Raw genomic sequence first — 143,565 nt, 5'->3', positions numbered from 1 at the left:
GAAAACCTTTACACACAGTTGTGAAGCGTCAATACCATCTAGGGACGGTTCAGAGGTTCCAAAGCCAATCAACTGACAAGTCGTGAGGATAACTTGGGCCATGAAAAGTCCGTTTCCTATGCTACTGAGAATTGGAAAACAGGTATATGTACTAATTCCCAAACCATGTTTGCCTTCTTTCTGCCGTTTTCAGCCTCTTCTAAACTATGCAGAAGCTGCGGACATTTGACTATCTATATTCGGCAATTCCTTTCCAAAGCAATCCTACCGAAAACAGATCACACGGCCCCCACGGGCGGGCAGGACAAGCCACCAGGCCCTGGTGCAGGAGCTGCGCGCTCCACACATTGTTTAGAGGCCGACGCGACACAGCCATCTTGCGTCGGGGGCCCGGGCCCGGGAGGAGAGCGAGCCCCGTCCCCTGATCCCGGAGGCCAACACCGGCGAGGGGCTGCCCTGCACGCAGGCGGCCGGCCCAGGAGTCTTAGCGGATCAAGTTGTCTACGGCGGACTCGGGCCGGTCCCGCAGGACCCGGCCGCACTTGGCCGAGCGCGCAGGCGGGAAGGAGGCCGTCGGTCCGCCCCTCCCGCTGCCGCAGCGGCCAGGTCCGACAGCGGGCGCGGGACGCTGGATTCCTATTTGCCAGCTTCCTGCTGGGGAGCGTTTTCCAATGGGGCGCGGCGACCCGGCCGACCGCGTCCTCCTCCCCCACTGCCGCCCGGGTCTCCTCGGGGGCGCGCGCCGGGGCCCGCGCGGGGGCAGCCCCTCCCTCCCCTCCCCGCCGCGGCCCGAGACGCCCGCAGGCCGGGCGTTCACCCGCCGCGCCTCCGCCCGCCTTCCCCTCCCCCCACTTCCCTCCGGGCGCCCCAAACCCGGGCTTCGGGGGTTCGACGCCGTGCGCACACGGAGCGGGATGGGAGTGCAGGGCCGGGGGCGGGAGCTGGCCGGGTGCGGGCGGCAGTCTCGGCGGGAGCCGGCGGCCCCTCAGCGTGTCTTTTGTGTTTGTACACACACGGCGCGAGGCGGCCTGGAGGAGGGAGCGGGCGGCGCGCGGGGGAGGGGCGAGCGCGCGCCAGCGAACGGGCGCGCGGGGGGAAGGGCGGGGGCGGGGCGCGAGAGGCGCTATGGGGGCGGGGCCGAGCCTTCCCTCCATTGTGTGTGATTGGCTGGCGCGCGGCGCGGGGGCGGGGCGGCGTGTGTTGGGGGATAGCCTCGGTGTCAGCCATCTTTCAATTGTGTTCGCAGCCGCCGCCGCGCCGCCGTCGCTCTCCAACGCCAGCGCCGCCTCTCGCTCGCCGAGCTCCAGCCGAAGGAGAAGGGGGGTAAGTTTCCCCGTCTGCCCGCTTCCCCGGAACCGAGCCCCGCTTGCCGTCAGCCCCGAGCCGGGCCCTGGCGGTGCCGGGAGGGGACCCCTAGCCCCTCCGGCTTAGCCCACAAACTTTTTGGCCCAGAAATGGAGGTGAGGAGCGAGTTTCCCTGTTCCCTCTGGCGGCGGCGGCTCCCCCGTCTCTCGCCGCCTCAGCCCAACAGCAGCAACCGCCGCGGCGCCGAGCCTGCTCTCCCTCCTCCTCCCCGCGCCCCTGGCTCCTCTTTCTTCGGTGAAATCCCGCCCGCCGCCCCTTCCCCGGACCCCAAACCTTCACCACGACCCGCGCGGGCCTCTTAACTACCGCCCCCGGGCCCCAGCCCCCAGTTTTCGAGCGGGAAAGGGGTGGAAATCGCCGCCGCTTCGCACCCTGGGGTAACTCGCTTTTTGCTGCCTCCCCACAGTTGTTGCTAAGCTTCACCATCTTGTCTCTCTTCTCTGGTCACCGACCATATTTTTTCCCCCGTTTCTCTCTTCCCCATTTCAAAAAAGCAAGAATTTTTAAAAGAGGGACATTTTTTTCCCTTTTTTGGAGAGGCGGAAACTTGATACATTTGAAATGCAAAAAAAACTTTTGCATTTTGGAGGGCGGCACGTGGCAGGGGATAGGGGTATTTTCGAGCGATTTGGTGTTTTGTCTCTTTGGAACGGAATCGGATACGTTTTGCGATTGTTTCCATTTTGTTCTGGTCGGGGAGCCGAGTTGGTTCCTGCTCGAGGCGCTGGGAGCGAGGCGGGCAGGTTGGGGGACCCAGTGCCGAGGGACCCGAAGGAGGCAAAACCAAAAGTTTATGTGGTGCTTGGGGTGGACCGGTCGGCGGATGTCGTGCGTTAATTAAAGCCTGGGTGCGGGGCACTTTTTATTTCGCTGCGAAGCCTGTGAGGACTGGACGCGAGGACGGGGCTTTGTAGAATGCTCGCTGGTGGTAGCTGTTGTTCCTCTCTTGTTTTTTCGAGACGCCTTTTTGTCAACATAACTGTAAAGATGCAAAACCAAGAATATTTTCAGATATTTACAGCAATCCATCAACAGTCAGACGAAGGGGGGGCAGCCAAAGTGGGGGGGGGGAGTAAGACCTTTTTTTGCTGTAATTTGACTCGACCTTCCAGTGGTTTGTGGCTTTTTTCTTTTGACTTGTTTGTGGATGGAATGTTTACAGACATTTCTAATTACTGCTTTAATTAAATAAATTGGATCAAAGGCCGTTCGAGGTATTTTTGTTTTGCCGTTTGTCGCTCAGAATTGGCATTTTGAGAGGTGATTGATACTGCTAACAATTTTCTAGTACTCTAGTTTGTTTCAAGAAGAGATTTTGGGTAGACGTAATCTTCACCCTTTCAAATTATATAACAATACGAACATTATTTTTTATACTGATCATAATTTCCAGATTTGGGGAGGGGGTGATCGTGGCAGGAAAAGTTGTATGTTTGGTAGTTGCATATGGTGATTTTTGATTTTTCAATGCTGGTAGGTAAGTAAGGAGGTCTCTGTACCATGGCTCGTACAAAGCAGACTGCCCGCAAATCGACCGGTGGTAAAGCACCCAGGAAGCAACTGGCTACAAAAGCCGCTCGCAAGAGTGCGCCCTCTACTGGAGGGGTGAAGAAACCTCATCGTTACAGGTATTAAAAAACAGGAAAAAAATGGGACAAAGTCTCTCTTGTATGTATCCATATAATTTAACAAAAAGATGGATAACAGGAAAACTTTTTGCTTTAGAGAAACTTTTTTTTTTCATTTGAACACTTAACTACTGCTTAAATATATGTACTGTATGATCATTTATATGTAAAGTTAAGTATTAGGTTTTATTGAAAACGTTTAACTTTGAAGCCATAATCTTACCTGGAGGTCTAAGGAGACCTCGTATATCACTGATAATGTTAATGGGATATATTGACATTTTAGTTAACTATTAGTAATTCTTTAAAAATAGTTAAGTGTTGCTTTCTTGAATACACTTTTGAGGTTATCTTTCCTAGTTTTTGGCAAAATAATAATTTAATCGAGATTGGGTGTTTTATAAAGTTCCTACCCCCTCATTTACTTGATTAGCTTATTTCCTTCTGTATTAGCTCTTTTGATTGTGAACTACCTGAGCCGCTGTGTTGTTAAGGGCATCTGCCATTAGAGGGCAGAAGTTGCCTAGACTTAGCCTCCGCAAATATTACGATTAACCTAAAATAAAAGCTCATACAGTGGAAGAAATAAGTCAGAATGAGAGGTAAATTTCTTGCTGACAATTACTTAGTAAAAAAAAACTTTTCCACGTGGAAGGAACACTGCACAATCGGGTGTATTGAAATTTAATAGTTGATGAGGGGTGAACTGTAGTCAGGGTAGAGGTATTCTGGGAAATAGAACTTGAATGCCACAGGCAGATTTTTAAATGAAGTTCATTGGGTTGTGTTGGTCATCTTTAAGGGCTCTTAAGATAATAGAGGGTGTAGGGAAGGAGAGTGGTGCTAAATTGAGAGGAGCCAACTTCATTAGCCTGACAGCTAATACCTTCCCAAGGTTTATATACATGAATAACTTTTTAAAATGAAAATAAATAGGGCTTTGATGAATTTCTTGCTAAGAATGCATTTTAATTTCATGCTTTTTGCTTTAAAGGTATTGTTACTAGATTTGAATGTTCACATCTTAAGTTGATCAGTGAAATTTGATACTGAAGCTGAAGAATTGTTGGGTGGCTTATTTTTTGAAAAATTACTGCATTTCTTTGAAGCTGCCCACTTACCTTTTTGTGCTATTTATGTTTTTGGTAACAGTTTCTTTATTAATTTTTTAAAGGCCTGGTACTGTGGCGCTCCGTGAAATTAGACGTTATCAGAAGTCCACTGAACTTCTGATTCGCAAACTTCCCTTCCAGCGTCTGGTGCGAGAAATTGCTCAGGACTTTAAAACAGATCTGCGCTTCCAGAGCGCAGCTATCGGTGCTTTGCAGGTAAAATGGTGGGTGGGAAGACTCAGAGTTTGTATTCCTGTTGTGTACCAAGAACAGTTCCAAATTGCTGCATATGCTTATATCATTTAATCACAAGCCTGTCAGGTAGTTGATATTGTTACTTCACTGTTGAGACTTCAGAAAGGTTAAATTGCTCAAGGTCATACACGTAGAAAATGGCAAAACCATAATTTGAACCTATTTGACTCCAAGGCTTAGTGCACATTCCATTATACCATTTAAAATTTTGAAACATTGCACTAAAAACAATATTTAAAGAAAATCCTCTGGTTTGGTTTATGGATACTGCAGGACATTAAGAAGAACTTGAGACTAGAGGGTCTATATTTGTAGTAACAGTTTCAAACAACAGTGCCTAGAATAAAAGAAATGTCTCTTCAGGTCCTGAAGAAACATATAGGTAGAGAGAGCTTAATAGCTAGGATGGGAATAGGCAGTATTAAAAAATTATGCATTAAGATGTAAAAGGAGCAGTGAGTGGAGGATAGGATTGGATTGGCAAGATCGGGGGAACGGTGCTTAAAGGTGATACTGGACGTGTAAAGGGGCCAGGATTTGCCTTGTGGTTTCCTAAAGGGGATTAGGGATTGCCTCTTAAATGTGGAGCATATTGAATTTAATCTTAATCTCTAGCATGTCAGGACTTAGAGAAATACTGTTATAGAGATATTTATGTATTTGAGATATTTGTGGTTTAAGTTAAGACCAAAACTTGAAATTCCTACAAGATACTTGATAAAGGTATGTAGACGTCATTAACATCAGTCACTTAAGTAACCTATTTTATATTGTGTGGTTGGATTCTTTAGTTGCAAGTATCCCAGAATACAGTAAAGCTACCACCTCCATCAGAAGCATGCAGTTGGGGGTCGTTAAAAATGCTGATTGCTAGGCACCATTGCAGACCTGAATCATTCTGGGGGTGGGGAGGGGGCATCCAGAATCTAAGTACACTCCATTGGAGGATTTTCAAGGCTGCTGTTGCTGTGCCGGGCTTTTGCTTTATGTGTGAGAAAGATAGGATAGGTGGATTCCACCCTGAAGTGTAATTGGTCGAGCTGTTTCTATGGTTAATCTAAACTTCATTTGATTGGTGAATTCCAGGAGTAGGCATCCATTAAATTCTCAGTGAGTTGCTGAAATTTCAACTACTAAAATCTTCCATGTTTTTACTTAAAACTTTATTTTCTGTTTTAATAGCAGATTATCTTCAGTTCTTATTTATTACTAAATACAGAAATGTTACTAAGATTCGTAAGCATTGGTACAAAGCTGCTAATATTTTCTAGTTAGAACTGTGCTTAAAGAACAATACTGTACTTGAAAAGTGTAGCATTTTTAGCTTAAATGTCAATAATGTAGCCTTTTAAATTGAATTTACTAAACAATCTGGGTAAAAGACTCATCTTTCTAAAATTATTCACATGTAAACTTCCATTGTTACTATTACATATTTGTCATTAAGTGTGGTTGTATTGGTTTTAAGCAAAATGTTCACCTCTTCTGTCCACAGTTCTCTTAGTGTTAGATAGCTCTTTATTGGAAAGAGTGATCTTTGTCAAGCTTTTGTGTTTTCTGTTTGCTTTTTTATGCATATATTTTAGTTATCTTAAAAATACAGAGAGTGGGCCGGGCGCCGTGACTCACACCTGTAATCCCAACACTTTGGGAGGCTGAGGTGGGTAGATCACCTGAGGTCAGGAGTTCCAGACCAGCGTGGCCAACATGGTGTGAAACCCCTTCTCTACTAAAAATACAAAAAATTAGCTTGGCGTGGTGGCAGGCGCCTATAATCCCAGCTACTAAGGAGGCTGAGGCAGGAGAATTGCTTGAACCTGGAAAGCAGAGGTTGCAGTGAGCCGAGATGGCGCCATTGCACTCCAGCCTGGGCAACAAGAGCAAAACTCTTGTCTCAAAAAAAAAAGATAACAGAGGGAGAATTTGTTAATGGACTAGGATAATAGAAGATCGCAATTGAAGTAGAAATCCAAAGGTCCTTTGTTTTTGGCCTTAGAATTACACACTTTACAACTAAAGGATAGCAGGCAGTCCAGTGAGAATGGTAGAGGAGAAATTAGTCTCAGTTTGCCATAGATAATCAATAATTGACTTACTTAAAATATAGTCTTTGCTTTTAATGTCTGAGAACTTGAACTCAAATATTCTTGTGTTAAGTGGACAGTGTTGCTTTGAAATGGTAAAGAGGCAGACGTTGAATATACTCAAAATGTCCTAAACTAATACTTTCTTGTAGTTCTTTTTTTTCTTTGCCATTAAATCAAAATTAATTCATTAGGTCATAAATTAGTGTGGCAGTCTTTAATTCCCATTACAGCCTTAATGTTTTAAGGGACTTTGGGTTACTTGTAATAAAATTGGAAATGTATGGGTCATGGTCAGATCCTCTCGTAGGAGTTCAATCTCCTCTCAGAGCTGACCAGACACAATCCTTATAAACTAGTAGCCAGGTTCTAAGACAGCAGTGAGAGCCCCAGCTACCACATGCCACATCTGAGTGGTTCTAAGTGATACCACTCTGAAAGGCCACCAGAACCATGGTGCCTGATGGTTTGCTTGCATAGTAGCTTGTACGGCATTTTACAAAAGCATTCTAGCTTTCTGTAATCCCGAGGTGCCAGGTTAAGCAAAATTAAACTGTTTTATTTCCTGATATAATAGCTGATATGCGTTGTGAGCCCCTAAGGAGGCTACAATATGCCATTTTTTCCAGGATTTCTACCCACTTCTAGAATATCTTAAGAACGAATCTGGGAATATTAAGGACTTTTGCTTTTAATACCTGTGGAATAGGTAAGATGCGAGGGACTACTTGCATAGAATAGAAACATTTTTTAAAACTAGCAAATATTGAAAATCTACTTGAGGACAAGGCATTTGGAGTATTAAATGAGATTTCTGTTATCAAGTAACTTAAGGGCACCAAAAAATGGCTGATAATGCAAGGTCATTGTGAGTGCCAAGGAACTAGGAGTTCAGGGTTGCCTGCACTGGCAACAGGAGCAAGAGACAAGTATGCAATTTTCTCCTTCATGGAATAGTCTTGAGCTGGGCCTTAAAGGGTAGATAAGTAAGACTTAGTTGTTAATAACAAATGCTGGAGAAACACACGTGAAAATAGTTCAATTTGAATGAAGGAAACTTGTAGAAGAGTGGTGATAGGGCTAAAAAGGATGAAGCTAGAAATGTGAAAGTACCTTTTTTTTTTTTTTTTTGAGACGAGTCACACTCTGTCACCTAGGCTGGAGTGCAGTGGCGCAATCTCGGCTTACTGCAGCCTCCGCCTCCCGGGTTCAAGCAATTCTCCTGTCTCAGCCTCCCAAGTAGCTGGGACTACAGGCACATGCCACCACGCCCAGCTACTTTTTGTATTTTTAGTAGAGACAAGGTTTCTCCGTGTTGGTCAGTCTAGTCTCAAACTCCTGACCTCAGGTGATCTGCCTGCCTCGGCCTCCCAAAGTGCTGGGATTACAGGCGTGAGCCACCACGGCACCTGGGCTGGAATTTTTTTTATTAGAATAAAAATACAACTATAAGACTGTTTTCTCCCTTAATATATCTTCAGCAGAGAAATAACTTTTCCTTATAGAAAAGGAGAGAGAGCCAACTAACCTATCATTTCATGCTCCAGATCCAAAACTGTTGGATTTATGATTATTTTTTAAAATGGTAATTTCTCCATTTCAAAATGAGTAAGCAGGCCGGGCATGGCGGCTCACACCTGTAATCTCAGCACTTTGGGAGGCTGAGGTGGGCAGATCACCTGAAGTTAGGAGTTCAAGACCAGCCTGGCCAACATGGTGAAACCCCATCTCTACTAAAAATACAAAATTAGCTGGACGTGATGGTGCATGCCTGTAATCCCAGCTACTCGGGAGGCTGAGGCAGGAGAATTGCTTGAGCTCGGGAGGTGGAGGTTGCAGTGAGCCAAGGTTGTACCACTGCACTCCAGCCAGGGCTACAGAGCAAGACTCAAACCTCAAAAAAACAAAAACAAAAAGAGTAAGCAGATGTTTTGGCTTAGACTAAAAGATTCTTCAGCTTTTCAGACAGCTATAAGTATACTAAGAATTTGAGTTATGAGTTAATTCTAAGTGGAAACGCCCCATTTTCCTCTTCACAAGTTAAGTGTCAATGAGTGATTCATACACTGTCATTTTTAAGTGGTAGTAGGAATAAGATAACTTGAAAGGATCTTACAGTCAAATGGGAAAAACCAGAGAAATCGATACTAGTACTAGAGGGCAACAAATGCTGTTATAAATTGGGGTACGTAGAGGAAGGTACTTGGTAGAGGACAGGGGCATGTCTCCGGGGCATAGATCAAAGTATATAAATAAGGAACTGCCAGGCCAGTTGCGGTGGCTCACTCCTGTAATCCCAGCACTTTGGGAGGCCGAGGCAGGCGGATCACGAAGTTAGGAGATCGAGACCATCCTAGCTAACACAATGAAGCCCCATCTCTACTGAAAATTAGGCATGGTGGTGGGCGCCTGTAGCCTGAGCTACTCGGGAGGCTGAGGCAGGAGAATGACATGAACCTGGGAGGTGGAGCTTGCAGTGAGCTGAGATCTTGCCACTGCACTCCAGCCTGGGCAACAAAGAGAGACTCCGTCTCAAAATAAATAAATAAGGAACTGCCGGGCGCGGTGGCTCACGCCTATAATCTCAGCACTTTGGGAGGCCAAGGTGGGTAGATCACGAGGTCAGGAGTTCGAGACCAGCCTGACCAACATGGTGAAACCCCTTCTCTACTAAAAATACAAAAGAGTAGCCAGGCATGGTGGCGCATACCTGTAGTCCCAGCTACTCGGGAGGCTGAGGCAGGAGAATCGCTTGAATCCGGGAGGTGGAGGTTGCAGTGAGCCGAGATCGCGCTACTGCACTCCAGCCTGGGCGACAGAGTAAGACTCCACCTCAGAAAGAAAGAAAGAAATACGGAACTAACTTGTGATATGTTCTGGAATCAAAAGTACTCTTATGATAAAACAGGTATGAAAGGGAACATAGATGAGAAGCACGTGATAAAAACCACTTGTTCACCATGTTATACTACTGGACAAGGCAGAGGTTCACATACTGTGTGAATGGGATTCACAGTGAGGAGGAGACTAGGCTGGGATGGGGTATTTGGATTGGACATGATTGCGTTTATAAGAATGAGAGTGTTAAATTGGATTTCTTGCTTTATTTGTGACATTTCAGTTTATTAGAAATCATGTTACCATTAGAAAAATTGGAGTTTCCTAGTAACAAAGTAATTTGATTTGTGTAACGTGATAAAAGCTTTTGTTTTTTTTCATAAGCTGCTTTTGAGCTTTGTCCCACAGGTTGTAAAATGTAAGCATTTGGTAAAATTGTCAGCATCTTGCCCAGTCATTTTTTTAAAGGGTTCAAAAACCTTTTTGTTTTAATTCATATAGTTGGGTCTTAACTATTGGAAATAACATCATCAGTAATTTTTTCTTCATTCCTTTTGCAGGAGGCAAGTGAGGCCTATCTGGTTGGCCTTTTTGAAGACACCAACCTGTGTGCTATCCATGCCAAACGTGTAACAATTATGCCAAAAGACATCCAGCTAGCACGCCGCATACGTGGAGAACGTGCTTAAGAATCCACTATGATGGGAAACATTTCATTCTCAAAAAAAAAAAAAAAATTCTCTTCTTCCTGTTATTGGTAGTTCTGAACGTTAGATATTTTTTTTCCATGGGGTCAAAAGGTACCTAAGTATATGATTGCGAGTGGAAAAATAGGGGACAGAAATCAGGTATTGGCAGTTTTTCCATTTTCATTTGTGTGTGAATTTTTAATATAAATGCGGAGACGTAAAGCATTAATGCAAGTTAAAATGTTTCAGTGAACAAGTTTCAGCGGTTCAACTTTATAATAATTATAAATAAACCTGTTAAATTTTTCTGGACAATGCCAGCATTTGGATTTTTTTAAAACAAGTAAATTTCTTATTGATGGCAACTAAATGGTGTTTGTAGCATTTTTATCATACAGTAGATTCCATCCATTCACTATACTTTTCTAACTGAGTTGTCCTACATGCAAGTACATGTTTTTAATGTTGTCTGTCTTCTGTGCTGTTCCTGTAAGTTTGCTATTAAAATACATTAAACTATACCTGCTTTTGGTCTTTATTATATAGCCTTGCCCTACAATTATATTCAAAATAATTTCAGTATTAAGTCCTTTAATAGTCACTTTATATCTGAGACATGAGACTTATTGAGAGATGAGGAAAGTATAGACTTGGTGGCAAAAGGAACTTGGCTTTATTTCTAATTTTTAGAAGCTTGCCACTACCCAGTGGTCTTAACTCTTTGGATGTGTTGTCTTCTGAACCAATAATTCGAAAAGCTAATTAACAGGATCACCTGGAAATAGTGGAATCTGTAAGTAGATTGAACTTTCATGAATGTTTAATAACAAATGAGAGTGTGTAACAGTCTTTAGCTCAAAAATTAATGCATTCAAGATCTGGCTATTTTAAGATGCTCTGTATTAGTTAACCCTGAATTTATTCAAGCACTAATAGTTAATTCTTAGCCCTGTTTTATTTAGTGTTGGTACAATTAATGTGAAATGAGGATAATTAAACCTTCTAAGACTTTTAACACATCCCATTAGTTGTAACGTTTGAGTGTTTGAAACTGCCCTAGAAGTGATACAAAATGTTAATAACTATGCCAAGAATAGACGCATGCAAATAAGATACGACACTGGGCTTGCATTCTTACTGCTTTTCAACATTTAGCCGTAACTTAATCTTTTGACTATAGGTGACTATAAAATTATTTAATGGGAGAATTAATTATTTTAAGAGGCTGATTTTGTTAGCATGCATCCTAGTTTTCAGTATGATCTTTTGCATATACTTCTACAGGGAAGTACGGGTAACACTTGGAACTTTCTCAATATAAGTTACTAAAAGCCAATTGTAGTTGAATGTTCTCTGTTCAATCCAGTTTTTCAGTGCAAAAGACCAAATGGCCTTTTCATGAAACACTTCAGAAGAAAAAGGTGTCTCCAGTAAGGGAGGAAGTTAATGTTACCTGCTGGAATCTGATAAAGACCAGTAATTTACAAGTAGACGATACAGTCCTTTGAGTTCTTGGAATCCTAAAATCTCGAAAAGTTTTAATGCTCTAAAAGTACATTTTTTATTGCCCCATGAAGTGGTTGTTAACAATTCTTTTTTTAAACAAAATTGCAGTGTTTAAACAAATATTTAGTACTATGTGCTCACTGTCCAGGTATAATACAGTAAGTTGTACATTATAAAATGAGCCAGATAGAAAAAAGCACAAAGATAAACTTGGCACTCAACGTATGTACACAAATGTCTGGTCAATTTATTGAATTGTCTCATACAATGCTATGTTAATATTGGGCATGTATTCTTATATATTCCTAGTTTACCAGGACCTGACAAATATGCATAGTAGTTTTGAGCTCAGGGCTATCCTTTGACTCATGTGTAAGTGGATCTGCCAGCTCTTTAATCCCTGGGTTAATGCTCAGTAACTATTAGGCTCATAATCCTCTTTACTATGATGCTTCAGAGCTGCTATATGGCAGTCCCACCCAGAAAAAAAACCTAGAGTGAATTGGAATTCGGCCCAAAATGTATGGAGACTAGCTAGAATTACCACTTTGTTTCAGCTTTTCAATAGCAAAGTAAATAGCCAACAAACACCTTTTAAGATTCCAGAAAAGTTCACTAAAGTCTAAGTTAACAGATGAAAAACCCCAGAAAATTATATTTTAAGATTAAAAAAAAATTTCAGGTAAATGTCTTAGGAAAATCGGGAATACTATGGAAGAATCTTTAGGAATTTGAAAACATCCTCTTAAGCAAATGGGGGGAATCTCAGCTATTATGAATAGGTGGGTGCTTGAACAATGCCCAAACTCTTGCCTTTTCTTGACAGTCCAGAATCTTTAAGAGGAAATACATTCAAATTTGCAAATAAATAAAGGGCCTGCTAAATGCTGAGGATGCAAAAGTATGCCCCAATTCAAAATTTAATTCTCAACAACTATGAAGTGGGTACTATCGTATGCTCTATTTTACAGGTAAAGAAATGACAAATGAAGGAGGTAGACTTTGTCCCCAGGTAGGCTAAATCGAAGGCCATTCTCTTAAGTGATACATAGAATAGAGCAGTTAATTTTGCCAGGGATTGTAGAAGTTGAAGTCTTGGCAGTAGTAGAAATAAATGGGGGTTGGGAGGGAAGACAAAATTAGGATTGAGGGTGATATTTTAGAAATCATAAGAAAAGCCTGTATGCAGTCAAAACCATGCTGCTCATCACCTGCTCAGTCATAACCTACCCCCTTTAATTCCACTCTCATTACCTATTCCTTTAGGCTCTTCCTCCAAAGGGGCATCCAAAACTTTTCACTCCCCACTTCTACTGCCCTAATCCAAGCTGCTATTTGCTATTTTCTTTTCTTTTTTTTTTTTTTTTTTTTTTTTGAGACGGAGTTTAGCTCTTGTTGCCCAGGCTGGAGTGCAATGATGTGATCTCGCCTCACTGAAACCTCCGCCTCCCGAGTTCAAGCAATTCTGTCTAAGCCTCCCAAGTAGCTGGGGTTAACAGGCGCCCATCACCATGCCCAGCTAATTTTTTTGTATTTTTAGTAGAGAAGGGGTTTCACCATGTTTGCCAGGCTGGTCTCAAACTCCTGACCTTAGGTGATCCCCCAACCTTGGCCTCCCAAAGTGCTGGGATCACAGGCTTGAGCCACCGCGCCCAGCCCAACTGCTATTTTCTCACCTAGACTCTTGAAATAATTTAAATCTATCTGCATCCATCCACTGTTACTCTCCTCTGGACTCCGCACAGCCTCCAGATAAACTTTTAAAACATAAATTGTTTCAGGTCATTTCCCCACTTAAAGATCTCTAACGGCTTCCCATTGCACACTGGATGAAATCTAAACTCACTGACTCAGGAGAAACCTAATGTGATCTGACCTTACCAATCTTTCCACCACTTAAGTTCCAGCCAAACCCTCTGCTCACACACCCTTTTTCACATTCCTTAGTATTTACCAAAATCTGAAATTATCTTGTTGATTTGTTTTTTTTTTTTTTTTTTTTTGAGATGGAGTCTCTGTTGCCCAGGCTGGAGTGCAATAGCACAATCTCGGATGACCACAACCTCTGCCTCCCGGGTTCAAGCAATTCTGTCTCAGCCTCTCAAGTAGCTGGGACTACACGCACATGCCACCACGCCCGGCTAATTTTTGTATTTTTAGTAGAGACGGGGTTTCACCATATTGGTCAGGCTGGTCTTGAACTCCTGACCTCAGGTGATCCACCTTGGCCTCTCAGAGTGCTGGGATTACAGGCGTGAGCCACTGTGCCCGGCCATTTATCTACTATTTTCTTGACTGCTCCCACTAGAATGCTACAAGAACGGGGGTTCGCACTATTTCCCATTATAGCCCCCATGCTGATATATAGTAAATCTGAATAAAAACCTGTCGAATTAATGCTAGAATGAATGAGTGGTCCTGCTCACCTCCATGTCAACGTTAAGCTTCTGTAAACTTAATATATGGTAACTGATTTGTTATTTTGAGGATTAAATGAAAGTAGATACAAAAACACAAGGCCTGGCTGGGTGAGGTGGCTCACGCCTGTAATCCCAGCACTTCGGGAGGCCAAGGTGGGAAGATCACGAGGTCAGGAGTTCAAGACCAGCTTAGGCAACATGGTGAAACCCCGTCTCGACTAAAAATACAAAAATTAGCTGGGCATGGTGGTGCGCGCCTGTAATCCCAGCTACTCAGGAGGCTGAGGTGGGAGAGTCACTTGAACCCAGGAAGTAGAGGTTGCAGTGAGCCTAGATCTCACCACTGCACTCCAGCCTGGGCCACAGAGCGAGACTCTGTCTCAAAAAAAAAAAAAAAAAAAAAAAAAGCAGGACACAATAGTAAGTGAACTAGAATCTAAAATTCTGATAAGGCAAGCCAACATACATACTGTTCCTTGCAGAATTGTAGGGCAAAACCTGGTTTCAAACTTAACTTTCCAAGTAGCATCCCTACTGAATTAGGTATGATTCTTATGCTAGTGAATATTAGTCTCAAAGTGAAATAGATCCTGCAGGAGCTGGATTTTATGGAAAAAAGTGACATAGGACTAGGTGGGTTACAATTTTATCATGATAGCAAATCAGTAACAACATAAGTGGTGAAACTAATTAAGAGGCATTCTCAAAAGTCATTATGAATACTTTTTTTTTTTTTAAACCACTAGCTACTTGGGAGGCTGAGGCAGGAGAATTGCTTGAACCCGGGAGATGGAGGTTGCAGTGAGCCGAGATCACGCCGTTGCAGTGAGCCGAGATCACGCCACTGCACTCCAGCCTGGGCAACAAGAGTCAAACTCCGTCTCAAAAAAATTGAGCCACCACATCTGGCTAATTTTGTGTTTTTAGTAGAAATGGGGTTTCACCATGTTGGCCAGGCTGGTCTCTAACTCCTGACCTCAGGTGATCCACCCGCTTCAGTCTCCCAAAGTGCTGGGATTACAGGCCCGAGCCACGGCGCCTGGCCTGGAAATTATTTTTTTAAGGAAATAATTATTTGCAGTGTAGTTCCACAGTTAAGAGTTCAGGCTCTGAGCTGGGCGTGGTGACTCACGCCTGTAAGAGGCTGAGGCAGGAGGGTCACTTGAGACCAGAAGATTGAGACCAGCCTGGGCAACATAGTGAGACCCTGTCTCTACAAAAAAAATTTAAAATAACCAGATATGGTAGCACCCACCTGTGGTCCCAACTATTCAGGAGGCTGAGGTGGGAAGATCAGTTGGGCCCAGGAGGTTGAGACTGCAGTGAACCATGATTGTGCTACTTGCACTCCAGCCTGGGCAAGAGAGACTTTGTCTTCAAAAAACAACAGTAGCTAAACTGCCTCTGTACTAGCCGAGTGACCTCGGGCAAATCACCCAGTCCCCCTATGCCTCGTTCATTCATTCATTCATTATTTATGGAGTACCTTCTATGTACCAGACACTGTTGTGGGGACACAGAAGTGAACAAAGTTCCCTATTGTTATGGAGCTACATTGTAGTGGGAAAAAACACAATAAAGATGAAGTAAATGCAGACTCTCCTTGACTTAGGGCCATGTTCCAGTAAACTGACTGTAAGTTGAAAATACCCTAAATCGACAATGCATTTAATACACCTAACATACCCAACATCACAGCCTAGCCTAGCCTACTTTAAATGTTCTCAGAATGGCCAGTCATGTTGGCTCACGCCTGTAATCCCAGCACATTGAGAGGCTGAGATGGGCAGATCACTTGAGGTCGGGAGTTCAAGACTAGCCCGGCCAACATGGTGAAACCCTGTTTCTATTAAAAATATAAAAATTATTCTGGACGTGGTGGCTCACCCCTATAATCCCAGCACTTCGGGAGGCCAAGGTGGGTGGATCGCCTGAGGTCAGGAGTTCGATACCAGCCTGGCCAACGTAGCGAAACCCCATCTCTACTAAAAATACAAAAATTAGCTGGGCATAATGGCACACGCCTGTAATCCCAGCTACTCAGGAGGTTAAGGAAGGAGAATCGCTTGAACCCGGGCGGCGGAGGTTGCAGTGAGCCGAGATCGCACCACTGCACTCCAGCTTGCGCAACGGGAACAAGACTCCATCTCAAAACAAAACAAAAATTAGCTGGGCGTGGTGGCACGTGCCTGTAATCCCAGTCACTTGGAAGGCTGAGGCAGGAGGATTGCTTGAACCCGGGTTCAAGCAGAGGTTGCAGTGAGCTGAGATCTTACCACTACACTCCAACCTGGGTGGCAGAGTGAGACCCTGTCTCAAAAAAAAAAAATGTGCTCAGAATACTTAATATTAGCCTACAGTTGGGCAAAACCATCTAACAGCCTTTTTGTTTTTTGGGTTTTTTTTTTTTTTTTTTTTTTTTGAGATGGAGTCTTGCTCTGTAACCTAGGCTGGAGTGCAGCGGCGCAATCTTGGCTCACTGCAACCACCACCTCCTGGGTTCAAGCAATTCTCCTGCCTCAGCCTCCTGAGTAGCTGGGACTATAGGCGCATGCCACCACGCCCAGCTAATTTTTGTGGGTTGTTTTTTAGTAGAGACGAGGTTTCACCATATTGACCAGGCTGGTCTTGAACTCCTGACCTTGTGATTCACCTGCCTCGGCCTCCCAAAGTGCTGGGATTATAGGTGTGGGCCACTGCGCCCAGCCTATTTTTTAAATAAAATGTTGAAGAGCTCATGAATACTAAACAAAGTGACAAACAATGGTTGTGTGGATACTCCAAGGACAGTTTCTATTGAATGTGTGTCACTTTTGCATCATCGTAAAGTTGAAAAATTGTAGGTCGAACCATCATAATTTGGGACCAACTGTACATAATTTATCAGATAGTGGTAAGTGCTAAAAAGAAAAAAAGAATGTGGATAACAAGTGTTGTGGACTCGGGGGGGAGATGTTGGAAGTTAGCGTAGCCATGGGAGGCATCACTGAGGTATCTTTTGAGTCAAGTCTTGAAGAAAATGAGACAGCAAGCCACACAGATGTGAGAGAAGAGTATTTCAGGTCCTATTAGGGGTCCCATTGGAGGAGCCAGCCTGGTATGTTCTCGGAACAACAGGGAGGTGAGCATGCCACAGCAGAGCAAACGAGCAGAGAAGCACGGTGGGAAACCGGAGATGTAATGGGAGTCAGAGCATGTAGCGCTTTATAGGTCCTGCAAGGACACTGAGTGAGACGGGAAACCTCTGGAGAGTTTTCAGCAGAAGGATAAAATGGTCTGACTAATGTTTTAACAAAATCACTCCAGCTGCTGTCTGGAGAATAGACCGAAGGCAATAAGGGTAGAGCAGAAAGGAAAACCAATTAGGCTATTGCAGTAACCTAAGTGTGACATGATATAGCGGCTTGGACTTGGGTGGTGGCAGTGGCAGTGTGCAAAGTGGCATTCTGGATATTTTACAATGATAGGAGGATGGCTAGGACTTAATGGATGTAGGCATGAGAAAAAAAAAGGGAGAGGGGGCGGTTAATGGGGCCAGGGTTTTGACCTGAGCAACCGCATGAAGTTGCTATTGCTTCACTTAGGGAAGACTGTGAGGGAACAGGTTTGGGAAATATAAGGAGCTCAGTTTTGGACGTGTTAAGATTGAGATGCTTAATTAGACTTTTTATTGATTTCATGGAGACTATTGGATATGAACCTGGGGTTTAGGAAAGAGGTTTGGGCTGGAGATATAAATTTGGAAGTCATCAGCATGGTCTTAAAACTAGCTGAGATCACCAAGGAAGCAGGTGCTGATAGAAATTAGAGAGGAAGGCCGGGCGCGGTGGCTCACGCCTGTAATCCCAGCACTTTGGGAGGCCGAGGCGGGTGGATCACGAGGTCAGGAGATCGAGACCATCCTGGCTAACAAGATGAAACCCCGTCTCTACTAAAAATACAAAAAATTAGCCAGGCGTCGTGGCGGGCGCCTGTAGTCTCAGGTACTCGGGAGGCTGAGGCAGGAGAATGGCGTGAACCCGGGAGGCGGAGCTTGCAGTGAGCCGAGATCCTGCCACTGCACTCCAGCCTGGGCAACAGCAAGACTCCGTCTCAAAAAAAAAGAAAAAAAAAAAGAAATTAGAGAGGAGCTCCAAGGACTGAGGAACTCAACGTTTAGAGTTTAGAGACTGAGTGACAGCTCCAAAGAAGACTGAGAAGAAATAGGCAGAGAGGAAGAAAGCCAGACATATGTGATCATCTGGAATTCAAAAGAAGAAAGTGCTCCAATGAGGACGAAGTGATCTACGGTGTCAAATACTACTAAGTCAAGGGGAGCGTGAGGTCTGAGAATTGACCATTGAATTTGCAGAGGTCATTGGTGATCCTAATAACAGTTTTGATGAAATAGAGGGAACAAAACCTGATTAGAGGGAATTCAAGAGAAACTAGGCTTTAATCAAACGATGAAACTTCATGTCATCAAAAAGGAGACAAACTGACATCGTACTGAGGACACAACATCACCCAAACTTTTAGCCAAAATGTTTAAACTGAATATAATAAGGATAAAGAAACAACCTGATAAATCCAAAGTGTAAGACACTGGGCTGGGAGCAGTGGCTCACGCCTGTAATCCCAGCACTTTGGGAGACTGAGGCAGATGGATTACCTGAGGTCAGGAGTTCAAGACCAGCCTGGCCAATGTGGTGAAACCCAGTCTCTACTAAAAATACAAAAAATTAGCCAGGCATGGTGGTGTGCGCCTGTAGTCCCAGCTATTCCGGAGGCTGAGGCACAAAAATCACTTGAACCCGGGAGGCGGAGGTTGCAGTGAGCCGAGATCCTGCCACTGCACTCCAGCCTCTGTGACAGAGCGAGATTCCATCTCAAAAAAAAAAAAAAAAAAAAAAAAAAATTAGCCAGGCATGGTGGCACATGCCTGTAATCCCAGCTACTCGGGAAGCTGAGGCAGGAGAATCACTTGAACCTGGGAGGTGAAGGTTGCAGTGAGCTGAGATCACACCATTGCACTCCAGCCTGGGTGACAGAGCAAGACGCCGTCTCAAAAAAAAAAAAAAAAAAAAAAGGCCAGGCGTGGTGACTCACGCCTGTAATCCCAGCACTTTGGGAGGCCGAGGCAGGTGGATCACGAGGTCAGGAGATCGAGACCATCCTGGCTAACAAGATGAAACCCCGTCTCTACTAAAAATACAAAAATTAGCCAGGCATGGTGGTGGGCACCTGTAGTCCCCAGCTACTGAGGAGGCTGAGACAGGAGAATGGCGTGAACCCGGGAGGTGAAGTTTGCAGTAAGCCGAGATCGTGCCACTGCACTCCAGCCTGGGCGACAGAGCAAGACTCCGCCTCAAAAAAAAAAAAAAATTAGCTGGGTGTGGTGGTGTGGGCCTGTAGTTCCAGCTACTGGGGAGGCTCAGGTGGGATTCCAGATCACCTGAGCCCAGGAGGTAGAGGCTGCAGTGATCCCTGATCAGGCCACTGCACTCCAGCCTGAGCGACAGAGTGAGGCCCCATCTCAAAAATAAAAACAACAAACAAACATAAAAGTATACTTTAAGGGAAGAAACATAACAAGAGGTAAAGAGGCCATTTCATAATGCTAAAGGAAGCAATCAAAAAGGAAGACATCACAATCCTAAATCTGTATGCACCTAACAGCACAGGTTGAAAATATACAGAGCAGAGAAAACTAAAAAGAGAAGTAGACAAATTCACAATCATTGTGGGAGACTTTAAAATATATTTTATATCAGCTGAGAGAAAAAACAAGAAGTAAAGATATAGAAGATTTGAACAACACAATTAACAAACTTCATCAGCTAACATATATAGAGCTCTGAACTCAACAACTGAATTCATTCTTTTCAAATTCACAAGGAAAATTTTTACCAAAGTTGTTCACATGCACAGCTGATAGAAAGCCTAACAAATATTCTTAACTGCAGTTACGTAGAGTATGTTCTTCAATCACAATGGAATTAAGATAAAATTAATAGAAAAATACAACTAGAAACAGACCAGCTGCCTGAACATAAAACAACTAAATAATTCATAGTCAAAGAAAACAATAAAATACGGATTTTTTGAGCCCAGGAGTTTCAGTCCTCCCTGGGCAACATACTCTAAAACAAAACCCAAACAAAAAATTTTAAAAAGAAATACCACATAACCATCAAAAAGACTGAGGCAGGGCTGAGCATGGTGGCTCATGCCTGTAATCCCAGCACTGTGGAGGGCGAAGCAGGCGGATTGCTTGAGCCCAGGAGTTCCAGAACAACTTGGGGCAGCATAGCAGAATCCATCTCTACAAAAAATACAAAAATTAGCCAGGTGTGCTGCTGCACGCCTGTAGTCCCAGCTGCTCAAGAGGCTGAGGTGAGAGGATCGCCTGAACCCGGGGAGGTTGAGGCTGCAGTGAGCTGTGACCGCGTCACTGCACTCCAGCCTGGGTGACAGAGTGACACCCTGTCTCAAAAAAAAAAAAAAGGGCCGGGCGCAGTGGCTCACACTGTAATCTCAGCACTTTGGAGGCCGAGGGGGGCGGATCACAAGGTCAAGAGATTGAGACCATCCTGGCTAACACGGTGAAACCCCGTGTCTACTAAAAATACAAAAAATTAGCTGGGCGTGGTGGCGGGCGCCTGTAGTCTCAGCTACTCGGGAGGCTGAGGCAGGAGAATCGCTTGAACCCGGGAGGCGGAAATTGCGGTGAGCCGAGATCGCGCCATTGCACTCTAGCTTGGGCAACAAGAGCGAAACTCAGTCTCAAAAAAAAAAAAAAAAAAAAAAAAAAGGCCGATCCAATTTGTTAAATATGTGTATGTATGTATTTTTAGTTTTTGAGACGGAGTTGCTCTGTTGTCCAGGCTGGAGTGCAGTGGCACAATCTTGGCTCACTGCAACCTCTGCCTCCCGGGTTCAAGTGATTCTCGTGCCTCAGCCTCCCGAGTGGCTGGGACCACAGGTGCGTGTCACCACGCCTGGCTAATTTTTGTATGTTTAGTAGAGACAGGGTTTCGCCATGCTGGCCAGGCTGGCCCCAAACGCCTGATCTCAGGTGATCCGCCCGCCTCATCCTCCCAAAGTGCTGGGATTACAGGCGTGAACCACCACGCCCGGCCAGTTTCAAACATTTGCAAGGTCTATATGTTGTATATGAATTAGTAAAAGAAACATTACACATCAAACCTGTGATTTCGTATAACACCTCTAAATTTGAGTCAATTAAAACATCGTAATAATAAGAGTTCAGTTTTACAATTAGTGCTGGCAAAGCAAAAATAACGAAAGTGGTAGGAGGTCCGGGGATTATGTGAGACAACGCATGACAAATGTTTAGCATAGAGCCGGGCACACACAGTGAGGGCTCAATTCACGGTGGATTTTATTTGGTCATCATCATCACATTTGGAGCTGAAATAGAACAGTTCTGATTCCAAGTGAAGGGGAGGTAGAGTGGAGGGGGTGGGGAGGGCTAGCTTGGATTTCTGCTAAGATGTCACAGCCTCGGATACCCTCAAGGCATGCCATGCCCGGGCTTAGCTGGGTGAGGGGCCTGTGAAGCTTGTTGGTGTGTAAGAGACCTCGGTGGCATCACTGTCAGCGCAGCCGAAGCCACCACGCTAGCTCCAGACTGGTCAGCAGATGGCCGCGCACCAGGCCCTTCCTGCGGCCCGGGCGACTCGTCTCTTAGTGGCGGAAGTAGCCGGCCCCGGACACACTCCTGAGGAGCGCTGCCCGCAGTCTCGGGAAACGGGGCGTGGGGCCAGCTGCTCCTTCCAACTCCTCCTCGGGGGCAGCATGAGGGAGGGTAGCTGTCAGGGCCTCGAGGACTAAGGGTTCAGGGTGCCCGCCGCTCGTCCCCTCCCCCCTCCCCCCCAGGTCGTGGAGGCCGGTCCCCAGCATCTCTCCAGCGTCCCCACTGTCGTGGCTCCGGGGCGGGCTTCTCCCTTTTCAGGCATTTCTGAAATCGCCGCCTCACCCGGGTTCTCTTCCTCCGGCTCGCCCTCCCCAGCCCCAGGTGCCAGAGAGAACTTTCCCCAAAACGCGAAACTGATCCTTTCAGACGCCTCGCGTTCGCCCAACAGCACCTCTAGCCTCGGTCATTGTCACGTGACGCGGCCCCAGGGCCCAGGCCACGCCCCCGGAGCCCGCCACGCCCACCGGGTCCGCCCCCACGCGGCCGCCTGCCCAGGGGGTTCCCGCCACCCGCGCTTTCCCAGGTTTGCCGACCTTACGGGCCCTTCTCCGCCAGCCCTGGCTGGGTCACCCCCACGACCCGGGACTTCCCCGCCGTTCCCTCCCGGGCTGCCTGCAGTGAGGTCCGCTCCTGAGGCCTCAGCCTCGCCGGGGGTAGGGCCCTCTCCCGCCGTCGCCGCAGCTCCTTTCCGTCCCGGGGCCTGGGGGGCACCGTCCCACGGGTGAGGGCCGCCTCCAGCGCCTGGTCCAGCCATGCGAACGCCTGGAGCCCGCGAGCTGCAGCTGCGGCCCTGAAGGTGCCGCACATCCTGCCAAGTGGGTGAAGCGTGGCACTTTGGAAAACAAATCGGGTTAGTGCTCAGCAGCCTCCGGGCCGACGGGTGGGGATGTCATACTATGAACTGAGAGCCCGCGAGCTGGAAAAAAACAGTGCCAGTCCTGCCCGCGCGTCGCGGGACTCAGTAATTCCCGGCTCCGCAGCGCTCGAGCCTGTTCTCCGCAGCTTCATCCCCTCTGCCCCGCGAAAGTGACCTCAGGGGCCGGGCGTGTTGGCTCACGCCTGTAATCCAGCACTTTGGGAGGTCAAGGCGGGCGGCTCAGTTGAGGCCAGGAGCTCGAGACCAGCCTGGCCAACAGGGCGAAAACCCATCTCTACTAAAAATACAAAAATTAGCCAGACGTGGTGGCGCACACCTGTAACCCCCAGCTACTCAGGAGGCTGAGGCAGGAAAATCACTTGAACCCGGGAGGCGGAGGTTGCAGTGAGCCGAGATCACACCACTGCACTCCAGCGTGGGTGACAGAGCAAGACTCCGTCTCAAAAAAGAAAGAAAGAAAAAGAAAAGAAAAAAGTGAGGCCGGGCACAGTGGCTCACGCCTATAATCCCAGCAATTTGGGAGGCCTAGGCAGGTGGATCACGAGGTCAGAGGTTCAAGACGAGCCTGGCCAAGATGGTGAAACCCCGTCTCTACTAAAAATTCAAAAATTAGCCGGGCATCGCTGGGCGCAGTGGTTCACACCTGTAATCCTAGCACTTTAGGAGGCCAAGGCAGGTGGATCACTTGAGGTCAGGAGTTCGAGACCAGCCTGGCCAACATGGTGAAAACCCATCTCACTAAAAATACAAAAATTAGCCGGGCTTGGTGGCAGGCGCCTATAATCCCAGCTACTTGGGAGGCTGAGGGAAGAGAATCACTTGAACCGTGGAGGCGGAGGTTGCAGTGAGCCGAGATCTCACCACTGCACTCCAGCCTGGGCGACAAAGCGAGACCCTGTCTCAAACAAAACAAAATAATAAAATAAAATAAAAATTAGCCAGGTGTGGTGGTGTGTGTCTGTAGTCCTAGCTACTTGGGTGGCTGAGCTGGGAGGATCACCTGCTCAAGAGTTTGAGGCTACAGTGAGCTGAGATCACACCACTGCACTCCAACCTGGGTGACAGAGCGAGATCCTGCCTTAAAAACAAACAAGGGCTGGGCACGGTGGCTCACCCCTGTGATCCCAGCACTTTTGGAGGCCAAGGTGGGCGGATCACCTGAGGTCAGGAGTTCAAGACCAGCCTGGCCACCATGGTGAAAACCCGTCTCAACTAAAAATACAAAAATTAGCCAGGCGTGGTGTCAGGTGCCTGTAATCTTAGCTACTTGGCAGGCTGAGGCAGGAGAATTGCTTGAACTGGGGAGGCAGAGGTTGCAGTGAGCCGAGATCGCACCATTGCACCCCAATCTGGGCAAAAAGAGTGAAACTCTATCTCAGAAAAAAAAAGAAAAGAAAAGAAAGAAAAAAGAAAAAGAAGGCTAGGCGCGGTGGCTCACGCCTGTAATCCCAGCACTTTGGGAGGCCGAGGCGGGCGGATCACGAGGTCAGGAGATCAAGACCATCCTGGCTAACAAGGTGAAACCCCGTCTCTATTAAAAATACAAAAAATTAGCCGGGCGTGGTGGCGGGCACCTGTAGTCCCAGCTACTCCGGAGGCTGAGGCAGGAGAATGGCCTGAACGCGGGAGGCGGAGCTTGCAGTGAGCCGAGATTGCGCCACCGCACTCCAGCCTGGGCAACAGAGCAAAACTCCGTCTCAAAAAAAAAAAGAAAAGAAAAGAAAAAGAAAAACAACAAAAAAAATCAGTTTGTTCCATGGGCAGTAGGCCATTGCTGCTCATCTTTTGATCAGAAGCAGTACTGAGTGGAGTATTAGGATGGTGAGGAAGGCATTCTGTTAATCCATGCATGGTGGTGCTGGCAGAAACAAGATGAACAGGCAAAGCAAATCCAGAATATGTGTATAATGTCCTTTCCATGATGGAAAAAGTCCAGTGTAATCAATTTGCCATTAGATGGCTGGCTGGGTCCCCCAAGGAGCCACAGTGGGCTCAGTGTTGGTCTCTGCTGTTGGCAGATTAGGCAGTTAGTAGATGACTTACTCAGCCTTGGTGAGGGGAAGTCCATGTTGCTGAGCTCGCGCATAGCCTCCAATCTTGCCACACAGCCTCTTTGTTACATAGGTCCATTGGGCAAGCAATGGTAGCTGGAAAAAGAGACAGCCCGACCTCCAGAGAACATGCTTTGTTCCGCTGATAGTCAAGAGCCTCCTTTGCAGTGATACCCTTTGGTGTGCATTCACATGGGACCCAAATATCTTTATATTCTGGGCCTGTTTGGAAGATCTGTGCACATACTTCTTCCCCAGACCTGCTTGTCACCAATCCTCCTTCCATGTTCTTGACAGCGAATCTATGTAGATCCCTCCATCTGGCTGTCTCTCCATCCAGGCAAAGTAGACAAACAAATGTGCCTCTTGAAGTTCTGCCCCCAAGGAAGATTTCCTTTCACCACTTGTCCTTCAGGGCCACCCTGGAGCGGGGCTGGAGGGCTCCAGCTGTCCACTCTCTGTTGTGCAGGAGCCATCTGTAAACCAAGTCTGGATTTTTTCCCTCCTCAGTCAACTGACACAGGAACTTTTTTTTTTTTTTTTTGAGACGGAGTCTCGCTCTGTCGCCCAGGCTGGAGTACAATGGCGTGATCTCGGGCTCACTGCAACCTAAGCCTCCTGAGTTCAAGTGATTCTCATGCCTCAGCCTCCCGAGCAGATGGGATTACAGGCCACAACGGGCTAATTTTTGTATTTTTAGTAGAGACGGGGTTTCATCATGTTGCCCAGGCTGATCTCAAACTCCTCATCTCAGGTGATCCGCCCGCCTCGGCCTCCCAAAGTGCTGGGATTACAGGCATGAACCACGGTGCCCGGCTGACACAAGGAACTTTCTATGAGGTCCTAGGAATGAAGGAAAACAGGCAATAAGGCAAGAATCGCTGTCGAAGGAGTCTGCGCCACCTGCTCGCACAGCTCACTTGTGCCTTCTGAGCCTGCTCGAGCCCAGCGTACATATGCCGTCTCCACGTGATTAGAGATTGCTGCTGCACGTGCCCAATCCCGTGGCGGGGTGAGTAAGACAACATGCAGTGCACATGCGGCCGCTTCACGACCCATAACTAGGTGTTCTGTTTCTACCAGGGACCAGAAGCAAGCCAGAAGAACAGTTATCTGTGAAATAGGCTGTGCATCTGTTCCCAAACCCTAGAGGCCTGTGCTGTGATTCTCTTACTGGTGCTTCCCAGGGCCTCCATATAGCATCCCCATTGCCACAGACACTCGGATATTGTTGGGTCTGTGGATCATAAGGGCCAAAAGAAAGAGCAGCTTGCACTGCACCCTGAACTTGCTACAGAGCCTTCTCTAGTCCTCACTCAGATTTATTTATTTATTTTTTAAATTAAATTTAATTTTTTTTGTTGTTGTTGAGACGGAGTCTCGCTCTGTCACCCAGGCTGGAGTGCAGTGGCGCGATCTCGGCTCACTGCAAGATCCGCCTCCCGGGTTCATGCCATTCTCCTGCCTCAGCCTCCCGGGTAGCTGGGACTACAGGCGCCCACCACCGCGCCCGGCTAATTTTTTCTATTTTTAGTAGAGACGGGGTTTCACCGTGGTCTCGATATCCTGACCTCGTGATCCACTCTCCTCGGCCTCCCAAAGTGCTGGGATTACAGGCATGAGCCACCACTCCTGGCCTCAGATTTATTTACTTAAGGTATTTCTTTAAATTGACTCACTATTTTTTACCTAAATAAATTCAGCCTCATCCTAAGCAATGATATCTCTGGTGAGGTGGTTACATTTTTTCTTACATAGGTGATAAGTAAAATAAATACTTAAGATTTAAAATTGGGTGGGTGCAGTAGCTCATGCCTGTAATCCCAACACTTTGGGAGGCCGAGGTGGGTGCCTGTAGTCTCAGCTACTCGGGAGGCTGAAGCAGGAGAATCACTTGAACCCGAGTGAGCCGGAGATCGTGCCATTGCACTCCAGCCTGGGTGACAGAGCAAGACTCTGTCTCAAAAAAAAAAAAAAAATGAAATAGAATAAAATAAATAAAAGGCAATAAGCTGGGCACCATGGCTCATGGCTGTAATTCCAACACTTTGGGAAGCTAAGGCAGGCAGATCTCTTGAGGTCAGGAGTTCGAGAACAGCCTGGCTAACATGGTGAAACCCTGCCTCTACTAAAAATACGAAATTAGCTGGGTGTGGTGGTGTGCGCCTGTGATCCCAGCAACTGGGGAGGTTGACGCAGAGAATCACTTGAGCCTGGGAGGCGGAGGTTGCAATAAGCTGAGATTGTGCCACTGCACTCCAGCCTGGGCAACAGAGTGAGACTCCATCTCAAAAAATAAATAAAATATAATAAAAATAAAAGGCAATAAATGTCTGCTTATCAATTGCTCATAGGAGGTTTGCTTTTAGAACCCATGCCCCAGGCTACGGGAAAGCCACGCATCCATACAGAAAGGCCGTGTGTAGGTGTTTTAGCCACAAGACCAACTAAAGTCCCAGCCAACAACCCGCAATAACCAAAGAGGTCACTGAGAGAGCCCTCAGATGATCTCAGCACCCAGGCTTTGAGATGCTTGAGCTGATACTGAGCAGGGCAGAGATAAGGTGTCTCCATCAAATGTTACAAGAATAGTAGATCTGAGAGCAAAATAAATGTGGTCAACATTTTTTCTTTTTTAATTTTTTAAAATCACAACCCTGCTCACCTATGTTGTCAATATTTAACGCTAACAATTTTGAGATGTTTTATTATGCAGCAATAGACCACTGGTACAGGAGCCCTCTTCTCTCCCTAGATTCTCTCTTCTTGGCCTTACTGCTTGTCCCCACTTCTCTGTCCCCAGAAGCACGCGGCATAATCTCTTCAATGACACCAGCTCTGAGAAAACTAAAGCCAAAAGCCAAACAATAAAATGTAGTAAGCTGCTAGTTATGCCTCAAAATATCTTCTCCCCTCCTTCCTAATAATTGAGGTTTTGTTTGTTTGTTTGTTTTTGAGACGGAGACGCACTTTGTCACCCAGGCTGGAGTGCAGTGGTGCGATCTCAGCTCACTGCAACCTCTGCGTCCCGGGTTCAAGCGATTCAAGTGATTCTCCTGCCTTAGCCTCCCGAGTAGCTGGGATTACAGGTGCCCGCCACCATGCCTGGCTAATTTTTGTATTTTTTCTATTTTTAGTAGAGACGGGGTTTCACCATGTTGGTCAGGCTGGTGTTGAACTCCTGACCTTGTGATCCACCCGCCTCAGCCTCCCAAAGTGCTGGGATTACAGGCGTGAGCCACTGCGCCTGGCCACATACTTGACTTTTAAATAAGCACACGTTACTCTAGAGAGAGAGCGCATTTCTAATTAGATGTATCTATATGATGCATCCATATGATGCAATTCCAGACAATGGAATGTGAGTGTGAGTGATGTGTGTCATTTCCAAGCCTTGGCCATAAAATATGAAGCACATGCTTTTCTAAATTCTTTACCTTTTCCATAGGCTGGAACACAAACGGGGTGGTGTTCCAGCTGCAACCATGCAGATGAAGACTATACCCTAGGAGACGGAGGAACAACAGACAAGAAAGAAACCTGGGTTCCTGAATAACCACGTGGAGCCAAGCAGCTTACTTATCTCAAACCACTGTTGCCCACCTCCAGATTGGTTCGTGAGATAGAAATAAGCTTCTATCCTTTTTGCATGACTGCATTTTGGGGCCTGTGTTATAGCAGCTTAATCTCTATCTGAATTATATTGGATTTAAGTGTCTGAAGTCCAATGACTTAACCTTTCCTGAGGCAAAGGCACAGAAGAGCCTATTTTCCAAAAATGGGAAAACGAAGACATAGGAAGGAAAAACCCAACAAATGGTCAGGAAATTATACTGCTATAGGCTCTTCTCGGATGAGTGTCTAGTCCTAATGAGGGGGCTGTGGGAATTCAAAGACGGAGAAACTGCCTTCAGATAGAGCTAGTAGGGAAGACCCCTGCAGACAGTGACATTAAATTGAAGGTAGAATTTGGATAGATGGACATGGGGAGGGCAATTCAAACAAAGGGAACTTGAGCAACAGGGTGGAGGTAGAAAGGTGCCAGATCTTTTGGGAGATGCAGAAGTGATATCACACAGTTTAAAGCCAGAGTTAAATATAAACCGATACTTAGAAGCTTAAATTCAACATGGCAAATTCACAGGTTTAGTTTCCTAAAAGATTTTTCATGTTTTTATTACAGAACTGTCTGCAAACAAATCTTTACTTGATGAGAAGTTTAAATATAATTAAATCTAGAATATTACATGAATATTTTATTGCTTTATTAAGTCCTTCAAACAACACATTTATTTATTTATTTATTTATTTATTATTTTTTTTGAGACAGAGTCTCACTCTGTTGCCTAGGCTGGAGTACAGTGGCACGATCTCAGCTCACTGCATCCTCCACCTCCCAGGTTCAAGCGATTCTCCTGCCTCAGCCTCCTAAGTAGCTGGGATTACAGGAGTCCACCACCACACCCAGCTAATTTTCAAACAACACAGTTTTTAGAGGTATAATTAACCTCTTTAGAATATTACCTCACAACAGAATAAACAAATCAAAAACTTCAGATATTCTTTCTAAAGACCCCCTTAGTCAGTAATATCTATAATCACATGACAATGAGTGACACCATGTGATAGTGGCCCGAAGGCTCAATGATGCTGGCCACGCAACTCACTTACTTACCCTCCTCTGGCAACAGATTTTCTTTTCTTTTCTTGTTTTTTCTTTCTTTCTTTCTTTTTTTTTTTGAGATGGAGTCTCGCTCTGTCATCCACGCTGGAGTGCAGTGGCACGATCTCAGCTCACTGCAACCTCTGCCTCCTGGGTTAAAGCGATTTTCCTGCTTCAGCTTCCTGGGTAGCTAGAACTACAGGTGCCCGCCACCACGCCAGACTAATGTTCGTATTTTTAGTAGAGACAGGGTTTTACCGTGTTGGCCAGGCTGGTCTCAAACTCCTGACCTCAGGTGATCTGCCCACCTCAGCCTCCCAAAGTGCTGGGATTAAAGGCATGAGCCACCATGCCCAGCCTGGCAACAGATCTTCTACCCACAAGGAAGGGCATGTCCTCCAGGGCTGGATCCTTGAGGGACTCATTCCCCAGGCCACAGTGACGGGCCAGAGATGGGCATGTGATCCCAGCAGGACCATTCAGAATTCTCCCTTAGAATTGATGCACAGAGGTAGGAAGAGAGGTTTTTCGGATTACTTCACTCCTTGGACTATTAAGCGGGGGTTGCCTCATGGAGGAACAGAGCCTGCTGGCAAAGATGAGCAGCAACAAAAGACGGACAGAGACTTAACTGTGTGGAGTCCCCTTTCAGGGTCCCTGCAGCTCTTCCTCCAACCCAAAGACCTAGTCCGAGGATCCTCTCCCATTACCAAGCCAGTAAATTTCCCTTTGAGTGGGATTTCTGTCACTTACAACCAACAGGCCTAACACAAGAGTGAACTGTAAGGGAGACCTCTAAGGCCAGCCACTTAATGCCATATCTCATCAAGATGCCCTTGATTGTAAAATATACCATCATTTTATGTACCATGAGGAAAGGGGAAAATGCTGTCAAGTAAGCTATGACAAGCCACTGATTATGAGATGCATCCCAGTTTCAGAAGCATGAAAATATGGGGAAAATGTGCTTCCTAGGCCTGATGAAATATTGCAGCTGTGTGCCCTTGGGTGAGTTACTTAATCTCTATGCTCCTTGGTGTCCTCGTCTTTAAAGTGAGGATGACAATGCCCACCTGACAGGATTGTTGTGAGGATTTAGCCTATCTACACACAAATGTTCTTAGTAACATTATTCATAATAGCCAAAAATTGGAAACAAGGCTGGGCACAGTGGCTCATGTCTGTAATCCCAGCACTTTGGAAGGCCAAAGTGGGCAGATCCCTTGAGCCCAGGAGTTCAAGACCAGCCTGAGCAACATGGGAAAACCACCATCTCTACAAAAAATATAAAAAAGTCAGCCAGGCATGGTGGCACATGCCTGTAGTCCCAGCTACTTAGGAGGCTAAGGCAGGAGGATCACGTGAGTCCCGGAGGTTGAGGCTGCGTTGAGCCATGATCACATCACTGCACTCCAGCCTGGGCAATAGAATGAGATCCTGTCTCAAAAAAAAAAAAAGGAAACAACCTAACTGTCCATCAACTGGTGAATGGATAGAGAGAATGTGGTACATCCACACAATGAAATACTACTGAGCAATGATAAAGAACAAACTACTGATACATGCTATGCCATGGGTAAGTCTTCCAAATGCTACGTGGAGAGAGAAGCCAGACCCAAAACAATGCATACTGTATGCTTCCATGTATTTATTTATTTATTTTATTTAGTGGGTTTTTTTTCTTTTTTTGTGACAGAGTCTTGCTCTGTCACCCAGGCTGGAGTGCAGTGGTACAATCTCAGCTCAGTGCAACCTCTGCCTCCCGGGTTCAAGTGATTCTCCTGCCTCAGACTCCTGAGTAGCTGGGATTACAAGCACGCGCCACCATGCCTGGCTAATTTTTTTGTATTTTTAGTAGAGATGGGGTTTCAACATGTTGCCCAGGCTGGTCTGGAACTCCTGACCTCAAGTGACCCACCCACCTCGGGCTCCCAAAGTGCTGGGAATACAGGTGTGAGCCACCGTGCCTGGCCTGTTATGATTCCATTTTATGAAATGTCCAGAAAAGACAAATTTAGAGACAGAAAATAGATTATGGAGCTGGGCACTGCAGCTCACACCTCTAATCTCAGGACTTTGGGAGGGTGAGGTGGGAGGATTGCTTGAGGCCAGGAGTTCAAGACCAGCCTGGGCAACATAGTGAGACCCCATCTCTGCAAAAAAGAAACTAGATTAAAGGTTGCCTGGAGGAGGGGGAGAATGGGGATTAACAGTAAATGGGACTGCAGTCTTTTATTGGAGTCATGGAAATGTTCTAAAATGGATTTATGGTGAGGGTTACACAACTTGGTAAATTTACTAACAATTCAGTGAATTGTACACTTGAAATGAGTAAGTTATACAATATGTAAGATATACATCAATAGTGGTATTAAAAATAGATGTACAATGCCTAGATGAGCTGCTTAATATGGTGTGTGCTTAAGAAATCGTGACTCACTTCAGAGCTGCTCTGGCTTAGATTCCTAAATCCATAAAACTTCCCTTTCCTGGTCTCTTGAAAGGGTGAGTTTTCTTTCCTTTTACATCCTGCACCAGGACCTCTGTGGAGGGTACCAAGAAGAAGCCCTGCTTCTAGAAATTATTAGTCAGTTAAGCTGTCAGGATCTTACAAGGAGACAGCAGAAGAGAGCGCCTCTGTCTACAGGGAGCAGAGGTAGGGGATTTCAGAAGGCTGGGAAACCTCGCCCTTCAGTTCATCCTCCACCCACCACCACCATCACACACACAAACTAGGAGCCTATTGACCTACCGCTTCCCAGATCTGTCCTGGGGTCAGGAAAAGGCCGCAGAATCATAAAGAAATGAAGCTGATTTCACTTCCTGGATCACCAGTTTTGTTCCCTCAGCACGACTCCCTGAGAGTCTTCCCTCCAGCCTAACCATGCACTTTTCCAAGCGTCGAGATGCTTAGAAACTTCCAAAAATACTTGACCACAGTGCCAGAAAGACATTTCTAAGAAAACTTGCCAGCAAAGGGCTGGGAAGACCCCAAGTGTCTCTTGTCAGGGAAGCTTTATAGACTTAGCTCCTGGGAGCCAGCTGGGCCCTGGCTTGCTAGACCACCCTGCAAGGGCTTGGCCTCTCTCCCCAGCCCCTGCCAGGCCTGCTGGAAGTAGTGGCTGGAAAGAAATGGGGGCTTTGGGGTCAGGGAGCCTGTGTTCCAACTCTGGCTCCCCTTGCACTGGCTGTGTGGCTTTAGGCATGTGACTGAACCCCAAGAGCCACAGTTCATTCAGCAATAAAATGAGAGCTTCTGTCACCACTGCCTCTCCAGAGGCTGCTGTCGATTAATGGAATGTCATGGGTGATTGCATCGGGAATGGGGGGCGTCCAGTAAAGGCAGCTTCCTGCCCTAGGCTTCTTCCTGGTGCCCACTGGAACTGCAATTGGACCTGGCTGCCTCCGATTTACCGAGGCTCCATTTTATTTATTTATTTTTAAACTTATTTTAAAAGTAGAGATGGAGGCGGGTCTCCCTATGTTGCCCAGTCTGGTCTTGAACTCTTGGCCTCAAGCTATCCTCCTGCCTTGGCCTCTCAGGTGCTGACATTTTAGGTGTAAGCTACCGTTCCAGTCTGACTTTTACTTTCTTTGAGACTGTGGCAGATGCGCTTGAAGCCAGCAGCAAAAGCAATGCCCATGGAGTGGTTTGGGCTGAAACTGTTCAGCCATTCATAGCTCAGCACCGTCTTGGTCTTCCATTACCAGTGGAAGGGTCCAGGGCTCCTGAGAGGCAGCTTGGCCCCACGCAATGGCTTCCTCCACTTCCACAATCCCCTCACCTGGCAGGGAGATAGTGAGCAAGCAAGAAGGGGATTAGCCTCCTGCCTGGGCAGGACCGTGGGGCACAAGGCAAGCTCCAGGCAGGGTTCTTCAGGACAGAGAGGGCAGCACAAACACCAGGCCCTGGCTTGAATATGTGTTTCACCACTTGCTGGCCAGCAACCCTGGGAAGTTCTCTTAACCTCTCCAAGTCTCAGTTATTTGGTCTGTAAAATGGGTATGATTACACCTGTCTCCCAGGGCTGCTGGGGAATGACAGTGTGTAAAGCCTAAGCACAGTGCTAGGTGCATCCCTGGCACCTGCCACAGTTAAGGGTGGGGGGCGGGGCTGGTGGGAAAACAGGATAGGGGAGAGAAAGAGAAGCAGAAGAGGAAAATGCTGGGGAAGGAGAATGCCCTGGGTTTTACAGGGTTCTGCAGTTTAGGGTCAATCTTCTACCCTCTCCCACCTTTGCTCAGGGCTTGGGCACATGCTCTTCCTTCTCCTCCTGTACACTCCTGCCCGCTATCCAGCAAGGCCTCTCCACCCTGAGGAAGCATCAGTTTAAAAACCACCTCTTCAGCTGGGCCTGATGGCGCATACCTGTTAGTCCCAGCTACTCAGGAGGCTGATGTGGGAGGATCGCTTGAGCCCAGGAATTGGAGGCTGCAGTGAGCCGTGATCATGCCACTGCACTCCAGCCTGAGCAACAGAAGGAGACCCCATCTCTAAAAAACCACAAGAAAAACAAAACCCCACCTCCTTGAAGAGATCTTCCCTAGCAACCCCCACTCACCTCTAGAATAGATCCCTTCCACCCTGTTTTTCCTTCGGGGCAAGATTTCTAGATTTATTTGTCTGATTATTTGCCCCCAAGACCATCAGCTCCAGGAGGGCAAGGACTGTGTTCATTTTGCTCACTTCTGTATACAGCACCCAGCATCATGCCTGGCACAGAGTTTGGGAAGGGGACAATGATGATCCCTTGTCTGCACCTCAGAGAGGCAGCAGGGACTGTGGGCAGGGACCTCCAGGCCATAAGGAGCTGGAGGGAGTCCTAGAGGGTGGAGGGAGCGAAAGCAGGCCAGAGAGGCAAAGGGGCAGGAGACATGTGAGGGCATTCTAGGTGTGGGGAATGGCTTTTGCCACTGTCCAGGTGCATGAACCTATCAGGGAGTTGGGGAAGACAAAACTCTTGGTAGTGGCTGTAGCAGAGCAATGGTGAAGGAGCCAGTCTGCCGCAGCCACTCTTCAGGACTTTGCTTTCCTGGGGCCAGGTTGCAAACAACCTTGAAGCTTGACCAGGGTATGTGGACCTTATCCTAATTTTTATGGGTTTTGTTTGTTTGTTTAATCAGAGACAGGGTCTCTCTATGTTGCCCTGTTTAGTTTCCAACTGCTAGAGTCAAGAGTCCTCCTGCTTCAGCTCCCCAAAGTGCTGGGATTACAGGCATGAGCAGCCTGGCCTATTGGAGGTGGTGTGTGTTTGTTTGTTTGTTTGAGACAGAGTCTAGCTCTGTCGTCCAGGCTGGAGTGCAATGGCACCCTCTCAGCTCACTGCAACCTCCGCCTCCTGGGTTCAAGCAATTCTCCTGCCTCAGCCTCCCGAGTAGCTGGGACTACAGGTGCACACCACCACGCCCAGCTAATTTTTGTATTTTTAGTGGAGATGAGGTTTCATCATGTTGGCCAGGCTGGTCTTGAGCTCCTGACCTCAAGTGATCCGCTCGCCCCCGCCGCGGCCTCCCAAAGTGCTGGGATTACAGGTGTGAGCCACTTTGCTTGGCCCCTATCCTAGGTTTTTAAGTAGGGAAGTAACATGATCAAGCTTGTCTTGCTCAGAGCTCCCCTCGGAGGAAAGGCTGGAGGAGGTGACTGAAGCTGTTGCCTTGAGGACCCAGTCTGGTCTCCAGCCTCAGTGCTTCAAGGACAGGGTCCTTGCTGTATAGAGCTACTGGTGATTCAGACACAATCCACCTTGTGTTGCCTGCGGCTGACCTCCACTGGCAGGTGCCCTCTCCCTCTACAGTGGAGGTGTATGCGCTCAGGCAATGCAGGCTCAGCCCAGCTGTGGTCCCCCTGGAGGCAGTGAGCCCTTTGAGAGGTCTGAGCCAGGGGTGGTGGCTCACACCTGTCATCCCAGCAGTTTGGAAGGCTGAGGCTGGAGGATTGCTTGAGGCCAGAAGTTTGAGACCAGCCTAGGGAACATAGCAAACCTATCTCTACAAAAAAAAAAAAAAAAAAAAAAAATTAGTCAGATGTGGTGGTGTGTTCCTGTAGTCCTACCTACTCAGGAGGTGGAGGTGGAAGGATTACTTGAGCCCAGGAGTCCGAGGCTGCAGTAAGCTAAGGTTGCATCATTGCACTCCAGCCTGGGCAACACAGCAAGACCCTGTCTCTAAGTAAATAAATAAATACATTTTTTTTAATTAAAAAAAAAAAAGAGAGGGAAATCCAAGCCAAATCCTCCAGGGGTCAAAGTCCTGCTGTCCTCCCCTGCTCTGTTCACCCCCAGCCTACCTCTGTGTGGGGTGGGGGTGTCGGGGGAACCCATGCCGCTGAGCAAGGAGCTCCCTCAGCTGGTCTATTAGTCAGGTGAGGCTAGGTTCTACCGCAGTAAATCAGCCCCAAACTTCAATGACTTCACACAACAAAGTGTATTTCTCAATCATGTTATACGCTCAGTGCAGTGGAGAAAAGAGGATGGAAGGGCAGGGCTCTGTTCCACCTAGGGTCTCAGGGATCCAGGTTGCTAGAAGAGCCACCATCTAGACAATCACCAGTCACCATGGCATGGGAAGAGAGGGCATGGAGAACTTACACCTTTTGATCCAGTAGTGACACATGTAAACCAAAAAGTGACTGAGGCAGGTCTCAATTGATTAGAAGCTTATTTAACCATGATTGAGGATGCAAAAAAAACAACAAAACAAAAACAAGTCACAGAAGCATCTACAACCTGTGATTTTTCCAAGGAAGGTTTCAGGAACTTCAGTATTTGAAGGGGAAAGAGCAAGCAGAAGAGGAAAAAAAAAAAGGAGTGAGGGGGCTGGGCGTGGTGGCTCACGCCTGTAATCCCAGCACTTTGGGAGATCCAGGCAGGTGGAGCACCTGAGGCAAGGAGTTCGAGACCAGCCTGGCCAACATGGTGCAAACCTGTCTCTACTACAAATACAAAAATTAGCCAGGCATGGTGATGCATGCCTGTAATCCCAGCTATTTGTGAGGCTGAGGCATGAGAATCACTTGAACCCAGGAGGTGGAGGTTGCAGTAAGCTGAGATCGCTCCACTGCGCTCCTAGAAGGGTAGACAATGAGGCAAATGGATACAATCTTAGGTTCCAATTAGCCTTAGTGAATGTACCTTTTACATGTGAAACAGAGGATAAAGTCAATTATGCAAAGTCTTGGGGTAGGAGGAGGGATGATTTCTAGTCTTGTCCTTATCCTGTCCCTGTGAAGATAAGCTGATAATTGACATTGTCAGGGTGAAGTTTAACAGAACTTGATTTTAGAACTAGCTTATAGGGGAATGTGTATTCTGAAAGGTTTAGGGGCCCACAGGGAATTTCCTTGTGAACAATTTGGGAAATATGTAGCCTTCTATTGTTGTGGGAACCTGGCTTACGAATGAGGCTATGACACAGGATTGTGAAACTACCGCTATCTGTTTGGGAACAAAAGGAAGGCAGTTTTTCTGTGACTCAGTTCCCAAACTTAACTTTCCCTTTGGCATAGTGAGTTTGGGGTCCCAAGACTCTGTTTGCTTTCACATATAGGTCACACTTCCGATTATAGCCAATTGGCCAGCACTAGCCCACTGGCCAGCAGCCAGGGTTCTGGAAAGGTAGAAGAGCCCACGGGTACTCAGTGGGCAGTGACTGTCTGTTCAGCCAAGTGCAAGCCAGGTTGGAGAGCAGGTTGGCTCCTGCCTGGACATAGGAAGATGGATGACAAAGGATGCCCAGAAAGGTGTGGGCTCCTTCCCAGTTACCTCCAGCCTCCATCTGCTCTCTGATTCCTAGAGCACAGCTCAGAGAACATCAGTTCCACTTTCCCCCAGCTTACCCAAAATATAGCCCCTACCCATTCTGGCCTCAGCACAACGCTGCCTGATTTCTCTCCACTCTTTCTCCCCTCCCCTCCCCCTGCCCTCCCCATCTCCCCATACCTCCCAGCTCCAACCACACGAGGCTCCCCCTGCTCTGTAATATATACTTTATCTCCTTTACCCCTCCGGGAATGTTCTACCCCTCTCTGCTCACTAGAATCCCACCCATTCTTCCAAATCTAGCTCACTTATCACCTGGTCCATGAAGATTCTTCCCACAGAATATCCTCTGCTTCCTCTCACCCCACAGTCTCCTACAGATGAAATGCCCAGCCCACAGCTCCCCACTGAAGGGGCAGCCCCAGGCAGAACATGTGATCCCATTCCCTATCCCAGCCACAGTGAGGTGGACCCACACGGCCACTCTGTTGCCTGGGCAGTGGCCTATGAGGTGGGGCCTGGTGGGAAGGATGAGATGAGCTAGGTCTATCAAACTCTCTTTAGATAACTTTTTTTTTCTGGAGATAGGGTTTTGCTGTATCACCCAAGTTGGAGTGCTGTAGTGCAGTCAGGGCTCACTGCAGCCTTCAACTCCTGGGCTCAGGCAATCCTACCACTTCAGCCTCCAAAGAAGCTGGAACTATAGGCACGTGCTACCATGCCTGGCTAATTTTTTTAACTTTTTATAGAGACGGCGGGATCTTGCTTATGTTGCCCAGGCTGGTCTGGAACTCCTGGCCTCAAGAAACCTTCCCACCCCAGAGTCCCAAAGTGCTGGGATTACAAGTGTAAGCCACTGTGCCAGCCAGCCAGTGTTTTCTTGCTGTGTCCTCAAAGAGAGAAAGGAACTAGTGAGCTCTCTGGGCCTTTCTTATAAGGTCACTAATCCCAGTCATGAGGGCTTCACCCTCATCTCATCACTTCTCAAAGGGCCCACCTCATAATACCATCATTTGGGGATTAATCACCTCCTTTGAGAATGAAAGTTAAAAAAAAATTGGGGGTTAAAATTTCCACATACAAGCCAGTCATGGTGGCTCATGCCTATAACCCCAGCACTTTGGGAGGTGAGGTGGGAGGATTGCTTAAGCCCAGGGGTTCCAGACCAGCCCGGGCAACACAGGGAAACCCCGTCTCTATAAAAAGTTTTAAAACTAGCCAGCTGTGGTGGCATGCCTGCAGTCCCAGCTACTTGTGAGGCTGAGGTGGGAGGATCACTTGAGTCTGAGAGGTTGAGGCTACAATAAGCCATGACCACATCACTGCACTCCAGCTTGGGTGACAGAGTGAAACCCCATCTCAAAGGAAAAAAAAATTTTTTTCAACATATGGATTTGTAGGGGTGGGGACACAAACATTTAGACCATAGCACATCCAACTCTGTAATTCCTACCGCTGGGCTTTTTATGTAAGAGACAGACACACATAACTGGATTCAAGTTGACTTCATTTCACATAAGCAGTGTCTTCTTAAAGAACAACTTGTCAAATACAATTTTCATTCACTGACTTCCACACTGAGGGAGGATACTGGGTCCTAAACAATGTTTTCCTAAAATATTCTGTGCAAACCAGATTTTAACCAATGTAGTCATTGTTCTCCACTGACTTACTTTATGAATATTAATGATGACTTTTATATTCAGCGTTCACTTCGTGGTGACACCTAGCTAGTGTTTAGTTTTTCAAAAATTTCACTCCTTGGCCCATTGGGTAATAACCAGCAAACAACAGGTAAGAGTCCCAAACTGCTGCTTGAAAGAGAAAAATCCCTTTGGAAGACCACGGTAATAACTACTACTAATGTGTGGGGGTTTTGTTTGTTTGTTTGTTTTTTGTTTTTGTTTTTGTTTTTGTTTTCAGAGGGAGTCTCGCTCTGTCGCCCAGGCTAGAGTGCAGTGGCACCATTTCGGCTCATTGCAACCTCCACCTCCCGGGTTCAAGCGACCCCAGACTCCCGAGTAGCTGCGATTACAAGCACCCGCCACCGCGCCCGGCTGCACTCTAGCCTGGGCAACAGTGCAAGAGTCCGTCTCAAAAAAAAAAAAAAAAAAAAAAGAGTAATAGACTGTATTTCCCGAAGTATATTCATGGCCTTGGATGTTGTTAACAAGCATTAAGATTTTAAAAGGGCCCGAGGTCAAACCATTTAGGAAGAATGCCTAATTCCCACAGTTAAGGCTCGGTGGGTGGGCGCATGCGCACAGGATCCTCGCCGTCAGGCACCTGCGGAACACACTTGGAAATCGCTTTTTCCGGAGGCCCAATTTCATTTCATTATACACTACACGACACTGTGCTGGGCTGTGGAGGAAGAACGGGAAGCAGTTTTGGTCCAGTCCTCCAGGACCTAGTTTTAGGAAGAGGGTGGCAAGGCAAAAAAAAAAAGAAAAAAGAAAGCACAAATCCAATTACAGTTATGAGTTTATGACAAAGTTTCTATAAATGACGGACCGCATACAGACAGGGCCCCATAAGATTATGATGGAGCTGAAAAATTCCTATGGCCTAGTGATGTCATAGCCTTCTTAAGTCTTAGCGCAACCAATGCATTACTCACGTGTTTATGGTGACGCTGGTGTAAACAAACCTACTGCACTGCCAGTCATATAAAAGTACAGCAGAGGGGTCCCCAACCCGTGGACCAGTACTGGTCCATGGTCTGTTAGGAACCGGGCGGCACAGCAGGAGTTGAGCGGCGGGCCAGCCCCCAAAGAAAGCTTCATCAGTACTTACAGCCACTCCCCAACACTGGTTTTGCTGCCTGAGCTCCGCCTCCTGTCAGATCAGCAGAAGCATTAGATTTTCCTAGAATCGGAACCCTATTGTGAACTGCATATGCCAGGGATCTAGGTTGTGCACTCCTAATGAGAATCTAATGCCTGATCTGTCACTGTCTCCCATCACCCCCAGATGGGATGTCTAGTTGCAGGAAAACAAGCTCAGGGCTCCCACTGATTCTACATTATGGTGAATTGTATAATTACTTCATTATATATTACAATATAATAATAATAGAAATAAAGTGCACAACAAATGTAATGCACTTGAATCATCCTGAAACCATCCCTCCCCCTTACCCCAGTCTGTGGAAAAACTGTCTTCCACGAAACCAGAACCTGCTGTCAAAAAGGTTGGAGACCTCTGGTACAGCACATATAATTATGTACAGTACATAATACTTGATAATGACAACAAATGACGATGTTACTGGCTTATATGTTTACTATGCTATACTTTTTATTGTTATTTTAGAGTATAGACCTTCTACTTATAAAAAGAAAAACACATTAACTGTAAAACAGCCTTGGGCAGGTCCTTCGGGAGGAATCCAGAAGGCATTGTTATCATAGGAGATGCCAGCTCCCTGCATGTTATTGCCCTGGAAGACCTTCCAGTGGGACAAGATGTGGAGGTGGAAGATGGTGATGTTGATGGTCCTGACCCTGTGAAGGCCTAGGCTACTGTGTGTGTTTGTGTTTTAACAAAAGAGTTTAAAAACTAAAAAAAGCCGGGCATGGTGGCTCACACCTATAGTCCCAGCACTTTGGGAGGCTGAGGCAGGCAGACCACCTGAGGTCAGGAGTTCGAGACCAGCCTGACCAACATGATGAAACCCCGTCTCTACTAAAAATACAAAAATTAGCCGGGCAAGGTGACGCACGTCTGTAGTCCCAGCTACTTGGGAGGCTGAGGCAGGAGAATCACTTGAACCCGGGAGGTGGAAGTTGCAGTGAGCCGAGATTGCACCACCGCACTCCAGCCTGGGTGACAAGAGTGAGACTGTCTCAAAAAACAAAACAAAACAAAACAAAACAAAAGTAGTACATTATAAAAATAGAAAAAAGTGTATAGAATAAGGATATAAAGAAAGAAAATGTTTTTATACAGCTCTACAATGTATTTGTGTTTGACGCTAAGTGTTATTACAAGAGTCCAAAGGTTTAAATTTTTTTTTAAGGGTCTCGCTGTGTCACCCAGGCTGGAGTGCAGTAGAGCAATCTTGGCTCACTGCAACCTCTGCCTCCCAGGTTCAAGTGATCCCCTAACCTCAGCCTCTCAAGTAGCTGAGACTATAGGTGTGCTTCACCACCCCAGCTAATTTTTGTATCTTTAGTAAAGGTGGGTTTTGTTTGTTTGTTTTGAGACAGAGTCTTGCTCTGTCACCCTGTCACCCGGGCACAATCACTGCTCACTGCAGCCTCAACCTCGTGGGCTCAATCGATCCTCTTGCCTCAGCCACCTGAGTAGCTAGGACTACAGGTGTACACCATCATGACCAGCTAATTTTGTTATTTTTTGTAGAGATGGGGTTTCACTATGTTGCTCAGGCTGATCTCAACCTCCTGGGCTCAAGTGATCTGCCTGCCTCGGCCTCCCAAAATGCTAGGATTACAGGCATGAGCCACTGTGCCTTGCCTAAGAAAATTTTAAGTCATCTTAGTGTACACTGTGTACAGTGTTATAACATCTACAGTAGTGTACAGTAATGTCCCAGGCCTTCACAGGCACTCACCACTCACTCACTGAGTCACCCAGAGCAGCCTCCAGCCTTGCAAGCTCCATTCATGGTAAGTGCCCTATACAAGTGTACCATTTCGTTTTGCATTGTTGTTGTTGTTGTTGTTTTTTTAGAGGTGGCGTCTCACTATGTTGTCCAGACTGGAAAGCAGTTGCTATTTACAGGCACGATCATCACCCACTACAGCTTCAAACTCCTGAACTCAATCAGTTCTCCCACCTGTCTCCCTAATAGCTGGAACTACAGGCATAGGCCACTGCACCCGGCCGGGGATACCATTTTTTTCTCTTTTTAAAAATTTTTTTTTTTTTTTTTTTGAGATGGAGTCTCGCTCTGTCGCCCAGGCTGGAGTGCAATGGCGTGATCTCAGCTCACTGCAAGCTCCACCTCCCGGGTTCACGCCATTCTCCTGCCTCAGCCTCCTGAGTAGCTGGGACTACAGGAGCCTGCCACCTTGCCCGGCTAATTTTTTGTATTTTTAGTAGAGACGGGGTTTCACCGTGTTAGTCAGGATGGTCTCGATCTCCTGACCTCTTGATCCACCCGCCTTGGCCTCCCAAAGTGCTGGGATTACAGGCGTGAGCCACAGCGCCCGGCCTCTTTTTTAAATTTTTAATTTAATTTTTTTTGAGATGAAGTCTCGCTCTGCCACCCAGGCTGGAGTGCAGTGGTGTGATCTCAGCTCACTGCAACCTCCGTCTCCTGGGTTCCAGCAATTCTCCTGCCTCAGCCTCCTAAGTAGCTGGGACTACAGGTGCGTGCCACCACATCCAGCTAATTTTTTTATTTTTAATAGAGATGGAGTTTCACCATGTTGGGCAGGCTGGTCTCGAACTCCTGACCTCAAGTGACTCACCCGCCTTGGCTTCCCAAAGTGCTGGGTTTACAGGTGTGAGCCATCATGCCTGGCCCATATTTTTTCTCTTTTATACCATATTTTCACCATACTTTTTCTCTGTTTAGATACACAAATACCTTAGTGTTACCAGTATTCAGCACAGTAACATGCTGTACAGGTTTGTAGCCCAGGAGCAATAGCCTACACCGTGTAGCCCAGGTGTGTAGTAGCCTCTACCATCTAGGATTGTGTCAAGGACACTCTAGGATGTTAGCACAGAGACAAAATCACCTAATGACACATTTCTCAGAATATATCCCTGTTATTAAGTGATGCATGACTGTACTCAACACTGCTAGAAAGGCGAGTCCAGAGCAGGACTCATCAGAATGCAGCTGTCTTAGCTGAGAGAACTCAGTAACCTGCACAGCCCCACAAACCATGGATAAGAGGGAGGCTAGGGCCCGAGTTCACCTGTGTCCCAAGGAGAGACAGGCTCTGTGGGGGTTGGCAAGAAGAGGAACTGGTCCTGGATGTGGGAAGGAAAGGGAGCCAGTGCTGCCCAGGCCCTGGAGCATACAAGAAGCAAAGGAGATGGCGTATGCCTTCACTGGGTGCTGTTTTCCTTCAGTCTTATAATAAAAAGAAGAATTCTGATGGTGGGATAGGTAAGGGGATAACTGCAAATGGGGAACACCGATTCAGAGGCAAATCCAAAGTACCAAATTGAAGCAATCAGAAGAGAACTTCCACAAGTTCCCACCACTGCCTCACGCACCGCCCTGCATCTGGGCCCAATAATTCTGCTTTCCCTGTTGTACCTATGAGCGAAACCTCAACCCCCCGGCCAAGACTCCAGCTGTCCCTGTGCATGCCACCCAGCTCCCTCCCACTCAGGACTTCCGCTCCAGCCACTCTGGCCTCTCCGAGTCATCCCCATCAGCAGGACGCATGCTGCTATTCCTCCCAGCTATACAAGAGCCCTTCCTGTCACACCTCCTACTCCAGCCACCCCTACCTTCTTCCTTTACAGCAAAACTCTGCTGATGAGTCCATTCCTGCTGATGAGTCCATTCCTGCTCTCTCCTGGACCTATTCCCATCAGGCTTGGCCCTCGCTGTTCCTCCAAAACTGCTCTTGCCAACGTCACCATTGCTGAACTTGGTGTTCATCCCTTGTCCTCATTACTTGATCTTGCAGCAACATCCATCTGACCAGATGGCTCCCTTCATCCTGGTAACGCCCTCTTCCAGGAGCTTCCAGGACAACACACGTACCTGGTTTTCCTCCTACCTCTCAGACTGTTCCATCCCAGGCTTTTCTGCTGGTTCTTCCCCATATCACTGGCTTCTGTGTAAAGCAGTGCCCCAGAGTGCAATCTGTGAACTCCTCTTCTCTATCCATACTCCCTCCCAAGATTGACGCTATCTAACAGAAATTTAATATGAACCACATGTGTAATGCAAAATCATCTAGTAGCCACTTTTTTTTTTTTTTTTGACATGGGGTCCCACTCTGTTGCCCAAGCTGGAGTACAGTGGCATGATCTTGGCTTGTTGCAACTCTCACCTCCCAGGTTCAAGCGATTTTCCACCTCAGCCTCCTGAGTAGCTGGCACTGCAGGCATGTACCACCACGCCCAGCTAATTTTTGTATTTTTAGTAGAGACGGGGTTTCAGCATGTTGGCCAGGCTGGTCTGAAACTCCTGACCTCAGGTGATCCACTGCCTTAGCCTCCCAAAGTTCTGGGATTACAGGCATAAGCCACCGTGCCCAGCCAGTGAAATTAATTTTAATAACATTTTATTTATCCCAATGTAGCCAATTAGTATCATTTAAACATGTAATCAATAAAAAACTATTAATGAAATATTTTAGTTTTTGTACTAAATATTTGAAATCCATTGTATATTTTTCACTTAAAGCTCACCTCAATTTGGATGCTAAATTTTCATCAGAAAATCTTGATATGTATTTAGATTTCATAAATTTGGCTGCTGAAAAAGTAGATTTATATACTTGAGTTGTTCCAAACATACTTAAAACATTTTCAATAACTGAATCAGATATCGGTTTTCAAATTTAAGTTAATTAAAATTAAAAATTTAGTTCTAGGCGGCCGGGCGTCGTGGCTCACGCTTGTAATCCCAGCACTTTGGGAGGCGAGGCAGGCAGATCACAAGGTCAAGAGATTGAGACCATCCTGGTGAACATGGTGAAACCCCATCTCTACTAAAAATACAAAAAAAAAAAATTAGCCAGGAGTGGTGGTGGGCGCCCATAGTTCCAGCTACTCGGGAGGCTAAGGCAGAATAATTGCTTGAACCCTGGAGGCGGAGGTTGCAGTGAGCCGAGATCGCGCCACTGCACTCTAGCCTGGCGACAGAGCAAGACTCCGCTGCAAAAAAAAAAAAAATTTAGTTCTAGGCTGGACATGGTGGCTTATTCCTGTAATCCCAGTGTTTTGGGAGGCCGAGGTGGGAGGTTTGCTTGAAGCCAGGAGTTCAAGACCAGCCTAGGCAACAGAGGGAGATCTCATCTCCACTAAAAAATAATAATAATAATAAAATAATAAGTCACAGTGGTGTGTGCCCATATTCCCAGTTGTTCAGGAGGCTGAGGTGGGTGGATTGCTTGAGCCCAGGAATTCCAGGCTACTGTGATTGTGCCACTGCACTCCAGCCTGGGCAACAGACCCAGACCCAATCTCTTAAAAAAAAGTTAGTCCTTCAGTCACATAACTTGCACTAATTTCTTTTTTTCTTTTTCTTTTTTTTTTTTTGAGACAGAGTCTCAGTCTGTCGCCCAGGCTAGCGTACAGTGGCGCAGTCTCGGCTCACTGCAACCTCTGCCTCGCAAGTTCAAGCGATTCTCCTGCCTCAGCCTCCTGAGTAGCTGGGATTGCAGGCACGTGCCACCATGCCCGGCTAATTTTTGTATTTTTAGTAGAGATGGGGTTTCACCATGTTGGTCAGGCTGGTCTCGAACTCCTGACCTCGTGATCCACCTGCCTCGGCCTCCCAAAGTGCTAGGATTACAGGCGTGAGCCACCATGCCCAGCCATAATTTGCACTAATTTCATGTGTTGGAGAGCCACATGTGGCTAGTGGCTGCTGTATTGCACAGTACAGAGCTAGACAGTCTCAGAAAACTGTGGCTTTAAATACCAGCAAAATACCAGCAGGTCTGTGCTGGTGGCTCCCCAGTATTTATCCCCAGCCTGCACATTTCCTCTGCATCAGACCTGCCTAACCAGTGTCTACTTAACCCTCCACACAAATGTATCTACTGGGTGTCTGAAACCTAACCCATTCAAAACTGGGCTTCTAAGAGTCCCACCCCCACCCACCAAACTAGCAAGGCCAGTTTTCTCCATCTTGATTAGTGACAACCCTTTCTTCCTGTTGCTCAGGCCAAAACCTTGAGACTTTCCTTGATTCCTCTCCTTTCCCTCTCCCACTTCATATTTGGCCTGCTGATAAATCCTGTCAGCCTTTAAAATATTTCCAGAATCCCACCCCTTCTCTTCACCTCCTCAGCCACCATCCTAGGCCAGCCTCTAGGGTAATCATCTCTCCTGGGATTACCCCAAGAGCCTGCTGACTGGTCTCTTGTTTCTGCCCTTACTTCTACAATCTCCCCACCCCGCAGGGTGCTGCTTTCAAAGTCAGAGGTGTCCCTCTTCTGCTCAGAAAGAACCCTGCAGTGGCTCTCATCTGTAAGCCCAAGTCCTTACAATGGCCCACCGTCTCTTTCCAAGATCTGATCCCCCTGTCTTACCTCTCCAGCCCTAGCTTCTTATTTTCATTTTCAAAGACAGGGTCTAACTCTGCTGTCCAGGCTGGAGTACAGTGGCATGCTCATAGCTCACTGCAGCCTCAAACTCCTGGGTTCGAGCCATTCTCCCACCTCAGCCTCTGAAGTGGCTGGAAATACAGGCACCACCGTCATGCCTAATTTTCTTTTCTTCTTTCTTTTTTTTTTCTTTTTGAGGCAGAGTCTCACTCTGTTGCCCAGGCTGGAGTGCAGTGGCACAATCTCAGCTCACTCAACCTCCACTTCCCAGGTTCAAGCGATTCTCATGCCTCAGCCTCCTACATAGCTGGGATTACAGGCACGTGCCACCACACCCAGCTAATTTTTGTGTGTATATATATATTTTATGAGCTGTAGTTCCACTCTTGTTGCCCAGGCTGGAGTGCAATTGCATGATCTCGGTTCATTGCAAACTTCGCATCCCGGGTTCAAGCGATTCTCCTGCCTCAGCCTCCTGAGTAGCTGGGATTACAGATGTGTGCCACCATGCCCAGCTAATTTTTGTATTTTTAGTAGAGACAGCGTTTCACCATGTTGGCCAGGCTGGTCTCAAACTCTTGATCTCAGGGGATCCACCCGCCTCAGCTCCCAAAGTGCTGGGACCCCCCACCGGCCTAATTTTTGTATTTTTAGTAAAGCTAAAAATACATGTTGGCCAGGCTGGTCTCCAACTCCTGGCCTCAAGTGATCCACCAGCTTCAGCCTCCCAAAGTGCTACCATTACAGGCATAAGCCACCTTACCAGCCAGCCTGGCTAATTTTCCAAAAAAAAAAAAAAAAGTATAGAGATGGGGAGGGGATGGGCCGGTTTGCGATGTTGCCCAAGCTGGTCCTGAACCCCTGGCCTCAAGTGATCCTTCCACCTTGGCCTCCCAAACTGCTGGGATTAAAAGGCATGAGCCACTGAGGTAGGCCCCTGGCTTCCACTAGGCACCTCCTCTTCACTCTGCTCCATCCACTCTGGCCTCCCTGCTCTTCCGGGAACACAGCAGGCCGCCGGATATCTGTGTGGGTGGCTTGCTTGGTTCCCTCTGGCCTTTACTCAAAAATCACTCTAGCCTTCTCAGTGAGGCCTTTCCAGGCACCCTATCCAACACTTAACTTCTCCTACACACACATTTCATATCCTTCTTCCCTGTGGTTATTTTTTCCCCTTAGCTTGATCACTATTTAACATATTTTACATTTTACTTTAGTTGCTCTGTCTCTCCCATTACAATGCAAACTCTAGGAGCGCAGGGATTTTTGTGTTTGTTTTTGCTCCGTATCCCCAGTTCCTAGAATAGTGCCTAGAATAGGACCTATTAGGCGCTCAATAACTATTTTAAATGAATGAATGGATGGCTTCCCGGTAGGGAGAACATTTGGAACAAATGCAGCTGTTCCCTTCAGAAGCCTGAAGCCTGAGCTGGGGCGTCCGGACCGCTCCATGGCGTATGCGGTCTCCATGGGGTATGCGGTCGAGCTGGGCACTGACACTTCCCTACTTTGGAACTGTGCTATGGGCAAGATGGGAGCAGGCGCTGAATCCGTGGCGCATGGGGAAAGCGGCGGTCGGAGTGGGGCTTCCTGGCCTGTCACCTCCTCCTGAGCTGCTGCGAGGAGAGGCGCGTTGGCCTCCTGGGCCACAGCTGCCTCCCTGCCCAGGGAATCCCGGGAGATGCGAATATCGAAGAACTCTGAAAATCAAATCGCATTTCTAAACGCCAGGTGGAGATTTGTTTTGAGGTTCCTAAATGACAGATGTCCCGGCGGAGGAGCGCAGAGGAGGGCGGGCCAGTTGCGTCGGGAGAGGAGGAGCCGCAGGCTGGGAGGCGCGCGCGTCACTCGCGGGCAGGGGCTGGCGGGCCGGGCGCGCGGCCGGGCGGGGGCTGCTCCGGGGAGCGCGGGGGCGGGGGCGTGCGCGTGGCCGGGCGTGCGCGCGACCACCCGGGGCGTCCAGGCTGCCCGCGCGCGCCCAGGCCGGGCTTAAAAAAGGGAGCCCCGAGCCCGCGCCCTCCGCCCGGTGCATCCCGCGGGACGTTCCAAGAGCCAGTGCGGAGAGCGCGTGGGCCGCGGCGGAGGCCGGGCTGGGGGGCGGGTTCACGGCAGTTCCCCCCGGCTCCCCGGCAGTTCCCCCCGGCTCCCCTGCCGCCTGGCCCGGGAGCTGCCCTTTATTTATTTATTTCAGTGGGCAAAGCGGGGTCATTTGTGTTGAGGACGCAAATCTTTCCAGGAAGTTTGTGCCTATTAATATTTCAGTTCCTGGCAGCCGCCTCGAGTGCGGGGCGGGGGAGTTCAGTGCTGCGGGGGAGGGAGGCGCCTGCAGCTGCCGTGGCCCACTGGCCTAGGCTGGCCGCTTGCGGCGAGGCCGAGGGGCAGCCCCTGGGCCTCCTGGGCGCCCCCCGACCCCCGCCACCACTGGAGATGGCAGGGCCGGCGCGGACCCCCAGAGGCGCGCGGATCCCCAGAGGCAAGCCGACCTGCCTCCGGAGCCACGCGCGGGGCGAAAGGGGCGGCCCCGGATGCTGCGACCAGAGCGAGGGCGCCAGCTCGGGGCTTCCCGGAGCGGGGGCGGAGAAGGCAGCCGCCCGGAGAGGCTGCTTAGCCACCAGATGTCCGCGGGTGGCCCGCGCGGCGCGGGCGGAGGAAGGAAGGGCGGCTCTAGGGGCGTCCTGGCTAGTCGTCCGCGACCGCGCTCTTGGGTAGCCGGGGATGGCGGGGCCTGGGGCCCGGGGCCTTGTTGACCTTGCTCCAGCCGCACAGCCGGAGGGAGCTGCAGCAGAAACTTGCCATTTTAAAGCTCGGCTACCCCTCACCACCACCTGGCAAGATTGTCATCATCTCCAATCTACAGAAGCGGAAGCCGGAGCTAAATAGCCTGCTAGAGGTCACAGTGCTGCTGCCCAACGGCGGGAGCCCGGATTTCTGACATGTCTTGCAAGAAAGAGTCCCTTGGAAGCAAATGCAATTATATTCTTCTGTGGTATCAACCAACAGAATCCCCCCACTAAGGGGAACTCAAGATACAGATGGAACTCTAGGCTGGAGCGGCGGGAGTTTGCCAGATACTCGTAATCTTCGTTCCCCAGCATAAGTGCCTGCTCACTCTTTCCAGCCAGTCACATCTGGAACACCCATCATTTTCCCAAAGAAACTATTTTTAACACCCCCAGGTGCATATTTAGATAAAGGCATTTGAAGCAGTTGACATAGCCACCTCTGGAGTGTGGGCTCCTGACAAGGACACTTCAAATGCTAACTGTCCCCAGGGGATAAATTTAAGTCGTCAAGCACAAAGGGACATCACACTGTCTCTTCCTCAGTATTCTAACGTCATTGGTAGACCCTATGGCCGCCTTCCTGCGCAGGATTATCAGCCCACTGCTCAGGGACTCTGTCCAGCTCTGCATGGAAGTCACTGGCACCAGGTCATTAGCACCAGGGCCAAGACTTGGAAACCTCTGGGCAAAGGGAGGGTTTGTCTCATAAACCTTCTCACTCCAGGGTCCTCCTCCCCTTTGTAGCTCCTTCCCCATTCTACCTTTCACTGGCACACCTGTTCCTTTCACTGGCACACCTGTTTCTCCCAGGTGGCCAATGGGCCCGTAGGGAGGATATGACAGATTCTGGCATTTTAAGGTAGGACTCGCTGAGTCCCCAAGGGAGTGTGAGCAGAGCTGGCTATAGCATCTGCCTCCCTGAGATGCCAGGCTTGGTGATGCAGTGGAGGAATCTCAGCTCCCATGGCCGCAGGCAGCAGGAGATGCGTTTTGGAGGCTTAAGTCCTTGAGCATGGCTGGTCCTATGAACCTTCCCAGCTCGGAGCCATACCCAAAGTGCCCTGCTTCTGTTTGCATTCACGCCCACGAGGGTTCATTGAGGGAGGTCCATGAAATAAATGCCCTCTCCTCGGCTTGGGTGGGCCAGGCCCTGCCAGCTGCCTTCACTTTTGGCTGCAGAAAGCCTGCCAGGCTGCAGTGTGCAAAGGCCTGGAACAATGACTGGTAGCATCAGCTATTTTAATGCAGAGTTAGGCACACAATCCTTGCTAAAAATAAATACAAAGGAAAACCCCAAAGTAGCTAAGCCTATTTTAATACCTTTTATTTTTCTCATTCCTGGTTCTTTTGTCTTCTCCTTGCTACTTGAGAGCTGCGGTTCACACAGGGCCCACCCTGAGTGTTGCCAGGGCTCCCACCCATGTCCTGGTCACACAGCCCAATCTTGATCATTGGCAGAAATGGAGTCAGAGGGAAGAGATCCAACAACTATTTCTTTGTTGTTTTAATGCAATTTACATTAAATCAAAAGTGAATGATGGCACCACTTCTGAGACTTGGTTACTGAAAAGGAGCCTAGGGTTAGTGTAGCCTCTTCCCATCCCTCCCCTCTTCCAACTCTCTACACAGTCCCTCCATGGGGAGAAGGGATGTTTGCAAATCACCAACCTAAGAAATGGCCAGCAAATGAAGGATGCCATCCTCCCAGTGGGAGATAACAAATCCAAATGCCACTGGGCTCCTGGAGGTGTCACCACTTACCTTTCAGAAAAGAAACAAGAGCAACAGACACCTCTGGGGATGTCTACCTAAACTGGAACCAGTGACCCCTCTTTTCTCTAGGAAATGATCTTCACCCATGTGGGGTCAAGTAGCTTCCACGTACTATGTTACTACAATTTTTCTCTGCCCACTCCACCTCCTCCACAGATGATAGGATCAGGGGTGGAACCTGGCCAGTCAGAGCCTCGTCCCTGGAAATTGGAACAGGGAGAAAGAGAGGGAAGGAGAGAGACAAAGTCTAACATCTGGGACCCCTCAGTGAGTTTCTGTTGACTCTCTTTTTTTCCAGAGTGTGGGTCACACTTTCCTTTTTCTTTGCATGTCTTGCAATTTTTTGTTGACAAATGGACATTTTAGATAATATGGCCAAACACGGTGGTTCACACCTGTAATTTCAGCACTTTGGGAGGTCGAGGTGGTAGGATCTTTTGAGGCCAGGAGTTTGAGACCAGCCTGGGCAACACAGTGAGACCCTGTCTCTACAAAAAATACAAAAATTAGCTGGTGTGCCTGTAGTCCCAGCTACTCAGAGGCCGAGAAGTTGCAGCGAGCCAAGATTGTGCCACTGCACTCCAGCCTTGGTGATAGAGCAAGACCATGTCTCAGTAAATAAATAAATAAAATAAGGCCGGGCACAGTGGTTCATGCCTGTAATGCCAGCACTTTGGGAGGCTGAGGCAGGCAGATCACCTGAGGTCAGAAGTTTAAGACCAGCCTGGCCAACATGGTGAAACCCCATCTCTACAAAAATACAAAAATTAGCCAGGCATGGTGGTGCATGCCTGTAATCCCAGCTACTCGGGAGGTGGATGCCGGAGAATCCCTTGAACCCGGGAGGTGGAGGTTGCAGTGAGCCGAGATCGCACCATTGCACTCCAGCCTGGGCAACAGAGCGAGACTCCATCTCAAAAAAAATTAAAATAACATAAAAATAAATAAGTAAATAAATAAAATATATTGTAGCAACTGTGGATTCCAGTTCCCTTTCCCAGCATTGTTGTTGCCATCTTGTTTGTTCATTTAGTGGCTGGCTTGGACTGATTCTTTGGAGTCTGCCTTCTCCTCACAGTGTGCAGCTGCTGCTATTTCTGCTGTTTTTCTTTTTTAAGAAAACAAGTTTTATTTTTATAATTAGAACGTTCTAATGAAAATATTATTGTAATATTAGTAACCTTTATTCCGGGCCCTGATCTGCTCAGTAGTTTTCCTGCTTGTTTTTATTTATTTATTTTATTTTTTAAGACAGAGTCTCACTCTGTCACCTGTCACCCAGGCTGGAGGGCAGTGGTGCAATCTTGGCTCACTACAAACTCCGCCTCCATCCCCACCCCACTGGGCTCAAGCGATTCTCCCACCTCAGCCTCCCGAGTAGCTGGGATTACAGGTGTGCACCACCATACCCAACTAATTTTTGTGTTTTTAGTAGAGACAGGGTTTCGCCATGTTGTCCAGGTTGTTCTCCAACTCCTGACCTTAAATGATCCATCTGCCTCAGCCTCCCAAAGTGCGGGGATTACAGGTGTGAGCCACTGCGCCCAGCCTGCTTGTTTTTATTTTTAAGCCTGACTTTCTTTTTATTTATTTATTTATTTATTTTTATTGATCATTCTTGGGTGTTTCTCGCAGAGGGGGATTTGGCAGGGTCACAGGACAATAGCGGAGGGAGGGTCAGCAGATAAACAAGTGAACAAAGGTCTCTGGTTTTCCTAGGCAGAGGACCCTGCGGCCTTCCGCAGTGTTTGTGTCCCTGGGTACTTGAGATTAGGGAGTGGTGATGACTCTTAACCAGCATGCTGCCTTCAAGCGTCTGTTTAACAAAGCACATCTTGCACCGCCCTTAATCCATTTAACCCTGAGTGGACACAGCACATGTTTCAGAGAGCACAGGGTTGGGGGTAAGGTCACAGATCAACAGGATCCCAAGGCAGAAGAATTTTTCTTAGTACAGAACAAAATGAAAAGTCTCCCATGTCTACCTCTTTCTACACAGACACGGCAACCATCCGATTTCTCAATCTTTTCCCCACCTTTCCCCCCTTTCTATTCCACAAAACTGCCATTGTCATCATGGCCCGTTCTCAATGAGCTGTTGGGTACACCTCCCAGACGGGGTGGTGGCCGGGCAGAGGGGCTCCTCACTTCCCAGTAGAGGTGGCCGGGCAGAGGTGCCCCTCACCTCCCGGACGGGGCGGCTGGCCGGGCGGGGGGCTGACCCCCCCCGGACGGGGAGGCTGGCCAGGCGGGGGGCTGACCCCCCCCACCTCCCTCCCGGACGGGGCAGCTGGCCGGGCAGAGGGGCTCCTCACTTCCCAGTAGGGGCGGCCGGGCAGAGGCGCCCCTCACCTCCCGGACGGGGCGGCTGGCCAGGTGGGGGGCTGACCCCCCCCCACCTCCCTCCCGGACGGGGCGGCTGGCCGGACGGGGCGGCTGGCCGGGCGGGGGGCTGACCCCCCCACCTCCCTCCCGGTCGGGGCGGCCGGCCAGGCAGAGGGGCTCCTCACTTCCCAGACGGGGTGGCTGCCGGGTGGAGGGGCTCCTCACTTCTCAGACGGGGGTTGCCGGGCAGAGGGTCTCCTCACTTCTCAGACGGGGCGGCCGGGCAGAGACGCTCCTCACATCCCGGACGGGGCGACAGGGCAGAGGCGCTCCCCACATCTCTGACGATGGGCGGCCGGGCAGAGACGCTCCTCACTTCCTAGATGGGATGGCGGCCGGCAAGAGGCGCTCCTCACTTCCTAGATGGGATGGCGGCTGGGCAGAGACGCTCCTCAATTTCCAGACTGGGCAGCCAGGCAGAGGGGCTTCTCACATCCCAGACGATGGGCGGCCAGGCAGAGACGCTCCTCACTTCCCAGACGGGGTGGCGGCCGGGCAGAGGCTGCAATCTCGGCACTTTGGGAGGCCAAGGCAGGCTGCTGGGAGGTGGATGTTGTAGCGAGCCGAGATCACTCCACTGCACTCCAGCCTGGGCACCACTGAGCACTGAGTGAAGGAGACTCCGTCTGCAATCCTGGCACCTCGGGAGGCCGAGGCTGGCGGATCACTCGCGGTCAGGAGCTGGAGACCAGCCCGGCCAACACAGCGAAACCCCGTCTCCACCCAAAAAATACAAAAACCAGTCAGGCGTGGTGGCGCGCGCCTGCAATCGCAGGCACTCGGCAGGCTGAGGCAGGAGAATCAGGCAGGGAGGTTGCAGTGAGCCGAGATGGCTGCAGTACAGTCCAGCTTCGGCTCGGCATTAGAGGGAGACCATGGAAAGAGGGCAGAGGGGAGAGGGGAGAGGGGGAGTTAAGCCTGACTTTCTAAGGGTTGTCCCTGGAAGCCAGTGATTGGTCAGAGGTTGTGAGAAACAATTTGAGCCAGTAAAGCTTCCACTGTTTGCTAATGGATCTGTGTGTAGATTGTGAGGAACATATTCAAAGTCCAGACAACTTTACACGTCTGATGCTGCTTTTGCTTTCCCCCAGGCCCTTTCCTGTCTCATCTGCAGTGTGCAAGTCACGATGTTCTCCTCCGCATGTGTGGGTAGCTAGGGCCCTCTCTGGTCTCTCTTGAGTGTGATGCAAACTTTCGCATGCCTGCAGCCTTCCAGACCACTGAGGGTGTGAGGCCGCTTATCCACTAATCCCTCCTTCTCAGAGGAGGGTCAGGGTGAGCCGTGTTCAGGCCCTTAGTGCCACAGTCAAGAAGGATGCCTGGGCCGGGCGCAGTGGCTCATGCCCGTAATCCCAGAACTTTGGGATGCTGAGGCAGGTGGATCACCTGAGGTCAGCAGTTCTAGACCAGCCTGGCCAATATGGTGAAACCCCGTCTCTACTAAAAATACAAAAATTAGCCAGATGTGGTAGCGGGTGCCTGTAATCCCAGCTACTCGGGAGGCTGAGGCAGGAGAATCGCTTGAACCCAGGAGGCAGAGGATGCGGTGAGCTGAGATTGTGCCATTGCACTCCAGCTGGGCAACAAGAGTGAAACTCCGTCTCAAAACAAAAAGGATGCCAGGACCTCAGGCACAGCCCAGAAGCCCATGCTCCCCTGCTGAGGTGCTGCAGGGAAAATGGGGGTCTTTCTGCTCCCATAGAAAGATGACTTCTGCTCCCAGGCCAATTCTACATGGCCTTCTCCCTTCTCTTCCCCTTCACAAATATATTCAACGGTCCACAGGCAGGGGCCTTGGGGAAAGAGATAACAAAGACAAGGTTCTCAATGACAAGAAACTCGGGCTAGCCTTAAGTGATTAACTCTCTCTTTTTTTTTCTTTTCTTTTTTTTTTTTTTGAAATGGAGTCAGTCAGGCTGGAGTGCAGTGGTGCAATCTTGGCTCACTACAACCTCCACCTGCTGGCTTCAAGCCGTTCTCCTGCCTCAGCTTCCCGACTAGCTGGGATTACAGGTGCCTGCCACCACGCCTGACTAATTTTTGTTTTTTAGTAGAGACGAAGTTTCACCATGTTGGTCAGGCTGGTCTTGAACTCCTGACCTCAAGCCATCCACCTGCCTCGGCTTCCCAAAGGGCTGGGATTACAGGCATGAGCTACCACGCCCGGCCCGTGATTAACTTTTAGACAATATCCTGAGTACCCCAACCAGTGTTAACTGGGAGCTAAGGGGAGAGTGCTGGTAGACAGATACTGTGCTCTGAGGGATGAGGAGCACCCCAGCTTCCCCCATGCACCCCCAATTCAGGATGTTGTGAGTGATGTTCTTTCCTTTGCATGCCTCACTTTTTTTTGTTTGTTTGTTTGTTTGTTTGAGACAGGTTCTGTCTATGTCGCCCAGGCTGGAGTGTGCAGTGGTTATTCATGGGTATGATCATAGCGCACTGCAGCCTCCATCTCCTGGGCTTAGGTGATCCTCCCACCTCAGCCTCCCGAGTAGCTGGGACTATAGATGTATACCACTGCACACAGCTGTATGCCTCAGTTTTTATGAATATTTTATTTATTTACTTGTTGGGTAACATTCATGTAGCTCAACATTCTGAAGGGGCCAAAGGGTATTGAGGGACAACTCCCCTCCCTTCCCCAGCCCCCAGCAACCCGGCTTCTGTGCAGCCCTGTGTTCCAGCTGTAAGGTTTAGGCTCCCAGGTATGCAGCAAACATTTCCCTGCCAGTGGGATAATGAAGCTGCCTGTCAGGAGCACCTCCAGCCCCAGCCCTGGAGATGAGACTGCCTTATAGCGCTCTAGCTTGATGGGTGCAGATGACAGTGACAGCCAAGGCCAGAGGAGGGCAGGACCAGAGTGGGTCTAGGGACCTGGGAACCTGGGAGAGGCTAGGAGCAAAGCAAGGAGTGTCCTGGCTTGGGCCTCATCCTCCAGAGTCCCAAAGGCCTGCTCACTCAGCCCTCAGGGTGACCAGGGACCTCAAGTATTGCAAAGTCTCCACAGCGGGTCTCTCTGACTGCCCTCACCACGCAACTCCTGAGGGCTGGACTCTATCCTGTAGGAGGTGGGGTGGGGTCCACTCTTTCCCTTTGGATGGGGGCAAATGGCAATTGTATTCCAGATGACAAAAGGGCTGTTGATATTTGGGGGAACCAGGTCGGGAAGGGGAGTTGGGGGAGGATTCTCCTGATGATCTGTTCCAGCAGAGGCATGTCACTTCTTGAGGGACAGTGGCAGCTGTCAGCTAAAAGTTTTATTAAAGAAGCCCCTGACACTAACAGAGAGGTGATGAAGAATGATGGTGATGAATGTGGGTGCGGTGAACTGTTCGTTTTCTCATGGTGCCATCCCCACATGAGGCTCCTGCCTCAGGCGGCCTCTGTCTAGATTCATCTAGGCAATTAAGATTGCTGTGGGTGGCGGGGGTGGTGGTGTCTGTCTCCCCTCCCACCTTGGCCTGCTGCTCATGGTGTGGAGGAGGGGAGGAGATGGGAAGAGGGAGGAAGGGAAGGGTGAAGGAGGGGGAATCAGCTTTTTCTTAATGAGCAAATTCTTGAGGCTGGGGACCTTGACTGCTGGGGACCCTGGGCTACTTTGATGGGTATGAGGTGGGGTACAGGGTAGGGAGGATCCTTAGACCTTCCTGGTGTGAATGGGCATTTTCTGGAGCTGGGAGTCTATTTCTAAGGGAGGAGAGGAAGGGTCTGGATGAAGCATAGCCAGTTCCCCCGGGCTGACGCCTGACTGCAGGGAGGTGCGCACCCCCTTCCAGACATGTCCAGAGCAGGCCCTCATAGGATGGGGGAAGCCCTGCGAGGAGGTCACACAGGGCAAGTTGGAGAGCCAGAACAAGGATGGGGCCTCATGACTCAAGAGGCTTAGAGAGCTCTTTCTCCCTTTGTGGTGTATCTGTCCCTGTCCCAGACAGGAATCCTCAGTGACCCTCAATATTCAATCAGCCAAGCCACAGGCAGCAGGCCCTTGGACATCACTGGACAACAGGGAGGAGCCCCAGGTGGGTGAAGGAAGGTGGAAGAGAGACAAAGGGCCTTCCAGGAGGAGGGTCTGGCCTATCTCCACAGTCCCCAGAGCCCCAGGCTATCTTTCTGCTGTGGCCAGAGGACGTTCCACTGGAACCCTTCACAACCTACAGCCAAGACTCACAGTGGAGGTCTCTGGGCAAGTCCCCCTTGGTCCCATTTTATAGATAAGGAAACAGTCTCAGAGAGGCTGGATGACTTGCCTTGCTTAGGTCACACAGCTAGTAAATGGTGAAGTCAGAGTGTCCCCCGCTAACCCCCCAGTATGAGGAAGTAAGAATCACTCTCCATGAACCCCAGAAAAATATGTCTTTATGTTTCCGCCCTCACCCCTACTAGAGAGCCTGATTCGAAACAAGTGTCAGGAACTGTGGGTAGGACAAATGAATGAAGAATAAACAGAAAAGGATGGAGGCAATCCACTGCACGAGGTGCATTCTGCCTGTGCACAGAGGATGAAGCCTGTCTCTCTTGAATGGGCTGTAAGCCCTCTCAAGCTGCAGGGATGCGGTGGTGGGAAGGACAGCCCTGGAGCTGTAATGAAAGCAGCTGGGTGGTTCCCACCTGAAGCCCCAGGTCTGGCGCCCCTCCCCATAGGCTTCTCAGGATTCCACCCTCACTGTGCGCCAGGGCAGGCCTGAGCATCACCCTAGGGGAGGCCAGGGCTGCTGGGGAGGGGCAGCTTTCCAACCTCAATGGGAATGAAGAGGGCGCCATCAAACCAGCACTGGCTTCCGCCTCTTCTGCAGGTGAGAGGGTGGAAAGCCTGTGCTCGTTCCACCAGCTTTTTGGATTTAATGAAAAATTCACAACGTTCAGGAGATTGGTTTTTGGGTTTTTTGTTTGTTTTGTTTTGTTTTTTGTTGTTTGCTTTTTTGAGACAGGGTCTCACTCTGTCACCCAGGCTGGAGTACAGTGGTGCGACCTTGGCTCACTGCAACCTCTGCTTCACTGGTTCAAGTGATTCTCTTGCCTCAGCCTCCCAAGTAGCTGGGACTACAGGCGTACATCACTACGACTGGCTAATGTTTGTATTTTTAGTAGAGACGGGGTTTCACTGTCTTGGCCAGGCTGGTCTCGAACTCCTGGCCTCAAATGATCCACCCACCTCTGCCTCCCAAAGTGCTGGGATTACAGGTGTGAGCCACTGTGCCCCGCCAACGTTCAGGAGATTTAAAAGCAGCAAGTGAGCAATGGTATTTATTAATGGGTCCCTCCCCAGAACCAAGGGGCCCCAGGAAGGCCGAGGCTTGAGTGGCCAGGGTGAGCTGAGGCTGGTGGGCCAAGATATGGCCCAGAATTCCCGTGCAGTTCTGGAGCCTGAGTGGCCATTTCCTCCATCCCTCTGTGTCCAGAGAGATGCCCTACTGAGTTTGGCAATGCTGTGGTTGAGCGAGGGTGGGAGTCCCCAAGCCAGGTGGGACAAGCAAAGTCAGAATCTTCACAAGGAGCACCCACTCCTGGTAGAGCTACAGCCTGGGAGGCCGTGCCTGGCACATCTTGGGTGCCTGGCCAGTGAGGGTGCTTCCTGCATGGCCTCCCGGTCTCTTCCAGTCGAGCCTAGTGGAGCAAAGGATCTCCCCTAGGAGATGGGGCACAAGAGAGGAAACAGGTAGGAAGGGGCCCAGCTTCAGCATCCTCTGGCCAAGGAAGGGTAGAATCCTCCTGGACTCCGTGCTGGAGTGGATGCAGAGGGAATGGGAGGGAACCAGGCTCAGAGGCCCGTTAGAGAACGTCCTAGGCGCCCATCAGGTGAGCCGGCAGCATGCTCCAGCTGAACCACAGGCCCATCCTTGGCCCTGGAGCCATTTTTACCACGGAAGTACTTATTTTACAGTAAGACTCATTTCCAAATCCGCTGGCCTGTTACAAATATTCATTTACACAGGTGATTTGCCTACAATTTACTCAATGAGAAAAATCCCGTTGCAAATAATTTTGTAAGTGGAGGAATCCCTTTTCAAGCAGATTATCAGCTTCTGCTTGTTGGGATGGATCTCCTTTTACCGAGCACGCTTAAAGGAAGGGCTGTACATCATTTTCCAGGCTCGTATTGAGCAGTGACAAGATCACAGCTTTGGTGGGTGGTGCACTTGGAAATGAGGGGCCCTGCCTCCCACCTTCCTTTAAAATACAGTCGTAAGGCAGTTAGTAGGACATCGTCAGTGCCCTTGCTAAGAGAGTTCCCACGCGGGGCCTCAGGGGCGGCGGGGCCGCCTTCCCCCACGGCCAGCCTAGGGAGCTTGGGAATCGCGACCCAATGCACAGACGGGCAGTGCTCGCTCTCTCTTCACAGGCGGGAAACAGAGGCACAACGAAGGCTAGCACCTGCCCCGAGGTCACACGGCGACCCAACTCGGTTCTCTGGCCGGCGGCCTCTGTTGGTTCCGGTCTGGGAAAGGGACCCCGCAATCGTCCCCCCGGCCGCCAGCAGCGCCAGGCCCCCCGCGCAGGGGCCGGGGGTGGCGGGCCCGCCGCTGACCTCCCCCGCCCGGCCTGGGTCCCGCGCTCCGCGGGGTGACGGCAGCCGGGCGCCCTCTGGTGGCCGCCGCGCGCAGCAGGAGGGAGCGCGGAGCGTCGGGGCCTGCAACCGGGCGGGGATGACGGGGGCCGGGGACCCTGCACTTTGGGACGACCTGGCCTGGTGGCCGCGCTTCCTTCGCTACAAAAAGGAAGCACATCTTGGAAACACCGAACTTCTGTGACACCAGTAGTTACACCTGGCCTCTGAATCGGGCGAGCAGCGCCCTCGCGCCCCCAGCGCTGAGCAGGGGCGGGCGGGGAGCGGAAATGGTGGCTGTGGTTGTTGCCGCGCGGCTGGGCGCCTGGGGAGCCCGCGGAGGGGCGCGGCCGCCAGACCCCGCCCGGCCCGGAGGTGAGGAGACCTCAGCCCCGGACGCCGAGGCCCCGCCCCGCCGGCGATGCACCCCCCGCCCACCTCCGCGCCCCTTTGTTCCGCGACCGCAGTCCCGCCGAAAGCCGCACTGAAGAGCCCCAGCCTGGCCGTCCCGCGGCCGGGCAGTGCCCAGTCCCGCGGTTTCCCGCCGCCTCACCAGTCTCGGGCTGGAGGGGCCCCGGCGCTGGCGTGGCCGCGGCTCCCACAACGCAGCCAGGACTGCACTCGGGGGCTGCTGGGGCCCGCGTGCGTCCCGGGCGGCTCCACGCGGCGGGGTCGCCCCCGCGCCTCCCACCCCCGGCCTCTCGGGGCCGCCGGCTCGCGCGCCCTCCAGGCGAAGGCCAGGGGCCGCAGTGAGGGGCAGCGAGTGGCGGGCTCCTCCGCACCACCCCCGGGCTTTATAATAAAAGTCGCCCTTGTTTAAGAGCCGGGTCGGAGGCGCCGCTTTCTGGGCGGTGAAAGCCGAAGCGAGAGCGGGCAATTCGCTGCGGCGGCGGCCGCTTCCTGGGCGTCGGTCCAGTGCCCCGGCCCGGCCTGGGAGACCCGCACCAACCCCGGGAGGGAGGACGGGGCGTGGGAGCAGCCTAGGGGCCGAAGCACTGCACGCACGGCCGGCGCGGGGGCAGAGGGGAGACAGGGAAGCCTGAGCTCCGCGCTGCTGAAGGCTCCGGGGATGGGTGGGCGGCGGTGAGGTAGCCTTGCCCGGGCCCTGCCCGCGTGGGCGCTCTCTGAGTCTCTGTCGCGTGACGGAGGCGGGACCTAGGCTGTGTCTCCTGCGGGGCGAAAGCACGGAAGAGATCCGAGGGCATTTCTTGAGCCTGGCAGGAGGCCAGGGGTTTTACAGGGCAGGAAGGAACCTGGAGGAACCGAGGAGCCACGTTGTTGGTTGGAAAGAAGGGTGGCCAGGTGGGGAGGAGTCTGGCAAAGGGTCCCAGACAGCAGGAAGGGCACCTGTGAAGCCGCCCTGCCGAGTGTGTGGTAGAGGCGGGGTGAAATGAGCACTGCTCATAGAAGTGACTGTTGTGATTTTTTATGAGATGGAGTCTCGCTCTGTCGCCCAGGCTGGAGTGCAGGGGCGCAACCTCGGCTCACTGCAACCTCCGCCTCCCGGGTTCACGCCATTCTCCTGCCTCGGCCTCCCCAGTAGCTAAGATTACAAGGCGCCCGCCACCACGCCCGGCTAATTTTTTTGTAGTTTTAGTAGAGACGGGGTTTTGCCATGTTGGCCAGGCTGGTCTCAAACTCCTGAGCTCAAGTGATCCGCCCCTCTTGGCCTCCCAAAGTGCTGGGATTACATGCGTGAGCCCCCAGCCTAAAAGTGAGTGTTTACTACAGTAAGTACAAATAATAGGTCACCAGCACTTGTCTGCTAAGGCCCTGGGGCTGGGTGTGTTTAGGGGACCCCTCTCCTCTCCAGGCCCTCCCCAAGCCTGCCCACTGATGGGGAAGCTGCAGGGCTATCCCTCCAAGGGGAGGCCCTGCCAGGCCAGGGAAGGTCCAAGTGGGTGCTCACCAAGCTTCCTAGGTTCCCAGTTTTCTTGAAACAGTCATCTCCCATGGTTGCCTTTAGCAATTCACATCCCCTGACTCTTTAACATCTCGGTCCTGGCAGTTTCTTGGTATGGCACCATCTCCCTATGTGGACCACAGGTTATCTATCACACTGACCCGCTGTCCGTCACACACAATCACTCACCTGTGACACTTGGAAAGGACTAGCTCCACAGGCCTGGCCAGGGCCCAAAGGGAGGTGGCCAGCAATCGAAATCAACCCTGATGACTAAGTAGAAAAGGAGTCCTTGGGAGTATTGTGGGGAGCTCAGGGAGCTGACCAGGAGTCTGGATGGCCACAGCCACAGCCGGGGACAGTCTTGGGAGGTGACTGTGGTCACCACCACTACTGGGCTGCAGCATCGCTGAATGCAGCCCCTGCCACAACTCCACAGGCATCGGCTGTAATGATGGGCAGGGGTGCTGGGCACCACAGCGGGGAGGGATGGCTCCTGTCCCTGCATCTTTGCCTGGGTTAGCTAGATGCCCAGGAAGGGAGAAGGAATGCTGCCCCCTTTAGCCTTTGAGGTGGGAGGAGGGGCCCTGGCTCCCATGACAGCTCACAAAATGGGGATTGCCACTTACTAGGAGGGGTGTGTGGATGCTGATCAGCCCACCGAATGCTCACCACTGAGGGGCTGCAGCGGCCAGGTGTGAGGGGAAGAGACTGCAGAGAGGTGACAAGGCCGTCAAAGGAGAGGAGCCACCACTGGGGAGCCTGGTGGCTCAGGAAGGCAGCTGGTGTGGGTGTGGGAGAGTCGGATCAGAAGGCCAGCACTGCTCATCATGGAGCACCTGGGAGAGCAGCAGCGACTCAGCTCCTGGCACCAGGTGAGGCAGGAAAATAGGGTCTGCAGGCAGGGAACATAAGGCTGATTCACACTTCAGCTATAACAGGAAATATCCTCTCCATAGGGCATATCAGGTAAATGACTTTGTAACTTTACTTCATCCTCTCTGTTTATATAGGGCATACCCGAAGTAACCAATGAATCCTCTAGGGGGTATTTAAACTCCCCCAAATTCTGTAACAGGGCCTTTTGAATCCTACACTCAGGCCCATTCCCACACAGTGGAGTGTACTTTCATTTTCAATAAAATCTTCATTCCTTCCTTGCTTTGTTTGTGTGTCTCTTCCAATTCTTTGTTCAAGATGCCAAGAACCTGGACACTCTCCACCTTTAACACAGGGGTTGTTTAATTTACCTTTTGCCTTAGAAATATAAAAAGATACACAGTAAAGGTGTGTAAAAGGAAAGGCCTCTTTCACCCTTACCCCACCCCCATCCCTCCCTAAAGGTCCCTGTGATTAGCTTGGTGTGTGTCCAGCCCTCCCTCTGCATTTCACACCGATATGCGAACAGTGGATCAGGCTTGGGTTTGTTTCTTCTAATAAACGGCATCATGCTGTATGTATTGTTCTTTAATGTGCTTTTGGAGACGTTTCCAATCCAGCAAACCCTTTTATCCATTTCATAATATTCCGTAGAATGCATGCTCCCCATCTTGAGGGAAGTTTGGGTTGTTTCATTCTGCTTTGTTAGGACGAATGCCTGCTTTTGTGCACACAGTTGAGTATGGGGCTGGGATTTGAGGGGAAGAGGCTCTGTTTGAGTCCCTGTTGATGTGAGGTGAAGGTGTGTTGGTCCGGCACTAAGCAGGCAGTGGACAATACATGCTGAGCTGGGTTGGGAGTGGACTCTTGGGATTCGGGACTCAAAAATAATGTACGGCCAGGTAAATCGCTGGTTTTGCTTCTGGGTCACAGGAAGGGCTGCGGTCCCCGCAGACCCATATGCGTCCACTAGATGGCGCCAAAGCCAGTAAGGTGAGGCGCTTGTGACAGAAGCCCCGACTTGCTGCAGGAGTCTGGGCCCAGGGTCTGACTCCTGAGCTCCTAGGAGATGGATGAATATTCTTCCTGCACCGCCAGCTGCCTCGCTTAAACGTGGGGAGGCTGAAGAGGGTGCAAAGCTGGGTGAACATAAGTGATTAGACAGGATGTGCCCTGGCCAAGACAGGGAGCTGAAATTCAGTCTGTGGAACAGGCTGTGATGGCCCAGAGGAAATCCATAGGTGGGAGGAAAACTATGGACCCCGTGCTCCATATTGCCAGGACCTGCAGAGGAACTAGCTCCTGCAGAAGATGCAGGATTTGGACGGGAAGATTGGGCAAGGGTTCTGTCTACTGGGCACTGAAGGTTTGATGAGGACACTGGGATGGTCCCTGCCACCAAAGCAGCTCAAGCTCAGGCAGAGGAAATAGAAACTGGACAAATGCAGTATTTCTTATGGGCACTGCTCTAAGGAGTAATTTGGAATCCAGTAGGGTGATGTAAGTGAAGGTGCTTTGAAACCTCCCAAAGCTCTCGCCCAGGTAAGGAGGTTTGTGGTCCTTGTCACCATTTACCCAGGAAAGCTTCAAAGCAGCAGCGGCGGTGGCGGCGGCAGCAGAATTTCCCTCCTTCCCTCCTGTTACTCTCCCAGCCTCCTCTTCCTCCTATCACTCTCCTAAGTTCAGAGCTGACCCCACTCCTCTGCTACCCATGGTGGTAGCCAGGCCTGTGCCTCTCCTAGCATCAGAAGCTGCCCCAGGCTCCCAGGACTGGAGCTCAGATCTGATTTTGAAAAACTGAATGAATGGGTGAGAGCGGTGGCTTATGCCTGTACTCCCAGCATTTTGGGAGATTGAGGTGGGTGAATTGCTTGAGCTCAGGAGTTCAAGACCAGCCTGGGCGACATGGTGAAACTCTGTCTTTACAAAAAAATACAAAAATTAGCTGGACATGGTGGCACACACCTGTAGTCCCAGCTACCTGGGAGGCTGAGGTAGGAGGATTGCTTGAACCACGGGAGACAGAGGTCGCAGTGAGCCAAGATTGTGCCACTTTACTCCAGCCTGGATGACAGAGCGAGATTGTCTCAAAAAAAAAAAAAAAAGAAAAAAGAAAAAAAGAAGCCGGGCACGGTGGCTTATGCCTGTAATACCAGGACTTTGGGAGGCCAAGGCGGGTGGGTCACGAGGTCACGAGATCGAGACCATCCTGGCTAACACAGTGAAACCCCGTCTCTACTAAAAATACAAAAAAATAGCATGGGCATGGTGGCGGGCACCTGTAGTCCCAGCTGCTCGGGAGGCTGAGGCAGAAGAATGGCATGAACCCGGGAGGTGGAGGTTGCAGTGAGCTGAGATCGCGCCACTGCACTCCAGCCTGGGCGACAGAGCAAGACTCCGTCTAAAAAAAAAAAAGAGAGTCCCAGTGCTAAAACTGAGAGTCCTGGGCAAACTGGAACAATTGATCACACAATAAAGTGGGGGTTCTTGGGCTGGGTATGGAGGCTCATGCTTATAATCTCAGTGCTTTGGGAGGCCAAGGTGGAAGGATTGCTTGAGCCCAGGGCTTCAAGACCAGCCTGGACAACATAGCAAGACCCTATCTCTACAAAAGAAAAAACAAGCACACACTTGTAGTCCCAGCTACTTGGGAGGCTGAGGCAGGAGGACTGCTTAAGGCCAGGAGGTGGAGGTTGCAATGGGCTATGATGGCACCTCTGCACTCCAGCCTCAGTGACAGAGCAAAACCTCATTTTGAAAACACACACATGAGGGGCGCTGGGAATAGCCGCTCATGTCGGCTGACGGAGCGGTATGGGGCCGCATGCGAAGCTGCCTCCGCGCCTTCCCCGAGCGGCTGGCCGCCTGCGGGGCCGAGTAAGGACTTCTGCGCGCGGGATTTCGAGGCCCTGCGGAGCTGCTTCGCCGCCGCGGCCAAGAAGACGCTGGAGGGAGGCTGTTAGGAGGGACTCTGAGCTTCACACCTGTCTGCTGCCGTGGTTGCAGAGCCCTAGTCCTGATGGCCCCTGGTGGCATACATTGAATGCCTAGGGCAGAAAGGAAGTGGGAATGGCGAAGATGTGACGTGCCTCGGTGTTAGATACGTTTCTTCTTAACAAGTTGAGGCGTGGGTAGAGCAGGAATTGGTTTTCCAGCATTGTGTCCGTAAACCTGAGTCAGAATCAGATGTAACAGAAGCCAGATAAAGACTCTGTCAAATCCTAAAAAAAAAAAAAAAGAAAAAGAAAACACACACACACACACACACACATACACACAATGCATAAAGTGTTTCTGAAACTTTGGTGTGCATGAGAGACACCTGGGGACTTACAAAAACACAGATGGCTGGCCCCACCCTAGAGTTTCTAATTTAGTAGGTCAAGGGTGGGGTCCAGTAATTTGCATTTCTAACAAGTGTCCTGATACTGCTGCTGTTGCTCTTGGTTGGGGCCCAAACTTCCAGAACAACTGGTCTGAATAAAGGGCTGGGTCCGGGACCTGCAAGTCCCACTGTGCTGCTTGCCCTGGTACCTCCTCCTAAGTCTGGCCCAGCAGGAAACGGAGCGCGGGTCAAAGTCCTCTCACAGTCAACCAGGAGAAACCTGTGTCTTCCTGGCAGGGTGGCTGGGTGCTATGGAAACAAGGCTCAGCCCAGAAGTGCCCAGCCTCCTTCCCAGAAGCAACTTCAGCCTCTAGGGGAGGAGTGAAGTGAACAAACAAACGGAAGGGCAGAGCTCAGTTCCTGGATGGAAGCGGCACCTGCATGGAAGCGCCCTCAGCAACCTCAGGGCCCAGGCTTCCGGGAAAGTCTCACAGGGCCCCTGGCTTGAGTTTTGGAGCTGGAAGGGAACTTTGCAATCTTGGTTCAACTTTTTGTTTTATTTTCTAAGATGAATCCTCGCTCTGTTGCCCAGGGTGGGGTGCAGTGGCGCAATATCGGCTCACTGCAACCTCCGCCTCCCGTGTTCCAGCGATGATCCTGCCTCAGCCTCCTGAGTAGATGGGATCACAGGTGCCTGCCACCACGGTTGGCTAAATTTTGTATTTTTAGTAGAGATGGGGGTTTCACCATGTTGGCCAGGCTGGTCTCGAACTCCTGACCTCAGGTGATCCGCCCACCTCTGCCTTCCAAAGTGCTGGGATTACAGGTGTGAGCCACCGTGCCCGGCCCAGTACATCTTTTAACTGGGCTGTGAATGACACGACTTGCTAAGACCTGCCCACTAAGAATGAGCTGCAGCCAGCACAAGGTTGTCTGCTTCCAGCCACTTTCCTAGATACTCCTCCATTCCTCAGATTCCAGCCCCCACCCCAGCCTGGAACGCCCACAGTGCTTTTATCACAGCTCTTAACTCCACTTGGTTCCCCAAAGTTATGAGCCCACATACCACCTCCCAGGGCTACAACACTTTGGGTTTCTCAGACACTGTCAACACTAAGCAGCATGAACTGCAGGACACACAGGACAGCTGGAGAGGGGCAGTGAGTCACTATGTCATAGTCCTGCCCAAATTCCAATGTTAAAATTGCAGAAGCCTGGGGCCCACCCTAGAGAATCTGATTCAGCAGGTTGGAGGTGGGGCCCAGGCACTGATATTTTCAAGAGCCCTGAGTGATGTGGATGCCGATAGCACTGGCTACATGCTGAGAAACACTGCCGATAGCATCATCTTCCACAGAAGGCCACCCAGGAAGAGATGATGAGGTGACAGAACTTCATCACCCAACTCAAGAAGGCTTGGGAGGAAGGGGTAATTTATTGGTTCTAAGCCCAGACCATGGACAAAACAGAGTGCTGTGGTTCAAATGTCCCCAGCAATGTTCATGTTGAAATGTAATTGCTGTTGTTATGGTGGCATTGGCAGGTGGGGCCTTTGCAAGGTAATTAGGTTATGAGGGCTCTGCCCTCAGGAATGGATCCATGCCATCATCTCTGGAGTGGGTTCTTGATAAAAAGGATGATTCTGGACCACTTCCCTCTCATGTCTCACATGCTTACCTCTGCCTTCCATCCTTCTGCCATGGTGGGGCCCTCACAAGATGCTGGTGCCATGCTCTTGGACTTTCCAGCCTCCAGGACTGTGGGAAATCAATTTCTTTTCCACCCAGTCTGTGGAATTCTTTTTTAAATTTTTTATACTATTATTACTATTATTATTTGAGATGGAATCTTGCTCTGTCAGTCACCCAGACTGGAGTGCAGTGGTGCAATCTCTGCTCACTGCAACCTCCGCCTCCTGGGTTCAAGCAATTCTCCTGCCTCAGCCTCCCGAGCAGCTGGGATCACAGGTGTGCGCCACCATGCTCTGCTAATTTTTGTATTTTTAGTAGAGACGGGGTTTCACCACGTTGCCCAGGCTGGTCTCCAACTCCTGGGCTTAAGTGATCTGCCAGCCTCAGCCTCCCAAAGTGTGTGAGCCACCGTGTCTGGCCCACTCTGTGGAATTCTGTATGGCAGCAGGAAATGGACTAAAAAGCAGTACAGAGATGTCACTCGGCTTCATGCACAATGGGAACTGAGGCCTGGGTTCTCCGGTCTCTCCAGGCTAATTTCCCCACCCAGCTGGGAACAATCACCCACAGGGTCCATCTTCCACCAGAGGAACTCACTCGCTGCCAAATTTAAAAACCCTGGGAGACAGCCAATTGGGTTAGGTGCTTCTTCCTGGACCAATGAACTGTGATCAGGTGAGTGGGCCCCACATGGGCCAGCTCTGGGTCAGTACCACTCAGGGTCTAAGGCAGGGAAGGGTGGTGGAGAAGGGGTAAAGCCTCACCAGTTTTATTGTTTTTTAAAAACAGTTGGCCAGGCACAGTGGCTCACACCTGTAATCCCAGCACTTTGGGAGGCCGAGGTGGGTGGATCATGAGGTCAGGAGTTCAAGATCAGCCTGGCCAACATAGGGAAACCCTGTCTCTACTAAAAATACAAAAATTAGCTGGGCATGGTAGCACGCGGCTGTATTCCCAGCTACTCGGGGGGCTGAGGCAGGAGAATTGCATAAGCCTGGGAGGTGGAGGTTGCAGTGAGCCAAGATCTTGCCACTGCACTCTGGCCTGGGCAACAGAGTGAGACTCCGTCTCAAAAAAAAAAAAAAAAAAAAAATTAACACATAAAACTTGTATATATTTATAGTGTACAACATGATGTTTTGATATATGTATACACTGTGGAATGACTAAATCAAGATAGTTAACATATCCATTCCATCTCCAGAACTTGTTCCTCCTAACTGAAACTTTGTATCCTGTGACCAACATTTCCCCACTACCCCTAAACTCCCTTACCAGATTATTGGTTTCCTTCTGTGGAGGCTGCTCTCTACCACTAAGAGTCTGGGCTGGAGACTCGGTGTGGTAGCTAGTCTCTAAGGTGACCCCATAATTCTTGTCTCCTGCTATTCACATTCCTATGTAGTGCCTCCTACATTGAGCAGGGATGACCTGTGTAATGAATAGGATATTGCAGAAGTGACAGAGTGTGTCTTCCAAGGCTAGACCATAAAAGACATTGCCGCTGCTTCCTGGCTCTCTTGGACCACTGGCTGTGGGGGAAGCCAGCTGCCATATTGTGAGGACACTCAAGCAGCGCTATGCAGCAGGGCTGGGACCAGGGTGAGGTGAGTGAGGCACTTGCCTCAGGCACAAAATGTAACAGGATGCCAAAAAAGTCAGTAATCAAGATAGATAATGCAATATTTTAAAAATGAAAAAACAAATCTATGATGAAAAAATATTGAAACTTTACTTAAAGATGGTCTCAATAACAGTACCATGTTGAGCTGTATTGGAGCCTGACCAATAGGAAAAATCAGTGATGCTGGTCCTGAAAGCAGGTATAGGAACCCACCAGGAGTTTGGGAGGTCATGGTCCCAGGACTGAAGACTTACTCCCTTAAGAGGTGACTGGACATGGAGAAGAATGCACACGTGTTCTCCTGGCTCCAGTAAGAAGGCAAACCCGGGGCCAGGTGCGGTGGCTGATGTCTGTAATCCCAGCATTTTGGGAGGCCAAGGGAGGTGGATCACCTGAGGTCAGGAGTTCCAGACCAGCCTGGGCAACATGGTGAAATCCCGGTCTCTTCTAAAAATACAAAAATTAGCCAGGCATGGCAGCACATGCCTGTAGTCCCACCTACTCAGGAGGCTGAGGCAGGAGAATCGCTTGAACCCAGGAGGCGGAGTGAGCTGAGATTGCGCCACTGCACTCCAGCCTGGGTGGCAGCGCAAGACTCTGTCTCAAAAAAAAAAAAAAAAGGCAAATCCAGTAGTGCCTCAGACCTAGGGGTTCAGCTGTGGGCCCTGTGTAGCAGGATAAGAAGGGTGCTGAGTGGAGGGGTCCACCTAGCTCAGTTTCCTTGCAGCTAAACCTCAGCAGGCCAGTTCCAGGGCCACGATGACCATGATCACCATCATGCATCGTGACGACCACGCCTGTCGAATGCTTATCATCAGGCCCTCTGCCTGGCACCTTCCATGCATTCACTCTCCACTCTTCAGAACAACTTGTGAGATAGGTTCTGTTACCAACACCATTTCACAGATGAGGAAACAGAAGTTTAGAGAGCTAAGTCACTTGCCCAAGTTTTCAGAGTGAGTTATGGAGTCAGGATTTGACCTCAGGCAGTTTGACTCTGGAAACCTTCATCTTAATTTCAGTTGGAGATCTGGAGCCAGACAGCCCTGAAATTGACTCTCAGGTCTGCCAATTATTTGCTCTCTATAATCTATATTGGGTAAATGGCTTGATCTCTTTAAGGCTCAGTGTCCCGCTCTGTAAAACGGGAATAAAAAGTGAAAGCGTGTTGAAAGCACTTAGCACTGCAGTTGGTAGGAAGTAAATGCTCAATGTGCGCCTCTGTGATTATTCCAGAGGGTGGAAATGAACATAAGACAATAGCCCCCCGCCCCCTCACCCCGCATTGACAGCTCCCTTCAGTCTCCCTTCACTGGCCTGGCTGACCACCTGCCCTCACTTTGCAGGGACCGCTTGGCCCCTACTTCCAACGTATCCTCATGCAGTGAAGCTTAGAAACCCAGAAAGAGGGCTGGGCGTGGTGGCTCACGCCTGTAATCCCAGCACTTTGGGAGGCCAAGGTGGGTGGATCACGAGGTCAGGAGTTTGAGACCAGTCTGGCCAATATGGTGAAACCCCGTCTCTACTAAAAATACAAAAATTAGCCTAGCGAGGCCCCAGGAGGCAGAAGTTGCAGTGAGCCGAGATCACATCACTGCATGCCAGCCTGGGCAACAGAGCGAGACTCTGTCTCAAACAAAACAAAACAAAAAAACCTAGAAAGAACTATGGGATTCTGGGGAGAGACTGGGTGGAGTTGGGGTATAGGGACAGGAGAGTGAGCCAGCTGGGGAAGGGCATGGCCCTGGGGCAGGAAGGTCCCCCGGGGAGACTCCTGTGGGGCCTCCAGAAAGCAAATTTGATCCTGTTTGCTCACATAGCTGACCCTCAGGAAAGCTTCCTGAGCATGCAGCCCGCCGACACCAATCCCGGGTCTCGTTCCAGTTCCACCCGCAGGCTGCCGCCCTGGCAGCTCCCAGGGCCTCCCTAGGTGGGAATGGAGACCAAGGAGCAAAGGCCAGGCTGGGACACTGCCTAGGACACTGGCTTGAGGGGATGGAAGAGCCACCTGTGCACCTTCTTTCCTTGCCACCGTCTTCAAATTCATGCTTACAGAACAGCTGTGTGGGCGTGAGCTGAGGGCCACTGACCCTGCGTGCCACCAGTGTGCAGGCTGCTGTGAGCGGGCAATGCTGTTCCGGGCAGCCTCTGCCGGTGCCTCTGCCCACGCAGCACCCTTCAGCTCTTCCAGTGCCACCAAATGAACCCATCACAACCTTCCCCAGCCTGGCAAGTTTTCTGGAAAGACTTGTTCCTCTGTTCTCTTAGTGGCCCTCCACCTCCTCCCTTCCTGGGAAGGGGCTGGTGTTCACTGTATTATTAATGTCCTGTTGCTATGACAGGAACCGCATGAGACACACACGAAAGACGGCCCTGCCTTCCAGGGCTCGCTAGATCCTTGGTTCCTGTCGTGGAAGAGAGGGGCAGGTAAGAGCCAGTGTGGTCCAAGGTCAGGGCTATGGTGAGAAGCTGTGTGAGGACAGGGGCCCTGTGCTGTGTGCAGAGGGGGTCCCTGGACCTCTGAGGAGGCAGGACAGAGTCCTGAAGGTCAAGTTAGTAGGAAGGGCAAGGCCCAGAAGGGTGACTGATGAATTTGGGGCCATGTCCTGGAGGCAAATGGGGAGCAGGGAGGGGGCCTGGGAGGAGGAGGTGGAGCTGATGCTGCGTTTTGGAGTGACCTCTGCTTAGAAATATGGCTTTTGTCTAGAATTTTTTGGGGACCGAAGAGTTTTAAGCTGGGGAGGGACATTAGATCTGCCTTTTGGAAAGCTCCCTGGCTGTGTTGCAGAGACTGGATGGATGAGAAGGCTGGGCAGCAACTCAGCCGAGAACTAGTGAGAGCCTGGGGAGGGAGAGGAGCTGGCTTGAGTCTTTGGGAAGTGGAAGCGATAGGACTTGGGCGCTGATGAGGAGGGAGGATGGAAAGAGGACACCACTCACAAACACAGGGATCCAGGAGGGTGGATTTGGGGGCAGTTTTGGACAAAGTTGAGATGCCAGTGGGACCCCACGGTGGAATCCAGGACAGCTCAGCGTAACCTGGCCATCTCGGTTCCCATCATGAATAAGGGGAGCAGCCTCCATTACGTTTCCAGATACATCACACAGCCCTCCCTCCAGCACCGACAGGAGGTTCCCCTTCCCTTCCCCATGTGTCTTCTCCCAGGTGACACCAAACCCACTCAGCGTACAGGGTGAGACCCACTCTGACAGGGTGAGGCCCACTCAGTGTGCAGGGTGAGACCCACTCAGTGGACAGGGAGAGACCCACTCAGTGTGCAGGGTGAGACCCACTCTGACAGGGTGAGGCCCACTCAGTGTGCAGGGTGAGACCCACTCTGTGCAGGAAGAGACCCACTCAGTGGACAGGGAGAGACCCACTCAGTGTGCAGGGTGAGACCCACTCAGTGTGCAGGGTGAGACCCACTCTGTGCAGGAAGAGACCCACTCAGTGGACAGGGAGAGACCCACTCAGTGTGCAGGGAGAGACCCACTCAGTGTGCAGGGTGAGACCCACTCAGTGGACAGGGAGAGACCCACTCAGTGTGCAGGGTGAGACCCGCTCAGTGTGCAGGGTGAGACCCGCTCAGTGTGCAGGGTGAGGCCCGCTCAGTGTGCAGGGTGAGACCCACTCAGTGTGCAGGGTGAGACCCACTCAGTGGACAGGGAGAGACCGACTCAGTGTGCAGGGTGAGACCCGCTCAGTGTGCAGGGTGAGACCCGCTCAGTGTGCGGGTGAGACCCGCTCAGTGTGCGGGTGAGGCCCGCTCAGTGTGCAGGGTGAGACCCGCTCAGTGTGCAGGGTGAGGCCCGCTCAGTGTGCAGGTGAGACCCGCTCAGTGTGCAGGGTGAGACCCGCTCAGTGTGCAGGTGAGACCCGCTCAGTGTGCAGGGTGAGGCCCGCTCAGTGTGCAGGTGAGACCCGCTCAGTGTGCAGGGTGAGACCCGCTCAGTGTGCAGGGTGAGACCCGCTCAGTGGACAGGGAGAGACCCGCTCAGTGGACAGGATGAGGCCCGCTCAGTGTGCAGGGTGAGGCCCGCTCAGTGGACAGGATGAGGCCCACTCAGTGCACAGGGTGAGACTGTGTACAGGTGTGGTGGCCATGGTCTCAGGCAGAGGATCCCAAAGGACTTTTGAACACTGCTTAGGACACCAGGTGGGGTGACTTTCAGCATAAACAGTGGCCCAGCAGCACCCCAAACATTGCCATGCCAGACAGGTCCTGTCACCTGTCAGCTGTCTCCAAAATGTATCCTGCATTCGACTCCCGTGTCTTCACTGCTCCAGCCTAGTTCAAGCCACCAGAGCCCCACCTGGACCACTGCCCTCACCTCCTAACTCATCTCCCTACATCTACTTCTGCTTCCCCACTCTCTATACAGCAACCAGAGAAATGTTTTCAAATAGAAGCCAGATCATGCCCTTCCTGGGCTTCATGCCTCCCCCACGGTCCCCACCACACCTGCAAAGGAATGATGTGCCCCATCGCTTTCTCTGATCTCATCCCCTGCTATTCCCCCCGCCTCTCACTTCGCGCTTCACTGGCCGTTGTCCTCCACACACACAAACGTGTTCCTACCTCAGGGCCTCTGCACTGGCTGTTCCCTCCTGGAAGGCTCTGTCCACATCTTCACAGGGCTAACATCGTTAAGTTCTCAAACAGCCCTCTCCTCATAGAGCCTTTCCTGACCTCTCAAGCTAAGGTAGTGGTCCCCGTATCATCCCTTCACTTTTCTCACTGCTTTTCGTTATCTGTTCTTTCCTTTCCTTATTTGGTCTGCCTCTGGCCAACAGGATGTCAGTTACTTGACAGCAGGGCCCGTGCTGGGCTCCATGCCCGGCTTCGCCAGCGTCTGGCGCCGGGAGCGCAGGTGCTCCAAGAGTGTGTGTTCAATGAATTGTTACTGAATGCTGCAGAACCCTGCTCCACGCTGCTTCCTCGCCCTGGCATTTGGGAGCCTGATGACAGCCCTGCCTGTGAAGGCCGCACCTAGGGACAATGTCAGGCTGAGGAGTGAGCCCACGTGGCCCTGGCTCTGATGCTGCTGCCCTCTGTGCACTCGGCCCTTCTCCTGCGCAGGCCGGGCCCAGGGCAGGGCGCCCTCACAGCCTCCGTGCTAGGCCTGGCCTTCCACCAGCACCTCTCTCCTCTCCCAGTGCCAAAGTCCACTCTCCTTCCTGCTGTGGGGAAAATGGCACTCCTTTTAGGGGAAACACCCACTCCCCACTCAGCTTGGAGCTGGGCTTAGGAGCCAGTGAGAGCTGCAGGAGGGGAGAGAGACCAGCCGGAGCGTGCAGAGCAGTGGACACTCACTTCCGTGGTCAGCGTCCTTTGAGAACAGGGTAGAAACTGAGAAAAGGCCTAGGTGTCCACATCTTGCACTGAGGTTTCCAGGGGGTTCACACATCACCACAGCCGATCCACAGGGTTCCAGGAAGGACCGAGGAGCCCTCCCTCCCCCAGTGTCTAAGCTGCTAACACGGGTTACCAAAGGCGTTTTACACACAAGACTGCTCAAAACCCTCAAACAATGCTTTGCAGGGGGTGCTTATGTTTCCCGGACTACAAGAGAGGAGGCTCCCAAACCAGCAGGCCGGGTGGGAGCGCACAGGGGAGGGAGGAGGGCTGCAGCCAGAATCCCAGGGACCTGCATTTCGGGGGCAGGCGGGAGCCAGGGAGAGGGCGGGAGAGTGCCCAGGGAGGCAGCAGGCAATGGAGAGCACCGGGTGGAGCCGACTTTCAAGGAGGAAGGGGCAGGAAAGAGGGTGAAATATTGCAAAGCAGTCCAGGATACAAAGGTGTCAAAGGTTTTATCCACAGAAACTGCTGGTGATCTTTGGTGAGGGCAGAAGCCAGCCTACTGGGTTGACAGGACAGATGAGGGGTGTAAGACGTTGCTGAGCAGCCTGCGTCTGTGTGACAGAAAGGAGATGCAGCAAAAGCTAGCGGGGGCCAGGCTCCGGGCACATTAGCTTTTTTCCTCCTAAAATGAAACTTGAAGTCTGGGTGTAGCGTGGTGGCTCACACCTGTAATCCCAACACCTTGGGAGGCTGAGGCGGGCGGATTGCTTGAGCCCAGGCGTTTGAGACCAGCCTGGGCAACATAGTCCCCTGCCCCCTCACCCCGCATCGACAGCTCCCTCCAGTCTCCCCTCCGCTGGCCTGGCTGACCACCTGCCCTCACTCTGCAGGGACCGCTTGGCCTCTCATGGGATGGTACCTACTCCCCACCTATCCTCATGCAGTGAAGCTTAAAAACCCAGAAAGAGGGCCGGGTGCAGTGGCTCACACCTGTAATCCCAGCACTTTGGGAGGCCGAGGTGTAGTGGCGCGATCTTGGATCACTGCTACCTCCGCCTCCCGGGTGCAAGCAATTCTCCTGCCTCAGCCCCCTGAGTAGCTGGGACTACAGGTGCACGCCGCCACGCCCAGCTAATTTTTCTTTTGTATTTTAGTAGAGACGAGGTTCACCATGTTGCCCAGGTTGGTCTCAAACTCCTGAGCTCAGGCAATCCGCCCGCCTCAGCCTCTCAAAGTGCTAGGATTACAGGGGTGAGCCACTGTGCCCGGCCAATTTTAACAGTTCTTAAAGGTCAAGTGTTGGGGCATCAATTTTGAACAGCGGAGACCCTGACAAGAGGAATCACAGTCACCTACACACTTTCCCAGGATGGGCCTCCAGTGGTACAGAGCAGGAAGCTGGGGAGAGTCACCCTTGGCAGCACAGACAAGTAGAAATGATCAGCTGATCCCAAGGACAGGCAGGAAAACCCTTTCCCGGAACCCTTCTTTTCTATGAAACAAAAACTTTAAACCACCGGGGAAGGGAAGCAAACCCCTCACATAAAAGATCAGGCAAAAGGGCCGGGTGCGGTGGCTCACTCCTGTAATCCCAGCACTTTGGGAGGCCACGACGGGACGAGGTCAGGAGATCGAGACTATCCTGGTTAACACGGTGAAACCCCGTCTCTACTAAAAATACAAAAAAATTAGCCGGGCGTAGTGGCGGGCGCCTGTAGTCCCAGCTACTCGGGAGGCAGAGGCAGGAGAATAGCGTGAACCGGAAGGTGGTGCTTTGCAGTGAGCTGAGATCGCGCCACTGCACTCCAGCCTGGGAGAATGAGCGAGACTCTGTCTCCAAAAAAAATCAGGCAAGAATCTACTCTTAAACTACTAGGGAGGAAATGGAAATATATTGCTGTAATGTTATTTTTTTGAGACTGAGTCTTACTCTGACGCCCAGGCTGGGGTGCAGCGGCACGATCTCGGCTCACTGCAACCTCCGCCTCCTGGGTTCAAGCGATTCTCTTGCCTCAAGCTCCCGAGTAGCAGAGATTACAGGTGCCTGCCACCACCCCCGGCTAATTTTTTGTATTTTTGGTACAGACAGGGTTTCACCATGTTGGTCAGACTGGTCTCGAACTCCTGGCCTCAAGCCGTCCGCCCACCTCAGCTTCCCAAAGTGCTGGGATTACAGGTGTAAGCCACCACACCCGGCCTGTTGTATTGTTCTTATGCTGTATGTGAAGTAGTGTAATATATTTGAAAGTAGTCTGTGCTGTGTTAAAGATACATATTTTGGATCCAAGCACACTAAAAAACAACAAAACTAAAAATAAAACAGAAGAACTAATGTAATAAGTCAATAAGAGGAGAAAACAGATCTATAAAAAATACTCAATCCAAAAGAAGGCCATACAAAAGGGAAAAAATAATCCCAAGAACAGATGGGGGCTGGGTGTGGTGGCTCATGCCTGTAATCCCAGCACTTTGGGAGGCCGAGGCGGGTGGATCACCTGAGGTAAGGAGTTTGAGACCAGCCTGACCAACATGGAGAAACTCTGTCTCTACTAAAAATACAAAATTAGCCGGGCGTGGTGGCACATTCCTGTAATCCCAGCTACTTGAGAGGCTGAGGCAGGAGAATCGCTTGAACCGAGCAGGCAGAGGTTGCGGTGAGCCGAGATCACGCCATTGCACTCCAGCCTGGGCAACAAGAGCAAAACTCTGTCTCAAAAAAAAAAAAAAAAAAAAAAAAAAAAAACAGATGGGACAAAGAGAAAATAGCAAAACTGTATATTTAAATCCAATCACATTGATCATTACATTAAATGTAAATTGTCTAAACATGCCAATTAAGAGAAAATGACTGTCAGATTGGATTTTAAAAAGACTCAAATTATATGCTGTCAACAAGGAACCCACTTTAAATATAAAGACATAGATAAGTTAAAAAGTAAAAAGATGGATAGGTTGGGCACGGTGGCTCATGCCTGTAATCCTAGCACTTTGGGAGGCCAAGGTGGGTTGATGGCTTGAATCCAGGAGTTAGAGACCAGCCTGGGCAACAAAGTGAGACCCTGTCTATACAAAAAGTAAAAAAAAATTAGCCAGGTGTTGTGGTGCAAACCTGTAGTCTCAACTACATGAGAGGCTAAGGCAGAAGAACAGCTTAGAACCTAGGAGGCCATGGCTGCGGTGAGTTATAACTGCACCACCGGTTATAACTCACCGCAGCCTTGACCTCCTGTGCTCTAAGCTGTCCCCCAGCCCGGGGTACAGAGCAAAACCCTGTCTCAAGAAAATAAAAATAAAATAAAATAAAATAAAAAAATAAAAAGATGGAATAAGATATATCATGTGAACTTTAATCAAAAGAAAGCACGAGTGGCAACACTAATACCAGATGAAATGGACTTCAGAACAAGGAATATAACTAGACATGAAGAGATATGTTACATAATAATAAAGAGGTCAGTTCATCAAGAAGCCATACAATCATAAACGTGTATACACCAATAGAAAACTTCGAAATAAATAAAGCAAAAATGGCCAAAAAAAAGTGGGGAGCGCGGGGGAGGAACAAATCTACAATTTAGTTGAATAATTCAAAACTCCTCTTTTGGTAACTGACAGAACAAGCAAACCTTACCATCACTACCAACCAACTTAACTTGGCTGACATTTACAGAACATTCCACCCAATGACAGCAGACTACACATTCTACTCAAGTGAACATGGAACATCCACTAAAAGACACCATTCTGGGACATAAAACAAGCCTTGGTAAATAAAAAAAAAATGAAATAATGAAATTAAATTAGAAATCAACAACAGAAAAAGACTTGGGAAATCCTCAAATACATGGAGCCTAATATACTTCTAAATAACCCATGTAACAAGGAAGAAATCACAAAGGAAATTAGAAAATATTTTAAACTGGGCCGGGCTCGGTGGCTCACGCCTGCAATCCTGGCACTTTGGGAGGTCTAGGTGGGTGGATCACCTGAGGTCAGGAGTTGGAGACCAGCCTGGCCAACATGTGAAACCCTGTCTCTACTAAAAATACAAAATTAGCTGGGCATGGTGGCATGTGCCTGTAATCCCAGCTACTCGGGAGGCTGAGGTAGGAGAATCGCTTGAACTTGGGAGGCGGAGGTTGCAGTGAGCCAGGATCACGCCACTGCACTCCAGCCTGAGCAACAGAGTGAGACTCCATCTCAAAAAAAAAAAAAAAAAAAAAGAATTTTAAACTAAATGCAAACGAAACCCCAAATTTATGAGATGTAAAAAAGCAACACTCAAAAGTTTTTAGCTTTGGATTAAGAAAAAGGGAGGCTCAAATCAATAACTTAAGTTTCTACCTGAAGAATTTGAGGAGCAGGGGAAGCCAAGCACAGTGGCTCACACCTGTAATCCTAGTACTTTGGGAGGCTGGGGTGGGAGGGTCATTTAAGCCCAGGAGTTCAAGGCTTGTACCAGTGTACTCCAGAGAAACCATGTCACAAACAAAACATATGGAAAGCTCGAACCATGAAAGTTTAATACATCTAAATGAGGACTGGGTGCAGTGGCTCATGCCTGTAATCCCAGCACTTTGGGAGGCTGAGGCAGGTGGATCACCTGAGGTCAGAAGTTCCAGACCAGCCTGGCCAACATGGTGAAACCTCGTCTCTACTAAAAAATACAAAAAATTAGCCTGGCATGGGGGTGGGTGCCTGTAATCCCAGCTACTTGAGAGGCTGAGGCAGGAGAACAGCTTGAACCTGGGAGGTGGAGGTTCCGGTGAGCCGAGATGGTGCCACTGTACTCTAGCCTGGGCGACAGAGTGAGACTCTGTCTCAAAAAAAAAAAAAAAAAAAAAAAAAAGGCTGGGTGTGGTGGCTCACATCTGTAATCCCAGCACTTTGGGAGGCTGAAGCCGGCAGATCACTTGAGGTCAGGAGTTCGAGACCAAAAACCCAAAGTGTGGCACCAATTATTTATGATGCACACAACCAAAAAGACTGTAGTATCCAGAATATTTAAAGTACGCCTACAAATCAAGACATGTACAACAGAATAATGAACAAAGGATATAAACATACAACTCACAGAAGGCCAGTAACATATGAAAAGATGGTTATCCATGCTTATTATTTTTTATTTATTTTATTTTTTTTGAGATGGAGTGGCACTCTGTTGCCCAGGCTGGGGTGCAATGGCATGATCTCGGCTCTTGCAACCTCCGCCTCCTGGGTTCAAGCGATTCTCCTGTCTCAGACTCCTGAGTAGCTGGAATTACAGGCACACGCCACCAGGCCCAGCTAATTTTTGTATTTTTAGTAAAGACGGGATTTCACCATGTTGGTCGGGCTGGTCTTGAACTCCTGACCTCAAGTGATCCGCCCACCTCGGCCTCCCAAAGTGCTGGGATTACAGGAGTGAGCCACTGCACCCAGCTCCACTGGTTATTAAGAAAATATAAATTGAAACCACAGATGAGATTCTGTTTTACACCCCACCAAACTGGTACAATTACAAAATCTGACAATTCAGCAAAGATATGGAAGACAGGAACTCTTTTACTACTGGCAGTTTAAATTGGCACCACCTTTGAAGAGCAGTTTTGTATTGTCTAAAATAGACCTACATAGTTACGGCTTAACAATTCTGCTTCTTGGTATAAACACTGGAGAAACTTGCACATGAGCATAAGCAGACATGTATAAGAATTTTTTTTCTTTTCAGAATTCTGTTTCTGAGACAGAGTCTTGCTCTGTCACTGAGGCTGGAGTGCAGTGGTGCCATCAGCTCACTGCAGCCTTCAACTCCTGTGCTTAAGTGATCCTCTGGCCTCTGCCTCCCTAGTAGTTCAGGTAGGAATAAATTTATTTATTTATAAAATAAATAAAAATGCCAAGAATTTATGATCCAGTATCCACTTTTTTTTTTTCTTTTTTTGAGGCAGAGTCTCACTCTGTCACCCAGGCTGGAGTGCAGTGGCACGATCTCATCTCACTGCAACATCCGCCTCCTGAGTTCAAGCGATTCTTGTGCCTCAGCCTCCCAACTAGCTGAGATTACAAGTGCCTGCCACCACGCTCGGCTAATTTTTTGTATTTTTAGTAGAGATAGGGTTTTGCCATGTTGGCCAGGCTGGTCTTGAACTCCTGGCCTCAACTGATCTGCCCACCTCAGCCGCCCTAAGTGCTGGGATTACAGGTGTGAGCCACCACACCTGGCCCAGTATCCACTTCTTGGTATATACTTTTGAAAACCTCATGCAGATTTGCGGAGAGACAAATAATTGGAACATCACTTCTACTAACAATGATAACAAAAAAAATCAGAAGTAACCTAAATGTTCAATAACAGAAAACCAGCCAAAAAGACATTCTATGGAAGAACACACAGTTGATTAAAAGAACACGATAGAACAATACTTGAAAGTTCTCCGGGCCTGGTGCAGTGGCTCACGCCTGTAATCCCAGCACTTTGGGAGGCCAAGGCGGGCGGATCACGAGGTCAGGAGATTGAGACCATCCTGGCTAACACGGTGAAACCCCGTCTCTACTAAAAATACAAAAAATTAGCCGGGCGTGGTGGTGGGTGCCTGTAGTCCCAGCTACTCGGGAAGCTGAGGCAGGAGAATGGTGTGAACCCAGGAGGCAGAACTTGCAGTGAGCCGAGATCGTGCCACTGCACTCCAGCCTGGGTGACAGAGCGAGACTCCGTCTCAAAACAATTAAAAAAATAAAAATAAAAATAAAGTTCTCCAAAACACAACCTGGAATTTTAAGTTGCAAAATGTAGACCTTATGAAAAACATGTTCACATTTCCATACTGTGCCATGCCCAAAAAAGGTGTTACCTTTAACTGGAGACATTTAAGTTAATGACCTTGGAAAAAGATAAAAATAATTTTTATTGGTCTGGCACGGTGGCTCACGCCTATAATCCCAGCACTTTAGGAGGCCTACAACAGGCAGATCACCTGAGGTCTGGAGTTCGAGACCAGCCTGGCCAACATGGTGAACCCCCCATCTCTACTAAGAATATAAAAATTAGGGTGGGGTGGCCGGGTGGCTCACACCTGTAATCCCAGCACTTTGGGAGGCCGAGGCGGGCAGATTACCTGAGGTCAGGAGTTCGATATCAGCCTGGGCAACACGGTGAAACCCCGTCTCTACTAAAAATACAAAATTAGCCGGGCGTGGTGACACATGCCTGTAGTCCCAGCTACTTGGGAGGCTGAGGCAGGAGAATCGCTTGAACCTGGGAGGCGGAGGATGCAGTGAGCCGAGATCGCGCCATTGCACTCCAGCCTCGGCAACAAGAGTAAATCTCCGTCTCACCAAAAAAAAAAAAATACAATAAAAGAAATAAAAATTAGGGTAGGGTGCTGTGGCTTATGCCTGTAATACCAGCACTTTGGGAGGCTGAAGCGGGTGGATCACTTGAATCCAGGAGTTTGAGACCAGCCTGGACAACATGGTAAAACCTCATCTCTACAAAAAACACAAAAATTAGCCAGGCATGGTAGTGTATGCACCTATAGTCCCAGCTACTGGGGAGGCTGAGGTGGGAGGATCGCTTGAGCTCAGGTCGAGGCTGCAGTGATCTGTGGTTGTACCACTGCACTTCACCCTAGGTGACAGAGTGAGACCCTGTCTCAAAAAAAAAAAAAAAGAAAAAAGAAAAAAGAAAATACATTTTAAGAAAACTGAAGAACTGAGATATATGTGAGACAAAAGTCCAATACTGATTCACACATAATTTGAAAAGCTAATGAATAGAAATGAAGATCTGCTCTACCCCAAGTAGATACACAGGCACACGTTTTTAGGTTGCAGATGGAAGTACTGAACTGAGAAAAAGCCAGGGAGAGAAGCAAAGATGGTTTTGGTTGTAGATTGTTGAACTTTATTTTTTTTTCCCCAAGACAGTCTTGCTCTGTCGCCCAGGCTGGAGTGTAGTGGTGTGATCTGGGCTCACTGCAACCTATGCCTTCCAGGTTCAAGCGATTCTCATGCTTCAGCCTCCCGAGTAGCTGGGACTACAGGTGTGCACCCCCATGCACAGCTACTGACTGTTGAACTTTTATTTTTATTTATTTTTTTGAACCAGAGTCTCGCTCAGTCAGCCAGGCTGGAGTGTAGTGGCGTGATCTTGGCTCACTGCAAGCTCCGCCTCCCAGGTTCACGCCATTCTCCTGCCTCAGCCTCCCGAGTAGCTGGGACTACAGGTGCCCGCCACCACACCTGGCTAATTTTTTGTATTTTTAGTAGAGACGGGGTTTCACCGTGTTAGCCAGGATGGTCTCAATCTCCTGACCTCGTGATCCGCCCGCCTCGGCCTCCCAAAGTGTTGGGATTACAGGCGTGAGCCACCGCGCCCGGCCCGACTGTTGAACTTTAAGCCCTAATGAATTATTAGCAATTATTTATTATTTTGAACTGGTTGCTTCTCCTGCTCCAAAAGATAGGTGGTCAAGACTCAGTAGCATACTTTCCAAGATGTGCTTACCTCAACTGCTCTCCTTAATGCGTCTTCAGTCTGGCTTTATGGTATCCCACACAGCAAAAATAACCAAGATGGTCACCTCATCTGTCTCCCCAGATTTCAAAAGAAAAAAATTATGCCAGTCACCCTGCCTATCAGTGGGGTCATCTGGATGTAGCAACCTCATTCTGGGACTCCACATCACACTGATCGCGCACTTCCCCACAAGTGCTCTGCAATCATCCTACCCTGAGCAAGCGAGGGCTCTGCCTCTGGAGATCCATTAAAGTGTGCGGGGTCCACATATTTAATGGAACACACTACATACATGGTAGTGTAGAGAAACAACTTTATAACCTAGTCATTTTCAATAAGAAAAATCAGTGCTAGCCTTTGCATTTAAAAGTGTGGAAAAATTTATATCTATTTTAACTCACTAAGGTAATTAATAGTAAAACTAAATAATCGGCCAGAAAGAGTTGTTTTTCAACTAGAGCCTTTTAAAACAAAAAAGATGTTTGAAACATTTTTCTCCTACCCAAATGTTGAAATACTGTACTAACGCTTCAGAGAGTAACTATATTAATGAAACATCAACAAGTTACAGATAAACATTTTAATTGATTAAATATATTACTTTCAAGATCTTTTTGAAATCGCACTTGTACTGTACTAATCAACAGCCAAAGGCAATAAAAAAGTTTAAAACTAAAAATATTCTGACATGAACACATGACAGGAACCGCTGCTATGTAAAGTAACATACACTGCTCCCAAGAACAATGATATTTTTAGGAGATAATTCATCTTAACATGTGCGAGGACAAATTTGTAATCAAAGGCTGGAAGAAATATATATTAGTGCCTGCTTTTTAAAAGTTTATTTTACATTTTAAATACAGTATTTTTCTCATTAAAAAAAATCCAGGAAGTGCCTAACTCCATGGTTTCTATACCATATGTACATGAAAGCTGACAGAGAGCCTGACAAATGTTCTGGATGTAACAGTATGAACACCTATGAGCTGGGACTACTTCTGAATCAAAATTTAAAAACACAAATTAAGCACTGCTTAAGAAAAAAAAATCCAGTTTCTGAACAACCAAAAGAGAACAGAGTTAGATATGTACAAAACCAGGTATTAAAAAACAGAAAGAAATACAGCACACAAAAAACTCAAACAACCCATATGTAGTGAACTGTATATACTGCAGTTAATGAAAACCCTCCTACAAGAAGTGATTTAGGATTTGAAATTTTAAAAATCTAAGTACTTCAGTAACAACATATAATAACAACATTAAGTGTATATTGCCATCTTTGTCATTTTCTATCTATACCACTCTCCCTTCTGAAAACAAGAATCACTAGCCAATCACTTATACAAATTTGAGGCAATTAATCCATATTTGTTTTCAGTAAGGAAAAAAAGATGTACCTCTTCCCGTCAATAAACACAAATTAAAGCTATAAAATTTAAGCATGGGCATATGTATTTCCAATTCTCCTTAATAAGTAATTCCAAACTGGAATAATGTGGGGTTTGTGACTAAGTAGTAACAAATTAAAAGAAAATAGACTGTCTCTGGCAGTGATTTCCATATTAGTGCAATGTTACTTCCCATATGCTGAATTATATTTAAATGATTTTATGTATTTTAATTCAGTAGGTGCCAATTTGAGTTTACAAAATCCTTAATTTTATTCTTTGTGCAGAAAAGTTTCAATTTGAGATACTCTATGAAGCCAAAACAAAACAAAACAAAATAAAAAACCTGTATTTTGCTACTAGTAGTATGAATACCAAATAAAGATACAAGGATTCAAAGTTTGTGGAAGTTCCTGAAGAAAAATCTCTGAGGTGTTCTACATATCTTGATACTTCAATTATCAATTAGTTTTGAACATTCTAGTTTAAGATTATCTCAGAAAATAATTCTCTGTAATATAACTCTGAACTAAACAGCTGCACCCAAAGCAGAAACAATCTGGGTCATTCCGAACGAGATCAAACTGAGGCCATTTCTTTTTCTATTATAATCTGTGAGGTGTTGAGTTTTTAAGTTTTAAAAATGACCTTTAATCAAAGCCAGCTGCACCTGATATAGACTTGTTAACTTACGGATTTCAAATTAGAGGACACTGTAACTACGGGCTCTCATAAGACACATGGAGCAGGCAGCAAGGGGCTAACCATCAGCCGGGTAAGGTCAACGTTGGGGTGTTTTATTTTGGAGACTTTAAATATTTAACATGTAGCTCATGTAACTTCAGCATCCACTAGTGACTCTGCTGGTCAGCACCCAAGGGCTGGATGAGTCTGAGGAATCTCCTTTAACCCCAAAGTATGAATGCTAAAGAGTCTCAAGGAAATTTTGATTCCCAGCAAGAGTTCACAAACCATCAGACCAATATCAATAAGGTAAACTGTGACTCTAATGCTCCACAAAAGTAAAAAGAAATTTCCAAATTAAATGTCATCTTCTGCCCAACCCTAGACTCCAGACTTTGTTAACAACATTTTTATCTAGTATAATAGACTCTGTAGTAGACTGATTTTGACCTCCACAAAGAGTAGGAGTTGTCAAACTTGAGGAGATAGACTCCTCTCCCTGGATATTGATGGCTGCCAGCATACACCTCCTCATGACAGTCCCGTCGGTACACAGGCACAATCTCATCCAGCAAAGGCTTGTTGGCATTCTTTTTGGCTTTCTCTTCACAACCGATGTTTTCTGTAAGAACAGAGACAAGTCAATGAACAGATTCAGGAAAACCACACTTGCATGAAGCAATTAAAATCTATCCTTTCTTTTTTTTCTGGAGACAGAGTCTTGCTCTGTCACCCAGGATGGAGTGCAGCGGCGTGATCTCAGCTCATTGCAACCTCCACCTCCTGGGTGCAAGCGATTCTCCTGCCTCAGCTTCCCAAGTAGCTGGGATTACAGGCGTGCACCACTACACCCAGGTAATTTTTGTATTTTTAGTAGACATGGACTTTCACCATGTTGGCCAGGATTGTCTCAATCTCCTGACCTTGTGATCCACCTGCCTCGGCCTCCCAAAGTGCTGGGATTACAGGCGTGAGCCACCGTGCCCAGCCTATCCTTTCTTTGAGAAACTGCTCTTGTTGGGAATTCTGTTGAACCATTTAACAAGTTATGTGCATGTGAGCATTTATTAGTTTGTTCATTCATTCATTCATTCACTCATTCATTCAAATACCTAAGTATGTGCTATACACCAAACCCTGTTCTGAGCCCTGGGAGCCCAGTGATGAACATCTAGTGGTAGCAGTGGTCAGCATCCTATCTCTTTCTGTGCTTACTACCATTCCTATTTCAAGGTCCCATTTTCCCCTTTCCATAGCCATTCAATTCCTAATTCATCCTCAGGAATTTCACTCATCTGAGTAACATGAAAATGTTGCTCTCATCATCCTCCTTCTGACCAATATGAGTCCTCCCCATTTTAGAAAGATGGAAGATGATTTGTGAGGACTATTGCTTTCTGTATATCTTAAATATAAGCAGTAAAATGAAAAAACCATAGTAGAGAGATAGGCATTCAGAGATACTCTGAAAATTCAATTATTTTCACTAGGCCAATTTAACCCAGAGATGATCTAAGTGGCAAAAAATGGGCTCTGAAAGGTTTGCCCCGGTTAATAGTTTTTTGAACTGTAATGCTATGAGGTTAGGAAAAAAAATGCCTCTAGAAACCTACAGGAATGAGAAAATTATGAACCAGCTTCGAAGTCACAGTTTAACATATTTAATACAAACCGGCTCAAAGAGGTCAAGGGAGTATTCAGCACAGAAGACAAGACTTTCGGGTTTATGGTTGTTTTGTTTGTTTGTTTGTTTGTTTAAGAGACTGGGACTACAGGCATGGATTTTCAGGTTTATAACATGGCAGAGTGAATTCTGGCAACACACTGAGTGATGCTTGTCAATGGCCACTATCAGGAATTTAAAACAAGGTAAGTTTGAGAAATTCTCACCGTCTATAGCAGATTAAGGAGATATGATGACTGACTATAATGTGGCATCCTGGAAAGGATCTTGGAACATTAGGTAAAAACTAAAAACATCTGAATAAATATGGATTTTAGTTAATTAATGAATCAATGTATCAATATTGTTTCATTAGCTGTGATGAGTGCACCACAGTACAATGTAAGATGCTAACAACAGAGGGAACTTGGTGCAGGGTATATGGGTACTCTTTGTGCTATCTTTGTAACTTTTCTGTAAATCTAAAACTATTCTAAAATTAAAAGTTTATTTTAAAAAAGCAGATGGCACTCTTATAAAGGTAGGTCAAAACCAGATTTACTTAACCACAGAAATACCTATAATTAAGCATGTTTCACGTGCAAATGAGAAATACAGAACCATCCAAAATGTACACTATTGTTGACACCCAAGAAATAGACTGGTCCATTGATTCAAGACTCAAATTTTGTTCTAAATCTATAAAACTAAAGATTACTGGGATAGATGAAAAGACATCTTTTATGAATTTAAGCCAAGGTTTAGGACCTGTAAACAATGAAGAAAATGGAGAATTAAAACAGGAGGATGTGTTACCACCCATGCTTCTTCAGAGAAAGCAAACTCCTCTGTCTACTTTTCAAGACCTAAGGAAGAAAAACCAAACCAAAACCCAAAAAACTCAGACTCTTCTACCATATGAAATACAAGATACGGTAGGACAGTAGCTTCTAAGGCATATGGACAAATACAATTTGTGAGCTAAATCTTTAAATGGGATGAAGTGACGCTCACGTAATGAACAATTCTTAGGAATGATAAAGCTTCACTGCTGTGAGGCTAAAATGTTTTAGCTGCAAATCATTTTATGATTAGGAATGGTACAAGTACAGGGAATGCCATCTTTCATTTGAGGGACATATTAGAACTAAGATCAAGGATATTAAGGTTCTTACCTCTAGAAATGAACCCCTGCCATTTTCACTAGTGATCTTCCCAACACCAATATAACCCCAAAACTATCATCAGCTGAGGGTTCAGACTAGGCAGTAACTACCTTTTAGAAGCTCTCTAATAGGCAAGCCAGGAGAAATACATTACCTCAACCAACTTCTGAACAGAGAATTCTTATTCACAAAGCTCTTTCGTTTTTTTTTTTTTTTTTTTGAGACGGAGTCTGGCTCTGTCGCCCAGGCTGGAGTGCAATGGCACGATCTCAGCTCACTGCAATCTCCAACTCCCGGGTTCAAGCGATTCTCCTGCCTCAGTCTCCCAAGTAGCTGGGATTACAGGCATGTGCCACCATGCCTGGCTAATTTTTGTACTTTTAGTAGAGATGGGGTTTCACCATGTTGGCCAGGCTGGTCTTGAACTCCTGACCTCAGGTGATCCACCCGCCTCAGGCTCCCAAAGTGCTGGGATTGCAGGTGTCAGCCACTGCGCCCAGCCATCTTTTTTTTTTTTTGAGATGGGGTCTGGCTCTGTGGCCCAGGCTGGAGTGAAGTGACTTGATCTCAGCTCACTGCAACCTCTACCTCCTGGGCTCAAGCAATTTTTCCACCTCAGCCTCCCAAGTAGCTGGGACTACAGGTGCACACCACCACACCCAGCTAGTTTTTTGTATTTTTGGTAGACAGGGTTTCATCATGTTGCCCAGGCTGGTCTTGAACTCCTGAGCTCTAGCAATCCATCCGCTTTGGCCTCCCAAAGTGCTGAGATTACAGGCAGGGGCCACCGTGCCTGGCCTCACAAAGCTCTTTGTAAGTACAGTAATTTGTATGCATACAAAAAACTTTCCTTCCCAGACATCTGCAGAGAGTCTGACTTTAATGAGTCCCTGTGATGCAACAGAAAGGACACAACAGGTTCTGATGTTGTTGAAGGTCACATGAGAAAACAGTAGTGCCCCCTGGCTAATCTGCTACAGTCCTGCTCTCTAACTGCTTTTTTTTTTTTTTAATTTTTTTTTTTTTTTTTTTAGAGGGAGGGCCTAGCTCTGTCGCTCGGGCTGGAATGCAGTGGTGTGATCATATAGCTCACTACAGCCTCGAATTCCTGGACTCAAGCAATCCTCTTGCCTCAGCCTCCCATGTACCTGGGACTACAGGTACATGCCACCACACCCATCTAACTAAAAAAAAATTTTTTTTTTCGAGATGTGGTGTCACTCTACAAAACGGGTTGCCCAGACTGGTCTTAAACTTCTGGCCTCAAGAGATCTTCCTTACTTGGCCTCCCCAAAAGCTGAGATTACAGTCCTGAGATACCATGCCCAGACAGGCTTTTTCTTTTTTTTATTTTTGAGACGGAGTCTCGCTCTGTTGCCCAGGCTGGATGGAGTGCAGTGATGTGATCTCGGCTCACTGCAACCTCTGCCTCCCAGGTTCAAGTGATTCTCCTGCCTCAGCCTCCCGAGTAGCTGGGATTACAGGCACCCACCACCACGCTCGGCTAATTTTTATATTTTTAGTAGAGACAGGGCTTCACCATGTTGGCCAGACTGGTCTCGAACTCCTGACCTTGTGATGCACCCACCTCGGCCTCCCAAAGTGTTGGGATTACAGGCGTGAGCCACCGCGTCCGGCCCAGGCTTTTTCAATCTTACATTTTTTCTTTCTGTCTCAGTCAGTATTATTTATGAGCAATGCTTTGCCTTGCTGGTGGTACTCAGGAATAAAGACTGATGAAAACAAAATGCCGTGTAAGACAAAGCAGCTCATGCTTCCATATTTACCAGCTAGAATCTGGACCTGTGGTATAATGAAGGATTTTAAATCTGCTTCTGGGGTAAAAGTCAATCTGCAAGATGTACTGAAATTTCTGGGATACTCTGATGGTTCATGTAGATAATGATACGGAATTATCTTTGGATTATCTTTTGATTAGCATTAAATATTAACTGTTAAATTGAATATTAAACTTAATTTCAAGAAATGTTATGGCACACCTGCAGTGTATGTTTCTGTAGATAGCCCCAGAGGCCCCAGGGTGTTGCATGGTATGGTAATATGATTGGACAACTCTGTACTTCACAAGTTGATAGAACTTTCAGGCTTATTCCATGTACTTTCAATAATATCTTTTTAACTTTATCCCACTGTAATCTGTAAAGCAACATTGCCAACCCTCTTCAAGAACAAGCAGTCTGTTTACAAGCCACCTGAAAGGTCAGTTAGTCTGGAAGAACTGAGACATGGTGCTTTTCCATTCTCACAGGGCATGCATTCCATATCACTTTCAATCAAGTCAACAAATAAATTAAGTGCTTATTGTGTATATAAACAAACCCTACATTCTAACTTTCCTGGGTAACAGAAATAAAGAGACCCTCTTCTCAAAAAGCAATACATTTATAACCTATTTCTTAGACCAAGATATTTTAGACTGTCCTTTAAAACACCCAATTTTGTCTACTTATTCAGAGGAAGTAAAAAAATTCCACTCTAGCAAAATAGGGATTTCCAAATGGAAAAATAATTGAAATTTTTTTAAGTGGACTATTCTGGTGAGTTTCTGTATTTACATAAAAAATTTTAGAATAATGACCTAAAATGCTAATATCAACAATATAAATTTAAATAAATGCCAGGGTTGACAGGAATTCTTACTTGCTCCTTTAAAATTTTTCAAAGTGGGTCGGGCGCTGTGGCTCACACCTGTAATCCCAGCACTTTGGGAGGCCGAGGCGGGTGGATCACAAGGTCAGGAGTTCGAGACCAGCCTGACCAACATGGTGAAACCTCGTCTCTACTAAAAATACAAAAAATTAGCCGGGCACAGTGGTGCGTGCCTGTAATCCCAGCTACTCAGGAGGCTGAGGCAGGAGGATCGCTTGAACCTAAGAGGCCGAGACTACTGTGAGCAGAGATCACGCCACTGCACTCCAGCCTGGGTGACAGAGTGAGCCTCTGTCTCAAAAAAAAAAAATTTTTTTTTGAAGTAATCTTGCATATTTGGCTTTTCAACACACAAGGTTAGAAGTAAAATAGTATTCAGAAAGGAGTAAAATAGCAAATTGCCAAATAGATTTTCCTGGCATTCAGAAAAATTCAGGTTTAGGCCCCAGTCCCCTACAGGAGCCTGGCCTCACGTTTTCAGCCCAAGGTCCCACTAATGAAGAAAGTGTTCCCTAACCATGAAGTGTTAGTCAGGAAGCATAAGGCTGGGTGACACCTGAACTATGTACCATTTCTGCCAACACACAACCCAGCAGCTACTGAATATGGACCAAGGGATCTACCTTCTTCCTCCTCGTCGTCATCGCTGGACTCACTGACATGCACGCTGACAGCAGTGTTTGGAGAGTCTGTCCATTCAAAATACACCCCAAACCCAATGTCATAATTGTCTGTGGCAAATTCCCAAAAGAGATATGATCCTTCTTCATGGGTGGGTACTCGAACAGTGACCACTTCTCCTCGGCCCACTGTAATCACGGAATCTGCATCCTGCTGAATCTTCTCTTTGAAGTCTTTGATCTGAGGTCGTGTCCACATGGATGGAGCTGCTATTACTGGAAGAGATTCTAAAGGCAATAGGAATTAAAAAGCTAAAGAAAAAGAGCCTTCACCCTGCAGGTAGCCACATTTTCATAGCACTACCTGATCAGTTGTACTCAGGCACCAAGTACAATATGGTCTAGCTTAGATCAAGGACTTGGAGGAATAAAAAAGCCTCCCCATGGGAGTCTCTCCAGATTACTATGTTTAACAATGTTGCAGGCACTTAGAGGTCATCGTACTTCTTCAAGTAACAACGGCAGCCCACAATTTTAGAAACGAATTTTTTTCAACACTCCCTCTATGGGGATTCAAGAATGACCTTGGGAAGGCCCCAGCTGGAGTGAGGGAGATATTCTAGCAAGGAAGAGAGATTCTGGCTTTAGGAATAAATTACTCTTGTGGATGTGAACAAAGAAAGCTGGACTTTGACTTCAGCCTGTCTGTTGAAAAATTCTTCACCTCCAACTATCCCAAAGTTCTAGGGGCTATTCTAAAGGAGCTCAAAGAAACAAAAACTCGGACAGGATTAGAACCACTAGGGACTGAGAAAAAGGGGTAAAGTCTTGTTACTGAGCAGTACCTATGTGCACTTGACTATGCAATAAGTTTTTCAAAGTTAGTCACAGAGCCTTTGAAATATTTTCTCTCATTTGAAGATGCTAGTATAATCCCTTGATAAGAAAAAAAAAGGGAAGGGGGCAGTAAACCAAGGGATTTCAAAGCCTTTTCTGAAGCAATTATTACTTGTTCTAAACAGACAAGGAAGATCTCTAAAACCAAATTTCTTATGAACCATACCACCATCCCTGACCACTGTCACTGAAATGCTCTCCTCTTCCTCCTTACTTAGTTAACTCCTCTTGCTTCAGATATCTCAGGTCAATTGTCCCTTCCTCTGGGAAGCCTCTGGTGGCCTCTCTGACTAGGTCACACTTCCCTGTTTTACATTCTCTCAAAGATAATGTACCTCTCTCTCCATCACCGTACTTATCACAGCTACAATCTACATATTCTGTGTGTTATTTTGCCTCACCACTGTACTCCTAGCACTCAGGAAACCTTCAACTAATTGCTGAATGAACAAATGAGCTGCCCATGGAAAGCTAGTAGAGCTTTGAAAATGCAGTTATTTTCTAGGCAACATGATACATTAGTCTCAAAAATATATCTATTTATATGGTAGCCAGCCTCCAAGATGGTCCCCAGGGATTCTCACCTCTGGGTCTTCATGCACTTGTGAGGTCACCACCCACAATATATTAGGATTGGTATGTGTGACCAACAGAATATGGTGGGAGTTCCAAAGTCAAGGCATAAAAGACACTGCCACTTCTGCTAGGGGAAGCCAATAACTGTTTTGAGGACCCTCAAGAAGCCCTATGGAGAGGCTTCATGGGGCCAGGAATTGAGCTTCCAGCCAAAAGCCAGCCATGTGAGGGAACCATTTTGGAAGCAGATCTTCTAGTCCTGGCATCAACATCTTGACTGCAATCTCATGAGGGAGCCTAAGTCAGAGCCATTCAGCTAAACTGCTCCTGAAACCCTGACCCACTGAAGCTGTGCAAGATAGTAATAAATGTTTATTGTTATTTCAAGCTACTAAATTTAGGTGTAATTAATTTTTGTTTGTTTTTTTTTTTTTTGAGAGACAGTCTTGCTTTGTCACCCAGGCAGGCGGAATCATAGTTCACTGCAGCCTCAAACTCTTGGGCTCAAGTGGTCTTCCTGCCTCAGCCTCCCAGAGTGCTGGGATTACAGGTATGAGCCACTGCGCCCAGCCTGTAATTTGTTATGCAGCAATAGATAATTTATATATATATATATATGACAAAACATAACTTTTGTCTTAAAAGTGTCCAAAGACATCTGATTTGCTCTTCTACACTGGTCTATGAGTCACCAGAGCATTAGATTCAGACTAAAAAGAGTAAAAAAATGTTCAACTCTCACAAATATGTAATTGTTCTCAAAAGCTAATTATAACCTGACTTCATGACTTTTGCCTTTCACAGATTCGGAATTATGACATCTGGACAAACACATATGCAAAACCTACCCTTTGGTCCATTCTCCAGGGCTTCTTCTGCAGCTTCTGGTTCCAGTTCTTTTTCGGAGCTGTCAGTGTGTGTTTTGGCCTGTCCATTAACTGACATCATATTACTTGGTACAGTTGCATTCACTTTTGATGATGTAGGCAAGGAAGACCCAGCCACTACTACTTCCTGTTGTTTCTGTAATGCTGCCTACAAACCAAGAGAAAGTGAAGACACACTGACCAGGAAGGCTAGCAAATAAGACATCTGCCCTGGAGTACATCTGATACCATGCTTTTGCCCTACCAAAGTGCTATGCTCAAGAAATTACTAATAAATTTTTATCAGTTTTTATCCTGTCTATAATGAATATTATTAGTACAATATCAAACTGACAGCTAAAAATAATAAAAAATCAATAAAAATTAATGTGGACAAAAACCTGCAACTAAGGCTCACAATTTCTGTGATCTGAGAATCACCATAAAAACTAACCAGGAAAAATGAAAGTAAGGCCAGGCAAAGTGGCTCACACCTGTAATCCCAGCACTTTGAGAGGCGGAGGTGGTTGGATCATTTGAGGTCAGGAGCTCAAGACCAGCCTGACCAACATGGTGAAACCCCGTCTCTACTGAAAATACAAAATTAGCTGGGCATGGCAGCACACGCCTGTAATCCCAGCTACTTGGGAGGCTGAGGCAGGAGAATCGCTTGAACTCGGGAGGCGGAGGTTGCAGTGACCTGAGATCGTGCCGTTGCATTCCAGCCTGAGCAACAAAAGCAAAACTCCATCTCAAAAAAAAAAAAAAAAAAAGTAGAAATAATCAACCCAAAATAAAACTATTAAAGGCAAAAATTGAACACAGTAACGTGCTCTTGAAATTGATGGAAGAAAAAAATCTTGATAAACTTTAAATACACAAAATTTGAATTAGACAAATTAAACTTGGTGGGAATAGTCACAGAAGAAAATTCACAAAGGCAGAAGCTATAATTGGCAAAATCTGGTATGGGCCCCCAAACCAATAAAAAAATCAAATATGGACAATTTATTCTAACATAATTGACCCCAAAAAGTCAATAAATTAAAACTTCAGGGAAAAATTATGATCACAATGAAATTGAAAATTGTTAATTGTGTTGTAAAATGCTGACCTAAGAATCAAACAGACTTACAGGATGCAATTTGAGGTTAAAAATATTTTCTCAATGAAAATTTGTCACTGTTTATATGGTTATGATTGAAATGTGTATTCATAAATATAAAATCAAAATGTCCTCTGAGTCAAAATGGCAGTAAAAACATCTTAAATCCAAAGGACTATTTTGGGACATTCCTCTTCTAAATCAATATGGACAGATACTACTTCAAATATCTGAGTATTACTTAGGTAACTTTGGTGGGGAACTATAAATTGAATTACAACATACATGTAGAAAGTGTACAAATGATAAATTACACAGCTTGATCAATTTTCATAAATCAAACACATCCATGTAACTAATACTCAGATCAAGACAGTATCTGCATCCAGAATATTCCCTGGTACCCCTTTCTGGGCACCTGCCCTGAAGGGTAACAACTATTTGACTTATAACACTATAGATTTGCTTTGCCTATTTTAAAACTTTAAAGAAATGGGTTGTATAGTATACATTCTTTTTTATGTCTGGCTACCTTCACTCAACATTACTTTTATAAGCTACATCTATAGAGTCACAAGTAATTGTATTTTGTTGTTTGCATTACTTTTAAGTTATTCCATCATGAAAAGATAAAATCTATCCATTCTACTGTTGATGAGCATTTGGGCATGTAAGCAATGTTTTAAACTAAAACACTGTCACAAATAAGCAAGTACGTATATGTTCACTGCAGGAAAAAAATACACACATGCACACATATACACACACACGGAAAAAGCCTTTATGATCCCATGGGGTAGGGATAATGATATATTTTGGCATATCTCTACACACATTTCATTGAATGTATCATTTACAAGCCAATTACTTAAATGAATAGCAATGCCTCTCTTTGCTGCTAATATAGGTTAATAACACAATTAAGATTTTAAGATATCTTCTTCCAAGGTCTGGATTTTCAGTAATTTCCACATCAATTTTCTAGAAGGGATACTAGCTTCCAGAGAAAGTACCTAAAATCAAAACAAGTCAGCACGCTCAGAACATTCACTGCATGACAGGAAAGCAAAAGAGCATTTTTGATGATCAATAGGCCCAGCTCAAATGGTCCCTCATCTCCACTAATCCTTTCTTGAAAGGCTCTAGCAGAAAAACAACTTTCTCTGGGAACCCCTGACCATGAATCTATTGTACTACATGTAATAGATTGTAATGATATATTTCCATACTCTCTTCCTGTTATTAGGAAGTTTAAAAAAGCACAAAAGCAATGTAACAAACACCCACAAATGTATCTACACCCCAAAATTAACAAATGTGTTCATTTTGCTATTTATATAAAAATTAGTATTTTATAGGAGTAAAGTTCCCTTTGTTCCTTCCCCAGTCTCTTTCCTTTTCTCTTCTCAGAAGCAACCAATAAATTTGATAAACTGAGTTTGATCACTCTAATCTCAATTATGGATTTTTTTTTTTTTTTTTTTGAGACGGAGTTTCGCTTTTGTTGCCCAGGCTGGAGTGCAATGGCACAATCTTGGCTCACCGAAACCTCCCCCTCCTGGGTTCAAGTGATTCTCCTGCTTCAGCCTCACGAGTAGCTGAGATTACAGATGTGTACCAACATGCCAGGCTAATTTTGTATTTTTAATAGAGATGGGGTTTCTCCATATTGGTCAGGCTGTTCTCGAACTCCCAACCTCAAGTGATCCACCCACCTCAGCCTCCTAAAGTGCTGGGATTACAGGCATGTGCCACCACACCTGGCCTCTATGGCTTTTTTTTTTTTTTTCGAGACAGGGTCTCACTCTGTCACCCAGGCTGGAATGTAGTGGCGCCATCACAGGTCACTACAGCCTCAAACTCCTGAGCTCAAGTGATCCTCTCGCCTCAGCCTCCCAAGTAACTGGGACTACAGGCGTGCACCACCATGCCCAGCTAATTTTTTTTTTCTTTTTTTAAGAGATGGGGTCTCCCTATGTTGCCCAGGCTGGTCTCAAATTCCTGGCCTCAAGTAACCATTTTGGCCTTGGCTTCCCCAAGTGCTGGGATTAAAGGCATGAGCCACTATGCCCAGCCTCCATTATGGCTTTCTAGTTTTGTTTCAAAGATTTGTGGTTTTGTCCTATTTGACTTTCTTCTCATTAAATGATAGCAACCTATAAACAGGACAGAGTGTATGTGCTATTAAAAATGATCTCACTGCCTATCGAAGAAGCAGGAAAATGGAAGTGAAACTAAAGTAGAAACAGGCTTCAGAGGAGAGAGAATAAATCTCTCAAAAATACCACTTATTATCTCGAATAAACTCTGGTTTGGCATCTTTTCCTCCTCTTCAGGATTACAAAAAACTTGCAGTGCTTTTTAACTTCCAACTGATGCCAAAGACTCAGGAGAAAAGGTTGTTTAGTAAGAATACACATTTTCAAGGAATTTAAAGAGTTTGGCAAAAACAACAAAGATTATTTCATGCAGTAAGAAATGCTGACCAACTATAACACTTATCTTCACTCAGATTTTTTGACAGGTGGTAACTGCTTTATAAGTGAAAATTAAGTAAGTTAAACTAAGCTACGTTAAGTTTAAGGAGGTATTTTATGCCTGCACAAGATGTAAAAAATGAATGTAAAATTAGTGTCTTCTACAAGTACAAAAATCGTTCACAGGGTAACTCTTTTCTCATTTGACTCCTCTGATAGTCCTGTGAGGTTAACAGGACAGGTGCTTTGATTTTATATCCTATTGTTACGGACTGAAAGAAAGGGCAGAACAATCAGAGCAGTAATAACTTGTCTGAGATCAAACAAGGTAATGTCAAAGCCCAAAGAGAATCCAAGTGTTATGAGACTCCCAGTCCCATGTTCTTTCACCTAAACCAACCTCTCCTATGTGGAAGCAAAATACTTGGGGGCAGGCAGTTGGAGGAGGAATAGCAATGTGCTGTTACGAGCACTGCCTAACTATGGTGCCTAACACAAAGTCAAATGGACCCAATCTAGCTCTGCAGAACCAGCCCATGGTCTTAGGGCAGGGGAGTCCTCCCACTGGAGGCTGTCCAAGCCTCTGACAATGCACTGCCTGAAGGACATCTCTGAACTATGGCTAGTTACTCAGGTCCTCATGTTCCAGGACCACTATTAGGGTCTATGCCAGACTCACAGTAAAGACACTCAACCCATACAACTCCCAAATACCCTTATGACAATATAACATCATCGGTTGCTTCGATAACACATATTTTCTCTCACAATTGCCTGTGCAATTCTCAAGTCTGCCTAAAAGATCACCCAAAAGTTACTTTACACCTTAGAGGCTAACTAATGCAAAATTCATTTGCGACTGTTAAAAAAGAACTTGGGTTCCAATGAAACTAAAAACTCTCTCTAAGGCTGAATTCTAGGGTTGTCTATCGTACCTGTTGCTGTGCAAGCTGGACTTGATACAACTGCTGCATATACTGCTGATAGTGTTGCTCCTGCAACTGGCGGATGAGAATTTGCTGCTGTTCGTAGTTCCCTGGATACTGCTGGGCTGCATACTGCTGGAACTGCACGGCAGTCTGGGAGTTTAAAGCTGCCATTATCTGCTGCCTAAAAACATTAAAAATATATATACTAGTCTGGCTACAGGAGATTGTTCATGACAAAATAAAATGTCCTTATTACTTACTTTTATAGTCTGTAACTCTTAAAAACAACTAAGCTAGTAATGTACACCAATTAGTATGTGTTCTGGGTCCAGAAGAAAGATTTAAGAAAATAAGCCTGGCCTCTAATTTTTTACTTAGGATTTTCCAGGAAAATTCGGGATGGAAGATAAGCATATGATCATCATCATCATGACCACCATCATAATTATTAACACTTATTGTGCCCTTACTATGTGCCATGCAGTGTTGAAAGTACTCACACATACTAACCCATTTAGTCCTCACAACAACCCTATGACAGAGGGTTCAGTAACTTGCCCAAGACTATACTGCTAGCAGATGCTACAGCCTGATGCAAATCCAGGCAGTTTGGCTCTAGAGCTACACTAATTTACCATGATGCTTTAAGATGATGGATTGTCATCTCTGACATAGATGAGGTATTTAACTGTTGGCTATGGCTTCTGTACCTAAATACATAAAAAACAGTAAGAGGCAGAAGAATAGCTGGAAGATGTTACAGGTGGCCCTGGTAAGTATAAATAAAGCCAGTGAAAAATTAAGGGTCCACAGCATTTAATTTAAAGCCTGTCTTAATAGAGGAAATACTGAAAATATCTTGGCATGCTTAGTTTAGAGATACTCATATTCTTTTATAGATAAACCACATGCTGCTTCTTTTTTTTTTTTTGAGACGGAGTTTCACTCTGTCACCCATGCTGGAGTGCAGTGGCGTGATCTCAGCTCACTGCAACCTCCACTTCCTAGGTTCAAGCGATTCTCCTGCCTCAGCCTCCCAAGTAGCTGGGATTACAGGCACCTGCTACCACACCTGGCTAATCTTTATATTTTTAGTAGAGACGGTTTCACCATGTTGGCCAGGCTGGTTTCAAACCCCTGACCTCAAGTGATCCGCCCGCCTCGGCCTCCCAAAGTGCTGGGATTACAGGCATGAGCCACCACGGCCAGCAACCACATGCTTCTTAACTTACTTATGTGACCAACTTAACAGAGACCTCAAAGCCATCTATTAATAGATAACAAAGCAAAGCCTCACAAACTCCTACATACAGCACAACACTCGATCCACCTAGGACAACCTCCCCCAAAAAAGAGCTGCATTCATAGTCTTTCTCCAAAGTTGAATGAGGGCCTGGATTAGTTTGAGGCTAGCACTAAACCTTTTTCTGAGGAACTACCCAGAAATAATGAGAAGAAATCAATGGACTCTCATGTTCTCTGGTTTAACCTACAAGCCATGCCACCCCTACAAACTCAGACTTACTTCCCAGTGTTTTATGGGTGTTAATCACTGCCTCCTTGTACCCACAGCTCCCTCTTGAAGAACCTGTCAGTCTCTGAGTCTCAAAGCCCTTACTGAGTAAGCAATAGTTGAAGCCTCCAAATCTTGTACTAAGGACTATAAATGGATATCTGGCATAGACTGGACCAACAAGATTCTCTGTCCTGGGAAACTGCAACTGGGTCTCACAGATTCCAGCCAGTCTCTGTCAGATGCATGGAAACATAGACCAAATAAATCCTCGGACAGCCTTGCATATGCCAAAGCAGACAGCTGACAATTTGCAGAGAGCAAGGATGAAGCAGAGACATAAGCTGAGAGAAGCAGAGACAAGAAACAGAGAGCGCAACCAAGCAACCTCAGCTCCTGCTTCCAATCTCTGGGTTCTGCAAGTGAACCCCCAAACCTTCTAATACATTCCTTTTTTTTTTTTTTTTTTTGAGACGGAGTTTCACTCATTACCCAGGCTGGAGTGCAATGGCGCGATCTCGGCTCACTGCAACCTCCACCTCCTGGGTTCAAGAGATTCTCCTGCCTCAGCCTCCTGAGTATGTGGGATTACAGGCATATGCCACTGCGCCCGGCTAATTTTTTGTATTTTTAATAGAAACAGGGTTTCACCGTGTTAGCCAGGATAGTCTCCATCTCCCAACCTCAGGTGATCTCCCAACCTCAGGTGATCTGCCCGCCTCCGCCTCCCAAAGTGCTGGGATTACAGGCGTGAACCACCACACCTGGCCCGCTCATTTCTTATTTTTATTCTATTTTTTTTCCATTTCTCATTTTAAAACATAAGCCACATAATAAACTTACTTTTGCTGCTCCAACCGAAGCCTTTCTTCTTCTATCCGTCTCCTTTCCTCTTCCTCCCGTCGAAGCCTTTCCTCTTCTTCTCTCCTACGTTTCTCTTCCTCCTTTTGCAGACGTTCTCTTTCTTCCTCTTCACGCCGCCTTCGCTCCTCTTCCTCCTTCCTACAAGGCAAAGATAGAGAATGAACCCTATACGTTGAATCCTGCTTAAAAATAAAACTTTAGCTCCCAGGGAAAACTGACATGACCTTTTTAGAGAACAATGTGGATATATACATCAAAATTTAAAATACATACACTTTACTAGCAGAAACTTATAGGGAATCAATCTCACAATATACAAATCACATCAAGAATAATTATTGTTGCACAGCAACAGAAATGTGTCCATCATAAGAAACTACTTAAATCATTATGATATTCCTATACCCTGAAGGATCCCCTCTAATATATGCTCACAGCACTAAAAGCTTTTCCTTCATAATACCTGCTGTCATTATAATTAAATTTGTGTGATACATTCAGCAATAGATCTGCATTACCCATTAAACTAGATGCTCCATAGGGGAAGAGACTGCCTATCTCACACCACGACATCCTCAGGGCTTAGCACAGTGCTGGAAAGAACAAGCACTCGACAAACGTGTACAGAAGTAAAAAATCCACCCTGAAACATCGCAGAGCCAAAGGATAGAAATACATTGCCTAATATGTAAAGACATTTAATACACTTGCTTAATGAAAAAAAAAAAAAGGTGAATACAAAGGAAAAGATCTGGAAGGACATACCCTAAATTTATCAGTTATTATCTATGCAGAGGAGAGTGGAATTAAAAGAAACGTGGGAAAAAAGATTTTTTTCAGTTTGTGTTTCATATACTGCCATAAATGAAAATTTTATATTGCATATATTTGTGTATTATTTCTGAAATTAAAATTTTTTATAAAGCTTTTAATTTAAAAAAGAACGGTTAACCTCTCAGGGCAGCCCTTGCCCAGCTTTCACCCACCCCACAAGACCCTTCCAAAAAGAACAGATCCTATTGTGCTAGGAATGGACATCTTCCGGGTCTGAGAGTGGTATGGTGTTCAGGGAGCCTGCAGACAGGATGAAAGGGAAGATTTCTAAGGAGTATCAGATAAGACACTATTTCATGAACCTACCACGAGAATTGTCTGGGCTACCTTACCTTTCTCCCCTCTAACTCCTATAAGTGATTAACAACTACCTGAGCCACAGCCAAGTCTCAAAATATTGTAATAACATGACCTATTTTTTTTTTTTTTTTTTTTTTGAGACAGGGTCTCACTCTGTCACCCAGACTGGAGTGCAGTGGCACGTTCTTGGCTCACTGCAACCTCCGCCTCCCAGGCTCAAATGATCCTCCCACCTTAGCCTCCTGAGTAGCTGGAATTACAGGGACCTGTAACCACACCCGGCTAATTTTTGTTTTTTTTTTTTGTAGAGATGGGGTTTTGCCACGTTGCCCAGGCTGGTCCTGAACTCTTGGACTCAAGTGATCTGCCCGCCTCGTTCTCCCCAAGTGCTGAGATTACAGATGTGAGCCACCACAGGCGTGAGCCACTGCACCTGGCCATGACCTACTTTTAATGTGTCACAGCTGGTACAGAGCAAGAAAGTTCACAAGCCAGAGCTTAAGCTTCAGGATAGATGAAGTCTACTCTTAAACACTTTAAAATAATTCTATGTGGACTTTATCCCATGACAAAAGTATATTTTTAAAAAGAAAATGCAGCTCTATATGTTGAGTGGTAACTTTTGACAATGCTTAAGAGAAATATGCATATATATCATTAAAATAAGAACTTAAAAAGCAATATATAGATACTTCTACAGACATCCTAGCGATACCTGATTGATCCAACATCACTACACAATGGACTGTAGGACATAAATCAATTTTCCAGTTAAAGAAATCTCATTCTTTTCTCATAAGAATCAAAACCTTTCCTTTAGATTAAAAAAAAAATTTCTTTGGATAAATATCTTCTGAAAATGTAATCAAGCAATTTCCTATTATCTTAAACAGGAATAAATCATATCTAATGTTCCATCTCTTGATAACTCAGGGGTTACAGCTGTAAACATAAAAATTGTACACCATACTACTGTAATGGAGAAGTTTACCTTCATATTAAATGACCCCTGACTGCCATGCTTTTATAATTCTCGTGTCTATTTTTCATGCTTTCTATTATGTCCCTAATTATCAAGCTATTTTCTCTTCTAATCTGTTATTTCTAATCCAGGTTAAGGTAGGAAACCAGAGAATCAATTGTTTTTAAAGAATAACATCGGCTGGGCAAGGTGGCTCATGCCTGTAATCCCAGCACTTTGGGAGGACCAGGCGGGTGGATCACCTGAGGTCAGGAGTTTGAAACCAGCCTGGCCAACATAGTAAAACCTCATCTCTACTAAAAACACAAAAATTAGCTGGGTTGGTGGCAGGCACCTGTAATCCCTCTCCCAGCTACTCGGGAAGCTGAGGCAGGAGAACTGCTTGAACCCAGGAGGCAGAGGATTGTGTCACTGCACTCCGGCCTGAGCAACAGCAACAGAGCAAGACTCCATCTTAAAAAAAAAAAAAAAAAAAAAAAAGTATAACATAACCTGAAGAAAAATTGGTTTTGTAGCATCATTTTCATCACCTAAAATTTTAGATAGTCAAAACTGATGAAAATATAGCCACTAAAAAAATAAGGTGTAACTATAATTCTAATTCACAACTACAATAGAGAATCCCATAAGCATAAACAGCACATTCAGTAGCTCCTCCTCCAAAACTTGAAAATAATCAATAAGCCAGCTGGAAGCCAAAGCCAACATGAATGTCTATATAAGGTAGCATAGTTGCAAACCATGAAATGGAGCCTGAGGATTCTAGAAGCTCGAGGGAGACTGCAACAAAGGGTATGTCAGACCAGAGGATAGGGAGGAGGGAGTGGCTGAGTTTATGGTGGGGCTTATTCAGAAACTTAGTGTAATAAAAGAAAAGGAAGGCTGCCATGATGGATGGGAGGTTCCTTTTAAAGGCACGGCCAGTAGGAAGCAGTCCTCCCTCCCCCCAAAACTTATAATACAAATACCTGTTCACATCAGGAAGTTTGAACAATTGCCACAAGAAGTGGGGATCCAAGGAAAGCAAGACACCTGATCTAGAACTAGAACAGACACTCTACAAAACAAAAGCATCAGTACACTGGGCTGCGCAGCAATAAAGTATTCCATGCCCTCAAACTTCACCTTTTTTTTTCTTGCTCTTCCTTCTCTATTTTGTGGGACGCAACATATGTTGAAAAGAGATGGCAACACCTATTTAAGAGCTTGACAAACTCCACCATGGCATCCTCTTTAGACATGTTTCCCAGGGCTGCCCATTCTCTCCTGTAAGGAATAACAAGAAAAGTTACCTCCCCTTCTTAGTAGAATGAGAACTTTTAAATTTAAACCTAAATATGAATAATTCTCAATTGTAAGTAAAATGAATGATTCTATTGGGAGCAAAAGGCTCAAAACTTCAAGTTTTAACAAGTATGTATTGATTTACTAAATTAGATACGCCACATACAATCCAACCAACTGCATTGCTGATGATTCCCATATAGCAAAAGAGTATCAATTTTTCTTTTTTCTTTTTTTTTTTGAGATAGGATCTCACTCTGTTGCCCAGACTGGAGTGCACTGGTGTGATCTTGGCTCAGCAGAACCTCTGCCTCCCAGGCTCAAGCGATTCTCCTGCTTCAGCCTCCCGAGTAGGTAGGATTACAGGCATGTGCCACTATCGCCGGCTAATTTTTTAATTTTTAGTAGAGATGGGGTTTTACTATGTTGGCCAGGCTGGTCTTGAACTCCTGACCTCAAATGATCTACCCACCTCGGCCTCCCAAAGTGCCGGGATTACAGGCATGAACTGCCGCACCTGGCCTATTTTTCTTATATAATATTTGAGCCTTAATTAAACAAAAATACTCAATGTATTCTTTTTTTGTCACAATTTTTTTTATGCCTCAATAAGGGAATCAATTACTATATATTTTAAATGGCTACTTTTAATATTATTTGGGAAGAATCAAATGAAGCTCTACTTGTCTTATGTTCATAATCAGATGAATACAGTTCTTCCACAATATTTAACCATAAACATCTCTAAGCTAAAAACAGATAAATATCTGAAGACTCCAGAAGCTGCAAGCAAAAATGTTCAGTTCTTATCCTAAGTTAATGAACGAGCTATTCACACCTTAACCAATACACATTGTACCCTTTGCCAACATTATCCTCATTAAATTCACTATACAGAAAAACACCGTTACCTCCTGTCATTCCCCAACACATCAAAGAATCCAACCTCAGGACAAGTGTCTGGATTATATGGGCCCATAAGAACTTGCTTATGCAGTGCCACAAGCTTCAATTTTTCTTCATAAGTTGGATGAAATGCTTTGCCATCTTTTTCTATAAGAAAAAGAAACACGAAAACAATTAGCACAGGCAAAATACATAATTTTCAGCATTATATACTAAAGCTTTGCTACAAAGCATGTCACAAACTGCCTGTAATAGACACAAACACTAATAGTGAAGTTTTTATTTCAATTACTACTTTAAAAAAATTTTTTTATTTTTAGACAGAGTCTCACTCTGTTGCCCAGGCTGGAGTGCAATGGTGTGACGACGGCTCACTGAAGCCTTGACCTCCTGGACTCAAATGACCCTCCCACCTCAGCCCCCCAAGTAGCTGGACTACACGTGCGTGCCACCAAACCTGTCTTTTGGCAGAGACAGGGCTGCCCAGGCTGGTCTCGAACTTTTGGGCTCAAGCAAGCCTCTCGTCTTGGCCTCCTTTTCAAAAGTGCTGGGATTTGAGCCAGCATGCCCAGCCCAATTACTACATTTTATTAATAACAGAACCTAAGACGGAAATCCGGTATGCTGATTTTTTTTTTTTTTTTTTTTGAGACAAGGTCTTGCTCTATTGCCCAGGCTGGAATGCAGTGGCACAATCACAGCCCACTGCAGCCTCAACCTGCTGAGCTTAAGTGATCCTCCCACCTCAGTCACCCAACTACCTGGGACTACAGGAGCATGCGCCATCATACGTGGAAAATGTTTTTATTTTTGTAGAGACAAGGTCTCACTATGTTGCCCAGGCTGGTCTCGTACTCCTGAGCTCAAGTGATTCTCCCGTCTCAGTATCCCAAAGTGCTGGCATTACAAGTGTGGACCACCATGCCTACCCTGAATTAGGTTGTAAAAATAAGCCAACTATCAATACTTATGCTAAAGCTACTACAGAAAAACCCATCTGTCAAGCTGCAGTCAGGCTACAGCCTTGACCTCCCAGGCTTAAGCAATCCTTCTGCCTCAGCCTCCCAAGAAGCTGGGACTACAGGCATGTGCCACCACATCTGGTTAATTTTTTACTTTTTGCAGAGACAATGTCTTACAATGTTGCCCAGACTGGTCTTGAACCCTGGGCTCAAGCAATCCTCCTGCCTCAGCCTCCCAAAGTGCTGGGATTACAGGTGTGAGCCACCATGCCCAGCCCAACAATCGGTTTTTAAAATAGCTTTTAAAAATAATTTTTAGCCAAAAGAGAAAAGAAAAACTTAAAATAATTTTATATTAGTCCCTTTTAACATGATCATGCATAGAAGATTATGTACACTTTGAAAGGCTGTATTCAAAAATGTATCCATCCCACTAAGGCAGTATGATGTGGCGGAAAAGGCTTTGGAATTGGATGGCCTGGGTTTAAATCTCAGCTGAGACACTTCCTAGCTATGTGACTATTTAACCTCTCAGTTTATTCATCAATAAAGAAAGGGTTACCCTTCAGAGGTTGCTACTTCAGAGGTAATAGGATTATTATTATTACTAACTTATTAATGCTTTTCTTTCCTTCACCTGATTGGCTCTGGTAGGTTTCCATATAGGCAATTAAGAGTGCGACCAGTTTGACCAATAAAGACTAACTGCTACCAACATTTAAAAGCTGTATGAAATTGGGTTCTGGTAAAATGGGAAATATTCAGAGAACAGTTCCACTTCTTTGATAAACGGTAGCATTAACTACTGGTTGATTCCAATGACAACAGACTACCAAATTTAAAGAAAACGGGGAGGGCCCTTGAAAGTAGTATATGCTACTTATATGTCTCATTCATGTATATAGTGGTGAAATAAAATCACTAATGAGTGAGAAGAATATGGGTTAAAGAACAGCAGGAAACTCAGAGAAGAAAAAATATAGAAGCTGCCAATAAACATCCAAAAAGATATTCAACCCCACTAGTCAAGAAATATAAATTAAAAGCATTAGATACCAAGACCCCCACCTCCCATCAGATAAACAAAAAAGTTAGATAACATCTAAAGTTATTAAGATCCTACAAACAGGTACCCATTCTCATATATGAATGCTGAAAGTATAAACTGTTATAGTTACCTTGAAGGTCAATTTGGCAATACACAATAGTCCTTACCTTATCCCCCAGTGGATGTTTAAGACTGCAGATAATATTGAACCCTACATATATTATGTTTTTCCTAAATGTACATACCTGTAATTTATAAATTAGATACAATAAGAGATTAACAATAAAATACTCTATATTTGTATATTGTAATTATATAACAATATACAACAACAAGTTATGTGAATGTGGGATCTCTGTCTCTCTCAAAATATCTGAATGTATTCTACTCACCTATTTTCAGACCTTGATTAACCCCGGGTATCTGAAAGAAGGGAAAGCAAAACCATGGACAAGGAGAGACTCCTGTATTTCAAAACTATAAATGTGTATGCCCTATGATCCAGTCATTCCAGTTCTCATTACATATGCTTGACAAGCACTCCCAAATATATAAAAGGAGGCAGATACAAGGACATTCATTGCAGCACTGTTTTCTTGTTACTGGAAATAACTTAAAAGGTTATCAATAAGGGAAAGTCGAAACAATGTGGTACAGTCATGCTCTGCATAATGGCATTTCAGTAAAGGACAGATTGTTTATATGAGTGTAGTCCCATAAGATTATTATAATGGAGCTGAAATTTTCCTATGGCCTAGTGGTGTGGTAGCCACCATAACATGATGCAACATATAACTCAAGTATTTACGATGATGCTGGCGTAAACTAACCTACACATGCACGATCACAGCTCACTGCAGCCTTGAACTCCTGGGCTCAAGGGATTCTCCCACCTCAGCCTCCTGAGTAGCTGGAACTACTGGTGAGTGCCACTATGCCCAGTTAATTTTTGTGTTTTTGTAGACAGAGGGTTTTGCCATGTTACCCAGGTTGGTCTTGAGCTCCTGGCTTCAAGTAATCAATCGCCCTAGGCTTCCAAAGTGCTGGGATTATAGACATGAGCCACCATGCCTGGCCAACTTGTTTCTTTATTTCAAGCATTTGATAATGTGAACTAGGTGCAGGGGCTTTGAGGGATGGTAAGTAAACAATTTTTTTTTTTTTTCTCTGAGACAGAGTCTCGCTCTGTCACCCAGGCTGGAGTGTGGTGGCACAATCTCGGCTCACTGCAACCTCCATCTCCCTGGTTCAAGGGATTCTCCTGCCTCAGCCTCCCAAGTAGCTGGAATTACAGGCATGCACCACCACGCCTGGCTACTTTTTGTACTTTTTAGTAGGGACGAGGTTTCACCATGTTGGCCAGGCTGGTCTCAAACTCCTGATCTCAGGTGATCCACCCGCCTTGGCCTCCCAAAATGCTGGGATTACAGGTGTGAGCCACTGTGCCTGGTCGAGTTTCAGTACTTTTGGATGTTATTTTAACGTCTGCCCTTTTTACACCTGACAGAATTAAAAATACAGTGCAAACTTAAAAAGTATATTTATTTATTTATTATTTTGAGATGGAGTCTTGCTCTGTTACCCACGATGGAGCACAGTGGCGTGATCTCGGCTCACTGCAACTTCTGCCTCCCGGGCTCAAGCGATTCTCGTGCCTCAGCCTCCTGAGTAGCTGGGACTACAGGTGTGCGCCACCGTGCCTGGCTAATTTTTGTATTTTTCATAGAGACGGGGTTTCACCATGTTGGGTTGGCCAGGCTGGTCCTGAACTCCTGACCTCAGGTGATCTGCCCGCCTCAGCTTCCCAAAATGCTGGGATTACAGACGTGAGCCACCGTGCCTGGCCAATAAACGTGTTTTTAAAAAGAGGAATACGTGGCCACACACGGTGGCTCATGCCTGTAATCCCGGCACTTTGGGAGGCTGGGGCGGGTGGATCACCTGAGGTCAAGAGTTTGAGATCAGCCTGACTAACAAGAGAAACCCCGTCTCTAATGAAAATACAAAAATTAGCCAGGCATGCTGGCGCACACCTATAATCCCAGCTACTTGGGACGCTAAAGCAGGAGAGTTGCTTGAACCTGGGAGGCGGAGGTTGCAGTGAGCCGAGATCGTGCCACTGTACTCCAGCCTGGGAAACAAGAGCAAAACTCCATCTCAAAAAAAAAAAAAAAAAAAAAAAAAGAGGAATACGTTTTCAGTGCTAGTCCTGGTCAGGCAAACAGATTCGCTGACCTCTGTGAACTTCAGTGCTTAAGCCTACGTTTTTGTTCACAGGCCCTCATCAAAAAACACGCCCAGCAAATCTCACAAAAGAAATTGACTTTATGGGTCAACTACTATGAGAATGAACAAAACAGTATATCCATTCTTGTGAACTGTCCTTGCATTCCCATTTACTCTTTTATGCACTTACTAGTTTTAAGAATTGCTCTATCGCCAGCTGCAGTGGCATGCACCTGTAGTCCCACCTACTTGGGAGGCAGAGACAGGAAGATCATTTGAATCCACAAGCTAGAATCTAGCCTGGGCAATCCATTAAGATTCTGACTCTGAAGAAAATAAAAATAATTGCTCTATAATCCTTTCTTTAAATCTTACTACTGAATCTCCAAATTAATAATTTTTCTAGATGAGAGCCAAATTTGTCTCAAAAAAAAATCAAGAAAACAAACAGCCAGGTGCAGTGGCTCACACCTGTAATCCCAACACTTCGGGAGGCTGAAGGGGGAGGATCACTTGAGTCCAGGAGTTTGAGACCAGCCTGGGCAACACTGCAAGACCCCATCTCTACAAAAAACTAAAAAACAGCTGGGTGTGGTGGCATACAGCTGGGTGTGGTGGCATACAGCTGGGTGTGGTGGCATACAGCTGGGTGTGGCGGCATGCACCTGAAGTCCAGGCTTCTCTGGAGGCTCAGGATTGCCTGAGCCTGAAGGTCGAGGCTCCAATAGACTGTGAAAGCACCACCGAACTCCAGCCTGGGTGACAGATGAAGACCCTGTCTAAGCAACAAACAAACAAACAAACAAACCCAGCTGGGCCTGGTGGCTCATGCCTATAATCCTGGCACTTTGGAAAGCTAGGGCAGGTGGATTGCTTGAGCCCAGGAGTTTGAGACCAGCCTGCGAAACAAAGTGAAATCCTGTCTCCACACACATACAAAAAACCAAAATTTAGCTGGGCATGGTGGCGTGTACCACAGTCCCAGCTACTAGGGTGGCCAAGAAGAGAGGATCCCTTGATCTTGGGCATTGAGACTGTGGTGAGCCATGATGGTGCCACTGCACTCCAGCCTGAGTGACAGAGTGAGACCCTGTCTCGAAACAAAACTCAAAATGTTAATACTAATAATTATTTTTGAAAGACTGTATTACAAATTAATTTTATTTTATTTATTCATTTTTTATTTCCCCAAATTTTCAGTAAGCATATGTACTTTGTAATCAAACACACATACACATTATCTTTTTTAACACACATTTTTAAAGTCGAAGCAATGTATTTTCAGCCTTTGGGATGAGGTTAAGAGATTATTCTCCCAAGGAATATACAAAACCCAGGAGGCTGTGCTAACCCCAACCACTTTTGGTATAGCACAGTTCACACAGTACTGAAGTTCTAAGCTTCAAAAAAAAAAAAAAAAAAAAAAAACCCACAGAAAAATAAAAATCCTTCACAATCTATATTGCTATGCAGACTATTAGTATTACACAAAAGGTTACAGCTCTCTTACTCTTCAGGTGGCTCCGGTTGACACATCACAAGAGTTTAGTATTTTAAATCAGGTGAGAATAATTTTCTTCTTTTTTTTTCTTTTTTCTTTTTTTTTTTTTTGAGACAGAGTCTCACTCTGTTGCCCAGGCTGGAGTGCAGTGGGACGATCTCGACTCACTGCAACTTCCACCTCCCAGGTTCAAGTGATTGTCCTGCCTCAGCCTCCCCAGTAGCTGGGATTACAGAAGTGTGCACTACCACACCTAGCTAATTTTTTAATTTTTAGTACAGAAGGGGTTTCACCATGTTGACCAGGCTAGTCTCAAAACTCCTGACATCAGGTAATCCGCCTGCCTCAGAGCCCCGAAGACCTGGGATTACAGTGTGAGCCACCGCACCCGACCAAGAATAATTTTCTTCTAAATTATTTCTGGTACCACAAACGTTAAATGTAGTTAGCAGGAAAATAATAAGTACCACTAACTGCACAAACACAAAAAGCCTTGTAGAAACTCAAAAATCTTTAACCAGGGCCCTATTCCTAAAGGAAAGTTCTATTTCAGTCCTCCCAGAAGGGAACACAAGCATCATCCTCGGCTCTTGCACTCATTAATTATTAATATTACAAAGTTATTTAATTCAATCAATTTTGGAATTCTGCTTTCTATGGCAAACAAAACCAAACACAAATTCTGCTTGGAAAAGAAAACATGCAGATAAACCTCTAACTAAACATGATGGATTGAACACAGACAATTACCTCTGATCCTTAATGAAATCCCACTAAAAGGAATAAGGAAGCCAATTTAGAGAACCCTGGAAAAAGCCAGGTGTGGTGGCTCACGCCTGTAATCCCAGCACTTTGGGAGGCCAGGGCGAGTGGATCACCTGAGGTCAGGAGTTCGAGACCAGCCCTGACCAACATGGTGAAACCCAGTCTCTACTAAAAATGCAAAAATTAGCTGGGAGTGGTGGTGCACGCCCTGTAATCCTAGCTACTTGGGAGGCTGAGGCAGGAGAATCGCCTGAACCCGGGAGGCAGACGTTGCAGTGAGCCAAGATCGTGCCACTGTACTCCAGCCTGGGTGACAGAGCCAGACTCCGTCTCAAAAACAAACAAACAAAAAAAGAATACTGAATGCTAGAAAACAATGAATGGGAAGGTGGGCACAGTGGCTCAGGCCTGTAATCCCAGCACTTTGGGAGGCCAAGGCAGGCGGATCACCTGAGGTCAGGAGTTGGAGACCAGCCTGACCAACATGGTGAAACCCCATCTCTACTAAAAATAAAAAAAAAATTAGCCCGGCATGGTGGCATGCACCTGTAATCCCAGCTACTCAGGAGGCTGAGACAGGAGAATCGCTTGAACCTGGGAGGCGGAGGTTGCAGTGAGCCGAAATTGCCACTGTGCTCCAGCCTGACAAAAGAGTGAGACTCCATCTCAAAAAAAAAAAGAAAAAGAAAAAAGAAAGCAATGAATGGAATAATGCCTTCAAAATTCCGGAGGGAAATTATTTCCAATCTAGACTTTTATGCCCAATCAAATAAATCAAAAGTGACAGTAAAACAAACACATTTTTGGAAAGGCATGGTCTCATGCACTCTTTTCACAAGAAGATATTAAGGGGTGTGCATTTCCAAAGTAATGGAATAAATAAAAACAACAACAAAGGAAAATAAGTGATTCAGGGAAAACAAAATCTAACCACAATAGGAAAAGACGAAGGTAATTTCCAGGATGACAGTTGGGCAGCCGACTTAACTAAGTCTTACCACAAACACTGAGACTGATTCAAGAATTTAAGGACATTTAAGATAGATGTCTTTATAAAAAGGTTTGCACAAGAACAAAAATGTAATCAAAGTGTATCATCTGTTTCAGCAATGAATAACATAAAAACAAACAGCAGACAACAATTTAACCACAAAACAAAATTAAGAGTCTGAGAAGAGGAAAGGAGAAAGAGAGATACAGACATACATTAGAATTTTTTTTTTTTTTTAATTAAAGCAGCAGTAGGAAAATGGAAGCAAATACCAGAAGAAACAGTTAAAATAATGGAAAGCAGCTGCCTCTGGGGAGAGGGCCTAGGAAATGGGAAAAACACCAGAAAACAGGATGACTATTTTTCATTATAAATGTTGTAGTCCAATTTCACCTTTTCAATTGCTCTGGTTTCCATTTTTAATAAAAAGGTAAAACGAATAAACTCATGCACAATTTCAGTAATCAGTTCATAAGCTACTATGACACAAGTGGTGGGCAGAATAATGGCTCCTCAAAGATGTTTAACTTCTGGAACCTGTGAATATGTTAGGTTACTTGCAAAGGCAGAATTAAGGTTGCAGTTGGCCTTTTCCTGAACTACTCATGTGGGCCCAATGTAATCATAAGGGTCCTTATAAATGGAAGGGGAGAAAGAAGAGTCAGAGATCTGAAGAGGCTATGGTGGCTCTGAAGATGGAGGAAGGGGCATAAACAAAAGCTTGCGGCTGGGCGTGGTGGCTCACGCCTGTAATCCCAGCACTTTGGGAAGCCGAGGCGGGTGGATCATGACGTCAGGAGTTCAAGACCAGCCTGGCCAACATGGTGAAGCCCTGTCTCTACTAAAAATACACAAATTAGCTGGGCATGGTGCACGTGCCTGTATTCCCAGCTATTCGGGGGGCTGAGGCTGGAGAACTGCTTGAACCGGGACCAGGAGGCAGAGGTTGCAGTGACTCAAGATCGCACCACTGCACTCCAGCCTGGGCTACAGAGCGAGACTCCGTCTCAAAAAAAAAAAAAAGCTTTCAGGTGCTCTTCAGAAGAAACAAAGCCCTGCTGACACCTTGATTTTACCCCAACAGGACCTATCTCTAACCTACAGAACGGTAAGAGTGTGTGTGTGGTTTTTGTTTGCTTTGCTTGTGGTCATATTTATTACTACAATTTTTTACACCTTCTTTAACAATAGTTGTGATCCTGGTGGTCTTTGGCAAGAGGGCACTCAGAAAAGCGCGATTTAACTTTTGGTATTATGAGTGAATGAGAAATTATTATCATAAAAACTGTGACTATATGAATATGAAAAGTAAAATATACATGAAGAAAAAAATGCCTCAACTTTTGTGAACTCACAATGTCAAATAATCAGCAAAATTATAAGGCTAATTATAAAGTTTATCTGATCCATGACTGTCAATGAGATATTTTAATATTTCTTCTCAGTAAATTTAAAAAAACAGTATTTGTTAGTAGATAAATTGTTAGAAATTGTTTATTAACTGCTTTCGAAGAAACATGTCCAGCAACTTTGAGGAAAAAATGTGCACATTATTTTTAATCACATACAATCAAACATAATTGGTAATGTACCGAAGATTACATTCAGCCGTGAGTAACAGGAAACACCCACAATATTCCTGATATGAGGAAAGTGCTTATTCTCACATCAAAGTACTGGGTGAAACCAGTCACTGCACAATGCGGCAGAGGAACAAATTCCCATGTAGCTGTTTTTTTTTTTTTTTTTTTTTTAGATGGAGTCTTGCTTTTGTCGCTTGAACCGGGACGGGTTCAAGTGGTCCCAGTTGATGCTGGAGTGCAGTGGTGTGATCTCAGCTCACTGCAAGCTCCACCTCCCAGGTTTACGCCATTCTCCTGCCTCAGCCTCCCAAGTAGCTGGGACTACAGGTGGCCACCACCACTCCTGGCTTTTTTTTTTTTTTTTAAGTAGAGACGGGTTTCACCGCATTAGCCAGGATGGTCTCCATCTCCTGAACTCGTAGATCCGCCTGCCTCAGCCTCCCAGAGTGCTGGGATTACAGGTATGAGCCACCGTGCCCAGCCCCACGTAGCTGTTTTTGACAGTACCATTGTAGCTGTCATCTTGAATCAGGAACAGTCAATACCAGTATGAACAGAGGAGTTTACTATACAAATCAGATCTTCTATCAATTTAATCCATAGACTAGGGGAGTCAGATCATCAGAGGATATTCCCAACCATGAGAGTCTGAACAGGTTGTCCGGTACACGTTAGGGCTTGCAGGAAAATCTTAAGTGCAGATGGATTTTTAGTATGAGTTGTTTTGAGCCACTATTTTTTTTTTTTTTTTTTTTAGACAGGGTCTTGCTCTGTAGCCCAGGCTGGAGTGCAGTGGCACGATCTCACTCACTGCAACCTCTGCCTCCCAGGTTCATGTGATTCTCCCACCTCAGCCTCCTGAGTAGCTGGGGCTACAGGTACAAGCCACCAAGCCTGGCTAATTTTTGTGGGGTTTTTTTGCAGAGATGGAGTTTTCCCATATTGCGCAGCTGGTCTGGAACTCCTGAGCTCAGTGATCCACCTGCCTCAACCTCCCAAAGTGCTGGGATTACAGACGTGAGCCACTACACCCAGCCCAAGCCAATAAATTTGTGGTAATTTGTTACAAGAGCAATAGGAAACTAACATGATACACAAAACACATTTTTCAGGCAATTAAAAACAGATAATGGGATCTACATTATGTTCTTACTAAACTCACAAGTATTTAACTTTACAGTTCAAATAGGACAGCATAATTTGATACCAAATCCAAAGCTCTGAAAGATTACAATTAAGTCCCTCCCACCTGAAATTAAGTATACAAAAGACTATTAGGGGCCGGGCGCAGTGGCTCACACCTGTAATCCCAGCACTTTGGGAGGCCAAGGTGGGCGGATCATCAGGTCAGGAGTTCGAGACCATCCTGGCTAACATGGTAAAACCCCGTCTCTACTAAAAGTACAAAAAAAAAAAAATTAGCCGGGCATGGTGGTGGGCGCCTGTAGTCCCAGCTACTCGGGAGGCTGAGGCAGGAGAATGGCGTGAACCCAGGAGGTGGAGCTTGCAGTGAGCCGAGATTGCGCCACTGCACTCCATCCTGGGCGACAGAGCAAGACTCCGTCTCAAAAAAAAAAAAAAGACTATTAGGCTCACACCTCAATTGCTATTTTATAGGAGAAATCATATTTTTTCTCTTCTCTCTGGAGGCAAAGGAAAGTACCAAATTATTTCAATGTCCCTTCTAGCCTTCATTTAATGAAAGAAGGCCATAAAATCTACGGCGTGGAAAGGATGTTAAAGATAGGTGATTGAACTGCAAACTAAATCTCAAATCCTCTCTACAATATCCACCCAGCAATTGCTAACCTATGCTTGAATACTTCCTGGTGATAAGAACTCACTGTCCCAAAGCAGTCTAATCCATCTTTGAATAGCTGTGATTCTTAGCTCTTTATTCTGAGGTGGTATCTCTCAACTCCATCCACAGGGTTTATTTCCTGTCCTCAGCATTAACTAAAACACATCTAACTAATTAGACCTCAAGAAAGTCACAAAATATGTATTGTGTTTGCCCTGAGTTCTCTATTCTCTTGGCTACACATTCCCAGCTTAGTCAATCATACTTCAAATTTAAATTTAATTCCCAGCTCTGCTATTAAGTATATAACATGGACAAGTTATTTAATCTTTTGAAATCTGTTATCAATAAAATAAATACTGCTCCTTAGGGTTCATATGAGTGTTAGAAATGTGTCCCAAAATCTTCGTATAGTGCCCGCATAGAGCAGACACTGACTAAACAGCAGCCATTATGATAATAATGGCAGGGATTTGAATTCCCACTAGGTACAAGTTGCTCTCTTCTGAATGAGCTCCATTTTGTTTTTAACCCTAAAGGATGATGCCTCAAACAAGCAGTATCCATGGCTTGTTTGAGGTGTACTCCTTGGTGCAGAGGAGAGCAGGACTATCTCTCTCTTTCCCTCATCCTAGTTACCATATTTCCACCAAAGCAGCTTAAGATCAAATCTGTTTTATTTCATGGCCATATCACACTGTTGCCTCACAGAGAATACACTTTGATTAAAATCCATCTTTTAGAAATATTGAAACTGGGCCAGGCGTGGTGGTTCACGCCTGTAATCCCAGTACTTTGAGAGGCCGGGTGGGCGGATCACCTGATGTTGGGAGTTTGGGACCAGCCTGACCCAACATGGAGAAACCCCATCTCTACTAAAAATACAAAAATTAGCCGGGTGTGGTGGTGCACGCCTGTAATCCCAGCTACTTGGGAGGCTGAGGCAGGAGAATCGCTTGAACCCAGGAGGCGGAGGTTGCAGTGAGCTGAGATCGCACCACTGCACCCTAGCCTGGGCACCAAGAGTGAAACTGCGTCTCCAAAAAAAAAACCAAATATTAAAACTGAAAAACCAACTGGGTGCAGCAGCTCACGCCTGTAATCCCAGCACTTTGGGAGGCCGAGGTGGGTGGATCACAAGGTCAGGAGTTCAAGACCAGCCTAGCCAACATAGTGAAACCCTGTCTCTACTAAAAATACAAAGATTAGCTGGGTGGGGTGGCACGTGCCTGTAGTCCCAGCTACTCGGGAGGCTGAGGCAAGAGAATCATCTGAACCTAGGAGGCGGAGGTTGCAGTAAGCCAAGACTGGGCCATTCCACTCCAGCCTGGGCAACAGAGCAGGACTCTGTCTCCAAAAAAAGAAAAAAGGATAATACAATGCAGTATTCCTAAATCAATGAGTAGGAAACACTCTGGGAATTGCCTAGCATATACTAACTGCTTAGTAAAAGTTTTAAGACTTCCCCTCCATTAACTCAAAACATCCATAATCAATTCTCAGAAGTACCTCCTTTTCAACAACATAAGCAGCCACAAAAATACCAATAGCCAGGCATTCTGCTAAGAGTTTATATATATAATTTCTTATAATTCCTAAAACAACCCTTTGAGTACAGGAAAGCACAAAAAGTTAACAAAATTAAGTGGCAGAGCAAGGAAAACACACCCTAAAGAGTGTTGACTCCAGAGCTTACCTTTCTAAATACTGATTCACAGTAGCTCTTGTGTTAGTTAACTGATAAAACATCTGCTCCTGGGCATTGGCTACACTGTCCACTTTGTGAAAACTCATCAAGCTACACACTTAGTATTTGTGTACTTTAGTGCACTGCATGTGTGATAAAGGGAAGCCTCGGGAAAATGTTAAAATCACTTACATTAAAAACATATACACACTGGGCACAGTGGCTCACGCCTGTAATTCTAGCACTTTGGGAGGCCAAGGCAGGTGGATTACCTGAGGTCAGGAGCTCGAGACCAGCCTGACTAACATGGTAAAACCCTGTCTGTACTAAAAATACAAAAATTAGCTGGGCGTAGTGGCATGTGCCTGTAATCCCAGCTACTTGGGAGGCTGAGGCAGGAGAATTGCTTGAACCCAGGAGGCGGAGGTTGCAGTGAGCTGAGATCGCACCATTGCACTCCAGCCTGGGTGACAGAATGAGACTCCATCTCAAAAAAAAAAAAAAAAAAAGAACAATGACAACAACAACACATACACATTCCTGAATCCAGTCAAAGGAAAGTTTTGGTTCAGCTCAAATTTAACATGAACTTGGTGGCTATAATTGTTTTTCTGTCTTACATCTGTCTCTCTTAGGTCTATATATCCTCCTACAGTATTACATACTTATGTCTAAAGGTAAAGATAATAAAAGGGAAAAAGAACTCTAATAGATGTTCCATAGTAACAAACTTGAAATTATCTGAGGATAGACCACTGAAGTCCAGGAGGCACACTAATTATATATGTTTCTAATGAATAAATTACAGCTGTACAGTATTTTAAAACATTAAGGAAGCCATTTATAAATGCTCTTGTAGTTGCCTATGTTTAAAGAAGACAAGAGGAAATGGAACCATTTCAGTTGTCCATTTGTTTGCTATCATTAATATAACTCTCCCAACATATAATACTCTGCTATCAGTAACATAATTGGGTATAGTCAATAGCAATGCTAGTAGAACTATTCCATAAAGAAAATGAGTCCAAGACTTACCTTCCAAATAACTGAGGGGCCTGAGGCAGGATCCTTAACTCAGAAATGGGATTAATACCCTTACAGAAGGCCTCTTGGAGGATTAAACAAAATAATGTACATACAGTTTTTGGCATAGTACCTGAGATTTCGTAAACATCTACTCAATAACTATTGACAATTATTACTCTGAAATTTTAAATTGATGTAAACAATCTACCAGCTTAATGTAATACAGTAATAAAGTATTAGAGAAGGAAAAGTCCACCCCAAAGAACTCTAAAAACCAAAATACAATTCCCCAGGTCAACTCCATCCAAGAAGTATAAAGGCCATAATAAAATGAACCCACTGGATTCCTGTGGGTCCTTAACCCATGGAGATAAGAAAACCTAGCTTAACATTGCTAAAATAGAACTGGGCAACTCTGGCCGGGCGTGGTAGCTCATGCCTGTAATCCCAGCACTTTGAGAGGCCAAGGCGGGTGAATCACTTGAGCTCAGGAGCTAAAGACCAGCTGGGCAACAAAGCGAGACCTCTGTCTCTACAAAAATACAAAAATTAGCCGGGCATGGTGACTCGTGCCTGTGGTCCCAGTCACACAGGAGGATGAGGTGGGAGGATGGCTTGAGCCTGGGAGGCATAGGGTGCAGTGAGCCAAGATCGCACTACTGCCCTCTAGCCTGCATAACAAAACCAGACTGTCTAAAAAAAAAAAAAAAAAAAAAAAAAAAAAAATTGAGGAACTTTGTTCCTCCCTTTAAAAACCTCCAGTGGTTCCTCATCTTCTAATTTACTGACAAAAAGGCCGAACTATTAATACTTACATGGCCAGGCGCGGTGGTTCACGCCTGTAATCCCAGCGCTTTGGAAGGCCGAGGCGGGGAGATCATTTGGGGTCAGTCCAAGACCAGACTGGCCAACATGGTGAAACCCCATCTCTATTAATAATACAAAAATTAGCTGGGTGTGGTGGCACAAGCCTGTAAGCTCAGCTACTCACGAGGCTGAGGCAGGAGAATCACATGAACCCAGGAGGCAGAGGTTGCAGGGAGCGGAGATCATGCCACTGCATTCCAGCCTGGGTGACAGAGCAAGACTCCGTCTCAGAAAAAAAAAATGACAATGGCATGCAAGTCCTTCCAAGAATTGAACTCAGTTACCTTCCCAGGTCTCTCCATCAAACTGCTTTCTATTTTCCATTTTGCAAACACACATGCTTTGACTTCTCATGGCTTTCATGGCTCTTGGCCTTCCCCCCTCTGGAATGGCATCTGCTCCCTCAGTCCTCCACACTGTATTGCAGTTGTCACTGGGTCCTTAACTCCTCTTTTGGACTCTAAGCAAAAGATAACGTACTATTCATTTATAGTTGTAACCTAATATAAAAATATCCATACTGAAAAGTCAATAATGTCTGAAATTTAGATGGTAAAATGCTAACTTACATTTACCCACATCTTCATCTATTTTACTTTTACTGTCATAAAAAATTAAGAATAGTTGACGTAATTGATTCAGTCACTGGCCTATTACCACCCTGACAAGGATGGAATAAGAAATAGGGCTTGTCATTTCCAACCCAAGCTATTTGCAATGGAAAAATATATCCATGCTTTCAAGATTCGTATTTATTCCACAGTGGAAGAGAAAATGTAATGTTCTTTCCTTTATTTATTTATTTTTTTGAGATGGAGTCTTGCTCTGTTGCCCAGGCTGGAGGGCAGGGATGAAATCTTGGCTCACTGCAAGCTCCGCCTTGAGGGTTCAAGTGATTCTCCTGCCTCAGCCTCCCAAGTAGCTGGGACTATAGGCGCCTGCCACCGCGCCTGGCTAATTTTTTTATTTTTAGTACAGATGAGGTTTCACCGTGTTAGCCAGGGTGGTCTCGATCTCCTGACCTTGTGATCCACCCGCCTCGGCCTCCCAAAGTGCTGGGATTACAGGCAAAAGCTACCACACCCGGCCGAAAATGTAATGTTATTTTTAATTCTCGTGAGATACTGGTATAAAACCATAGAATAGCGATTGAAAGTCCCAGCAAGACTGACAAAACACCAAGTGTTCCACCAGAAAAATCCACACATTAAAACAAAGGTGCCGGGCACGGTGGCTCACGCCTGTAATCCCAACACTTTGGGAGGCCAAGGCGGGCAGATTACCTGAGGTCGGCAGTTCGAGACCAGCATGGAGAAACCCCGTCTCTACTAGAAATACAAAATTAGCTGGGCGTGGTGGCACATGCCTGTAATCTCAGCTACTTGGGAGGCAGAGGCAGGATAATCACTTGAACCCTCGAGGCAGAGGTTGCAGTGAGCTGAGATCGCACCATTGCACTCTAGCCTGAGCAACAAGAATCAAACTCTGCCAAAAAAAAAAAAAAAAAAAAACCAGGCTGGGCACAGTGGCTCACACCTGTAATCCCAGCACTTTGGGAGGCTGACGCAGGAGGATCACGAGGTCAGGAGATCGAGACCATCCTGGCTAACACGGTGAAACCTCATCTCTACGAAAAATACAAAAAATTAGCCGGGCGTGGTGGTGGGCACCTGTAGTCCCGGCTACTCGGGAGGCTGAGGCAGGAGAATGGTGTGAATCCGGGAGGTGGAGCTTGCAGTGAGCCCCGAGATGGCACCACTGCACTCCAGCCTGGGCGACAGAGTGAGACTCTATCTCAAAAACAAAAAACAAAACAAAGGCAGCATTACTTGGCTCACTCCACATTGCATAATTCTTCTGACTGCTTTTACATCCTTCCCTTTCGTCAGTTAGTGTCTCATATACTAACAGTCTCCAATGATACATGCAGAAAGGTAGCTTTTAATCGCTACACAGCTATTTCTCCTTTTTAGTACCTGGATATTGCTTTGAGAACTTCATTTAGGAAGTGAGTGAACCACACCTATCAGTGTAGCTTTATTCTCTAAGGTGACTAACACCTAGGCCCCATGTTATAAGTTTCCCCAGGATTCCTACCACTTAAGACACATGTTAAAATAATCTGTTAGGTTAAGACCACTGAATCTTAAATCTGAGACATCATATTTTATCGAATCCAGCTCCCTTTATACATATGAAACTGATTCTGGAAAAGTTAATTGTCTAGTTTACAAGGTAACTAGAATCCAGAGCTTCCTGACTCTCCAAACAATGCTAAGTATACTACACGTTACAGTGTTTTAATCTTTTTCTTTGTTTTGAGACAGAATTTCACTTTGTCGCCCAGGATGGAGTGCAGTGGCATGATCTCGGCCCACTGCAACCTCTGCCTCCCATATTGAAGCGATTCTTTTTTTTTTTTTTAGACGGAGTTTTGCTCTTGTCGCCCAGGCTGGAGTACAATGGTGCCATCTTGGCTCACTGCAACCTCCGCCTCCCGGGTTCAAGTGATTCTCCTGCCTCAGCCTCCCTCAGTCCTGCAACAGAGCAGGACTCCAGCTCAAAAAAAAAAAAAAAAGGAATTAGTTCATTTCTACTCTTACTCTCTGCTACAATATACTTTACTGAAAAATAAGTTCCAAGAATAAAAATTTAAGATGGAATGTAGCTATATGAATTGTACAGAAACCACCTGATTTTTATCAAGTGGTAATATATCATCACTACAGCAAACTCTAAATTCAAGCCGGTGATCTAAAAGTCAAATGATCCAAAACCCATTAGCCATTACCAATTCCCCAAGCTAGTTAGTACACAGAGGGCTCAACTCATTGTGCAATGACCACGGATATGTCATTGAATGTGAAATGATCAAATGTTCTGGAAAATTTATAAAACTTTCACTAGTTTGCACAATTAAAGTTATTTTGAGAGAAAACAACTTCCGTGTGTATCATTACATTGAACTACTCAACTTTGGCTAGTAAAATATGTACTCCAAAAGGTACTCCCTCTGGGGAAAGTGTCATAAATATGCTGTTCTGGAATGTACGTGGAACCTAGCAACCACTTTTAAAGTTGCATTTGCTGATGTCCCTCCCTGTCCATTCGCCCTACAAGACTAAGTATCTTTAAGAATCAAACTAACGGGCTTTCATCAGTTTTTCCCACTGACAAAAATCATGTGACTGGTCTCTCCACCATTTGACTAAGTGAATCACCCAATTAAAAAAAAAAATCCGCACACTACAATCTTGCTCTAAGACAAGAGACATTTAACAATTAATTATGCGAAAAGCACAGAAGGTACTGTTAGGCCTTACTCTGAGAATTCACTCTTGCACATTGCTTACAATGTAAAATTTTAACCACCTAGAAGTTACTAGAACATAGTGGACATCTCTCCTCAAGAGTTTGACAAGCCGGAGAGGATGATGAGCTTAACACTTTACTTCCTCCTCTCTGTCACATCAATCTGCCAGGGGATCAAGTCCTGTTCCAGTTTATGGTTCCCAAGAATGGCTGGAAAAGCTATGTATGGAACCTCTTGACAGATTTCTTCCACTAAGGGTAAAAATCGGCGGGTTCTGATGTGACAAGCCATGGGAAATAGGAAAAGAAAAGCGTCAGTTAAAAAAATAATAATAATAAAAGGCAATCCAAGAATGGGATCCTTTGGAAGAAAGTGGGCTCATTCTTCCACCTGGGCTCCTGGAAATCCCAGAAGCTAAATCAGGTAAAATGTCCCGGTAACCTCTGGGAGGCGGGACATGACTGCTAAACCAAGGTGGCAGGCCCGTCAGGGGTGTGACCTAGTGGCCAAGCGGGTAGTGATAAACTTCGGGTACCCCCAAGGAGGGAACCCCGCTTGAGTCACCACAGCCCAGTATGAGTGGGTGAGGGCAAGTCTGGTCCAGTCACCCTGGGGACCACAGCCCACGCCGGGCTCCCGGGGCCGGGCAGAAGCGGCGGGGGTGGGGCTGGCCCGGCTCACCTTTGAAGAAGCGCAGTGCCAGGCCGTACAACTCCTCCAGGCCGAAACCCCAGCGCTGCTCCAGCCGCCGCGCCTCCTCCGCCGCGCCCCCAGCCGCCGCCTCCCCGGGCTCGGGCTGCTCCCCTGAGGCGCCCGGGCCGCGACCGGATCCAGGTGGCGAGGGCGGTGGCAGCGGTGGCGGCAGCAGCGGGGCGCCCTCCGCCCCAGGCCGCTCCTCCGGGTCCGGGCTGAGCGTGAGGCCGTCGACGGACACCTCGAGTCGCTCTGCGTTCAGCACCGCCGCCATCTCCGGCTGCTGCACCTCCTCAGCGGGGACAGACGGCGGCCACGTATCGACTTCCTGCTGACCTCTGACCTCCGCTTACCGACACCGGAACTTCCGCTGCTGAGGAGGCTGGAGGGCTCCGGGAGAGGGGCTGAGGCCTGGTGCCCCACCCCCTCCGGAATCGTCAGTTGCCCTGGCTCAGCGACCACCCTTCAGGCTCCCCAACTCCCGTTGGTCCCGAACTCCCCTCCCCCCCACCCCATCCTTTCGGATCCCAGTTGCTCCAGGTGGGCGGGTGCTACCACCCCCACCGCTCGGTTCGGTGCTGCGGCTGTCAGTGCCCAGCAGGGGCGGGGTCAGTGGAGCCCCGCGCGGGGGTCGGAGTAGGGAGGATTGACGAGGTCGGCCAGCACCCAACCCTCCAGGTCAGAGGCCCTTCACATTTGCAGGGGCCTGCGTGGTTGGCAGAGCTCTTTTGCCCACCACCATCTCGTTTGGCCTTCACAGCAACTCTAAGGAAATGCAGGGCAAATTCCCAATTTTTTTAAAAGGGGAAACTGAGACTGCAGAGAAATTCAGTGACTTTGAGGTTGCAGACGGGGCTGATCCTGGTTTTGCAGGAAGCGCAGCTCATACAATTTGTGGGGACCCTCATTAGGAAAGAGTACGAAAAGTTACGCGCAGAAGGGTAGGAAAGTGAATGTATATTTAGAAAGAGAAAGAAAAAACAAATGATATTTTAAAAGTTAATAAAACCCACAAACATCACACATATAACCGTAATATTTTCATTGACTGCCTGATATTCTTCTACAGGGCGTCTGAGAGCCCAGAAACCTATTTTTTTCTAAAATATTGAAGTCGCCCCCGACATTATGTATATTCACCTGTGTTTCCAGACTTTGGGAGCACCATTTATGATCATTTTTCCCACCTTTGTTTTGGCTGCGTACCCGATTGCCTTTTCCTATAACAATTATTTTGTAACTTTTTTTTTTTTTTTTTCAGACAGTCTTGCTGTGCCACCCAGGCTGGAGTGTAGTGGTGCAATTTCGGTTCACTGCAACCTCTGCCTCCCGGGTTCAAGCAACTCTCCTGCCTCAGCCTCCCAAGTAGTTGGGATTACAGGTGCCCACCACCACGCCCGGCTAATTTTTGTAAACTTAGTAGAGTCAGAGTTTCCCCATGTTGGCCAGGCTGGTCTCAAACTCCTGACCTCATGTGATCTGCCCCCCTCAGCCTCCCCAAAGTGCTGGGATTACAGGTGAGAGCCACCGCGCCCGGCGTATTTTGTAATTCTCTATAAAGAAAAGAGAAAGATCAGTCTTTTCTCCAGCATGGCTGATTAAATTTGTTTCTCAATAATTGTTTATAAATTTATTTCAGCATCACAACTATTACTGATATTGTTAACGTACTTTTTTAGGGTTATTGTTCAGTTTGGGAAACCTCTCTCAAGTTTCATGGATATGCTATGAGATTTTTATGGCCGTTTGGCTGCTTCAGTGACAATTTTGTGTGTGGTTTTTACTGAAGCCCTAGAGAGTTTTTTTCTTTTCTTTTTTTTTTTTTTTTGAGACGGAGTCTCTCTCTGTCGCCCAGGCTGGAGTGCAGTGGCGCGATCTCGGCTCACTGCAAGCTCCGCCTCCCGGGTTCACGCCATTCTCCTGCCTCAGCCTCCTGAGTAGCTGGGACTACAGGTGCCCACCACCATGCCCGGCTAATTTTTTTGTATTTTTAGTAGAGACGAGGTTTCACCGTTTTAGCCAGGATGGTCTCAATCTCCTGACCTTGTGATATGCCCGCCTCGGCCTCCCAAAGTGCTGGGATTACAGGCGTGAGCCACCGCGCCTGGCCGAGGGTTTTTTCAGGACAAGATTTGTATGCTGCATTCAGACAGGATCTCATTCATTACGGTGGATAAGACATATAACTTCACATACAGACAGACTCACTGTAGTACAACTATAAGTTTTTGTCCCATAAACATAGGGTTTCTAATCTATTCCCTTTTGCATGCTTCACATAAAAACATGAAGTATGGTGCAGTTATAATTGCAGATATGACTTAGATTCTCAGTGAGTGAGAACCTTCATTTTGATTAGGCATTGAGAGAATTGATCCCTCTCCTTATAATCTTCCACTTCTGATGGTTGGAAGCATATTTTTAAGTCTTTTAATTTTAATTACTCAAAAAAGCTTCATTTTTTATTTAGCTTTCTGACCCTGTGCTTGTGCCTTCAACACTCTCACAATGATTTTCTTTTCCTCGATAAGGAAAACATGCTTGATCCTGTCACAAACACATATAGCACACATGGAACCACCATAGGCCCTGCTGACATGGTTTTTTATGTTTTGGACAATCTCATAAGACTTCGGGTCTTATAGCACGAACCCCTTGAAGTCTGCGTGGGTACACACCACAGTAGATTTTGGTGCTTTCCCAGCCTTCTTGGTATAAAGGTAAGCAATTCTATTACCAGGGGTTCAGGACAGCCTAGTTTTATTAGAAGCTGTATTGTAGGAAAGCCTACAACAGTATGTCAAACGCTGGACCATTCTGTGTGCCTATAGACAACATCCCCAGAAGAGGAAAAAGAATGGAAGAATTTTACTAGCTCTTTCTTTTCTTTCAAACCTTGTTGCTCCTCCACTACCCAAGTACTTCCTGTGTCAGGCAACATAGGGTTCCTTCGCCCTTTGGCCTTGCACTTTTGTGACATGGTGCTGGCTGAATTGACATAATGGGCAGTAGGTATATTCCAGAAAGCCATTCCTACACCCATGGTGAGCAATAATTTAAAAACATGCAGAAGTGACTGCAAACCACTTAAATGCATGCCACTGACCCCAAATTAAATGTATCCCTATTCATTGTCCCCTTAGCCAAATCCCCCACAAAGCCTATAGCCATTTCAATACCTCCTAACCAGAGGAGGATGACGAAGGGAAGTTAGAAACGAAGACAGAGGTCTTACATATCTTACTCTCAAAACTGTTACAGAAGCGTATACTGCTAAGGCCGCTGTAAGAGCCTTGGGAGGGGCCTGTGTAAGCAAGGGGCCCTGAAGCTTGAGCTTCATTAACTTTATGGTAAACCCACTTCCAGTTGTAGAGGACTAAAAACTCTAATTCTACTGCTCTAAGGTCTGTGTTCTTCCCACTTAGCTTGGATCTTTATATTTAGCTTCATTAGCTTAAAAATATGCATATTATGTGCCTAACCTTCAAAATGTTATATATACATATATATTCCCCTGTGTTTTGCTCAGTGTTCTACCTTTAACATTCAATAACTGTTGGGATGATAATGAGTAGGGTAAATATAACCCTTCTTCATGAAATGCTAGATTCTGTTTTCCAAGTTTTCACGATAAGCATTTCTTTTGTAATCAGAAAAAAATGTTATTTTTTAAAAAAGTATACAATAATTATTAAAACCTATAGAATATACCTAGGAAGGTAGGTAAAATATGATAATTAATTAATTACATGGACTTTTTATACAAAAATTAGCTGGGCGTGGTGGTAGGCACCTGTAATCCCAGCTACTCAGGAGGCTGAGGCAGGAGAATTGCTTGAACCTGAGAGGTGGATGTTGCAGTGAGCCAAGATCACACCACTGCGCTCCAGCCTAGGTGATGGAGAGAGACTCTGTCTCAAAAAAAGACATACATTAAAAAAAATTATATGGACTTTTTTATTGTTTTGTAATTTAACATATTGAATATGGTTGGAAAACCCAAACATCCTCTAGACCAAGCATCTGAACCTCTTGCTAATAGAAACATCAAGGGCCATTGTGTAGGTAGTTGCCCTTAATGACTAAAAACATTAGGGGTTGGCACAGTGCGTCATGCCTGTAATCCCAGCACTTTGGGAGGCTGAGGCAGGAGGATTGTTCGAGCCCAGGAGTTTGCGAACAGCCTGGGCAGCATAGGAAGACCCTGTCTCTACAAAAAATAAAAAATTAGCTGGGCATGGTGGCATGTGCCTAGGGTCCAGCTACTTGGGAGGCTGAGGTGGAAGGATCACTTGAGCCTGGGAGGTCAAGGCTCCAGTAAGCCATGATGGCGTCACTGCATTCCAGCCTGGGCGACAGAATGAGACCCTGTTTCTAAAAAATAAAATTAAAAAATTAGAGAATATAACTTCGCTTTAACAGTTCACTGTGGGAGATGAGTTCCAGACAGGCTCACCTGAATGTCTTATTAAACTGCAGATTCTGACTCAGTAGGTATAGAGGGAGGCCTGAGAGTATACATTTCTCATAAGCTTTCTGGTGATGCCAATGCTGCTGTCTACAGACCACACTTTGAATAGCAAGTCTAGGAAACGTGTTTTTCCCATGCTTTATTGAGTATAATTGTTGTATAATAAACTGCAAATATTAAAGTTTACAATATGATGAGTTTTGGCACAGGCATATACCTGTATAACCATTACCATAAAATAACAAACATCCATTACTGTTTTGTAATTCCTTCTTCCCCCAAGATTTTTCAATAGATCTTTGTTATAATGCACTTGTCACACTAGAATCTAACTTATATAAACAGTTCAGCGCAACTATCTGTTTTTCTTTTCCTTCTTTTTTGAGACGGAGTCTCGTTCTGTCACCCAGGCTGGAGTGCAGTGGCGCGATCTTGGCTCGCTGCAAGCTCCGCCTCCCGGGTTCACGCCATTCTCCTGCCTCAGTCTCCTGAGTAGCTGGGACTACAGGCGCCTGCCACCACACCTGGCTAATTTTTTTGTATTTTTAGTAGAGACGGGGTTTCACCGTGTTAGCCAGGATGGTCTCAATCTCCTGACCTCGTGATGCGCCTGCCTTGGCCTCCCCAAGTGCTGGGATTACAGGCGTGAGCCACCGTGCCTGGCCAACTACCTGTTTTTCTATAACCCTGTCTTTTATATGTGAGGAGGCACACAGATTGATCAAAAAGGTGTATTTTTGAAACCTTTCAAATATCTTCTCCATGTCTGTTCTTTTATAAAAGAGGATACTTTTGGGTGTTCTGCCTATGGTGTACCCATTCTTTTATTCCTTTACTTTCTTAATAAACTTGCTTTCATTAAAAAAAAAAAAAAAGGATCCTTTTTTTTTTTTTTTTTTGAGATGGAATCTCACTCTGTTGCCCAGGCCGGAGTGCAGTGGCGCGATCTCGGCTCACCGCAACCTCCGCCTCCCGAGTTCAAGCAATTCTCCTGACTCAGCCTCCTGAGCAGCTGGGATTACAAGAATGCACCACCAGCCGGGCGCGGTAGCTCACGCCTGTAATCCCAGCACTTTGGGAGGCCGAGGCGGGCAGAACGTGAGGTCAGGAGATCGAGACCATCCTGGCTAACACAGTGAAACCTCGTCTCTACTAAAAATACAAAAAATTAGCTGCGCGTGGTGGCGGGCGCCTGTAGTCCCAGCTACTCGGGAGGCTGAGGCAGGAGAATGGCGCAAACCCGGGAGGCGGAACTTGCAGTGAGCCGAGATCGCGCCACTGCACTCCAGCCTGGGTGACAGAGTGAGACTCCATCTCAAAAAAAAAAAAAAAAAAAAAAAGAAGAATGCACCGCCATGCCCAGCTAATTTTTGTATTTTTAGTAGAGATGGGGTTTCACCATGTTGCCCAGGCTGGTCTCGAACCTCTGATCTCAGGTGATCTGCCTGCCTTGGCCTCCCAAAGTGCTGGGATTCCAGGCATGAGCCACTGCGCCCAGCCAAAAAAGGATAATTTCCAATCCGCAAACTTTGCTGTGTGAATTTCTTAAGCTCCATTCCATTCAATAATTTTCCAGATGAAGTGTTTACCATTTCTGAAATGCTTTCTGAAATTTAGACTTTCCATTTGTTCTCTCCACATATTTTCATCTTTTCTGTAAATATCGTGGATCACTAGACAGAGACTGAGTTCAACTTTTTGTTTCCTGCTTTTTCTGGTGAACTAATAATCAGTACTCAGTAAAGTTTTGCAGTTAGTCTTATTTAGTAATGCAGTACCCTTTAGTAGTGAAAATTATTTTGTATTCCTTGACTGCAAGCACTTAGAGAGCAAGGGGCATTTCCCTGGACTTCCACAGTCCCTAGCACAGGATAGGAAACATGGTAGGCGTTCAGAATGTCTTACTGAGTGAATGAATGAAGGTGTAATTACACTATTATGTATGATATCAGTTCAGCTCAACATACATGTAAGGAGTGCCTTGTATACCAGGTATTTTATTTTATTTTATTTATTATTATTTTTTTTTTTGAGATGGAGTCTCGCTCTGTTGTCCAGGCTGGAGTGCAGTGGGATGATCTAGGCTCATCACAACCTCTGCCTCCCGGGTTCAAGCAATTCTCCTGCCTCAGCCTCCTGAGTAGCTGGGACTATAGGTGCGCACCACCATGCTCAGCTAATTTTTGTATTTTTAGTAAAGACAGTGTTTCACTATCTTGGCCAGGCTGGTCTCGAACTTGACCTCGTGATCCACCCACCTTGGCCTCCCAAAGTGCTGGGATTACAGGCATGAGCCACCATGCCTGGCCATATACCAGGTATTTTAGGATACAAAGGTGAGTGCTGTGGTATCTACACCCAAGGTGTTTATGGTCCAGTAGGTGAGACTGTGGCAAAAGCACCAAATTAGGGCCAGGCTTCCAGTGCTGGAATTTTACCAACTCGTGACGTTGAGTCAGTTACTTTACTTCTGTTTCCTCCTTTATAAAATGGGAATAATAGTACTATCCCCCTCTTAGGCTGTTGAGAGGACTGAATCTATGAATACTGTACATGTAAAGCACATAGAAAAGGACCTGTTTGAGACTAGGCACAGTGGCTCACACCTGTAAACCCAGCACTTTGGGAGGCCAAGGTGGGAGGATCACTTGAGGCCAGGAGTTCAAGACCAGCCTGGGCAACACAGCGAGACCCTGTCTTTACAAAAAAATTCAAACATTGGCCAGGTGTGGTGGTGCACACCTGTAGTCCTAGCTATTCAGGAGGCTGAGGTAAGCGGATATTTGAGGTTATAGTGAACTATGATCGTGCCACTATACTCCAGCCTGGGCAACATAGCAAAAAGGACTAGCCTGACACATACTGGGCCTTTAGTAAATTTTGTCCACTATTATATACAATGCTCCCTTACAATGTAAAAGAGAGTTTGCACACTCGGGGCTCCCAAGATAAAGCCTACCCACTAGTATCTTTTATGTGGCTTGGAAGAATTAGCCCCTATAATGCTTTAAATTTGAATTGGTTGCTAGCATTTTTAAATCTGGAATTTTAATGTAAAAATCCAGATTTATGACTTACCTTAAAAAACTAAGAAATCTGGCAACTATGGGCCTGACATTGGTTTTGACAACAATGAGGTGCAGTTGTGTAGAGAATGCCTTCTTCAGGAGAGACATGTGCTCTCAAGTTCTCAACAGTCCCCCAGCCCATGGTGACAGACACTGTCCATGCTATCTATCATGGACCTATATTTGGTTTTGTAGAAAATGATAAAAATCAGTTTATCAGCTGGGCGCAGTGGCTCACCTATAATCCCAGCACTTTGGGAGGCCAAGGTGGGTGGATCACCTGAGATCAGGAGTTCGAGACCAGCCTGGCCAACATGGCGAAATCCTGTCTCTACTAAAAATACAAAAATTAGCCAGGCGTGGTGGTGTGTGCCTGTAGTCCCAGCTACTCAGGATGCTGAGGCAGGAGAATCACTTGAACATGGGAGGTGGAGATTGGAGTGAGCCGAGATCGCGCCACCGCATTCCAACCTGGGCGACAAGAGCAAAGCTCTGTCTCAAAAAAAAAAAAAAAATCGGTTTATCATCTTATACAGCTCTCTATCAATTTATATTGTTACTTGCCTGACCACTGTCTTAGTCTGCTTGAATTGCTATAACAAAATACCATTTACTGGGTAGCTTAAAAACAACAGAAATTTATTGCTCACCATTCTAGAGGCTGAGAAGTCCCAGATCAAGGCTCCAGCAGATTCAGTGTCTGGTGAAGTCCTGCTTCCTAGTTTATAGATGGCCATCCTCTGGCTGAGTCCTCACATGGTAGAAGGGACAAGGGAGCTCTCTGGAGTCTCTTTTATTTTATTTTTGAGACAGGGTCTCACTCTGTCACCCAGGCTGGAGTGCAGTGGCGTAATCTCACTGCAACCTCTGCCTCCCAGGCTCAGGTGATCCTCCCACCTCAACCTCCCAATTAGCTGAGACTACAGACACACTGCACCACACCTGGCTAATTTTTGTATTTTTTTTGTAGAGATGGGGTTTCTCAAGCTCGTCTTGAACTCCTAGACTCAAGTAATCCACCTGCCTCAGCCTCCCAAAGTGTTGGGATTACAGGTGTGAGCCACTATACCTGGCCTGGGGTCTCTTTTATAAGGGCTCTAATCCCATTCATGAGGGCTCTCCCCTCATGACCTCATAACCTCCCAAGGGCCCCACCTCCTATACCAACACTTAGGGGATTAGGTTTCAACATACACATTTTAGGAAGAGGTAAACATTCTGTCTACAGCACCACTGTAGGCATTCGTAACTCCCTAAGATAGAAGAAAGAGGAATACACAATGTCTGGAAGGTTTGTGGATGGCTTCCACACAGGATAGAATTATCTGATTGGTCCCTGTGCTCCTTTACATCTGAAGGATGTGGAAACAATCAGATAGGCAGAAGGAATACCATCTGCTAATGCCCTGAGGGGTAAGAGAGCCTGGCATGTTTAGTTATCCCTGGCTGGAGCATTTACTGCAAGGGTGGAAAGATAGGAGATGAGCCTGGGGAGGCCAGCAGGGGCCAGGTGTGCAGGGCCTAGAAAGATTGGCCTGCGGTGGTCCTGTAGGTGGTGGGGAGCCAGTGAAGGATTTTATGCAAGGGAATGTCATGAAGGAGAGGCTGCAGGAGAGGCTGGCAGCAGGGAGCTCAGAATGGAGGTTCCCCTTACAGTCCAGGTGAAAATAATGAGATCTGGAAGAGAAGCAGGGTAGGGAGATGACAAGAAAGAGGAGATTAGTAGCACAGTCAATAGAGCCAGCAGAGCTAACCAGAGTAGGTGAGGGAATGGGAGTCCATTACATTTAACTGTGGCAATCTGAGACCCACTTTTTGGACCTCTGTCTCTTTATCTGTAAAAAGTAGAAACTGTTTCTGCCCTGGTTTCATCACATGATGTTGATAGGTCTAAGTTAACTTATCTCTGTGAAAGTGCTCTAGAAACTTTAAAATATGATAAATAGATAAGATATGGTTTTTATTGTCGCTGTAATCATTTCTCTCTGGACTTCATGTCCAAAACACTCTTTTTTTTTTTTTTTTTTTTTTTTTTTTTTTTGCTTTGAGACAAGGTCTCATTCTGTTGCCCAGGCTGGAGTACAGTGGTGCAATCACAGCTCATTGCAACCTCGACCTCCCTGGGCTCAGGTGATTCTCCCACCTCAGCCTCCTAAGTAACTGGGATCACAGGCATACATGCCTGGCTAAATTTTTTTGTATTTTTTGTAGAGACAGGATTTTGCTATGTCGCTCAGGCTGGGCTCGAACTCCTGGGCTCAAGCAATCCACCCACCTCGGACTCCCAAAGTGCTGGGATTACAGGCATGAGCCACTGTGCACAGCCCCAAAACACTCTTAAGGGCCACTGTCCATTATGAAATTATACATATTTTTTTCAGATTCAAAAGTAAAGATGATTCTAACAAAAAAAAATCAAATACCGGTGGGCAGATCACTTGAGGTCAGGAGTTCGAGACCAGCCTGGCCAACATGGCGAAACCCTGTCTCTACTAAAAATACAAAAATTAGCCTGGCGTGGTGGTACACGCTTGTAGTCCCAGCTACTCGGGTGGCTGAGGCAGGAGAATTGCTTGAACCCGGGAGGCGGAGGTTGCAGTGAGCCGAGATCACACCACTGCACTCCAGCCTGGGCGACAGAGCAAGTCTCCGTCTCAAAAAAAGAAAAATCAAACACTTACAGATTTTTTTTTTCTTTTTTTTTTTGAGACAGAGTCTTGCTCTGTCGCCCAGGCTGGAGTGCAGTGGCGTGATCTCGGCTCACTGCAAGCTCCGCCTCCCGGGTTCACGCCATTCTCCGTCTCAGCCTCCCAAGTAGCTGGGACTACAGGCACTCGCCACCACGCCCGGCTAATTTTTTTGTATTTTTGGTAGAGACGAGGTTTCACCGTGTTAGCCAGGATGGTCTCGATCTCCTGACCTTGTGATCTGCCCATCTCGGCCTCCCAAAGTGCTGGGATTACAGGCATGAGCCACCGCGCCCAGCCAGAAATTTGTTTTTTAAAAAACAAGTCTCCCCAAATCCCATAACATTGACAATGTTGGGAACGTTCTTCCACTTGTCTTGCAAACTAACATTCACATAGTAATAATAATGATAATTATTATGAAATAATATCCTCCAGTTACAGCAAGAAGACGTGAAAGGTTGGGAAAGGAGACGTCTGATTCCAAGGACTCGTTCAAAAGATGCTGAGACCGAGGCTTAAGCTTCAGGGCACCTCGGCCCCACCTGCTGGCCGGAGTCGGTAGCGCTGCCCCAGCCGCTCAGTGCTTATGGGGCTGGCAGAGGGATGGGATGGGGCTGGCTGGGAAGAGGAGGTCGCTGAGGCCCCGCCTGGGAGCTGCAGAGCTGGGGCAAACCTGGGGCTCTGGGCAGGTCTGCCCCAGGCAGTATACTGTGGAGAATGAAACTTTTCTAAATGATCAATAAAAAAGCCAAAGTGGAGTCAGCTGTGCTGAAGGAAAGACTGAATTATCTTTCTATTCTCTCTATAGACAAATTATGAACTTACCATATGGAGACCAAGGAGTATGCAGTCAAAAAATGCAAGAAAAATGAGTACAGAGCTGTGTCACGAAGTTAAATAATACTAGCAATAATAATATAATAGGCCAGGCGCGGTGGCTCACACCTGTAATCCCAGCACTTTGGGAGGCCAAGGCAGGCAGATCACTTGAGGTCAGGAGTTTGAGACCAGCCTGGGCAACACGGTGAAAACCCCACCTCTACTAAAAATACAAAATTAGCCAGTTGGGGTGGCACACACCTGTAATCGCAGCTACTCAGGAGGCCGAGGCAGGAGAATTGCTTGAACCCGGGAGGTGGAGGCTGCAGTGAGCCAAGATTGTGCCACTACACTCTAGCCTGGGCAACAGAGTGAGACTCTGTCTCAAAAAAGAAAATAAAATTGGCAAGTGCAAACAAATAGGAAGAGTGGGAACTGGGTCCCCAAGTGCTGAAAGGATGATCAGAAAGGGGCCATAATAATTGCTTAGTGCAGTTTGCGAAGGCTTCCTGGAGGAGGGGTATTTTTGAGACTTAATTAAAATCAACAAACAAAAATATGTGAGAGGTGCAGTAAAAGGATCTGGGAGAAGGAGGTTGAACCTAAGAATGAGATATGTCAAGGAATCCATGATGACTATCGTTATCCCAGTGACTCTCATGTAAACAGAAGCTGGTCTTCTTTTATATTCAGTTGTGCTCACAAACCTGGCCCAGTTCCTGGCACACAGGAGATGCCCAATCAGTGTTTGTTGAACCGGCTGGGCATGGGGGCTCACACCTGTAATCCCAGCACTTCAGGAGGCCGAGGCAGGTGGATCATTTAAGGTCAGGAGTTCAAGACCACCGTGGCCAACATGGCAAAACCTCATCTCTACTAAAAAAATTACAAAAATTAGCTGGGTATGATGGCATGCGCCTGCAATCCCAGCTACTAGGGAGGCTGAGGCAGGAGAATCACTTCAACTCAGGAAGTGGAGGTTGCAGTGGGCTGAGATCATGCCACTGCACTCCAGCCTGGACAACAGAGCAAGACTCCATCTCAAAAAAAAAAAAAAAGTTTGTGGAACAACTGAAACTGTATGCAGAATTCCTGGCATGGCAATACCAGGAAGTTATAGGGGACCAATATCATCTCAATAGCTTTCTAACTATTAGAACTGACCATTAAAGAGTGCCAGTAATAGCTACCAAACGCCTCAAAAATGCCAGGAGCTAGGCTAAACTCTTTATATACATTGTCTCATGTTAGCTTGCAATAGCTGTTGAAGAATCATTGTCCCTATTTATTTATTTATTTATTTTGAGATGGAGTCTTGCTCTGTTGCCCAGCCTGGAGTGCAGTGGCGTAGTCTCGGCTCACTGCAATCTCCACCTCCCAGGTTCAAGCGATTCTCCTGCCTCAACCTCCCAAGTAGCTGGAATTACAGGTGTCTGCCACCACGCCCGGCTAATTTTTGTATTTTTTTTAAGTAGAGATGAGGTTTCACTGTTTTGGCCAGGCTGGTCTCGAACTCCTGACCTCTGGTGATCTGCCTGCCTCAGCTTCCCAAAGTGTTGGGATTACAGGCATGAGCCACCGTACCCGGCTTGTCCCCATTTAAAAATAAGGAAATTCCAGGTTCAGTTCAATTAAAATATAAAAGAAAAATTAGGAAACTATCCAGGCATGGTGGCTCACACCTGTAATCTCAGCACTTGGGGTTCTGAGATGGATGATGGCTTGAGGCCAAGAGTTCGAGACCAGCTTGGGCAACATAGTGAAACCTTGTCTGTACCAAAAAAAAAAAAGGAAACTAAATTACAGAGGTGGCCGGGGGCGGTGGCTCACACCTGTAATCCCAGCACTTTGGGAGGCCGAGGCAGGCGGATCTCGAGGTCAGGAGATCGAGACCATCCTGGCTAACACAATGAAATCCCATCTCTACTAAAAAATACAAAAAAAAAAAAAAATTAATTAGCCGGGCGCGGTGGCGGGCACCTGTAGTTCCAGCTACTCGGGAGGCTGAGGCAGGAGAATGGCTGGAACCCGGGAGGCGGAGCTTGCAGTGAGCAGAGATCGTGCCAATGCACTCCAGCCTGGGAGACAGAGCGAGACTCTGTCTCAAAATAGATAGATAAATAAATAAATAAATAAATAAATAAATAAATAAATTACAGAGGTTAAGCAACGTGCATACGGTGCATGTTATCTATTTACCTGTAGATAGACTTTTGGATTTCTTCAAATTCTGGGCTAATACAAATTAAACTGCTATGAACATTTAGATACAAATCTTTGCATAGACATGATTTCATTCCTCTAGAACCTGATGTGTGTCCAAATCCCATCCTGAAGGTCTAGCAGTGCCTCCAGCCCTGGCTGGTTTTTGCCTCATGCATCTTGCTCACATGTGGGGTGAAATCCATCATTTTCCCTCCACAGATCTGATCAAGAGCATTCCTCAAGGGTATATCCTTGGAAGATCAAGGTCCGTATACAGCTTACCTCCCAAACCCCCATCCCCCTCAGTGGGATCTCCCAGGATATTAATAACGGTTAGTTAATTTTTTCTTTTTTTCTTTGTTCTTCTTCTTTCTTCTTTCTTCTCCTCTTCCTCTTTCTCCTTCTCCTGCTTCCTCTTCACCTTCCTCTTTTTATTTCCTCTTTTCTTTTCTTTCCTCCTCCTCCTCTTCTTCCTCTTCTTCTTCCTCCTCCTCCTCCTTCTCCTTCTTCTCCTTCTCTCCTTCTTCTCCTCCTTCTTCTCATTCTTCTCCTTCTCCTCGGACAGGGTCTTGTTTTATTGTTCAGGCTGGAGTGCAGTGGCACTATCATGGCTTACTGCAGCCCCCATCTCCTGGGTTCAAGCCATCTTCCTGCCTCAGCTTCCCAAGAAGCTGGGACCACAGGCATGTGCCACCATACTCAGAAAAATTTTAAATTTTTTGTAGTGGTGGGGTCTCCCTATGATGCCCAGACTGGTCTCCAACTTCTGGGCTCAAGTGATCCTCCCATCTTGGCCTCCCAAAGTTAGTTAATGTATTTCACATATACTATGCCCTACATGCTTTATCTATTTGGTATTATTTCTCAAATTTTTCTTGAAGTAGATGTTTATAGGTGAGGAAACAAAGGGTCAGGGAGATCTATAATAACAGAACATTACTCAACAGAGAGGTGAGAGAGGGCAGTGCTAAGCAGAGTAGACTCTAGAGCTGGTTTGCACAATTTTGGAGCCAGTTATACACTATCCTAGCTGTGTGATCTTGGGCATGTTGCATAACCACCCCATGCCTCAGTTGCTACGTCTGCAAAATGGAACAATAGTAATAGTACCTAATCAGGATGTTGTGTATGTTAACACATATAACCACACTTAGAATAGTGACTGGCACAGTTAATTCTCCATAAGTGTCAGCTATTTAATTATTGCTATTTTTATAAAACCCTCCCAGAGTCCTGAGTCAACAAGGGGATAAGAAAGATCCTGTCACCAGATGCCAGAACACAGGCAGAAATCCCAGTTCCTACTCCACATCCAGGCTGCTGTAGGTAAACCACTCAAGGGAACACTACACAAGAAGGAAAAGGCATTCCCAGCTGCCAGAAAACTATTCAAGATAAAATCTAGGTGTTTTTCTTTTTTACTGTAAAAGTACACGTTTGTTGTAGAAAATTTTGTTAACAGAATAATATAAAGAGAAAAATTTAGATAGAATTCTGCCACCAGAAAGCTTCTATTAACACAGGTTCTGTTAACACGATTGTTTCCTAGTGGGGTGCTTTCCTGGCCTGGCCCAGCAGAGGTTGCTGTTTGAGAAACAAAGCCCTCCTCCCATCTCTTTGCTTGGGGCTGGCCAGGGGAAAGCAAGATTTAAATCCAGTCTCATGGCGAGGGGTGCAGAGAGCTCTCAAAAGTGTGCACAGGATAGAGACAGTGTCGAGTGCCCATCAATAAGGGACAAGTGACATACATTATGGTACATCCATTCAGTGGAGTTCTAGTAGTTGTTAACAAGCATGCCCTAAAATGGAAAGATCTCAAAAATATATTACTATGTTACAAAAGCAAGGTGCAGAACCGTGTTTATAGTATGGTTCTTTTTTCTTTCTTTTTTTTTTTTTGAGACAGGCTCTCTCTCTGTCTGTCACCCAGGCTGGTATGCAGTGGTGCAATCACAGCTCACTGCAGCCTTGACCTCCCAGCCTCAAGCAATCCTTCTCCTTCAGCCTTTGGAGTAGCTGGGACCATAGATGTATGCCACCATGCCTGGCTAATTTTTAAATTTTTAGTAGAGACAAGGTCTCACTATGTTGCTCAGGTTGATCTCCAACTCCTGGGCTTGAGAGATCCTCCCCACTCAGCCTCCCAAAGTGCTAAGATTACAGACATGAGACACCATGCCCAGCCATATAGTAGGGTTCTTTTGGATTGAAATATGTATGTAGATTAAAAAATAAAAATATATGGGATATATATGGGTGAGATTTAACCTTTCATTTCCTACTTTCTGTACTGTTTGAATTTTCCAATCTTCCACATGCATTATTTTTTAAATGCCACTGAGAATTAACTGGGAAGGAAGATTATGGCTTATTTCAAAAATCTTTCTATTGTGTACATACTTGTATTTTTTTTTTTTTTTTTTAGACGGAGTCTTGCTCTGTTGCCCTGGCTGGAGTGCAATGGCGCGATCTTGGCTCACTGCAATCTCCGCCTCTTGGGTTCAAGCAATTCTCCTGCCTCAGCCTCCCAGGTAGCTGGGACTGTAGGTGCCCACCACCACGCCCAACTAATTATTGTATTTTCAGTAGAGACGGGGGTTTCACCATGTTGGCCAAGCTGGCCTCGAACTCCTGACCTCAGGTTATCCACCCACCTCAGTTTATCCACCCGCCTCAGTTTATCCACCTGCCTCAGCCTTCCAATGTGCTGGGATTACAGGCCTGGGCCACCGCACCTGGCCCATACTTGTATTTTTTAAAAATAATCTTTTCCTCAAAGCCTATTGTAGGATTTTTTTGAGCTACAGCACCTGTTGCTACCATAGCTGCTATGCCTCCTAGTGCCTGACACATAATAAATATTGAGCAAACATTTGTTCAATGGGTGAATAAATCTAATATAAAGGTCAGAAGCATTTCTTTTTAGCTTTATTTCCCTTCAGAGAATATTTCCTGAATTAAATTTACTGCATCTTCCCCTCTAGTGTTCCTACAGTCCCTGAAGGGCAGGTTAGGTGACAAGGTTATCTTAAACCCACCTTTTGCAGCTTTCCTCTTCTGCCAAAAGCTCAACCATCTGACACATTCATTGCAAAATTATGTAGCTGGGCACAATGGCTCACACCTGTAATCCGAGCACTTTGGGAGGCTGAGGTGGGCGGATCACTTGAGCCCAGGAATTTGAGACCAACCTGGGCAATATGGTGAAACCCCATCTCTACAAAAAATACAAAAAATGAGCTGCGCGTGGTGGCATGCGCCTGTAGTCTCAGCTACTCAGGAGCCTGAGGTGGGAGGATCGCTTGAGTCCAGGAAGTTGAGGCTGCAGTGAACCATGATCGCACAACTGCACTTAAGCTTGGGTGACAGAGAGAGACTCTGTCTTAAAAAAAAAAAAAAAAAAAAAAAGAAATATGTATTGGTCACTTACTGCAAAGGACAGAACAAAGGGCTGCTGCTAATTTCTTGGAAAGATTTTCCTGTGAAGTTATTCATTTAACAAACATTAATTGAGCACCTACCATATATTCCTGGCGCAGGACGATTGGGGTGGTCTCTGTTCTAATGTACCCTGAGGCCTGAGCACCATGGATCTCAGCCCTATCAGACCCAAAGCCTCTTTGTTAAACAGACAGTTTTTAATATCCCTTTTACCATGTGAAAGAAATTCATAAATAAAACAACATATCTACCCAATGAATTTGTAAATGTCCTAATTGTAATATAAAGGAGACATGCAGGGAAAGTGACTAATAACAAAACTGTGAATGTTTGTACATGACTCCTAGGATGATCATGAAGTGGTCAGAGGTTTGAACCTATCCATGGAACCACCCTGAATACATCTGCTGCAAATGCAGATGGATACCAGCTTCTCTGTGGGTGATGTGATCTTTTCAATTTCAAACAACCCTTGAGAAACAAATTAGTTTCAATAATAGATGCTTTCTTGAAAAATTTAGCATATGTTAAAACCATGCACAAATTCACCGTGTTTATTTGTAAAAACGCAGGTTCTAGGCTCAGATAATTATAGATTGTGTTTTTGTCGCCATAACTGTCCAGGGACGAGGGATGTTGAGTGAACTGACCTGTGCACTGCAGGACATCTGGCATCCCCTGCCCCACCCAGCAATCACCAGGCCCATCCTCTCCAGGCCTGAGCCTTTTCTCCTCTGAGAAGAGATCTCCCACTGTTGAGAACACTGGGTCCAGGGGCTGCTATGTGAGGCGTCAGAGGCAGGAACTCTGAAAAGTCAGAAGCAGCCCTGTCTCACTGCATATCTTCAAGCACCAGGAAGTCCTGACACCCAGGAAAATGTGGTGTGCAAACCCCAGAGCAGGGACTAGGGTGATGGATTCCCAGGTGTCACACAGCAGGATTCTGGCTGGAACAGACATAAAGGTGATAATCGAATAAAACCCCCAGTAAGAAGGACCTTATAATAAGTACCAAGAGAGCAGGCCAGCCATGCTCTCCCTCATGACACAGGCATGTGTGCCAGGCTACAATCTATTTAAAACAAAACAACTTTTTAAGGTGTCTGGGAAGCAGGGCTATGGTGGCTGTTGTATTAGGTGCAGAACAGGTGAGAGGCTCATAGTACATACAGCACACATCAGTCAAAATGCAGACAGGCAGGGGATAAGGCAATATTTTCTTATATAATTTTTATTCCTTATGTAATTTATTTATTAATCCTTAATATTAATTATACTTAGTATATTTTATACTCAATATATTTTAATATATCATGTATTTTAATAAATATAAAATATAAATATATTCTACAACTATAATCAAATAATATAATCATATAAATATTAATGATTAATATTAATCATTAATAAAGAAATATCCAGTCAGGCTTGGTGGCTGATGCCTGTAATCCCAGCATGTTGGAAGGTTGGAAGGAGGATCACTTGAACTCAGGAGTTTGAAACCAGCTTGGGCAACATAGTGAAACCTTGTCCTTACCAAAAAAAAAAAAAAAAAAATACAAAAATTAGCCAGCTATGGTAGCTCATGTCTCTAGCTCCAGCTACTCAAGAGGCTGAGGTGAGAGGATCGCTTGAGCCTGGGAGGCAGAGGTTGCAGTAAGCCGAGATCATGCCACTACACTCCAGCCTGGGTGACAGAGCGAGACTCCGTCTCAAAAAAAAATCCTTTATTTCTTATTAACTTATTTTCTAATAATATATTTACTTTTTAATTATCACAAAATAATAGATATTTGTGGGAAAAAAAATAAAAGATTAACACAGCACTGAGGGGTATAAGGGTGAAAAGTAAAATTCCTCTTCCCTACCCTAACTTCCCAGTCCCACTTCCCAGGATTGAGTTTCTACTTATTTATTTATTTATGTATTTATTTATTTTTCAAGGCAGGGTCTTGTTCTGTCACCCAGGCATGATCATGGCTCACTGCCACCTCAACCTCCCAGGCTCAAGCAATCCTCCTGCCTCAGCCTCCCCAGTAGCTGGACTACAGGGGTGTACCACCACACCTGGCTAATAAAAATTTTTTTTTTTTTTTGTAGAGACAGGGTCTCCCAACCAGCCTGGCAACACGGTGAGACCCCATCTCTACAAAAAAAAGTAAAAAAATTAGTCGGCTGGGCGTGGTGGCTCACACCTATAATCCCAGCACTTTGGGAAGCCAAGGCGGGTGGATCACCTGAGGTCAGGAGTTCGAGACCAGCCTGGCCGACGTGGTGAAACCCCGTCTCTGCTAAAAATACAAAAACTATCTGGGCATGGTGGTGGGTCCCTGTAATCCCAGCAACTCAGGAGGCTGAGGCAGGAAAATTGCTTGAACCCAGGAGGCGGAGGCTGCAGTGAGCTGAAATTGCACCATTGCACTCCAGCCTGGGCAACAGAGCAAGCTTCTGTCTTAAAAAAAAAAGAAAAGGCCGAGCACAGTGGCTCATGCCTATAATCCCAGCACTTTGGGAGGCTGAGATGGGCAGAGCACGAGGTCAGGAGTTTGAGACCAGCCTGACCAACATGGTGAAACCTTGTCTCTACTAAAAATACAAACAAAATATCCAGGCGCGGTGGTGTGTGTCTGTCCTCCCAGCTACTCAGGAGGCTGAGCAGCAGAATCGCTTGAACCCAGGAGGCGGAGGTTGCAGTGAGCTGAGATCATGCCACTGCACTCCAGCCTGGGCGACAGAGCGAGACTCCGTCTCAAAAAAAAAAAAAAAAAAATTAGCCAGGTGTGGTGGCACATGCCTGTAATCCCAGTTACTCAGGAGGCAGGAGAATTGCTTGAACCCAGGAGGTGGAGATTGCAGTGAGCCAAAATCGAGCCATTGCACTCCAGCCTGGGTGACAGAGTGAGACTCCATCTCAAAAAAAAAGAAAAAGAAAATGGTATCTTGGCTGGGTGTGGTGGCTCACGCCTGTAATCCCAACACTTTGGGAGTCTAAGGCAGATGGATCACCTGAGCGCAGGAGTTCCAGACTAGCCTGGCCAACATGGGAAAATCCTGTCTCTACTGAAAATACAAAAATTAGCTGGGCATGGTGGCATATGCCTATAATCCCAGCTATTTGGGAGGCTGAGGCAGGAGAATCACTTGAACCCGGGAGGCAGAGGTTGCAGTGAGCCAAGATCGTGCCACTGCAATATAGTCTGGGTGACAAAGCAAGACTCCATCTCAAAAAAAAAAGAGAGAGAGAAAAGAAACTGTATCTTTTCCATATTGTTTTATTGTGTAGCTTGCTCCCCCCTCAGCAATATATCATTATCCCATGACAATCAGTGTTATTTCACAACACAATTTTAATTAATTTTTTTTTTTTTTTGAGACAGGATCTCACTTTGATGTTTAGGCTGGAGTACAGTGGCTTGATCTTGGCTCACTGCAGCCTTGACTTTCTGGGCTCCAGTGATCCTCCTGCCTCAGCCTCCTGAGTAGCTGGGACTACAGGTACACACCACCACACCTGGCTAAGTTTTTGTATTTTTTGTAGAGATGGGGTTTCTCCATGTTGCCCAGGCTGGTCTAGAACTCCTGGCCACAAGCAATCTGCCCACCTTGCCTCCCAAAGTGCTAGGATTACCTAGGCGTGGACCACCGTGCTTGGCCACAACACAATTTTTAATAGTTGAACAGCATTCTGTCTTATGGATGTACCATAATTCACCCAAGCAATCCTCTGTTGGTGCTGCTTTATCAGATCAGATGTGGAGAGGTCAAGTGACCAGCAACACGTATTCCCTGTGCACCTCTTCTGTGTT

General features: G+C 46.5%; 2 protein-coding genes, 1 long non-coding RNA gene and 3 pseudogenes across 3 annotated transcripts; 3 read left to right on the top strand and 3 right to left on the bottom strand.

Moving 5' to 3' along the window:
• The first annotated feature begins 1,135 nt into the window (after positions 1-1,135).
• Positions 1,136-10,492, top strand: LOC100970414 (histone H3.3A). The gene is made up of 4 exons (XM_003814919.6): positions 1,136-1,323; positions 2,843-2,993; positions 4,168-4,321; positions 9,843-10,492. Exons 2-4 carry the CDS (start codon positions 2,866-2,868, stop codon positions 9,969-9,971), a joined length of 411 nt encoding a protein of 136 aa, XP_003814967.1. The 5' UTR covers positions 1,136-1,323; positions 2,843-2,865; the 3' UTR covers positions 9,972-10,492.
• A 5,243-nt stretch (positions 10,493-15,735) lies between these two features.
• Positions 15,736-31,235, top strand: LOC134729043 (uncharacterized). Its single transcript, XR_010109891.1, has 3 exons — positions 15,736-25,536; positions 27,973-28,137; positions 28,708-31,235. It is a non-coding gene; the product is annotated as an uncharacterized LOC134729043 (long non-coding RNA).
• Positions 31,236-63,250: 32,015 nt separating this feature from the next.
• On the top strand, positions 63,251-66,199 carry LOC117979094 (NADH dehydrogenase [ubiquinone] 1 alpha subcomplex assembly factor 8-like; annotated as a pseudogene).
• Positions 66,200-83,437: 17,238 nt separating this feature from the next.
• LOC103785465 (uncharacterized) lies at positions 83,438-85,318 on the bottom strand (annotated as a pseudogene).
• ACBD3 (acyl-CoA binding domain containing 3) lies at positions 83,438-124,559 on the bottom strand. Its single transcript, XM_034947893.3, has 8 exons — positions 123,054-124,559; positions 104,608-104,749; positions 103,538-103,678; positions 100,276-100,434; positions 97,926-98,100; positions 93,391-93,577; positions 91,073-91,357; positions 83,438-85,572 (listed from the first exon to the last, which is right to left on the bottom strand). Exons 1-8 carry the CDS (start codon positions 123,337-123,339, stop codon positions 85,361-85,363), a joined length of 1,587 nt encoding a protein of 528 aa, XP_034803784.1. The 5' UTR covers positions 123,340-124,559; the 3' UTR covers positions 83,438-85,360.
• A 968-nt stretch (positions 124,560-125,527) lies between these two features.
• On the bottom strand, positions 125,528-125,881 carry LOC106634219 (large ribosomal subunit protein eL34-like; annotated as a pseudogene).
• Positions 125,882-143,565: the final 17,684 nt, after the last annotated feature.

The sequence above is a fragment of the Pan paniscus genome, chromosome 1 (genome assembly GCF_029289425.2).
Source record: "Pan paniscus chromosome 1, NHGRI_mPanPan1-v2.0_pri, whole genome shotgun sequence".
Taxonomy (NCBI): domain Eukaryota; kingdom Metazoa; phylum Chordata; class Mammalia; order Primates; family Hominidae; genus Pan; species Pan paniscus.
This window is presented reverse-complemented; position numbering and strand designations above follow the sequence as displayed.

Coding starts and splice junctions, on each gene's coding strand:
- LOC100970414 (XM_003814919.6), top strand. CDS start 2,866: ATGGCTCGTACAAAGCAGACTGCCCGCAAATCGACCGGTGGTAAAGCA. Junction 2,994..4,167: donor AAGAAACCTCATCGTTACAG/GTATTAAAAAAC, acceptor AATTTTTTAAAG/GCCTGGTACTGTGGCGCTCC. Junction 4,322..9,842: donor CAGCTATCGGTGCTTTGCAG/GTAAAATGGTGG, acceptor TTCCTTTTGCAG/GAGGCAAGTGAGGCCTATCT.
- ACBD3 (XM_034947893.3), bottom strand. CDS start 123,339: ATGGCGGCGGTGCTGAACGCAGAGCGACTCGAGGTGTCCGTCGACGGC. Junction 93,578..97,925: donor TCCAGCTTGCACAGCAACAG/GTACGATAGACA, acceptor CTTGGTTTGTAG/GCAGCATTACAGAAACAACA. Junction 85,573..91,072: donor TGACGACGAGGAGGAAGAAG/GTAGATCCCTTG, acceptor CTGTTCTTACAG/AAAACATCGGTTGTGAAGAG.